The following is a 144,179-nucleotide window of genomic DNA, read 5'->3' as shown; positions in this document are numbered from 1 at the left end:
CAAAACGCTAGGTGGCAGTATGCTCAAATATTATTGTTCCTTCAGCCAATTTAAAGTGTGGTCAAAAAGTGATAGGTCCAGATGTGAAGGTCCTTCTGTTTTAGTCATTTTGTAGTTTAATAATAAACGTTTACCTGTTTCTTTAAAATCCTGGAACTTGTAAATTCCAGGTTAAAATTTCGTTGAAATCTCAGATTTTCTTTGTGGCATTAGACTTTTGAAGCCTACTGTAGTTCTGCTTGTACAGTATATATGATGATGTATGATATGTGGCAGAACTGAAATACATTTTCATATTGGTTTTGATTTCTCAGCGTTTTCCAAAGTTTGTTGTCGATGTGGCACTGAGTACAAGATAAACGCAAACGGCATCTGTGTGCGTAAAGAGGAGTGCTGTCATCACTGGGGAAGACTGCGCAGAAACAGAGGTGCGTATATGTGCATGTGAAAACGCGAGGTTCACTGTAACAGTACATCGGTTTAATTCAAACAAAAGATTTTACGTTTGCATCACAACTTGCTTACATATGTTTGTGTTCTTTAGTGCCTGGAGGTTGGGAGACGCTTTATAACTGTTGTTCTGGGGCTGTTGGTTCTGCTGGATGTGAAATGGGAAAAGTAAGTGTCACATGTACAAAATGGCACTGAATGATTGGAATAATCACTTTCATTTGTTTTCTTTTCTTTCAGCAACACGTACAAGATGGCCGCAAAGAGTCTTTAGATGGTTTTGTAAAGACCTTTAGCAAACAGTTACCTGTTGACGGAAATGGAGGCATCTACGCTTTGGACTGCGAGATGGTAAGAGAAGAGTCACTCTAATATGCTCACACATTGTTTATAGTTTAAATGCAACTGTGGATTAATTATGTTAGTCATGTTTAATACATTTACATATTACAAACAGCTTTAAACTTTATGTATTTGGCATAACCTTGCATCTGGATACTTGTCCTATAGTGCTACACAAGGCAAGGCTTGGAGTTGACCCGGGTGACAGTCATTAACTCCGACCTCAAGGTCGTGTATGACACGTTCGTCAAGCCAGTTAGCAAAGTGGTGGATTACAACACACGGTAAGAACTGGACTCATCGCAAGTCAGTGATAGAATTGTAATATTTGTGTAAGCAGTTCTTTTAAATCTGTTCACGTTACGTGTACGTGTCCAGGTTCTCGGGTGTGACGCAAGATGATCTGGAGAACACCACCATCACGTTGAGAGATGTTCAGGCTGTGTTACTGAGCATGTTTAGTGCAGAGTCAATTCTGATTGGCCACAGTCTGGAGAGTGATCTCTTCGCCCTTAAGGTCAGTCAGGTTGCTGCCAAACAATAGGCAGCCAAATCATGTTGGCTTGTAGGATATTGTACATTTGCAGTATACGGTGGGGCAGTTTGAATGGTTTTGGAATGGGTCCATTGTCTTTTAATGTATATTTGATAACATAATGATGCAGTCTGTTCTTATTCTTTTGTACTGATCTTGTGCCTGTATGTTCTCTATTTATAAGCTCATTCACAGCACGGTTGTTGACACAGCCATCGTGTTTCCTCATCGTCTGGGTTTGCCTTACAAACGTGCACTGCGCAACCTTATGGCCGACCACCTTAAACGCATCATACAGGATAGCGGTGAGCATGTTACTCTTTGTAATGCTAAAATGACTTTGTTTGTTTAGCAATGTAACGTTTTATGATATCATGAAAAATAGAAGAGGCTTTAAATAACGGACAATGTGTATATATGTCACTCTTATCGGCAGTGGGGGGGCATGACTCCAGTGAAGATGCCCGGGCCTGCATGGAGCTCATGATATGGAAGCTCAAAGAAGATGCAAAGGTGAAGAGATGACCTATAACCGCAGCTCTTTCCCAAAATATGACCTGGAATTATGTTTTGTTGACAAGACTGACATTGAGGAGAAGGTAGTAAGCTCTTCTCTATGAGCGGCACTGGCGTCGCATGAACTGTGAAAGAGTAAACGCTGTGGTTTGAACAAGAGGAACAGAGTCAACGGGGAGGAGACCTGTGGAGTTTCCTATCAAAATAATCTGTGCAACAAGCAATCCTGGCTCCTATGATCTTAAAAAACCTGACCGTGGTCATCAGTGCCATATTCTTGTTGAAAAGATTGTCTGGGGCAGGGGGCTTACTGACTTGTTAAGTTAAAAAAGTATTTTATATTTTTGATAAATGTCCCCTTCATCCCGTCAATATTCCATCTGATCAACGACTCTTTCTCCAAATCATCAGTGAATGAACTTTTGATTTGTGACTGCAGGTGTCCTTATAATGTGTGAATGAAATGGGTTGCACTCCACGCATATTTGTTATCGAATTTGAGATTTATCTGTGTATTAAATCCACGGTTATACTTGAAATCATTTTTTGAGCACTGATGCAATGTCACTTCCTATAGTAATAACATGGCAATCAACATACCGCAAAGCCCGTATCTGTCTTGCTTTAATTTATTTAAAAATGATTATTCTTTAACGTTTTCATGATGCCTTATAAACCATTCTTTAGACAGTATTATTATTATTATTTGTACTTCATGTAGTACTTAATATTTTGGGACAGTTTGTTTACACATTTATTATGGATTGTTCACAAATCATATGAACCAACAGGACAATTTTGAAAAAAATAAACATCATTTGTGTTTAGCTCAATTCATTTTGTTGTTCATAGATTGTTGTTCACTTCAGCTTCACAATACAGTGTTTTGTAAACTGGCACTAAATTTCACATGTTTTTTCTAGCATTAGAAAATCGCTTCCAAAAAACTGCTGCTTGTATCAAAAAATGTTTGTCAGATCAAATCAAGATGGTTGTACAATGTTTTGTTATATTATGGACTGACATCATTACAATAAGCTGTAAATAGGCTGTATAAAAACATTTTGTAGGCTTTTAGTTTTATTTTCTATTAAAATCTGTAAATAAACAAAATAAAATAAATTTTGTTGAACCCCATCTTAGTGTTCATCTGTATTTTATGTGTCATGGACGTTCAATGCAGTTCATCTGATGTTTCACAATGTTTCATTACCTAATGCCCAGGTGTCCAAGTGCATTTACAAATGGATGTCAGGCATGGATTCTCTAATCTTTTATCTTTCCAACTGTCCGTTCCACTTCACCCCACTCACTCGAGTTATCTTGTATGTCTATATACGAGACCCTTTCAAGCAGGTGCCTGACTAAGGACCTTCTCTTCAGCAGCTGTTTTCTCGGACAACAAAATGACACAAAAGGGCTGTGAAGGGAAAGAGGCAAGGTCTATTGTATTCATCTAACCCCAGGCCCATGTGTTTACCCAGGGCCCCAAGCATCTCATGTTGCCGTCTTCTCCTTGGACCCCAGGTATTAAAAAAGTACGGCAGGATCAATATCTCACACATGTCCGGGAAGTGGGGGCGATTCTCGCTGTGTTTATTGAGTGATTTAAAGCTTTGGGCAAGTCTTTCATTATCAAGTTCGATCAGTCTCTCCTCTGATCACCTTTGACTGCTGGAGGTCACTGGGGACAGGTCTGTCAGTCGTGGACAAGTGGAGCCTAGTTGGAAGTCTGTGTTTTTTTGAAGATGTCTGTCAGTCCTTTTTGGTTAATCACACAAATACAGTGTTTTGAAATTGTGAAGTATTTAAAATAGCATCACATAATAAAAAGGGCATGTATCTTATTCTATCATTTATGATATATAACAACATAACTATTGTTAGCAGCTTAAAAGGTACAGTTCACCCCAAAATGATTTACTCTCCGTCATGTTATTCCAAACCTGTATGATTTTCTATCTTCGGCAGAACACAAAAGAAGATGTTTTGAAGTTTTGACTTTCACGGAGAAATTTCTCGAAATATCTTCTTTTGTGTTCCACAGAAGATTGAGTCATAGTTTTGAACAACATGAGGATTAATAAAGAAGATAATTGGTTAACTATGCCTTTAAGCAACAAACAAAATGAAACCGATTTATTTTAGTGTGCCCCATAACTGTTTAGCAGTGCCTGTTGTATATCATTTGTTTGCTAATAATTTCTGCTTTTAGAAAGATCTTAAATGTCCAAATACTTTTCTTCTGTAGGTTTTTATTGAGGATCAGTCCATTATCTAAAATATAAATCTACTGCACTGCTTCCTACAGTGTGTTCAGTTTTTCTTCCTTTTTTGTCTCTGAGCTCGATAGCTTTTTGTTCGTGAGCTCTTTTGGGAATATCTCTGGGTGGCTGTTGCTGGAGCTTAAACCCGTGCCACTGACCTCAAGATCCCGGACCCTCGCTGCGTGGGGTCAGAGGCCAAGCCGGCCACATCGATTTCCCCTTATGAAGAAGTGTTTAGCCCAACTATATGCTTCTCCAACGCCCCCCCTCAAACACTCCTGTCCATGCTGAGCTGCTCGGAGAGCCATTTGTGCTGCTCTGGGATCGATCCAGCAAGTGTCCGAGGGGCCTCTTGGTTAAGCGGCTCTCTCAGATAACTGACAACTACAAAGCTCTCCTCTTGACAGGTGCTTGTCAATACAGATTTCCACTATTGATGGGTAATTAATGAAAGGGAGAGCATTCTGCTCCTCACACCAACATCTGTTAAACAGGACCTGTAAACAAAACCTGTGAAAGGCTAAATAAACCCCCTCGCCCTCTTCTAGGGCCCCCCTGTAGTTTAACCAATCCAAAGCATATTAAAACGCTTTCAGTTTGTGGAGCTTTAGAAAGTCAGAAGAGATAGAAAAAAGGTTCTGTTCGGAAAGGGGATTCTGCACTACACAAGAGCATAAACGTTTCCACAAACTCAAAATGTATTGATTCTGACTGCTTGTTTCTGTAGACCACATCGGAAGATGTAAACACATCTTAAGTATTTAATTATATCTTTAAGATATTTGTTTTACATTTTTAATAAGTTTAAAATGTTCTGCTGGTTGTATATTGTGCAAATTTTCTGTTTTGCAACCTGAAAAATAAAATTCTGATGTACCAGCGTTGCTTATGTTCTCCAAAGTGCACCGGATGAATAATTTTTCAAGTTGTCCAATATATGTTTGTTTAACAAACATGATTTTACATGTTAATATGTCATATTTTCATTTAACACTCTCAAAATTACTGTTTACAAATATTAATTTATCTTTAACAAGACAGAGCTTCACTGAGTTCAAAATGTTATAGGTAACTGCCCACTACCTAACCAAAGGCAATGCTTTTTTGAACAATGGTAACCAAAAAATAAACACATAAAAAAACTCAAATATCAAAGATAAAGAAACATAAATGTGCTTCTCATTACTGAAAAACATAAAACAACACTTAGTTAAGATAATAATGCTGCGTCCCAATTCGCCTACTTGTACTATGCCCTTAAAATGATGTTTTGTTATGGAAAGTATCTACATTTCAGTGCATAGCAAAACACTATGCATGCACTGGGACTACTAACGTGAAGCGGAAGTGAATTTTGTTGCCTAGACCATGAACATCAAAATATAGCTCTTCCTTGCATTTAAGTATTTATTAACGTATTATTTCGTATGTAATGTTAACTGTATACTTACATTTATTATCCTTTATTTCATTTTATCAATCCAGTATAGCGTCATTAAACTCTGCCCTCTCGCGAACTTTAACCGGAGACCATCCGCTTACTTTGACAATAGTCATTTCAGCATACTATAATTGGGGAAATACTGATTCTATTTTTATTTAGGACGGATAGTATGCATATAGGGACGCAGCACATCTCACAATGCAGTCTTATGCAAAGCATGTGAAAATGTATCCTCTGCCCAGTTGTAACAATTTTATGTTAACACGACACAAATCATTCATGTAGTGCCAACATGAACGGATTAAGTTACATAAGTGAACATGAAAAAATCATGTTGAGGCTGTTCAGCTGAGGTTCCTCTAAATGACTTATTTTGAGCTAATACAGCTTGTCTAAATTAAGTTCATTTAGACAAGTAGCAAATTTCCTTTTTTTAGTGTCTATACTAGAGTGGAATCTATAATGGTTTCATCTTTATCATTCATAAATAATATCTTAAGTGTTAATAAGATATAATGTAGTGAAATTAATAATTTTTTTCAGTACAGCCAGAAGTTTGGACATAACATCTAGGTTTTATTCCTAGTGTTCTCCACATTTTTTAATGAAGTACTCGAAACAATGAAAAATTCTAATATTGTCATGATATAATGCTGTAGAAGAAAAAATACACATAACAAATGTTTTTATTTAGCTTCTTTGAAGAAGCCATATTTTACCTGTAGCTCGGTACACATTTTTCATAATGCATCAGACTTTAGAATATGTTTTTTGTTCAAATAAATTAAAAGTGTATATTGATCTTTCTCTTGTTTTATTTATGACTGTTTGTTTAGCATTTTCCTAAATTAGTAGTAAGCAATTTTATGAGTTTTACCTTAAGCTCTGTAAAACTCTGGTCTAGTCTGGACTGTATTTCAATGGCACTAATCTGTAAATGGATCCACTTGCACATAATATCCCCCTAAACCCCTTAAACTCTACAGACTGGACCTAAACCTTCAAAGCTCTAAGGTTGCCTACAGCTCTGTGCTAAAACAAATTAGCAGTTTGCATCAATTACAACAACGTAAATAAACATCTGAATGTTGAGAAGAGATGAGAAAATTCCAGATCGGGGTAAAGCCGAAGAGCAATTTTAGGCTGATGATGAAAACGCAGCTCTCATTACAGATCGAGGCGGGATGATGAGGTAGGGACGGTGTGTATTTAGAGTTTGGAGAGGCATAGCACTGGGCGGTTGTTTTCAGGGAGGGGGGTCACACACAACCAGCGCCTTTGTGTGGCTAATCCTTCCAGCCAACACAGCTTTGGCCAGGTTTCATCATGAAAGTGCCATGAAATAACTGCTTTTTTTCTTAGAACCAAATCTCCACTAATCCCGCAGGCAGAGGAGACAAAGGCTTCTAGGCTCTGAGCTCCGAGCTTTTAATGGGGTTCAGAGGCTGCTCAGCTGAGGTTCCTCTAAATGACTTATTTTGAGCGGACGCTAATACAGCTTGACAGGCAAGAACATCGCAAAGAGCCTCGGATACGGGAGAAAAAGCTCCTCACAATTTCAAGATTTCTTTGGTAGGTCAGTCAGGTGTGAGAAGTGTAAAGTATTGATTTAAAAAAAAAAAGTGTTATCATTTGAGTGAGTCTCAATGATAAAAATCTAAATACAACAGTAAGAATTATAAATTTCAAAGTTAAATAAGTTTCACAGCAGTCAATCCGCCTCCAACAAATAGTTACATGAATAGTGCAACTCTTTTTGAGTCATTTAATTTAGCATTTTCATTTACAGACAAACCAACTCTTCCAAACCAACGTAAATGTGAGCAGAATGTTTATGTGAATGAGTTGAAAGTATTATTTCTGTATGTGTATGCCACTTTTATGGCAGTAGGACGGCTCCACAGTGCCCATGTCCTTTCGGAGACACACCCAGGAGTGTGCAACAGTGCTGATACTCGTGGGAACATAATCTAGGCCTCCACATGCTTCGCCTTGCTGGCCCTGAGCTGCACAGTGTCGGGATTTAGTGGAATTTACATCTCTGAACCTCCTGAGTCGCTCCCAGCCGCTCGGCTGCAGTTAAACTGAGATGATCTGATCTGAGGTGACTAAGGTTTCAGCTGGAGCTAAACTGCTGGCTGAGCTTAGTGTGTGAGTGTCTCGAGACATGGCTGATAGGACAAGGACTGACATTTTGGTGAAAATAATATAGATTTTTTTGTTTTTGGTGTGTTTATAACAGTCTGCTAGATTGAATGCACCCGGTGCTAATGTAGGTACATAAACAAATAGATGCTGTCACCCTGATGCAAATTGCTTTGTTCGTCCTCTGTGTCTTGTTATTTTTTTAAGATGCTAATGACTAAAATTCTCTCTATCAGCCCTGAGAAATTACCCTAGCAAGCACTTCCAGGTTGCATTCTCTAACTGACATTTTCTGGGCAAAATATGGGTCCAGTTAGCAAAACAAACCAGGCAGACAAACACCCACCCTTGGAGTTAATACCAACAAAAGCTGGAAAACGGTCGAGAAAGAAGCAAGAGAATAACAGACAATCAAAGGCTGTTATTTTAATCTGCCCAACCCCAGAGATTAGCGGAGCACATTGTTTTAATTGTTTTGGACGGGGGGGAGCGCAATGCCCTCTCATTGATGGGAGATGCTTTGCCTAAATCTTCCAAGTTCAATAGTTTCAAAAACTTGAGCCCCAAGACCCCCCTTTCTCTCCCTCATCCCGGTTAATCCTAGCTAATACCTTTCTTTCTATTGGCTAATGGTTGAAGGAAGCTGAAGTTAATGCCTCTTAAATAGTGGAAACGGAGCTGGGGAGAAACTAAACCGATGCTTGAAATGCGCATATGGAGCGCGCGGTCTGTCTGACGAAAACTCAAATAGTTTATCTATATTTTATCGGATTTTCTAGCCTTTTTAGCATCATATGAGGAAAAAAGTCGGTGTGCACTCTTGGGTTACACGTGCTTTAACTCACATTACTGGGTACCCAGTTGGATCATTTTGGAAATCGTAAGTGTAGCTATTTCTTTTTCGTTTTGTTAGTGCATATTCCTGAACTATACTCTAAACACCTGTACTAAATTCAGGTTTTTACATAACATTTTATTCTCACAGCAAGTAAAATGGATTCTGCGTACTTCTGCGGACCAAGCATCCAAGGGGCCTTTCCGTTGCCACACGTGAACTCGTTATTTTATGACGCTCACCAGGAGATGGCGCGGCAGTATCAGGTTCATACGGCGAGCGCTTCGTCACCCTTGCAAACTTTCACAGTAGCAGAGCGCCTGGCAGGTGGGTGGCCAACATGTGAATACAGGACAACATATACGAATAATAGACACCTTGACTTATTCTTTTAAAATATACAATTATTTAATATTAATGATAATAAAGTTATCCTGTCAATTTAGAGCTCATTCTTGAGGCGCGTTATGGGAACCAGCAAAAGCAGCGCCGCAGCCGCACAGCCTTCAGTGTGGTGCAGTTACAAGCGCTCGAAAAGGCCTTCCAGCAAACGCAGTATCCAGATGTGGGTATGAGAGAAAGGCTGGCAGTCTGCATCAACCTTCCAGAGGCCAGGATCCAGGTGAGACGACCGGTCCGCGCATCCATAAAGATTAACCTTCATTTAGAATACAGCATCAAAACTTTAACAGGTCCCCTTAAACGTTTGAAATCAAATGTTTCTCCAGGTGTGGTTTAAAAACCGCCGTGCCAAGTTTCGAAAAGGTCAGCGTTTCGCTCCCGTTCTCAAAGAGGAAAGTCTTGTGCATCGTTGTTCCAGTAGGCCCAAGCAAAGAAAAGAAGAAATGAAGGTGGAAGACTCCAATTCACAATCTCAAACCTCAATCAGAGACGACAAAGTCAAACCCACAATTTCCTCTTCAACGGACTCTATTCATGTTCTGCCGCACTCCAGACTACACTCATCTGCCGTTGTTCCATTCCTTACAGGAGAACTCTACCAACAATCGGTGCATAATGCACTTGGGCTACTGTCTCCAGGCCTTCCATTTCCTCCTACATATTTACCCATAATGCAGCAGCAGCCCAACATGGCGGTCAATCTGGTGCCAATTGGAAAATGCAGCAATCTCATGCTTCAGTCTGTCTGTCAATCAAAATCCATGGTACATAACCACCTGGACATGTAGCTGTACCACCATCCAAGAGGCCCCATTGACAGTTGTCCACTTTGGGGGATAAACAGGGTAACAGGTGTTCCCTAGTCCCTCACGCAACAACATCATAACACTTTTACCTTAATGACTTGGAAGGGTTGGATATTTGTTTTACTTTGGCTCAATTAAGTGGTCTTGATTCTATTTGTTTTAACAGGCTTATTCATAATGTCCATGCTGCCATGCCTATTAGAAAAGGTTCCTTAGCTTGGAGCATTGCTGAAAAACCCATTGTGTTGCACACATATTTTTGAGCACTTTGACGATTTCTTATGAATTTTATTCTTATACAGCAGAATTTGAATATTGAATATATGTAAACCCAACCCAAACAGATTTTGACCTGAATCACTCTGAATTGAGACAAGTTGACCGGATTCTGTTTTCTGTAAATATAGAACAATTTACTATATTTTACTACATTTTCGTTGAATTAAAATGCAGGTAACAATGGCATAAATAAGTATTTTTGTGTATTGTCTATTTTTATACAATATAAACACTAATGTATGGCAATCATATTATTTTCTGAATGCAAATAAATGTGTATAACCTGTTTTTTCTAACAAAGCTGTGACATTGGTTTGAAAGAAGTGTATTTAAAAAAATCTTTGAAATATTTAAAAGCTGTATTCATAAAAAGTGTGAATTCATTTCGGTGTACATTTTCACCGTAGTAAACAAAGTGTAAACACATACAACAGACGGACGCAACGAACTCAACGTGACAACAAATGATCACCTGTATCAGTCATTTACGACAGTAATTTCAATCCAAATTAATCTATGAATTAAAATAGCATTTCCTAAACAGACGTTGATACTGTTGATATAAAGGGAAAACATTTTATTTATTTACCGGGTGGGGTTGAAAGGGGGCTACGGGTGTGCGCAATAGTACAGCTGCATATTCACCAATGAAGGTACGCAATTTTCATAGCGTAGTCACAGCAATGGGAGTGTCGGGGGCTGACGCCGGAGCTTCGCTCACCGAGACGGGTAACGTTAGCTTAAAGAGACAACAGCGAAGCCGGGCAAGTCTTCAAGGGAGAATTAGACCACTTTTCTAGCCGTAAACAAAGGACCATGTCGCGGCATACCACGTAGGATAATCACACGCAGGTAAAATCATCTTTGTGTTCCATAAATAAAAACGCCCTCCCCCTCGTTTTAATCGAAAAATGAAAGGTTAGCTGCTAAGCGGCTAATGTGATGTTCGTTTAGCCGGTGTGTTGCTAAGCTAGTTCATTTGTGGAGGATTATTGTTGTTTGTTTGACAAGAGTTGTAGTTCCTTGACTGGTTTTCTGCGTTTCCCATTTTTATTCGTCCACGAAAAGAATATAATTTGCTTTAAATGTATCGACGTGTTTTTATCTGGTTTTATGAGTTGGTCGTTTTTAAACAGGTAACGTTAGCTAATGAAAAGGATGTTAAATAGTATTATACTTTTCAAAACACGGTGATGGTTTGGCATCAGAATATGCTATTTAGAAAGGCCATGACAGGATTTAAGATGTTGGACATAAATGAATCCTGAAAACATTTGATGGACGGATAAGATATACTTTCAGTACCAAAATGAAAATGGCTGTAAGTTATATTTGTTTACGCAGATTGAAAACGACGTTTTCTGCGTTGCAGTGGACACGCAAGTCGTCATTAGCAACTGACAGTCTGTCATTTTAAAAAGGTTAAAATAACAAGATAATGCGGATATGCCAGTGTGTAAAGTGTCGTTTAATGCACATCGTGTAAACTGTTTGGATGTTTTGTGTCCGAGATCTACCCTGTTATCAGACTTAAAATATGTCAAACGGCTCTCAGTTTCACTACAGGCCAAACAAATTAGTATGGAAAAGCACATAGTGCTCAAGGAAATAAATGACCAAGCTGCTCTCTCTATCCTCCTTTGTCCCAGGCACAAATTAACAACCCACAAAAGTTCAAACTCCCAAACAAGACCGACTTCTCTTTTGGCCATCTGAAAAAGTAGAAGTAAATGTCTTTGTTTTTTTTACAGTCGGTAACACTTGCATATCTCCTTTTTGAAAGCTTAGCTCACATTTGAGGGAGTGGTTTGTATTGGATGGAATGATGGCGAGCTTGAAAGGCTTGGTTTCTATCCATGGCTGTGTTCAATATTCTTGCGAGGGTAAACAGATTGGTAATCTTTTTATCCAGTTCTTTTGTGGGCAGAGTGGCTCGAAACAGCTGTGAACACTAACTTCATCTACACGGCAACCACTATTAATCTGTCATGCGTAGTTGTAGATTGTATGTTATTATAATCTTCATTTTGGCTTCAATGACTGTGTTTTTGAAGTAAAATGTTTTTCGTGGCTGTTGTTAATCTCTGAAATTCATCTCTTATGAACTTTCAAATTGGCAGGTGAAGTCTGTTTTTATTGAAGCCTACAATGTGAATTTGTTTTCTTATCTAGTTCGAAAGACAACTATACTAGTAGAAGATAAAACCGTATGCCTTATAATAATCACTACATGTACACTATTTTTATTCTACTGGAAAACCATATCTTGTATTTAAGTCTCATCTTTGTGTAATTGTTGTCTTGTGGCATAGCATTCCATTTCACCCTCGTATAAGCTTGTAATCAACATTTAATGGAATATAACAACTGGTGAGGTAACCAATCCCGACCCAACAAAATGCCTTATGTGCCACAGAACATGACTAACCAAACCACGTCACTTGCTTTCCCAGCCTTGAGGTTATGCACATTATGTAGCATCGCGTCAATGTGCACTTCCTTGTATTGCAACTTGCTAGTAGTGAAACACCTTTTGTAACCCGTTCTTTATTGTTCACCCTTGTGTAGCATCTACAGTAAAACAGTGTGCAGTTTAGATTGTGATAGCGATTGTGGAGATTGATCATTATAGGCTGAGATTGTAACCGTTTTCCTTTATATCTGAAAATTCAGTCCCTCTTCCAGCAACAATAACATAACGCTCTGTGTTGTAATCGGGCTATAGTGAGTTTTTGTGTTGAGCAGCTACAGTCCGAGTCCTGACCGAGTTTACATGACACAACACGTAATGTTTCTTTTGGTGCATGCATACAACAGTGAACCCGGTTGTAGCCTGATTATTATTTAAACGTGGAGAAGCCAGGCTACAGTCCCAAAAACTATATTGTATTAAAAACAGTTATTCTATTAGTACGACTTTGTTGTTTAAATGTAAGCCTAGTTGATGGATGTTTTTAGCACAGGGAGGAATCATCTTGTTTTCATCATTTTCGTAATTGTTTTTACTCAGGCTGAAATATTTTAATTTCCAAAGTCTAGAAAAAGTGAGCAGTGCATTAATCTAATGAGTTGCTGAATAAGCATTGGCATGGATTTCGAAATGAAGGACTAAATTCACCGATAAAGTGTCAACGATGTTTTTCAGCTAAGCTGTACATTGCTCGTCATCAGTTCTAGTCTGGTATCCTTTTACAGCCAGTCTCAGGACTGTTCCTATGTCAGGCAGCCATTGATCGGTTTAAGTGCTATTTCTGAAAGAAAGCAAAGCCGTCTTTCCAATACTTCTTGCATTACCTGCTCCGACTATTTTCCATTTACATTAACAGCAGTCCTCGCCCTAGAGGGGGTTGGTGGATGAGTGTAGATTAGAGATCTCTGGCCGCTTCCCCTCTCCATTATCAACCACACAGGTGTCATCAAAGTTCCTGTTGGAATTAGAAACTGATACCGGCACTGTTTGGCTTGTAATTCTCAACCCTTCTGTTCCACGCTTTGAAAATCCCATGACTTGGAGGCAGACCAGCAAAATCAGTTGGTGTACATACTGGCTCCAAATTATTGGACCACCAGAATTCTAATGCTGTTCTCCCTCTGTTTTAAAATGAGTGTTATACATTTGGTCTTTAATACTTTTTTTTAAAGAGAGGATACTTTCACATCCTGTTTATGTGCCGGGCCTAGTATGCACTGTGTTGTGGATTGCTGTTATTGATGTGTTTTATTGGACCTTGAGGGAAATGGATTCCATGCACATTGAAACCTAGGATTAGTGTTTGTGTTTCAGAGCCTCAGCCCAGCTTCCTCCGCCGCATTGATTTGTAGAGGTTGATTCTTTAAATTTGCATGACCTTAACATTTTTTACATGCATTCATATGATATGTTTCTTTTACAAAGTTTGGTGAATTCCATGTAATGAAACTTGATTGCTTTTCTGATTCTCATTGGTAATCTATTTGTCTCTTGAATTCTTTTCAGGGTAACGTCTGGGTCTGACAACAGCAGTGTTAAGGCATGAAGAATGTTCACTGTATCACCTAAGACTGACTTCAAGGACACCATGAGGAGCACATGGGGACGTTCACTGGCTGCAGTTTGGTTCCACTAGCAGGAATTGTGGATGTGTCAGTGCTGAAAACCTTGTGTGGGTGTGTGTGTGAGCGTGCGAGCGTGCGTGTGTCTGTATGTGTGCGTATGCAAGCATAACCTGCCTGCTTCAGGCAGTGACATGCTACTCTGAGGGCAACCGTACAGGAAAGTTCCCATCCAAAGGATTAATGCGAGGAGTACGCGTCCGGTGATACCCACTGCTTCTGCAGGAGAAATCCGTTTCTACTACTCGATACACAGATACTTTGAAACCCCTTCACCTGTTTTGTGTTCTTGCCATCGTCCCCACACATTCCCTGGGGGTTGTTTTTAAACCTCTCTGTTTTGCATGGCAGGGGAGTAATCGTGGAGAGGCCAGGGTATCACAAGCTTATGGATTTTGAGAAGAGAGGTGGGAAGGGGGACACAGAGGAAGGTAAAAAGATGTCTAAAGCAGCCAGTAGTAGGACTGGACATGCGGGCCGGGGAACGGGGACCACCTCTGGGGTCCTCATGGTTGGCCCCAACTTCAGAGTTGGGAAGAAGATCGGCTGTGGCAACTTTGGTGAACTCCGGCTGGGCAAGAACCTCTACACCAATGAATATGTGGCCATCAAACTGGTAAGGATTCATGCAAAGATCAAAGTTTATTTTTATTTTACATAATATAGTATAACAGCTGTAAGAAGAACAAACTGAAATGAAAAACAAAAAGAAATGCTCCAACAGCTCCCCCATCCCGACTGCACTAGTATAGATGGTTTTATCATAAACATTATTTACTATATAAATATGGCCAGGTATATTGAAATAAAACATTTTGAGGAGCGAAAAATGTTTAATGGGCAGATAAAAGGATCATTTGAATCTGTCAGCAATAGTTGCCAAAATGTTTTTTTTACTGCAGCCCCTTGTGGAGTACCAAATCTTAATGAGAATTATGGTTTTGCTCTTAGCCATGTCATTTCAGGTATTTTGCTTCACTTTATTTATATTTTTGTGCCTTGAATCTTTTTTTTTACAGAGACTGTATTTTGGTGTGAAATATTTGGGGAAAGTAAGATAAACTCCCACACACTCTATTAGCGCACACTCTATTATTATTGTTGAGTTAATTTTATTTGGCCAAAATGAACTCAATATAAACGTTATAAACATTACATTTGTAAAGAAGTGTACAGTAACTGAAACTATTGCGAAAGTATTGTATCAAGATCCAGATATTAATATATTTTTGCATATTTCCATTATGGATGTGCGTGAGTAGTCGACTAGTTGTTTAAACGGTACTTCTCCTACTAGTTGACTCTGAAAACAACAGTCATTCAAATTACTTTCATTTTAATGTTTTAAAAAAACATAGTAAAACAGTATGTTTGAAATTAAAATTCTTAATAGTTTTTAAAAGTGTATCCTTTGTGCCAATCGCAGCCCGCAGAGAAAGGACCACTTGAAAGATGAGTTGTAGGAGTGTTAACATGTAGGTTTTACGCAAACTATGTCATATCAAACTAGCATAATGTTAATCAGTGAAGCCATGCTTGACCATGCTGTAGCTTGGGTTCTTATTGCCACAATGCGGAAAACTTTAGGCATAAAACTGAAAAGTAGGTAATAATAATCTAAAGCTACATACAGTTATGTTAACAATTTTTTAATTATATATCTTAATATTTAGAATTCAATGCATGAAAAAGGGTTATTTTTTTAAATGGGGAACGTGTCTTGAGCAAACAGACTAAACTAAGCCGAGAATGTCTCAGAGATTTAGGCCTACAGAACTTTGAAATTACTTTGATTATAATGTTTATCACATAAAAGCACTTGAATAAGCATGATCGCTTAGGACTGTTATCTATGTGTCCTTGCAGAGTTTGCACAGATTCCTCATTGTTCACAAGAATTAAGCCGACTTTCATCCTAGCATTATCCTCAACAAGAACATGTCACATTAAATTGACTTGACAATCACATGCAGACTGGAGTGTTTATATATGTTCTATAAATTAATATGGACAGTCTGTTTTATAAGCGTCTTTTTTAGTTCGCTCTGCACAAGATCAAATGCTTTCTGTAGATTGTTCTTCTTGTCCATTGCGTTCTTTTCGCTTTTTTGTTTACACAACACGCATTGCTTTGTTTTATAAATAAAAATCATGATAAATGTGTCTTGTTTATTGATATAGGCTGCCTACCGTATTTATAATTTGTTTTTAAAGTGCGACATATTTAAAAAAGCTATGTTTTTCTCATTCAACATCATTTAAATAAACAAATAATGAAACATTCGGTTTTAGGCTTTTAAATAGATTGTTGATAAATATTTTAACTTTCATGATTTAAGTGAAATGGACACACTAAATTTAATTAGTTTCATTTAATTAAACTTTTGAAATCAGGAAAACCGAATATAAGAAAAGAGAAAAGCCAGAGTTTAGGACAAAATTTAATGGATTTCATTACATCATAAAGGATACATATTTTAATGACAGGCACAGACCAGCCAAAGCAAACAAATGCTCCTCTCTCTTACCACCAGTAAAATATCACATTGGGGTTAACGCATCAGCAAATACAGAAATGTTAAATGATCGTAAGGAAAGTGGAAGAGACATGCCTGTTTTAGCTACATGAAATATTGGATTTGACAAGTACGTAAAGTCTTTAATATGTAGGCTATACAAAGTTTTTGCACCGCCTTCCGTGCCATTCTTAGTTTTAGACTAGTCGGCTAGAAACTTTAGTTTCCATCCCTCTAGTTATACATTTTTTACAGATGTCTTCTATTTTCGTCAAGCAGAAATTCAGTTTTTGATTTATCAGCAGTTGCAAAAAATGTGTGTAGTTGTAGATTCTAACATAAGACAGACTGGTTTATTTTTTTACTTTCTCACAGACCCATATAGGAACTCAGTTGTATGCTTTGTGTTTAATGGAAGTTTGATAAAAGGCTATGTGTATTGAAGTCCACAGCATTCTGGTAGTGCACAGTTCTTCAGCTTTCCTCAGTGAAACACAGATAGGTTTTTACAAGTTGATTGGGCTATGCTTTAATACATTTAGTTAGTGTAACTTTGGAGATAGAATAGGGAAATGGCCAGGGCTGTGCGATTAATCAAAATTGAATCACACATCGCGATTAGCAAATGGCAAAGGGCTATGATGTGAAATGATTTGCTTATTTCACTGATTTGCTTATTTCACTTTGATGAAATGACACAATCCATGAATTCAGACTCATTTTAAATCCAAAATAGGCCTAAATAAATCAACCTGTATATGTAATATTTCAATAATAAATTGTATTGTCTATTTTGATCTAACCATCTAATGGATAAAAAGGCACAGCATCTGCTAGTAAGGTAGTGAAAGGGCCTGCAGCTGTTAAAGCCATGTTGTACTCATTCTATTAAGACTGTTTACTGCTCACTTTAGAGAATACTGAGCTGAAACTTGCCTTTACAAAAATGTTAAAAGACAATTAAAAAATCGCTTGTAATAGCCCTTGTAATAGCTTATTGAAAAGCACACAGTTTTCAGCAAGCGAAAGAAATCAGTATGACTGTTTGTTGGCACATCCTAAATTTTTAAAGGACGTTTATTGATGAGCGATTTTGTCTGGTTTTCATCTGCAAGAAATTTGATAGCACTTATTTTTTCAATTGTGTTAACTTTGGCTGGCTGGCAATGTGAGGTATAAAGTTCTTCTGCCAAAGAACAAAGATTTTGTTGATAACTAATTTGGGCAGTACCTGCCGATAACAAATAATTAACGATAGTTTTTATTATTGATTCTGAATCCAAACATAACACTGAGTAAAATAGCAATGAAGTTTATAAGGCTACAACAATAAACAGCATTGCCATAAAACTAATGTTCCTTTCAATAAAACATATAAACATTAACTATCTTAGTATTAAACTCCACAGTATGTTTTAAACAAAAATTTCAAGTAGGCGTTTTCTACATTGACAATTAAAAAGAATTCTTGCATCAAATTAATGACAACTGAGAGATCAATTGTTATATCTGTTATTTTACAACATTACATACAGTTTTTACTTGGACATAGCCTTGATGAGCATTGTCTTATGAAAATACTATTCTTTAAAAGCTGCGTCATAAATGAGTACATGATATGAATGGCGTCATCTGCTTCTATCACTGTAAACATAATTATCAACACAAGAATACAAAGCGCTCTGACAAACTGGTCTCTTAGCAATATTTGGGAGTGTGTGCCTATAGAGTCTCTGCAGACTCCGGAGGGGGAGCTCCTTAAGCCATTAATACTGTGGCACATAGATTTGCTGGCTCTCTGTTAAAACACTTTGTGAGATTTACTTTATAGTCTTATCACGTAAAATATAAACATGACCTCTGTTATTTTGGCGATGTACTATATTGTTGTGTGTATATGCATGTGTCGTCACTTAAAAAAACGACATTAACATTTGAGCCGATCGTGTTGCCACAGAAATCTCTGTATCTGTTTTGTGTTGCGGACGCAGGGGGCACACACGCACTCACACAAAAGTATTATTGATAAATGCCTATACCCATACTACAGCCGTGACATTTAAACATTTTTGCATGTATTTTCTCTCATATTGTCCTTGAGCTAATAGTCTACTAATGTTAGCGCGCTCACAAAAAATACTGCTGTTCTCCATTATTTCAGAATACAGTAAAATAATTATTTGATATATATATATATATATATATATATATATATATATATATTTAATGGTTCAGTCCAGTCATCAATGGCAGGTGCTTGTAAATGGTGTTTTCAGAATTATCCGTCAGTGGTAAAAATAAATCTGTCAATGCCGGAGAATTTTCGGTTAATGCGACATCTGTCCTAATGCTGTCGCATTCAAAACTCAATTTTTCTGTCTGGTAGGTGTGAGGAGATTTTACTGCCCTTGTGGACTATCATCACTCAATCGTTTCTGTATTATCATCGTATTTTCATTTGCAGATCTGCACTTGGCACATAGACGCAACCAAAGGATTTCTGAAAGTACTTTTGACATTTTCATTGTGCTGCATCCAAACAGAAGCTCAAAGTTCAGTGCTATTTAAAGTCCATGTTGTGTTTTATTGTTTGATAGGACTTTGATAGGGATCATATTAGGCTGTTGATGTTCTGGGAAATGACCGTCGAGTAACTCTGCACCCTGAGCAAAGGATTGTCATAGACACACTTAGTCGCCCTCCCTACCGAATCCTTCAGAAAAGGATATGATTATCTTTGCATTAGTTACGTCAAAGGCGTTATTATCTTTGCATCGTTGCCTATTCAAATCCTTTTTTAAAGCCAAGCACTGTAATTATTTGCATACGATGATGGACCCGTGAGGTACAGTTTTTCAACTGTTGAAGGGGGAATTATTTACAATTAAATCATTTTCATTTATATGCGATCATGTATTAAAATATAATATAGTGACACGCCGAATGCTGCATGTCTGTTTAACCTTCACGACTGCTGTCATATAAATATTCTCATTGTTTGATTGTGACAAATCTGACAGAGCCTGAAAATTAGCTGCATTAATGCTGATGTTTGCTCCAGATTTCGTTCAGCAAGTTTAGGATTAACTCCGAGTCCCAATATTTCCAGTTCTGGACATGTTCGCATTTCTACCGTGTCCCACCCACATAAACCCCATTAGAACAGGTCCAACGTAGGATCGTCGTCGATATACAATTTGCCTCCAATATTTTGATCAAATTCGCTTTGCCAGTTAAGGAACGCTGCTAACAGGTTTGCAGAGTTTTTATTAGCAGTTCTATTTTTTCGTTTGTTCCTTGTTTTGTGGCAACCGCACCTGGAGCAAAGGTGAACACCAGTGTCGCACGTCTGTACCACGTGATCATAAGAAAGAAAAGAGCTACAGTTAGTCTCTGCTCTTTGACCGAGTCACAGTAAGGGTGGAAAAAGAAAATACAAGAGGAGCTGGAGAGAGAATACAGCTGATGAAGGCTTCTTTGTTCTACGGTTCTTGTCGACACAGTGCTGCAGTCAGTCCATACTGAGAGGCTCACCGGGGACCCAGAACAGAGTGAAAGAGTGGAAACACTCGTCATTGCACTCTCTGTCTTTCTCACACACATTTCACTTGGGGATCCCAGTTGTGTAACACATGTATGACAGCTTCCAAAACAGCTACTTAATACAAGAGCTCTGGTTTGTTTGATCGAACCTGTGGTCGCGGATGTCAGTGTAAGAGATCCTGTGATGGTTGTCCGGTGTTCCTGTGTATTTGATTTCTGTGCAATACGAGTTGCTCGTGCCCCACCCATATACAGTCTGTCTTTCATTCTGCACTCTTGTTCATCTTTTTATTATTTGTTGAGAGTGAGAGAGATGAGTTTCCAGAATGAACGGATAAATTGGCAGGTGTCTAGGCAAGAAGATTGGTTTTGTCATGGTGTCCATTAGCACTTGTTTAATAATGAATCACTGGATTTTCTATCCAGTGATTGACAGCTTCTGTCACATGACTGATAGTAACCAGACCCCAGAGAGCGAAATCTACATACTCGTCCCTATATGGGTGGTAAAATATTTTAATAATAATACAATCTTAATTTCACGTAATACACATTCAAATCTGTCTACGTTTCTACCAGATGACTTTTCTTTAGTCGTATAGAACTGCATACTTCCCAACTTGACAGACAAATGAAACAGGTAGTGATCAAACTTTTGTTGAAACTAGTAACTTTGTATTAGCACCTATTGTACTATTGCTCCCGAACTCTTTGTAAGTCGCTTTGGATAAAAGCGTCTGCTAAATGAGTAAATGTAAATGTAAACCCTACATCCCTCTTGTTTTTTATGTAGGAAGTGGTGAATGATTGCATTTGAAGTGATTCCCTTTTTACATTGCTGAACAATGAAGAATGTTACCATTTAAGTTTTTTCAATGATCTAAATCCCCTTTGGTTTACCTTGTTGGTGCCGCGTGTGTTTGTCTTTAATTTTAAAATGTTAATTGTAGACGCATAGACGCAAGGTTATGAAATGAGTTGCTTGTAACATCTTCTTATTAAGCAAACGATTAATTCAATCTGACTAGATTAGGCCTGTCACATCTGCTCCTCAACTGCACGGTGAATTACCGACTGCTCTGGAATCCCGTTTTAATGCCCTCAGGCCGGTCACACTAGTGACAGTGGTACCAGTCTGTGTACCAGCTCAGCTATTAGACCTCTGCAGCTGTTCTCGCTCCATCTGCAACTCTGAAATCGGATCTAGAGCTATGAGGATGAATAAGGTGGACACAGACCAGCTGTTTCTGTCCTATCCAGACTCCTTAACACCCATAAAGACTTGAGATTTATGGTTATAGGGTCGTTCGCTACTGCTGGCTTTGAGGTTTTCAAGAGAAATGCATCATTTGAGTATTGATCTAAATGAACCCTATTTACTTAATTCTTCTGGTGTTGTTGTGCAGGGTTCATAAGTGCATGGTATTATTTTATATATTAATTGATCAATGAATAAGCTTTTGTGTGCTTTTCTGGTGATGAAATGAGTGATATTAGCCTGTCCAATCCGACCTGATGGATAGAATCAAATCCCACACTATTTTCTTTCACTGGGAATTACTCAAATTATAGAAATGTCCATTTTGTTATTGTTTTAAAGTGCAGATTTTTCTAAAGCATAACCAATACTAAAAATGTGATCTTTGTTCTTCCTAAAAATGCTTTTAAAACATTTAAAAAATATCCATAGCACCTCATTCTCTTGCCTGCTGGCTGCGCAGACTGCGCAACCTGCCCTTCTTAGCCTGAGTCAGCATTGTCGATGGAGCCCCACCTGGCTTTTCTAACACATCATCAAAACATATCTACACAGTTGGCATAGCAGGTGCTACCAGAAGTGCTGTCTCATTTAGTTTGGGACATATTTTAGGAAGAGTTGTTAATGTGGACTTAAGTCTCCTGCTACCTTGTGTGTTTGGTAGTGCAAAATAATCTTAGTCACCTATTCATCCAGATGATAAGAGCTATGGTATTTACATTTTGGCACATGTGAAAACTTGAACAACGCTTAAGTGATTGTGCGTAAGGGCGCAGGGCCGCAGGCATCCCATTAATATGAGATCATGGACAAGCTTTTTAATGGCATTAAAGCCTCTTTTAAAGGTAAAGTTGCTTTTAAAGGTTGCCCCCTCTTGCTTGCTTACAGTGTTGGCTTTTTAGGAGAAACGCACTTGCTCAAACCTTGGTCAGGTGAAAATAAACTTTCTGCTTTAGTTTAGACTTGTAGTGGTTGTTTGTAGAACACAGATTGGCTGTCTACATGTGTACGCATGCAGACAGTTGAGGTAAACAGTTTAAATAAAGTATTGCGTCTTTCATATTAATGTCAATAAATGCTTTCATTAACATGAAATCATAATATGCATTTCACTCAAATGTTCATATTGTTCAGTCATATTGTTATTCAGAGAAAAAACATCCTGTTTATAGCAGAATTACGTGTTTGCAAGAACTGAAACTTTGAAAAATGTTTGCATAGGATTGCAGTGTTTCAGATCATTTCCATCTCATTGTAGTTTAGCCTAAGGCAAAAATACCACACCACAGCTTGACACAGGATGGCTCTTAATGCAGACAGGGCTCAATGATAAGGTTTTTTGCTGCTAACCCGGTTAAGCCAGCAGGTCGGTTGGCTTGGTTTCACAAGATGTTTTCATGTAACTCCATTTTATAAATTCTATACAGGAAACTAGATAAACACACACTGAATCGTATTCATGTGTCATATTATTTATAAAAATATCTGCACGAGCAATGGTAGTACTGTTTTTTTTTATGCAGATTGTAAGTTTTTAGTCATTTACTGAAATCTCACATATTTCATAATCTTTTTCACCTCCTTTACTCTCAACTGGGACATTTTGAATGTAAATTCTGGTGTGTATAATCTGTCCGATCCCTGTTCTTCTCTTCCTGGAAGAGCTGTGTGTTTCTCTGAGCGCTGTTACATCACAGCTAAACAGATGCAGCCCTGCACCGCTGTGTCTGCATGCATTCTGAGCGGGTAACATGAGCAGGATTGAACCATTTGAACCCAGAACACTGAACCCTCTTAATCTGTAGTGTTATAACCACCCAGCCATTACAGTATTGGTTGTGAGTATCTGAAGCTGTGTACAGGCTGTGAAAAGAGATAAATGTGTTTGATATGTTTACTGAATATACTGAAGGATTTGAATCTAGCCACAACATTTAAAACATTGAATCGACAGCAAGAAATGTGCAGAATAGTCACAGGGACATGTTTTCTACGGGCACTTTAGTTTGTAGTGTACCCTCAGTTTATGGGCCACCCCATCTGTGTTTGAACCCATCACTTTTGTATTTTCCAGAACTTGAATCACAGGATATTACATCATTAAGCTCATGTTTCTTTTGGGGTGATGTCAGGTGTGCTCATCTGTAGTGAAGTGGATGCTCCTTAACCTAGAGCCCGTTTGAGGCCAGCCTGCTGAATTTCAGCGGCTCTGTAACATGACTCCCAGACCCGACCTCGGTTGAGCACTCGCACTGTGTTCTCTGTTACAGACCATTAACCATTGGAAAGTTTTTCCAAGCGATCTCTCTAGAGTTTTATAAAGATTGCAGGGATGGATTCCTATAGTAGAAAGCAAAGGTGGGTGGATGGTGGAACAGTCTCAGCTAGTTTGGCCGTGAGAACTGATGCAAGGGTTTGCATCTCTTTTCAACTCCCACCGCTGTTTTAAGCAGAGCATGTGATCTTTGTCATCTCTGTTTTGCAGATTTTGATGATTTCAATAAAGTCTAATGAACACTACTCCGTTAGTACTTTTTTCAGTTTGTCTATGGCTGTGACCACGCTTGAGTGCTTAATCCTGTTTGCACTGGCTTTGGGTTTTAAGGGGACTGACAACCATATTCTGTTTATCCTAGATTGACAACAGTTTGTTCGCACACCAAAAGAGCTGTGCTGTTTAGGTTTCATCCTAAATTATTTCATCTTTACCATTTATGTACTGATAAACATCTTTATCTAGTCTGTACTAATATGTGATACTGATGTTTATTTCTTTATTTGTCACTGATGATTTACCAATAGTTCCTAATGCCCAGCCTTTCTGTTTTTCTCTTTCAGGAGCCAATCAAATCCAGAGCGCCACAGCTCCATTTGGAGTATAGATTTTATAAACAGCTGGGAAATTCAGGTAAGAATCGCAGCCTTATCGAAATAGCTGTGTTATGTGGTTTATGAAATGCTACCACCTCCTCTTCCGGTGTGAGATTGAACGTCTTTCAGTTTTGCGCTGAGAATTATGGGGGCGGCGAGCTGCTGTCTTTGATGTGGCTGCTTCACCCATCAGCAGAAAATGAGATGGGGAGATTAAAGGGGGATGTCAGGTTATCCTTAGTGGGTGATGTGAGCAAAACTTTATGATGGTATGACCATAGTAGTTCTTACTTTGTGTGTAATGACTCATAATGTGTCTCCGCCTCTTGGATTAAAATGATCTCTTGCATTATGAATGAGGAAATAATGGATTAAATCACGGTGCGGGCGAAGAGCTACACCCAACCGTTTTGATTGTAATTACCACACGTTAACAGAGCCAGGAGGATGAACTTTGATCCTTTTAAGTCCTTCAATGAAAAGGAGGAGCAGTTTATACAAATCCTTGGTGCATTTATCCGTTTGATCACTGGAGCAGAAGGTTGACTGGACCGATTCGCTATACACGCACGCAAACTTATGAGCGGCTAGTATTCGCATAGACACATAGCCACCACTCACACACCACTACCCAGCAATGCAATGATCTCATTCACCGAATGCATGTCTCCAGAGCAGAGATCTGATCTTCTGCCAGCTCACTGGAGCCACTGCTGCGCCCCTGCAACATTAATAGCCAAAGAAAATGCTGTGAGCGAGGCAGGCCTGCTATATTTATAACTACACGACTCTTCGTGGCGTGGTTGCCATTATCAAATGTCCAGCTCGTGACTGGATCCCCTACAGCGTCTCCAGTAGTGTACCGAGAGGAAATATATGAGATTGGTGTTATGATCCAGATTTGGTTGAAATTGAAAATTTTCACAAAGATTAAAAGAAGATTCAGGACTGAAAGGTCTTTGGCTTCTTTTTGTTGTCAAATCATTTCTTCCCTGCAGGATTACTGGTGCAAGACATATTTAGAGCTATTTAAAGGGAGGGATAGTTCACCCAAAAATCATTACTTTCTTCTGCAGAACATAAATGGAGATATTTTGAAGAATGTTGGTAACCGATTGACGGCAGTACGCAGTGACTTCTGTTGTATGGACACAAAACCAATGCAAGTCAATGGTTACTGCTGTTTTTCGGCTACCATCATTCTTCAAAATATCGTCATTTGTGTTCTGCAGAAGAATGTAAGTCATACAGGTTTAAAAATGACAAGAGGGTGAATAAATGATGACATAATTTGCATTTCTTTGGGTGAACTGTGCCTTTAAGGAGTTTTTTAATATAGGCCAACAAAATAACATTTTCTCTCTAAATCTTTTGTATTCTTGAGATGAAAAGATCTGGGATATAATAACTATATTGAACATGACAGCTCTCGGCTCAGTCCAGGTTTTTTTCTCCTAAAATATACAACATTGTTGCTTAAGCCTTGTCGCTAAAAATAAAGTTTTGATGTTGGCTCTTTTGTGTGGTTGCTTCGGACTGAATGCGTGACTTGCGGTCAAAGGATCTTTCCTCCTTTTCTTGGTCCATGTAATTCATCCTGGATCAAGTCTTAAACCACAAGACAGAGTCCCAGGACATACCAATATAAACTGGGATGAACAAAAGACCACCAGGCATGTGAGATGTTTAGCCCTCAAATCAAATAGTGCATTTAAGACTCCGTGGTAAAATTCGGATGTAAATATTTTATGATGATACGTAACCACCCCAGACCTTCTAGTTTCCCGGCAGAGATTCCTTTGAGAGGATCTAACACTCTGAGGCTTGTCTTAAGCCACAGGAGGACTCCAGATCACTTAAACATACAGCTAAAGAAGAGTTACAGTAATTCTCCAATGACCTGGAACGAGTGTAGGTCATCTTAGGATGCCTCTCAGGGTCTGTTGCTCTGGTGTCTTGTACCCTCTTTCTTATATTTTGATATTCCACTGGTACTTTGTTAGCAAATCAGGTCTCTTTTGCCACCTGTTTGTTTAGTTTTGTATAATAAATGTCCTGCGGTATTTATTCTTCTGTGAGATATAAAAAGCTTCAAATGTCATTTAGCTCATGTGTGAGTCTTTAAGTGATGGTTCACCCCAAAATTATAATTGTCATCATTTACTCACCCTTTTGTCATTTCAAACCTGTATGACTTTCTTTCGCAGAACACAAAAAAAAGATATTTTAAAGAAAGTTGGTAACCCGAACAGCACTGACACGCATTCACTTCTATTGTATGGACACAAAACCAATTTAAGTGACTGGGTGCCAGTTAACACCATGCTTCAAAATATTTTCTTTTGTGTTCTGCGGAAGAAAGAAAGTCAAACAGGTTTGAAACTACATGAGGGTGTGTTAATGATGACAGCAGTCGATTTAGAGTGACCTGTCACTTTAAAAGGTCTGCATAGTACAAGAAAACGGTTACGGTACCATCAGAGCTTTTTTGCAGTGTAGGCTGTGAATGTTTTATGCAGCAGGCCGTATTACTCAAACCCTCTCATCCCGTGAATCACGCTAGGACCTGTGCCTACAGAAAGATCACGTTTCTTCATTCTTCACTGTCGTCCAGCTAATGGAATCACGGCCTTGTTCTCCGGCTGCATGCTGAATCTTTAATACTCAGCCTTCACTCGGCTGGCACGGGGTGGCATGTGCGCTAGACCGACATTCCAGTGCATCTGCTGTGAGTGGACATGTGTTTGATGAACAATGAGTTGTTGTTTTCTGGGGAGCTCGATTAGTGACGTGAAGGTTTTGTGTGGGGTTTTGAGAAATTGTTAGTGATTTTTGTGTTGGCTCCAAGACCGGTAACTTGGACTGTGTAAAAAAAACAACATGATTGCCCACATAACATTATCACAAGCATTACTTTTTTCATAGTTTCTTTTCAAAGTTTACTTCTTTGTAGGACTGTGCGATTCGGGGAAAATATCGAATTGCGATTTCTGTTTCTTTTTCTTTTTGACAGACATTGCGATTGGCTCAGTATTGTCAATGGTGTGCAGCACAGTATGGGTATAGTTACCCTGCTGAAAGAAAACAATAAAACCCATCACAGAAATCCTAATTGTTTCCAATAAAACCATTCCTTTTTTTGCATTATTCAAATAGGCATTACTTTTGTTCTGTTGGTTCCCAGCTGCCAGATTAAATCACATCAATAGAATCCAAAAACCAGTGTACACTATTATAGTTTCCATTTAAACAAATACAACTCCCGTTATAACCCTTAAATCCATAAAATGTTCTATTGAATTATTAGAATAGTAGGCTACATTTTTCTGGCTGATTTATTCATATTTAAGTATTTGACATGTAAAAAACAAGTAGAAAATGTGCCGAATGTTTCACTTCATCCAAGTGAAAATAGAAAAACAGTTTTGAAAATGCTAACTTAATTGAAACGCGGAGCCAGGCGTGCGATGACACAGGTTGTGCGAGTGCATCAAGCCTCCTCCATATTGCCAGATGCGCTTGTGGAGACTTGTGGTTTAGACTCGACTCAAGTATAAACAAGCGAGTATGACACAGGACAGGGTATGTGTGCAGTGTTCTGAATTGGAATTTTCTTTAGAATTCTCCATATTCCCTCCCTCTGTTTGCTTTTTTAATGACTGGTTTACACAGTTGGCTACAGCAGTGCTGATTGGGCATACCGGGGGTGTGTCACTCAGTTTGTTAGCACGAATGCCACTCAAAGCAGGCTTGGAAATATGTATTTCATAATTTTTCAGGCTGTGATTGGCAAGTCGCAACGTCTCACATTGCGATTTCGATGAATCGTTCAGCCCTGCTTCTTGGAATATTTCACATCTTTGGTATAACCATTTTAACGGTAATAACCCACAATGGCCTTGTTTACAATTCAAGGAAGCCTTCCGGCCGGGCATGGTTGTAATTTTCTCTCTTTGGTGTTCACGTTGGGTTTAAACTTCAGATCTAATGCTTTGATGAGTCAGCTTCCTGGCTGCACTCTTGCCTTGGGCATATCCATCATCACTGCGGTTTCCAAGCAGATCTGGCTAGCCAAAGCGCAGGCATGTTTTGCGCCCCCACCCGTGGGAATGACGTTTGGCAGATCAGGTGAATCCTCCTTTAATCCCCCCGGTGCTGGGGTTTCCTAGGCTCACAGTGTGTGTATGCCACATGTATCTCTGAGCATTGGAGGAATCTTTAGAACACAAACAGGAGGTGACTTAAATTGGAAACACAGGCCATGGGCAGAAGTATGTGTCCTTGAGGTTTTTTTGAGAGTGCAACAAATAAAATAATCCCGTTTGACACCTGTTATTTGTAATGTATTATTTGAATGGTGACAAAAGAAATAGCACAGATGCCTCCGAAACCGTGAATCATGAATCGGAAGGTGTTGTGGGGCCTGTATGTGTTTCTGTGTGAGTGAGAGAGATCGCTCAGCTGTTTTACAGCCCTCTACAAACTATCTGAGCGTGAGATAGCCGTGGCTCTTTCATGATGTTCTCTCTCTCCTAGGGCTTGTTAGTCATGTTTTGTTCAGGGTGGTGTAATTATGGGTCCTATCAGAGACAGTAGGCTTACGGTCTCTGTACTGGAGGCTAAACATTTGGTCATGTGAAGAAGATAATGCAAAACAGTTCTCAAAGACAGTTTCTTGGAGAAAAGACGAGATGAGTTCAAAAGGCTCTTATGTTTGTTTGAATAAACAGTTTGTATATGTAGGGTAGATGCTGTATTAAAGCTGTATGTTTGGGCAAATTTTTGCAACCCATGTTGTTTGTATTTGACCAGATTGATGAAGCATCTTCTCACATTTGTTATTGCAGAGGGGGTTCCTCAGGTCTTTTACTTCGGGCCTTGCGGTAAATACAACGCTATGGTTCTAGAACTGCTGGGGCCCAGTTTGGAGGACCTGTTTGACCTCTGCGACCGCACCTTCTCCCTCAAGACCGTCCTAATGATAGCCATCCAACTGGTAAGCATCCTGTCATACAGCCAGCGAGCTTCTCTCAGCACTTTTGTTCTCATTAAATGTTTAGGATTTCTTTGGCTTTAATGGTTTCTTAATCGTCCTACTGATTTATTTAGCTCTGCCGTATTGGTTTTGTTAGTTTCATCACGCACATCATCCTTGTTTTTCAGATAACGCGGATGGAGTTCGTTCACACACGGAGTTTGATTTATCGAGACGTCAAGCCCGAGAATTTCTTGGTGGGCCGGCCGGGCTCTAAGAGGCAGCACACCATTCACATTATCGACTTCGGCCTTGCCAAAGAATACATAGACCCCGAGACCAAAAAACACATCCCATACCGGGAGCATAAGAGCTTGACTGGCACCGCTCGATACATGAGCATCAACACACACTTGGGGAAAGGTGAGCTTAATACTTGACCTCAATGCTTCAGTAAACTGCCCTTTTTTAGTGGGGTGTGCATACATTTATTTGATTTCTTCCATCAGAACAAAGCAGAAGGGACGATCTGGAAGCACTGGGGCATATGTTTATGTATTTCCTGAGAGGCAGTTTGCCCTGGCAGGGCTTGAAGGTTCGTACTTCTTTTCCAACAACGCATCTATAATTTCTTTTCTTCTCTAGTTTCATTTTCAAGTCATGTCTTCATTTATGGAGGTGTGTGTGTGTGTGTGTGTGTGTTTGATTTGAACCTACTCATTTGCAACTGGTCTTTGTTGTGGTCTTACTAAAACAATCCACAGGATAACGTCTGCGTCTTTTATTTTCCACACGAAAGCTTGATGACACAGCAACACATGCACATATCAGCTGCTCGTGTTACCTCAGTTGCTCAGCCATGTGTCAGAGGAGTGCTACAGGGCCGTAGCGTTAGCTTTTGAACGCACGCGCACTATTATTAAATCATTACTAGAATAGATGTATGGTACTATGAGAAGGAAAAGTACAAAAAGTAAATCTCCTTTTTGTGTGTCATTGACATTTCAATAAAATTAGCCTTTGGCAATATCTTGCCCAGGATTTGTGTGTTGCATGCGTCTGATTACATTTAGGGAAGGTTTGCATATTTTATGAGAATTTGTGGGATCGCTCGTAAGTATTAAAGGATTCATTTCTGTGTTTTTCCCAAATAGGCAGACACTCTGAAGGAACGTTACCAGAAAATAGGGGACACCAAGCGAGCTACACCAATAGAAGTGCTTTGTGAAAGTTTTCCAGGTTTGTGCATTCGATTCGGCAACATTTATATGCACTTTCGTTAATAGGACACTGATCGCATCTAAGACTGGAGGTGCTTAAAGGTCCAGTGTTTTAAATATAGCGGCATGTAGCGGTGAGGTTGCGTATTGCCACCAATGGCTTACTCCGCCCTGCCCTTTTTAAAGCAGTGCACAGATAACTGCGTTCTCTAGAGTAGTTTGTCCATTTAGGCCTACTGTTGAAACAACATGGCGAATTCCATGCAAGGGGACCATCAGTTTATGTAGATAGAAATGGCTCATTCTAAGGTAATAAAAACCCAACGTTTCTTTATGTAAGGTCTTTTTACACCTCTGCAGACATGGTTTTGTATATTATATTGTATTTGTCAATAGATCCTCCAAAAAATTGCAACCTTAATCTCTAGAAAATGTCAGACTAAATATTTCAAGTCTTTTTCACATTTTGAAATTATTCCAAACACATTGGTGTATAAAGTCAATGGTCTTTTCCTGTTTCCCCTACTGCAGAAGAGATGGCCACCTATCTGAGATATGTGAGAAGACTGGACTTCTTTGAAAAACCTGATTACGATTACTTGAGGAAAATCTTCACCGATCTTTTCGACAGGAACGGCTACGTCTTCGATTACGAGTACGACTGGGTCGGCAAGCCACTCGTGAGTTTGTTTTCTTACTTCCTCAAATCTCTTCTTCTTTTAACACCTTTGTCATGCTGCTTCAGATATATTTGGATGTGCTCAACGGTGAAATCACTGTTTTCTTTTACAGCCTACACCTATAGGCCCCATTCCCACAGACACGCCTCAGCCCAGCAGCAGAGACAAAGCACAACAGCAGACCAAAAATCAGGTGAGAGATGCGCACATATAACTTGTACATGTCTACCTCATCTAATAAGAGGAGCGCAATATATCGTACCTTCCGGGTGAAGCACTGAAATCTGTAGTATTGCAGACCTCATTTAGTGAGTGCAGGGCATATCTGGCACTTAGCTGGTATAGGCCGGATAACTTGAAGTAGACTCTTTAAGCGGTTGTTAAGTGCATAATGCTCATTCAGACAAATATAAGTCTAGTTTATGCTTTTTACTTTGACACTTTTGGACATAAGGTAACACTTTGGTTGATGTTTTTGGAGTTACCACACAGGTTTTTCACTGTGTTGAAGATCAGAAATATTAGTGCAATTGGTCGATGCGATGAAAGACTTGTTATTTGTGACTTGGTCAATGTGAACAAATGTATTTGAATGAATGGCTGCTTAAAGACAAAGTTGACTTCTGGATTGGAAATCTGGATTGTTTTTGGATCTCTTTTTGTCTTGAAATCATAATGATTGTGAAAGAAGTGGAAGAAACTGTTGGCTGTTGATTTGTCAAACAAACAGACAGTTTGCTATATACCTCTATACGCTCTTCTGCTTGTGCTTGCATCTTTAATAGCTAATGTAGAGGAACTTTAATAACATTAGCGCTCTAGTTTTTATTGTAAAATCACATGTTGATTTCTTATAGTAGCCTTTCTTAATTCTGCATGTTTGTTTGTTTGTCTTTTTATTTAATTCACTATTAACTATTTAATCTCAGCATTGATCAGGCTTCTGCATGTGAGATGTCTGCCTTTTTTAATGTTTTTTTTTGTTTGCACTTGACCGCCGGTCCCCTAAATCTGCACCCACAACCTGCTCCCTCTCCCCACTTCACTCTTTCCTACCCATAATGCTCTTCCACTGTCGGTCAGTCACCTGAACCCAAAGGAAGTGAGTCCCAGCCCACTCCAGTGACCACTAAGGAGACGCTGGGGTCGCATCTCACAGTGGATAGGTTGGGGGGCTCAGTGCAGGTACTGCTTGCGCTTAATATGTAGCACAAACGCTTTTGAGTGTATTGTGTGTGTGCCTTCTGGCTGCTTTCTGTTTATCTTTTGCAGACTGATTAATCCATTACACTGGGTTTGGCTCCTCTGAGCATCAGTGCATGCTACTGATGGCTGCGTCGTCATTCCTTGTTCATGTTTATTTATTTTAAATAGATGCCATCAAGCATTTTATTTATAATAAACCTTGCGTTGTGATAGGATCTTATGGGTGCTGATAGAGCTGAAAGAGAAACTTACCATTTATTATTTTCTTTGACTACAAACTCCTTTGGTTTAATATTTGCAAGCTTGTTGTTGAGACTCAAGCACCACCTAGTGTTGGTTTTCAGAATCTAGAGCTTGAAATCAGTCAACGTTTTTTTTTATTTCAAAAAGTAGAAAGAAATTGCTGGACAGTTCTACATTTGTATGTTCCTGGCCAAATATCAGCCATTTCATGTGTTTGACAAGATTTTCTGTGGTCTAAACAGGTCTCGGGGTATAAACATCCAAAACTTATATTTTTTAAATATAATGTTTTTAATAATCTAGACCTTGAAATCAAGTTTTTTCAAAAAGTATAAAGAAATCGCTGGAGAGTACTACTTCTGTATGTTCAGCCATGTCATGTTTTTGACAAAACTGTTTCTCACTTCCGAAAGAAGTGAGCTTCTATAGTCATAGAAATGACAGAGACGGATGAAAGATTTATAAGCAGGGTTAATGGTTTAGTGTATCTACGACGTTACACACTGGACTAAAATCTTTATTAATGATTTTGTGAAATGTGTTGATATATCGTCTGTGTGGTCGTCAGGTCATGAGCTCCACAAATGGAGAGCTGAACACGGATGACCCAACCGCAGGACACTCCAATGCCCCCATCACCGCACCTGCTGAAGTAGAGGTGGCAGACGACACAAAGTAAGCCTGGAGTCGTCTTCTCAAAGCTCATTCGCACTGACAGGGATCTTTGCCCCCTTGTAGCTGTATTGTTGGTCATTGTTTAATATATTTTTCCCGCTGTTTCTCCAGGTGCTGTTGTTTCTTTAAACGAAGAAAGAGGAAAGCCCTCCAGAGGCACAAGTGATGAAGAGAGCTTTTAAGAACTTGAAACATTCTGGTCACTGTCAAGTTTAAAATGCAAGCAAATACACGGATCTCTCTTTCTTTCTCTCTATCTCGCTCTCCCAGTGCACGTCAGTCTTTAAAAAACGCTTGGCCACTTAATGGAGTGCAAATGAATGTTGTTGACTGTACAACAGACTCTGGATCCTACAAAAGAGAATAAATGAAGATGTGTAAAAGAATATCACACAGAAACTAATGAAAATGATAATAGAAAAAGATGAATAATGATGATACATGAACAGATGCTATTTGAAACAGTTGGTGTATTCTAGATTCCATGCAGATTGTGCATCATTTTTTGATCGGGGATGAAACGTCAATTGATGGAATGGTTTAGGTTGTCTTAGGAATAGGTGTTATATGTGGCAAACGTGAGGGCAGGACTCGACTCGAGCACTGGAAATGACACCCACAAAGAGACGCATTTCATCTCAAACAATTAATTTTCTGTTTCTTTTCAGAGGAATCCCTGGGCTGTACCCTGTAAAGCAGTTGTAGTGTCCTCAAAATGATTTTCTTGTTTTTTATATAAACTTCCATTTCCTTTTTTTTGTCAGTGTGAACTCTGTAGTACAGTTACTGGCCTCGGGTACTGTGTAGGACGGAGAGACAAATGGATATGATTTTCTTGTCAATGTTGTTATTGCACTTTTGGGAAAAAAGAAGGCAACGCAGTGGACTTGAAATTAAAAAGCAGATTAAAATGTTGAAATGCAAACGGATGTGGGAGCATTCCTACACAGGGCTGATATCTGTTCAAGGACTGTTTAAGGAAAAGATGATGTATTTCAGTTTTAATTCTCACATAAAATTTATTTACCAGGAAATCATAGTTTGTGCCTTTCCAAGTAAAATGTTTAAAAATTATGCAAATGTTTTGTGATTGTTTTTGTCTAAGTGTGTTTCTGTTCATGGTATGCTGATGTTTGGCATTAGTACGGTTATATTTCCGTTGGCTCCAATATGACTTTCCTTAGGTGCTTTACTCACTAATAGGTGAGTTTACAAGCAAAATTTACATTTCCAGATAAGCCCGATCAGTCAGGTGTGTTTTGGATATTGTTTGTATAGTATTTCATTCAGTTATATTTGAAGGCATAATACACAAATATATGTGTGTGCACGTGATCGGGATGGGACTACCTCCAAATCATTTAGAGCATGACAAAACAGTGTCAATTTGTGTGTGTACAATTTAACAAATGCTTATTGTCAATTCAATTGCTAATTCAATTTGCAGCAATACCTCCAACACAGGAAAACATTTATTAAGGACAACATATCAGAGATGTTTATACATTTAACACTTAAAGGGACATTTCAGCAAGAAATAAAAACCCTGTCATAATCATTCACCCTCATGCCATTCGAAACCTGTGACTTTTTCCTCTATGGAACACAAAATATATTTTGAAGCACATATAACTGACTGCATTTAGCAGGTCTGATTTCTCGTCTGCATCAGTTTATTTGGAGCATAAAGCAGCTGTCAAATCTTATAGACCTCCATCACATACCAATGATCTCGGCTAATAACTTTTGTTGAGAGAATTCACAGTTGTTAAGACTGTCAGGAAGATGCCCTGTCCAAATGACAATTCTAATGTTTGCTTTTGAATCCATAAAGGAAGTTACACATTAGACAAATGCAGCCTCGCTGGATGTTATCTGAAAGATGGTGCTGATTCTTAAAGCAGTGCATCACATGGACGGCATCACTCTTCCTAATTTCTTCTGCGAAATGTTTTTTGAAGGTTACGGTGCTCACCCTTGGGTCGTGGGACGCCATCAAATGTGTGTCCGTCCATTACAACGAGTCGTCCAGTCAGTGACCATCTCTTTGTATTTTCCAAACAAACGCCAATAGGTGGCGATTGGCGAAATGGGCCTAATAAGCTCATTTAAAACTTAAAAACGCATTATTAAAATGTGGATGTCTGAAAAAATACCTCACAGATGACAAGGAAGCTAACTTTATTCCAATGCATTTGCGATGACTTGTCTTCTCTCTACCTATAATAAAAGAATGCATTTGCTACCTACGAAAATCACGGGAAATCCCTTTCTCCCCGGGGATAACGCAAAATAGGTCAAAAATAAAAGCGAAACACTGGATGCAAATCGTCGCTGACGGACGCATAGAAACTCTTGCTTCTCAAGACGCATTTAATCTCCCGGACGATTTTGCGATGCATCCCAACTTAAATGCAAGAGAACAAGACACAGTTTTGATTTGCACAAAACACCTGTTGTCTCCTGCGAGGTTGGCGCGTACTCATCGCCAACGCGTCTCTTTCACCTTAAATCTGCACAGAGAGGGTTATTGCCTTCTTCCTCTACAATGTCAGATCAGCCGCTAACTTTACCCCTCGGCAGGCGACTGACGTACGCCGTGGGTCACTTCTTCAACGATCTGTGCGCGTCTATGTGGTTTACTTATTTACTGGTCTACTATCATTCGGTTCTCGGTTTCAAGGACACAAACGCAGGCGTGCTGCTGCTGGTCGGACAGATCGCGGATGGGATCTGCACTCCTCTCATCGGCTACGAATCCGATCGGACGTCAGGATGTGGGACATACGGGAAAAGAAAGACATGGCATTTAGTTGGTATGACTTGTACTTGCAAATCTTATACAGTCTGTATAAAATAAGAAAAGAGTGGGTGTGTAGTTTAGCGCTTAAATGAACTTGATTACGTCTAAGCATTTTGATTTTGAGGTGTAGCACATGTTTTGGGATTACGTTTTGTTTTCTATAAAGCCGATTTGTTTTCTGGTAAGCCCCTTTGTAACAAAGCAGATTGAGAAAAGCTATAGGAATCAAATACAATACATAAATCAGCTGGTGTATACAATTAAAGGATGAGATATGGTTCATTCTGAACTGCACTTTTTCTCTATCCCCCCACAGGAACACTAAGTGTGCTTGCGTCTTTCCCCTTGATATTCAACCCCTGTTTTGGATGCGATGAGAACACCCCACAGACAGAAGGTCTCATTTACGCCGTCCCGTTTATTATCATTTTCCAGTTTGGTTGGGCTGCCACTCAGATATCTCACCTGTCACTCATCCCTGAGCTGGTTACGTGTGAGCACGCAAAAGTGGAACTCACATCATACAGGTTTTTTTTCTTCCTCTAAATTCCTATATCTATCTGTGTGGTGATGTTTCTATGATCCGTTCCATTACATCATCAGACACGGACTGCTATGGAAACAGTGTCTAAACCACAAATGCGGACTTAATTTGGTTTCATCATTTAATGTGAATCCCAGCCATAAACGTACATGTTTTTCATCTTGTGTGTGAAGGTATGCTTTTACCGTTGTTGCAAATATCACCGTATACAGTGTGGCGTGGCTCTTGTTCCACCTCCAGCAAGATACACAAGACCCATCTGTCTCTCAGAACCTGGGCTGGGCTGATGTTCCTACGTTCAGAGTAAGTGACTGCAAATATTTTAAACAGCAATATAACAATTGTGTCCAATTTACCCTTCTAAAAATGGAAATGTACATACGTATTTCTTTACTATCAAACCGCAAAATATGCAGAGCTTTTAAATAGTTATATTTATATGATAAACAATATGTTTTTAACATCACTTTATCTGCTTTCCTTATGCCCTTATAGTATTTGGCTCTGATTGTTTGGGGTATTGGTACAGTTTTCTCCATCATCTTTCACCTGGGCACTAAAGAGAGAGTCCAGCCTCAGGAGAGTGAAGCAGAAGTTGGGGAGTATGAGCCTTTAATCCCACATTTTTCTGCGGCTTCTGAACCTCTGCTCCAATGGAAGCATTGGTTTTTTGAGCCTGCATTTTACCAGGTCATATCTTAAGGGCATCTCTCTCTTTAAAATTTCACAAAAACATTTTATAAACCAAATAAAATGTCTTGTTTTATTTTTGCAGGTTGCCATTCTTTATATGTGCACAAGACTGATTGTAAATTTGTCCCAAACGTATATTCCTATGTATTTGACAAACTCTCTATCTCTACCAAAGGTAAAAAAAATCATCCAAAACCACAATACTCATGTGAAAATCTACATGTCTACATATGCAGATTCAAGCTTTTTCTCCTTTTTTCAGAAATATATTGCAACTATCCCCCTGGTGATGTATTTCAGTGGGTTCGTGTGTTCTCTGGTTATGAAGTCTTTTAGCAAACGGATCGGCACGTCTGTGAGTGTTTCACTTCTCCTCTTCCTGCTTCTGCGTGCTAAAGTGGATGTAACGTATCGTACCTCTTTTCCGTCTTTTTAGATGACGTATTTTGCAGGTCTCTTACCCATCATGGTGTTTTCATACTGGGTGTTGATGGATGTGAACATGGGTCCTCGTGTGTACGGAGCAGCTGTTCTGCTGGGGGCTGGGTCCGCTGTCATTCTGGTCATGTCACTGTCCATGACCGCCAATCTCATTGGGAGTCAAACGGTACTTGATATCAAAAAGAAAAATAATGCAAATAATAGCATTTTAGTTTATAAAACAACTGTGTGATCATACAAGTTAACACTTTGATAAACTTAAAACTGTTTTTCAACAGCAAAGTGGTGCTTTCGTGTATGGTGCAATGAGCTTTACTGATAAGGTGGCTAATGGACTTGGAGTTATGATTATACAGACATTACATCCATCTGAGTGAGTATAAATCCAGCATGTCTATGAAAAGACCCGTTGAAACGAGCAGGACAGATAGTGGCCAGGAATGTAGAATCTTTAAATACCTTCCTTGTCTGCAATTTGATCATATGTTGAATGCACAGTGTCTTTATTTGTTGTGCGTAGGTAATCTTGTCTCATTTTATGAAAAACGTCGACTATTTGCAGTAATGTGTAAATTGTAGTAATAATACACATTCCAGTTTGTCTTGTGTGCTTCGCATATTTGTACTTTTAGTTGAATTGTTTTGTATCTATTTACATGTTATTATTATTAAATATTTTAATATTTTATTATCTCTTCACAGTATGCATGACTCTGATGTCATAGGGTTCTACCACAATGTGATGGTGATTGTTACTGGGGGCGTGGCTGCTGTTGCAGCCCTCTGTCTGTGCACCATTTTCATTTGGCCAGTCAAAATTCGCCAATGTGAGTCTTTTTAACCAAAACCTCTTGATTTACATACTCATTGTGTTATCGTTCAACCACAGAAATGACAGATAAAGATCTCTGCTCTAATTTAAAATGGAAAACGTCGGTGGGAGGTAAATTGGAAATAATTTTCGATAGTACCAGACATGCCTTCTTTACTTTGAATATCTTTAGTTTTTAATATTGCCAAACAAATATATTGCTGTTTAAATGGCAACCTTTGATAGTTCCTCAGTTGACATCTAGCTTTCTGCCCAAAGTCTTCGAATAACTTTAGGAAGCATGAGGAAGTATATGCTCATGTTTATGTTAGCAGATTAACAATATTATCCCCTTTAATTTAGTTATGTGCTGCATTATCGTGTGATAACAGCTAATGTCTCTACTTTCTTTTGCTTTTATTACCCATATTTCAACTTTAAATCCCCTTCCTCCTCATGTCCGTGGCCATTACAGGCCTGATGGCAACACAAGATGAGACAAACGGCTGTAGAATCAATCGAAGACTGAACTGATGGATGCGTTCGACATTCTCTGACAGATCAGGACTCACTGCAGAGGGAACTTGTGTTCCTTTTGTCACTTACCAGGAATAAGGAAGTTGAAAATGCGTTCCACTACGGTCACGAGTGCCTGTCTCAGCCCTTTACATATGCAGGTTCCTACATTGTTCTTACATTCTCAAGAGAGTCTTTGTGAGTCATATGTGCAATATGAGCTCAGTTCTGTCACATGGACAACAATGTAAACCGACTTAAGAATCATGACACTGTCATGCTCTTCTTGAAACATCTTTACAACATGCCACTGAAATTTCTTGGTTACTTGTTTATTTTTACAGTCTACAATGATTACATTGAGATAAAAACTGTACATTTTAGTCTCTTTTGGGGTTTACACCTATGGGGGTTAAGCCCAGATCCTTACCACCCTACTGTGGCGTGTCTTCATTTTATGTACACTAAGTGGAGTAGTAGCCTACTTTTACTAATACTAGTATTTACAATAACTATGTAAGCGCTGTAAAGCTTGTTGTGGAAGTTTTGGAATTGGCTGCGTTTAATGTGCCAAGATGCTTTGTCCTTCTGCAGTGGTTTAGGCTTGAGCTCTTTCTGTATTTTAAGGTACGCCTCGTTCTTCATTCTGCGTGGACCAGGATACAGTTCTGCATTGACATTTTGTGTTCAGCTGTTTAAGCTTCAGCTTTAAATAGCAGTTACAGTCATTATTCACTAGAGGGAGACACAGCAGGAAGATGAGTGACTAATGTGAATTTTCCTTGTCATCATTTTGATATTCATATTTATAATACTATTTGTTTCTAAATTCATTATCGTTTATTTTAGGTCTCTATTATGTAATAGTCCCTATTATTATTATTATTATTAATAAACCCTAAAATGTTAAAACATTATGAACCAAATACTATTTTTAGTTATTGAAATTGATTTGTAACCGAGAGAGAGTGAGAGAAATGTACTAAAACCTGTCAAATCACTGTCAAGGCCGTGAAGTCAAAGTGTTTGCTTTGGTAAACATGATTCCTGTTCAGTATTTTCTGTTTTTTTTTTACACAAAAAAAGGAAGATGCTTATCGAAAATGTAGTATTCATTTACTGATAGACGGAGTCAGTCATAAATTCCTTAATTCAAGGTTTGATATCAATAAATACGCTATAAACATCATGTTAAGTAAAGATTATTTAAATACAGTATATATCTGAGCATAAAGTTAAGTGAAAGTTTTTGCAAAACCTCATCACTCAATTCAATTGAGGGAACGAGTTTACTTGGTCAAGTACAGTCACCTTAAGATGTCATGTTTTTGTGTAACCAGTACTTTTTATACTTAAACAAGTTTACAAACTGTATTAGGTTTTGCAAACTAAAACTAAATACTATATGCGCTTGAGCTGCATAATCTTGATTTCTTAAATGTTATTTTATGATTTCTTGTTATATTATCTTGTCTGCATGTTAAGATAATAGACCACAGCCCTCCTGGAGCTCCGCAGACAATTCATCAATGTCTTCCCACCATCATACCTGAATGCACTGGAGTCACAATACTGGGTGGCATTTCCATCTGAAAGAATTTTCTTAAACAGAACTGAAAGAAACAAATGCAAAACACCCTTTAATTATGCCAGAGCTGCCAGACTTCTGGGTATCAGCCTACGCCGTGCCAGCGACGGTGCCCCCTTGCAAGTCTTTAAACATGCTGCTGTGGGTAATTTGAGGGCCTGTTAGTGTGACCACTAATTGGAGTCTGGACCGTGGCCTGAATTTGGATGGAGGCGGGGTGGTGTGAATGATATAAGATTACATGGGGAGGGAAAAGAGGTAGGGGACAGCCACCCAAGTACAGTTGGGGTGAGTAGTGTGTTAGCGGTTTATGGAGGGATTGAGAGAGGTCAAACACATCATGCACAAATAAGATGCCAAATCCTTTGCTTTACATGCTTCTGGAATATTATACATGAGGTCAGAGTTGGTATACAGGTCATTCAGGTCAGGTTTAGTTGTTATTCCTGAGTTTTCCATTGGTGTCTGCAAGCTGATCACTACGTGACGTCAAACTATATTACTTTTAATGTTTTTAAAATCGAATCATCTCAATTTAGCTTCTTCGGGTGGGTTTGATCCAACCTGATCTCACAGGAATCTACCATATCATACAAATGAGATTGTAGCAGTCAAATCATGTTGCTTGATCAGGGTTGAAACTAAACTGCGGTGAAGTGAATCTCAAGGGCGGGAGTTGAGAACCTCTGCCCTACGATCTGATTTTTGTGGGCTCAGATGTCTTTCCAAACTGGATGCCCGCCAAAAATCTCAAGCAGCGACTCAGAGCTGTTTTTTATACTTTCTCATCGGGTGGTTGTATTTAAATATCCAGTATTGTTTTTATATCGATATTCCGGTAAACGTACGTCTGGAAGCATGCAGTTTATACAAAATTCTGTCAAATTTGCCATAGACTGCTATTGAACTTTTGTGTATTACTCATGAAGGAAGTAAACATGAATGCAATATATGCCACTGGGCAAGGTTTGTATGATTACACATTAGCATTGGTCTAGATCAACCTTAATGTTTATAGTGTGCTGTATTGCTTAAAAGCTTGTAGTATGATTTTTGCTGGAGAAAAATGTGGCTGTTTGATGGGTCCATGAGAGTGACTCTGCAGTCTTACCACATATTCTCTCTCAACAATAATAAAAACCTTTAAGAGAAGTCAATTAAAGAGAGAAAAGGTTACTGGTGAAGAGCATGTGATTATTGTCAGAATAAGGATACATCACGAATCATTGTGGATGACCAAAGAATGTACACGAGTGAGGTTTCCAGCCCCCAGCTGGGACGGAGGCCTGAGTCGAACCTGTTGGAACCGGATTTGAATCCGTCAGGGATCAGCTCATGTCCTGACCTCTGTTGCTGCATTTTTGGTATCGTCCATGACACAGACCTCAAGTGCTGTGCATCGGTGGATGATGTTCAAGAGATGGATGATTTGTAAACTAGGCCGGGTTTTCATTGATTATAGTCGTGTAAAAATAACACAAGGATTTGGTTCAGATGTAACCTGACCATCTTCATTTCTACTCATGCAGTCACTGCAGCCGGCCACACTATCATTTAGGTTAGTCCAGATGACATTTTCGTCTGAGGTTTGCTCTTTGTCTATTGTCATGGCCTTTTGTAAAGAGCGAACATGTGGTTCATAATGGCATCCCAGGGAGCGATGTTTTTCATGCTGGATGCGAGTTGAAATGTCTGACTCAAGAATAAAACCGTCTGATCACAACATTTCGCTGCAGTCTTTCCTTCACATTTTGTAGTTTTTTTAACCATAAATCATTATTATAAGTCACCCTTTATGTTTTGACAGTAAGGCATTAAATCATTTAGAAAGTGTTTTTTCTATTCTCTGAAAAACAGCGAATTCGGACATCCAAGGTCTTCTAAGGACAGTGACGATTTTTGTATAGATTTGGAAACATTTTGTTGCTACCCTCCCACAAATAAGAGGCAAAAGCAAATTATGATTTGTATTAATTATGAAATAATTGTACAACAACGATAAACACCAATTACTTTTGTCTTTTTCAGATAATTTCTGAAAAAAAATTCCTCTCAAGATTTTCCTTCAGCAAAAAAGAATCTACGCTCTTAATATTTTTCCAGGGACTTGAGCTGAGGATTTGGCTAAGTTTGAGATCTGAAAATTTGAGGAAAAGACCAACCTGATCTCATGGGAATTCGTAACTATTTAATGAGGTGGCTTATTCATATTACATTTTCTCAAATTGTGCAAAATCATGATTTTTTTACACAACATTTAGATTTTTTTACACAAAACAGAATTTTTGATCAAAAGTATTTGAAACAGACAAAGGTAATATGCATCCGTCATTATTTATTTCAAAATGAATGAAAATCTGAAGTTGCTTTTTGCTTTGATTCAATCAGATTTAAGGAACATAAGTAACTGTTGTTTAACAAGAAACATAATTTTATTTACCAAAGCAATACTTTCACAGTCCCCTACATATTTTAAATTAACCTGTTTTAACATGTTCATAAGGAATAATATTATAAAATAATAGCTTTACTCAATAGCACTTCTTTAGCAATATTTCAACTGCGTCACAGTATTTTGATGGAAAGCGTGTGTGGACCTATGAGAGAACTCATGCTTTGACACTTTGTCCTTTGATGCGATAAAAACAAAAATGTCCAAAATATAAAAAGTACAAGAAAAAGCAAGGAAACCAAACAAATACTGCCCACATCTCCCCCCACACCCACACTCAGCACTCCTGCGGCCGAGCGAGGGCTGGACTTCTCATTGCCGTGTGGTTGATGGAGGTGGTGGAAAAACAACATTTTAATTTCCCCATTCTTAAGAAGAATTTTTTTAAGTCGTTTAAGTGCTGCCAGCTCCCAACAAGGCTAAAGGTTTTCTTTTCAGCGCTGTGTGAATCAAAGGTAATGGAGAGGAGACAGGTAACTGATGCCAGCTGTCGTCTCCCAACACAGTTGGTTGGGTCTCTACGAGGAACATTCACGCTGTGGCTTTTCAATGCGTTCTGTAGTTTTATTACAGATATTATTTACCGATGTGATTTTATACGGTTAAGAGACAAAAGATTTTGTATTACACTCTGTCTTCACGTAGGACTGACTTTATTCTCTGCTGTACTTTCAGTGAATTACATGTTTAAACCTCACCGTAAGCATGTTTTGTATATGTTCTAGTAGGATTAGCTGGCATACCTTCCCAGTGTCTTCATACGTGTGGTTTTTTGCGCGTGTGCTTGCCCGTGTGTGTATGTGGCTGTTAGCACAGCTGGCATTGACCGGTCTGTCTAGCAGCTCGTGGTGTTGGTGTGGTCTGGGTGTCTACTGGATGTTCTCTTCAGAGACTTGTGCACTCCGGAGTGGGAACTGTTGCCGAAATCCTAATCCCTTTACTCTCACCCTCTCTCTCTCTCTCGCTCTCTCTCTCTTTTCTAAACTGTCCAATCTCTCGCTGTGCCACACAGGGAGGTAAAGATGGGAGCAAGAAATAACCGGCTGAGGAGGATTTGTGGTGTTGTTGCTCTGATTCCTGCAGCTTGGCAGAGTTTGGGGCTGCTCTGAGAACTTCCATACCTCTCCATCGTTCTCTCTCTCTGTCGTTTCTTGTATCCGTCTGTCTTTATGGAGCTCCCAAGCATCACACAGACGAGTGGCAGCGCTGTAGAGAACCCTGTGAAATGGCAGTTGTGTTATGATATGACAGCTAAAACCTGGTGGATGGTGAGTATGGTTGTATATACCTTGAAGAACTGTGTATTCTGTATACCTGTTGTTGTTTGTTGTGAGCTTTGATGAACATTTTCTTCAGTTATTTTATGCAGTTATGATATCATGGGTTGTGGAGTAATTCTTCGAGAGGTTTGGTGTGTGATTTGTTGTGTGGTCAGCAGGTGACCTCAGATGACTTTTGATATAGCTGAGCACAGCATTGTATGACTGGAGCGGATCTTTTCTTGTTTTCTTTATGGAAGATTTAAATCATGTATTTTTTCTGTGTATTTTCTAGCATCAGAATATTGTATGACCCTTTTAACCAAACTCTCTTAAAATTGTACAAACTTACTTTGATATAAATCTTCATAGCCGTAGAGTAAATTTGTTTTGTTAAAAAGAAAGGCTGGATTTTTACCACAGTATAGTGAAAAAAAGAACAAATTGTCTATTTAAATCAGATTCAATAGTTCACCATAGGCTCTTTTTATTGTGAAAAAAAGTTTTATTCCGTTTTATTCATTTTAAAATGTAACAAGTTTAAACATTTTCTGATTTTTCTGGATATATACCTGATATCACTGTCCACAATGATCTTGTGTTGTTTGATGGAGATGTTCGGCTTTGGATTGAAATTGAATGTTACAGTGCGAACGATCTCGACTCGCTCCCGTCTCTGATTTTGTTTATTTCACTATATCATTAGCATATTAAGGTGTTTTAAGTCCATGTGTTTTATTTTGTACGCTTTGTTTTCGGTGCCGTCTCACCAGATTCTCCAGAGCTGGAAAGATCTTTTCTTTTCTCAGCCAGTTTCTGCTGGAATGCTCTTTGTTTGCTTTATGTTCAAGTCTGCAGTTTTGCTTATTTATTCATCTATAATGGATAGATGGTATTCTCTCTTTCTTCTCAAAAGTGATAGTCCACTCCTCTCTCCTGCTCTTTCCTCTTCTCCCTTACTGTGTGAGCCACCCACACTGTTGTTTAAATGAACTCGGCAATTAACATTTGCTACGAGCCTTTACTAATAACTAATCAGAATGAAAGGGCTTTTGATTGTTTGTCAAGCCCAGTTTGAGAAATGGTCATGTTCACCCAGCCGATGTTTCACACATGTTCTCATTCATTCACTCACTCAATCTTTCTTTCTACAAATGCTTTGATCGTTCTTTCTCCGTACATATTCCAGAACATTCTCTGTAGAAGAGTATATTTCATATTCTGAATGAATCGTTGTTTTTTAAGAAAAGTTAAGATCAACTTTAGATGTCTTTCTCATGAACGTACAAAATATTGTTTGCTTCCTCTGTATCTGACTAAGTTACTTGTCAATGCAATTACATAAAGTTGCTTGTTAAAGGGATAGTTCACCAAAAAATGAAAATTCTGTCATAAATTTCTAACCCAAATGTCATTTTAAACCTGTATGATTTATTTTCTTCTGCAGAACACAAAATAAGATTTTGTAGGCTATAATGTTGGTAACCAAACAACATTGGTCCCCATTGACTTCCATAGCATAGATTCAAAACCACCGAGACATTTCTTAAAATAATATCTTCTTTTGTGTTCCACACAAGAGTTATGTTCAAGTTTTGAATCCTATGAAGGTGAATAAATGACAGTTTTTCTCTTTTTTGTGAACTATCCCTTTATGAATACAACAGGTATAATGCTTCCATAAGGAAATTGTGTTAAATGCAGTTTTGTGCTGGGTTTGTTTACGCTCTGTTTTTGACTTGAGGTGCCCAGATCAGGACGTGTGGGTGGGTTACACATTGCGATGTTGTGGCCACAACCTTTGAAATCCCATCCGACAGGCGGAAAATGAAAATCAACATAGAGGCAAAATGTTTTCAAAGTGATTGCAATTTATCTTATTTTTCTGTCATTTGTTCGTGGGTTAAAAAGTTTGTGCTTGCTTGGTTCCTCTAGAATCTCTCTTCATGGTAACATCAGTGGTGGAGGTCTTTATGTAAACAGTGGCAATGAAGTGATTTATATACATGGAATTATAATTTTGCATGTTCCATATGTGCTATGTAAACCTGCGGGCTTCTCAGATGGTCAGGTGTGTGTGATACTCTGCAGGGCAGGAAAAGACATTTTATTCATTGCGAGTTAGCACATTTTCATCTTCTTGCGTGGAATATATACCACTTACAAAAAGTTCAAATTGACCACATGAAATATCGATGGGCACTTCATACACCGTCCACAAAACCACCTGAGAACAGGGCGGCGTCGTGAGACTGCCGTGATATCTGTAATACAGGTTGTTCTGAGGCAACAGATTTAATAGAGGAAACGGTCGAATCGGTTTGGTTTGTCCTTTGTAGGCAACAAAAGGAAGTGCGCTCGAGATGGGGTGAAAGTTTTCATTGTGCAAAGAAGTCACATCAATGAAGACCCCTGAAAACCTGTAAAGATTTTTCATGACTAAAATCTGTAACTCTGTGATCCAGATCCAACTGGACTACATTATGGATACAGACAAATCAGATTTTCTTCATGGTCAGAGGACCAAAGTAAGTACTTAATCAAAGGAACATCTCAGAGAATTTAGGATTTCCTTAAGCGGTGCATAAATTGTAGAGAGGAGATTATGTTTGGCTGTAATGTTTAATGGGGTTTTTCAAATTAAACGGGAGCATTTACACCACATGACCAAAATTTAATTCGACTTACAGCTTTACTGTTAAATTAAAGCTCAGGGTAGATCAAACTTTTTGGTTTTAAAGATTGCATGCTATTCCTTATTAGATCATTCTTTAAAATAACGTTTGAATGTGTTGAGTTTGGACAGACCAAAATGTTAGGCTATAAACTGCCCTGAGGGACTGGATTTCTATTTTTTAAAAATATAATTTTGATATTGTTTACTAGAATGTGTTGGCAGGACACGGTTGTTCTTTTATGTAAGTGAGGATAGCAACATAAAGTGAATTGTGACATATTATACCCAAACTTTCTTCATACAGTGGACTACCAGTAAAATTGATATAAATTTGTGAACAAAAATGATCCAGACACTTTGACCTGACCATGTTTTGTTAAATGTTTATATCTTTTAATGCTAATGCGCCATTTTACAAGACAGACTGAACAAATTAAGCATTACTTGTTATTGGTTGCCCTAAATTGGTCTAAATCAAATTGTGTACTTAAAGTTTATCAGACATTTTCAAGATTGATTTGTTCTGAAACAGTTTAACTCAGAGTTCTTGTCATATTACCATTTGTAAAATATACTGTATAGCGATGTGAAATGTGAGAAATGTTAAAAATATGCCCTTATACATTTTGGTTTGACTATCTTTTATTTTGGTAAACATCCCCACAACCTTTGGTCAGCAATGGCCAGCAAGAAAAATAAAAAAGATTCAATTAGTAAATGTATCCATTGTGTCATAGGAAAACAAATCATGAGCAGACCCTATTTTTGTCTGTGACACTGTGACGGTGCAGTGACATCATTGTGGCACAGATTACGAATGCCAGCATGCGTAACACCTCAGACTCAACAGGAAGTGCGTATCAGGCTTGTACGGGCAACCCCTGTTAAAGTGCAAGAGTTTGATGGGAAGAGCATGGCAAAATTTGTAACAGAGCATGAAAGCCTATGAATCTTTTCCTATAGTGATTTTCTACAGCACTAAAGTGGTACAGTACAGGGTTGTGGTTCTAGCTCATGACTTCAGACGTCTGGAAACTGACATGAATCATTCCCAGCAGTAGAGAGAGCAAAGAAGCTAAAATTAGAGAGACTGGTCATTGAGGAGGCGCACTAACCTCCTTTGCACATGCAGCCAGTCGGAGCCGGCTGAGCTGTCCTGACAGAGGTGTAATCTGTGTGCTTTTACATTTTTTGTCATTTCCCGTACTATTTGGGATCATGTGACCTTTCTTTCACAAAAGGCCAGTGTTTCTAAACTTGACAGCTGTGGTCATCATTCGCTTCCATTATGCAAAAGAGCACCAAGCCTATATGACTTTCTAACACAAATGCCATGGAAGCCGTGAATGATAACTGTTTTTAATTAAAATTTTCTTACAGCTCACGTCAAATCAACTACATTAAACACACAGGAATTTAAAAAAGAAGTTTCGCAATTAAGCATTTTGTCTTCTGCCAAGTGGATCTTAAAGTTTCAGCGCTCGTCTCTTAATGATGTGTAGAGCAGAGGCACAGAACTGGCAATCTGTTGGCTGTGGATTATCTGCCACTTTAAAAAGGGAAAATATTTAGTTATGCATTCTGGCTGCCAGCCGTCCAGTATAATCCTGATGCCATCTGTGTGAGGAGATCTACAAAGAGCTGCACGCAATGTTGTGTCTATTCTGTGAACAGTGAATACTGAAGCAGAATACAAACTTAATCATGCATTAACGTCTAGCCTACAAAGAAATTCAGTAAAAGCCGTTATTAATCGGATTGTGAGAGATTTGTTCAGGGCAGGATCGGTTTACAATATGTACTAAACATTGTATATTAGATGTAGCCTAATAATTAAAAGCAATAGAATTATCCAAAACCATGAAAATTGCATCTGAATTAGTGTTTGGGAGAAAATAAATTCAATTGAGTGTATTTGATGGTAATTATTTACTCTGGAGTTCACATGTTGATCATATTCTAGTAATAAACTCGTTTGTTTTGTTAATTCACTTAACGTTAGCCTGTATCTGTTTACGGTGAATATTATTTATGACCACAAGGGGGAGACAACACATTACTTTTTTGCTTGATGCTTTGTTTACATATTTTCCCATAGAAATTTTTTCTAGGAAATTACAATATAATATTTGTAATAGTACCATAACGATTGATTATAGTTTAGAGCATTTAGAGCATTATTAAGTGTTAGGTTTTATTGTGGATTTTTTTGCCTACTACTCCAAAATATTGCTTTATTTGATTTTATTGTTTGGCTTTCGTGCTTTATGGACTTTTCATAAAATGGGATTAAGAACTGGCACTCGTGTTCTTCTGTTGTTCATAACAAACCCAACCAATCGCTATCAAGTCACACAGCTATTGGCAGTGTCTCAACCCTTAAACAATACAGAATCACAACTGGAACTAACTTGAAGCCAAACTTAATGCATTGTCTTCGTAGTATTGTAAACATGTGGCAATATTTTCTACTTTATCTGTGTTGAAAAATGGCACCAAAGTTTTAAGATGTGTCCAAAACAGAAATTCAAAGCACATGAAAATATCATAAAGGACAGCTCTACAAACACACTGCAAGGAAAAACACTTCAAATTCATACCGCTGTTGTTTCCAATGATTCAAGCTTTCTCATAATTTTACAGTCTTATTGTGTACAGAGTAAAGCTTTTAGGTTAACGTGCTCAATTTGTTTATATAGCTTGGAATGATAATAGCTGTTTATATTTAGAGAGTTATTAATATTGTTGTTTTTACATAAAAACATATTCTAAACATGATTTAATTGCTCCCCTTCTGGCTAAAAAAAACACATCATCTTTAAAAAATCTTTCATCATTTATTCACCTTCATATTGTTCAAAACCTGTACGCTATATGACTCTTTTAAGTTCATGTCCAAGATATTTAATAAATGTGTAGTTATGACGTCAAACAGGATCCATGTTGTTTGGTTACCAGCGTTCAAAATATCTTCTTTGGTGCTCTGCAGAAGAAAGTCATACTGGTTTGGAGTGAATCCCTTCCTGAATTGATCATATAACATTCAATAAATGAAGAGATCATTAGTTGTAATAGCAGCTTAGACTGTAGTAATTCAGTTGAATATACGAACATGTCTAAGTGCCAACGAATCTGCATGTTAGTAGCACTTGGACGTTCCTGTAGTGTTCAGGGTCATTAGTTCATCACAGGATAATCACTGGATTATTGCAGAGTAATCATTTTCTAATAGAATGAAGTCCCAATGAGAATTCAGTGACAAATTCTAAAACTTGACTTTATGCAAATGCTGGATATTTAATGCTAAGCCAAGCTTTTTTTCAGCATAGTATCCAATGTTCCACGTCTGTTCTGCTCTACCACATTGGAAGAGTTATGCTGTCATGGCAGCATTTACTTTATAGATCCATGTGTGTGTATGTGTATAAACTTTTGCCATCAGTGCTGCATACATTGATTATTTTAGTTGTGCATATTTCCTGTTGTGAAATATGCATGCTACATGTTACAATATAGCACTGTTATTATAAAATCCATCTCTATGTTAAAAAACATTTCATTGTATTTGGTGTGTTATTTAGAGCAAACATAAACACACTTTAAAACCTGAAAATGTGCAGTTGTTACATTAAGTTTTATAACTCTTAGAAGATTCAATTTTATTTTTGTCCTGACTATTTCGCAGGTACAGAACATACAGTACATCATGTTTAAGTACACTACTACGTGACCCAACTTTTTTCCATCGTGCCGGATGAAGACGTACAAACTGTGCACTGAGAGCGCCACTGACTTCTTGTTTTTGATGGAATTGCTTGGCTCAGCCTGACGGTGACCATAATATAGGCCTACCACAAATGATCCAAAATAGGAACATTATGCACAATTTGCACTTAGTAAGCATTCGGATGGCAAAGGCAGTGAAGGAAAAGTTGTTCCTCTTTGAAAAGAAGGAGAAAAGTTTTGGCATTTGACTGCTTGGCTTGGATCTGTGTCCTGAGAGTTTCCAGACACGTCCCCCTCCCCCCATTCAAATTGCAGTGGTTTGGAAAAGTGGAGCTGTATTGGAAACTCGGATTTAACCCTGGGAAGTATTTGTGTGTCTTCTTGAACAGGCCAATCGTGTTTAAGCATCACGCTCGCGTGTGATTTCATGACAGAAAAAAGCCACGTAAAGGCAACGGGCCGCACATGCTTCGAGCAAGCACAATGATGCAATTTAAAGACAGGAACAGAATAAAAAAAACCTGACATGTTAAATCTGCAAGACATTTAAAAAACAGATACATAGCAAATTAGCCAGCTATTAGAGGGTATTTATGATAAATTAGGCCATTTATAGTACCGCTGTCATCTTTGGCCGGTTTTAAAGGGGATTTGTAAGACACTAGATGGTTTGGTACAAAATGTATTTTGAAAAGTGCAATACAAATTGAATTATGGTACCTTAAAACATCTAGATTTAATCATAGACATCTCTGTTGTGGCACATTGTAGTTCCTCCATCTTACCAGTAGCTTGCGTATGACACCACCAAGAACAAATGATGGGACAGTAATTGATACTCAGTACTCATTGTACAGTCTTTGTTCCAGCCCAAGCACAAAGACAAAACATTTTCTACGTTTTTCTCACAATATCAAAGCATAAATATTTTTTTACATATGTTTTTATTTTGTATAAAGGTTATAACTGTATTTTATGAATGTGTAATTATCTGGGCTTTTCACAAAACAATATCACCGTTTTTGCTTGCCCTCTTGATGAAATTCACTTTATAGGCCTATATGAGATTACTAACCCACAGAGATTGGGTTTGTTCAGAGATTATGTTATTACTTGCTTGGTTAAGAAACAGACCAAACAACTTCTCTGCTGAATAGTTGACACTTATGTAGAATATAATCTTACTCTCGTGTATCGACACAATACGTCTGTGCAGTGTCATTTCTGAATGTTTACTGTATGATTTTTTTCTGATTGTAAAAAACTAATGATAAGGAGCATTTGGTTCAGTCTTTACAGTGTATCACTCTCTTCCTTCATTTTACTTTCCCTTCATAGTGCTTATACCTGTCTTATCTCATAACCCTTACAAACCTCGATTTTTCATTTTAGATCATTAGGTAGTAGTAACCAATAAGATGAGAATGAAAAACATCATATCATTAAATACTTTTTTATTTTGTTCATATTGATTTGTAATATCAATAAGATGATTGACACTCAGTGCAATCATAGACATTTAAAACAAATACATATAGCAAATACGAGAGCATAAATAAAAGTAAAATACAATAATTCTTCAAAGATACAAAAATATTTATATTTTCATTATATTTGATGTGCATATTATATCCGTTGTAATGAGAATTCACCTTTTAACATGCTGATGCCTTTGCATATTAAATTGATGATTTGATTAAAAGATTAGCACAACAATTATAGGTTACCTGTCACTTATTGTTGCAAGATAACACTTTCTTAATCAAAATTTACTTAGGTAGAAATATGAATCAAGTCTTATAAATGAACCTGAGGCAGATGGCATGCCAGGGCAGCTTGCTCAGCAAGTCTACTAAACATCGCTGTGAGCAAGTAACTGCCGGTCTGCAGCCAGTGCTGGTCTCTCCTCCGGCACTTCCCTGTATTAAATGCCTGTTCTTTGTCATCCAGATTGATTTTAGGTGCGACAGTTAAAAATTAAAACATGTTCAGCACGTTTTTGAAACGTTTTTTATGCGTGTTGTATGTGCACATCCCGAGTATAACTTAAAATGAGCTTAGCTATGTGCTATAAATCGAATCTGCGCCACAATGTCTGCATTATGTAAATTAAATCAAGACTGTGTATATATATATATATATATATATATATATATATATATATATATATATATATATATTTAACTTTCAAAATAATCACAGATTTTATTTCCAGAAATAGGCCCTATGTGCAATATTTAAAAAAGAGAGTAAACTCAAAAAAGAAATAAGAAGTTTGAGAAATGAAACTAGTGATCCAAATACGGAGCACATGGCTATACGACCTGTTGATTTTGCAGAACACCAATCAGAAGACAACCTCAGAATGATGTAATAATCTAAATATTACTAATTGGAGGAACGTTTCTCAAAGGGTCTAAATCGGCTGCATTTATTTTTAAGTCGAGCGTATTATCTTAAAATAAAAGGCTGACCATGTTTTTTTGGAAACTGAAATGTCATTTGTAATATATGATGAATTAAAATAAATTATCACAAGGTGATCATTTCAAAGAGTTTCCTCTCGTGTATCTGAGATACAGATAATTATTAATTTAATATCTTACCGCATAATACAATTGTAGCACAATATTTGCGAATAATAACAAATTATTAGGCTTCGTGAACATTCTAAAAAATAAATAAATAAAATAAGAGCTAATCGCGTCTTTCAAAATAAAATAAAAATCGACACTCATTTTCATGCTACAGGCTACCAAACAAACATTCTTTTTTTAGCTATCGTCTTGGTCATATTCTAGAAAGCATTGAAATGCTTTGAATTTTTCAATCAATATTTTAACCCAATTATGTAATCAAATCGCCTGAATTTGAGAGTAGTTTGAGCAAAGACAGGTCTCCTCCAAGCAACACCTTTTACTTTTGACTCTGATCTGCGTATTGATCAGCAATTCTAAACTTAAATCTAAAGTCCACAAAAGAAAAAACAAATTCCAAGAAAATTGGTTTGCTCTTGTATTGGACAGACTGGAACACCCACTGCTAGTAGCTAAAACAGGTAGGCCCACATGAAAAGATCTTTAAAAGTTAAATAACACTGCAGTTTGTCCCAGCCGCAATATGATCCAGTCAGCATAAAACTTTGTTTCCCATACAGCGTTCAAGATAAATAGGCTACCAGGCCAAAATCATAATCAAATCCAATAATTTTCTCGATGGCCTACTAATACTGGTTTATTATATTTTCAAGGGTCAAGTCTATCCGTCATATTGCGACCCTCTAAAAACGAGTGGCACAGATATAGCCTTAAACAGATTTTCTAACAAATAATTTAAATCATACTAGAATTTCCTTATTAAACTTAATATTTACATGCTTTACAACTGCAGAATGAATGGCCTATTTCATTTTTGTTTTATCTCTGTAAAGCATAAAGGCTATGTGTCCACAAAACACACTCACATACCTTTGATTTATTATTTTATTTTATTTTATTTCGGAGACAGTGGAACACGTTCATGATGTACTTAAGACGCAAATTGATTTAATTAAATCATATATTTAATAATAACTGAATATGAATTATATTATTTGATATGATCTAAATCAGACGTCCGCCAACGGAGATCTAATTATACATGTCAAGTAAGTATATGCGGTATATAAACTACGTCATTAAGTGTCGTTTTTAAAACCAATTGTCCCATTGCACATACAAACACACACACAAAGACAGACACGCACGCACGCACGCACAAACCCCGTATTTCAACCATTCCGTCTCGCAAGCACTGTAAGATGTGTGTACGGTGCTCGCCGCACGGGCCGTCCGTGTTGCCTTCGCGTAGTAAGAAACAAAAGAACAGACGAAGCATTGATTCCTCTCTATACACAATGACATCATCCATGCGTGCTGCATGTGCAATGCGATGAGACCGTCGATTCAGCTCTGTAAATTAAGGATACACGAAAAAAAAATAAAAAAACACAACAGCACCTTCAACCAGTGCACTCCGCAGCTAACAGCCATGCCAGATCTCGAGCAAGCGGCGCATTACTGTAAAATGTTCGTTTTGTCGTGCTGTACCTTGTAACGAGGATTTCAGATCGCTCGATGCTTGAAGACTTTGCGTGGGACGTTTGTATTTGGTCAGCGTCCGGGTTTATTCCTCCCATCCGGAGAGCACGGATTACTTCTTAGCGAACATGGATACGGAGTTATAAAAGCAACCCGACGAGATGACCAGGCGTTGAACCGCAATAGGCTAATACAACCTTCACAGCTCTAACTTTTTGGGGGAGGCTGGCAGTTTCGCTTGGAAATGGTACGTTAATAATTTCATCATTATTTGTCGCTGCTCCAAAACACGCGAGGAGATCACGAGTTGTGCACTCTTAAAGTCAAATGAGATCATCATCACACAGGCGCGTGTGTTTCGGTTTCCCCTGCTTCCTCTCATACCGTCCAGTTACTCCCTTTTTCTCGTTGGTTTTGAGCCAAACGTAAGGTTTGTGGGAAAGGCTTACATACGCTGTCGTGTTATTTATGCTACAGAGACGCGCAGAGATCAAGACGCGCGGCGATTTGGCTTTTCTCTCCTAGTGAAAGTTATTAGGTCTTTGCCAGTTGCATCAAAGCGGCGCAAGGTGTGTGTTAACCACGACACTCCCAAGGCCAAGTTGAAGTTTAAAGCCAGCAGAAGCAGATGCCCTTCTGTAGTTTACTCAGCAGAAAATGGCCGAAGCCGCAGGCTCGCCGGAATGAATTTATCATGTACACCGACAGAGGCGCTCCCTCCCCGGACTCGGTCTCAGACGGTGTACCGTAGTTTCACAGCCGCACAACCGGGAGTTCAGGTTCTGAAAGTGCAATAAAAACGTGCCATCGTGTGACAGTGGGATGCTTTGTTTAGTTACTCTTATTTAAAGCAAACATGCGTCACAAGCCAGGGACAAAATGATGAGTACGTGTACACAATTCGATACTTTTATCTAAATATGTTTGATAAAGAGGCCATTCTGCCCTTTATCGAGACATTAAACAACAGACTAACACATTAGTCACTTTAACTATTTCAAGCAGTTAGTTTGCATTGTGTTTTACCGGGTGTAACTAATTACAATAATCTGTTTAAAAACACACCAAGACTTGCGCTCTGCGGAGATATTTTCCGTTTATTACATTTCAGGAAGTACAATAGCCTACTTTCTTGTTTGTTTTGGGTTAATTACAGTCAACTTTCAGGTTTGCAATGAATTTACGCGTTTATTGTTTTGTGGTGTCTGCCTGTAGGCTACGAACGGTCTGGTACTGTATATTAGGTTTTAGGAATGTATAGTTTTCATTCGCTCAGAGTGTTGACATTTAATAATTGAGGGTCAAACACGTATGCAAAAGTAAAGAATCATGGCAGGCTCTATGGCGTTTACTATTTTTTTAATTCTTGGCAAACAACTTAAATTAAAGTGGAAATAACAGGTGTTATTTATTATAACCTGCGGGCCAGGTCACTTGAAATCAATTGAAGACGCGTGAGCACTGCGCAATTTCATTTCTTAACAAGGGTTTAGCCTACAAACAAACAAGAACAAATAAATAACTGACTCCTTAAATGTCCTGTCAATAAAGATACCGATACATTTTTTCATTCTGTTGGGAAGCTGGATGATTTTCAATATATTTATGACCAGACACGTCGGGTAACTGCCAAGTCATCCCATCACATTTCACTTTCACGGAAATAGCTTGTTCAAGTAAAGTTAGAGAGGTTGATCTCGCATTACCGGTAAGAACATACCGATGAACCTTTTATCGCTGCCTATTGCATTTTACGCGGGTTGATTGTTTCTCCTCTCAAAGTGGCCACGCGATAAGCCTCGAATGGATGCATGCTTGTGCGCTCTCTCTGACGCAATGTCCGCGCCAGCTCGGCTCTAATCGGTACTTTGTAGCAGTGCGTGTTGCAGTAAAATTGTTTGGGATACGCGCGCGGTCACAACATTACTGCGCTCCGAAGGGCATCAGCGCGAGAGGGAAGAGCGGCGGTGCGCGCCCCCCGGTGAAGCTGGAGAAAACATTTTCGCGCTTTGTCTCAACCCGGTGGGACCGTTTGAGCTCCAAAAAGCGAGACAAATGACTTATGACTTATTTGTTAATTTCGTACTCGATGGATGTCCCTGGACGCTGGAAAGCAGCGTTAGCCTGCCATGCTCCTTCAAGTGCTTTCTTTCTCTGGGATGGGCTATTTTCATAACGTCATTTCATTCCTCCCTCTTTTTCATTTTCTCTTTCTTTGATTCTTTCTCCCCCCATTTCCTAAATGGAACAGATTGCACCACACCACGCGCTTTCTTGCCTGCAAAGTTTGGTTTCAGACTTGTACGCAGTTTGCGCACTCTGTTTTTCGGGGCTTCCCTTGGTTTTTGGACGACAGACAGTTTAACGGACTTGAAGCAGCGGCGGCGGCAGTGGAAGTGTTAATCATAATGAGGCTCAACATGATTAACTGTGAAAAATGATCCACTAACGTGTCAGTGTTTTGCCACTTTTCGAGTCACGCGCTCCATTTCCAACATGATGTATTCTCCTCTCTGTCTAACTCAGGTAAAGATTTTTACTGTGTCTTTCTGTTCATAACTGTGCGAGTTGCTGCTTCTGGTCGCAAAACTAGATTTGAGTTCATAAAAGGGCGGGCTGAGCGCTGGCTCATTCCACAATGAAAACGCACCCGTATTTCTCATTGCATATCCATTCATGTTACACCATGCTGTTTACCCATGCTGAGTATATTTGACTGTAATTTTCCATTTGTCCTGTTATTGTAAACACAACGTGTAAAGAGGACATAAGTGGTTGTATTCCGTTTTTATTTAGGATACTTTGATTAAGTTTGTCCAGCAGAAATGTAAAGGCATGATCAGATGAACGATTCGATCTTAGGTAAGAAAGTTAAAGCAATTATCAGAGTTTCATTTTTTACTATTATATAATTTAACTATTTATATTTCTTTGATTTTGGTTGTAGTAAATGTCTAATATTTTGGCCACTATCTAAATGAGATGGAAATGTGTAAGGTTAGCACATCTAGCCTACATTTCAACGGCCGCTGCTTGTGGTGGAAACGGGATATATCAGTTCTTGCACCGTGCCACACAAGGACAGACAGTGTAGTAGGCTAATGTTTATATCTCGCCAAGTCCGCTGAAGTTTTTATTTTGACTTTTTAACCAAAAAGAAAACAAACGTATAAAATCTATGTAGGATATAGTTACTCACAGAGATATTTAGGATATTCGTATAATATTAACAAAGCAGGTTTTTTGTCCGACAGTTTTCGTGTGTTTTCAAAATGAAAATGCTATTGAGCAATTATTGCAGATATTTAGACGGTTTATATTTCACCAACAAAGCGACCGTCATTTCAAAGAGAGAAAAAAAACGTCTTGCATTCTAGACAGAATAAAGCTGCCTTCGGCCTTTCACGTGTCCATCATAATTTACTTTAAACCCAAAGTTGCCGCTTATTAAAACTATTAGGAAACATCTCAACCTTTTATGGCCAGCGATTGTGTTTGAGCTTAAATATGGTATTTTAAAATCTCTCAGCATTCTAAATTGAGGCATGGAAAAAGGTATATTCAGGAATTACTGAAGGTCAATTGAATGTGTCAGATTTTGCTTCATGTGAAGCCGTTGAATATGAGTCACTAGGATTTTAGATGGCTGGCCAGTGGCCACTGCATACCTTTGGTTTCAGAAAAAGTGAGTCGTTTTGCATTGCTCAAGAAGCACCCAAAATGTTCAACATTTTTGATGTCATGTAAACATAAGGAAGTGTATTACTGACTAAAATGATAAAAAATCGAAATATGCGACATTACATTGCAGTTTGGGGAAAATGTAAATACAAAAGGTTTTCGTTTAGATATGAGAGCTGTTCCATATGCCTAATTTTAAAATACCAACTGGCAGACCTAATGGCGGTTTATTATACCTGTCAATTTGACACTGAAAATATGTAGATGGTAGGTTTATTTTAGAGGTCAAATTATATTGTCGATAGTTTAATGAGTAGCAAATGGTTGTAATCTGGTTCTTTGTCCGTATCAAACGCTGTCTAAACAAATCCCAATGGTTTCACAAGCATTTAAGTCCTACAAATATGTATTGTACTTTTCTGCACTTAGTGAATGTGTTCAAACAGGTAACCGTAAAATGCACGCCTCACCCTGCAGCGCTAGAATTAATTATTAAATAAATTGGACAAGGCTATGTTTCAGTGCCCTCTGAGGTTTTTTGGGTGCTTCTTGACGTATACCTAAGCATTGGATTAGAAAACTCTGTCCAAACATGAAGAAACACATCAAGATTAACCAGAGTCCAAGAAACCAAATGCAGTTTTAGCATTTTTATTCTTTTTGGTAAACTAATGCATAAACCTCCACAGCAGACAAATTACACTTTCAGAGCAGGTAGGATCTAGTAGATTCTAGTAGACAGGTAGATTCTCTGTTCCATAGATACTGTGCAGATTGGATTAAGGCATTGGTTTTTTTTGTAGCATTAGTTGTGTCCACTAGCTGTTTGGGTTTGCTGATAGTTTAATTTAATGTTGCAGCCCACTGCGCTTGTGAGAGAGCACGCAGCCTGCAGAGAAGTTCTGGCCGTAGACTGCGTGCATGTGTCGGGCCAAAAGAGAGAGAGCAAGAGGGACAGACGAAGCATGTGCCAAACTCCACCGCAGCCTTGCTGACAGCCAGAGAGGGACCTTTCGCTCCACAAACACACTTCATACTATAGTATCTAAATTTCAAGCTTGTTCCTTATGGTGTCATCGTAATGAATCTTTCTGTGTGAAAACTGGCTCTCGAAAGTTTGGTCGTGGTAAAGACAGTTTCTTTCAAACTTGAACTTTGACTCAAATTAGTTGAGCTGGATAGGAAAGCAAGGATATGTTGTTGTTGACTGGCGTCTTTGCTGTGGAACATCCAACACGTTTTTTATTAGAGATTTACTAAGATTTTTAATGCATTTTTATTTATTTATTTTTAAATTGTACATTCTGTTTATTAACTGTGACTGATCAAATTAAATATAATAAATTTCAAACTGAAAATATGCATATATATTTTTGTAAAAAAAAGAATATATTTAAGTTGGTCAATAATTATTTATTGGAAAATACACTAAATATTTTGTATTGTCATTGTGACACTTTCAAAGCTGGTCACATAAGTGCACAATATTGAAAATATAGTAATCATTAAATATAGAAGGGACATTGAATACCTAATATAGTCATGCCTATTTATCTTGTTTTCTCTATTAATTCAGTTGCTTGGTGCTCAGATTTATTTGGTTTGGCTTCATGCGGCATGAAGTGTATTTGCCCACAGTGTAGAGTAATATCAGTGGGAGATCTGAGAGGCTCTATTCCCCTGAGCTGGCAACATGCTGTCCTGCCCCATTCCTCATCGATTCATTCCGTTAGAGCCGCAATTAGTCTCCCTCGGGAGGTCCGATCCGAGCGGTGAGCCATTCAGAGACTTGTTCAGTCTCACCGACCCATGAAGTACTATAGCATCTGAAATCGTGATACTTATGAGACTTACACTACGTTGACTTTTTACAAGTGCGTTTTTGTTTTCATAGGTCTGTGCAAAACGTTTGTCTCCAGAACTGAGGGTCTTTTCTTTCCAAATACTTTGATTTAAAAAAACTATGCCATGGTCTGTTGTTTATTTTCAGCATAAAAGTTATGATCATCTCGGTTATGTGCGCACGGGAGAGCAGTCTAACTAGGCCTTAATGTAATGAGCACTGAAATGTTCTCCACCCCTCTCCATGGTTGGGCACGTTGTGTTTGAAGTGCCGCTACTGGGCACTCAAACGGTCCAGAACACCCCCGCAGTGTATTTTACTGGTCCTCTCTCGGTCCGTGTATGCGCGCCTGCCTGCCTCAGGTTTTTTTTTTTTACAGGAGGGAGTGTTTGCTCTTGCGTTCGGCTCGGCAATGCATGCCCCAGTTTCGTCTGACAGCCCTGAGTGGCACTGTCACGGTCCCGTCCCAGCGCGGCAGTTCCCTGTGTGCCAGTTAACAGATTAATTAAGCTGTTTTGATCACCCCCTTTTTTAGATATTCGTCTGCTTATTTGTGCCAAGGAGCGTTTCTGATAAAAGGGTCAGAAATTCTAAGTAGAGCATTAGCTTTCATGTGTTGATCCCAGTGGCTGATACTCATTAGAGGACATCGAGGAGATTTTTGGAGAGGGGATGGGGATGGGGAGGGGAGTCGGGTACAAAGAGTAGCCTCAGTTATAAAGGTCCGAGCTCTTGGCATGAGGAGAGGACTTGATGTGGCCAGGACTGGAGATGTCTGTGGAAGGTTGGCTGCGTTTCATATCACACCCAGGTTCCTCTGCGGGGAGAATGGTGAGCAACCCTAAATATTTACTTTATAAAGATGTGTTTAGATCCCACCTTAGCCTGCAGCATTTCGCTCTCCTCCATGCCAATATATTATATAGGAGAGGAAACGTTTGTATTTGTTTTCTAGAAAAGATGTGCTCAGCCTTCGGAGTCTAATTTTTTAAATGAACCTCGAAGGATTAGACTTTAGGAGTAACCTAATAAAATGTGCAAAGACAAATATGTTTGACTCCAAAACTGTGAGAACCTCTGCGTACGATATATCTGAAAATCTTGAAATATTGTGAATGTTTTATTGCTCGAGTTAGTCAGAATGCTGTTACCTGACGGAAAGTCGTTTTTTACCTTTTGAGATGTCAAAGTCTATTTTGTATTTTCTCTACATCATATTCGGGCTCCGATTTGATGCTCTTTGTCTGCAGCAAGCCCGAGGCTTTGGAGTCACAGTAGTAGGTCATTTTTAGAAGAACCTCCGCTCTTGGCAGTGTCGGCTCTGCTGGGAAGGCTTTAAGAAATGTTTCCAACTGGAAGGCGATCAAGAAGAGCAGTGCTGGCGTGGCAGGGTGCAGCGGGTTGTTTATTTTAAAGATCTCTAAATCTACCTCTGCTTCTCCACTACTGTGGCTCTGCTTTTCCAGCCGTACTTTCCTTAACCAGAATACATTTTTTGCCACAATTTTGATACTTGATCACATTCCTCCGTTATGCCTGTTAGGGTCCATTGTTTATGTCGTACTGTAGATTGAAGTCATAAGTTTAGCATTTTGCATATATAATGTGTTGCATTTGCCCATCAGAAATTTTGGCTGGAAAATGTGACTGGTTTAACCTGCACTGTATTTGAGTTTGAACAGATGCAGGGGGATCTTTTTGGCACTAGTATCTGATTTACACCTCTCTGCTGCTCTCCGAAGCCCCGCTGCTGCAACGCCGCACAATATGAATCGTTTGTTTGTGACGAAGCAGACAAATAAATCGTGAATGCATGAGGTTTTTTTGATTGCATCTCACTTATGCAAAATTGCCGTTGAGAGCTCTTTGCCTTTGTTTCGGGTGCACTTTATGTGATATATCGGCATCTGTTATTATAGAACAGATTAATATTTTAATTCTCTGGTGCATATATACATGCAGACGTATATTTATATTTGTGCATACACTTTTCTCCAAAGCTACTAAGTGCATTCCAGGTATACATATTTAGTGTTGCTTTGGATTGAACCCATGACTTTTGTGTTGCAGTTATCAGACAAGCTACAAAAATGCTGAACACACTTATCCTGACAAATTTTTAAATGGCTGGGGTGGATTTATTGAACATTATGAAGTCAGGTTAAAAGTCAGGTTCTGGAATGTTTTCTTTCTTTTATCAACGGTAGCCCATTTGTGTTTTAAGTCTTTTGTAAGGAGGAGTAAATATTACGGATGTCTCACGCACAATGCTTCATCAAATCGCTCATTTGCTCGTGTTCCAGGGTTGCAACCGCATGATGAATGGAAGCATAAAGACCCGTGTCACTGGTTGCATTCCTTATAAGCCATAATCCATCAAAAGATTCTCCACTGTTGCAAATGGTTTTAAAGGGTCGTTGAGCAAGCTTTCACCCTCTTCCACTCTGTAAATGTGTGTGTGTGTGTCTGTGCCACCGAGCTTGTGGTGTAATGGAGACTCCAGTACTGCAAGATAAGCGACTTGTTTTTTTGCCTCTGCTGTTGTGCACTGAAGGCAAAGGCCTGGATCTCCGTGTCCTAGAGTGCAGCAAGCCTAGCTGAAGTTCATCTTGTCTTTTCAGAGTTAAATTGTTATTGCTCTAAAGTTACTCTTTCATAGCTCAGGAGATGTCATGGAGTTCCTAGTTATGATCATTAAAGAATGAACTACTATCATAATCATGAAAAAGCTGAAAAAAGTTAGACCATTGTTCATTTACGGTAACAAAAAGTTGGCATCTTCGCAAATCTGAGATCTGCTTCGGAAAAGAAGTGAAAACATGATAACATCTTAGCCTGATGTCAGCTGCCGTAGTGCGTCAGAAGTGAGCTGTTGGTTGCAATTTGCAACCTCACCACTAGGTGCCGCTAAATTTCATACACTGGACATTTAAGATTGTGATATTACAGAAAAAGACTTCATTTGTGTTGTTTCTATGTTTACTGTACACAGACAGACAAATACAGTAGTAGCTCTACTTTTCCTAGCTTCCAAAGAGCAATACAATTAGAATGACTTCATTGTGATTTAAAGGAGTAATGTGTTACAGATTGAGCGTATGGCTGTTTTTAATTAATGTGTGTGTGCGCGTGTTTGTGTGGGTTATGGGGGAGGTATAGATGACAGAATCGGTTGTTATTTTACAGGGAGTTTATGGATCCTCCCTCATGGACTTTCAAGTTCTCAGCCAAGACAATAATGAGATTTTTGATCATTGCATGTGCACATACGGCTGAGGGTTTGTGCCTTTGACAACTTTGACTATAGGCAGCTTTGATTCATGTGCCTTCCCACCCAGAGCAGGTTAAGACATCTTCTGAAGATAAGGGGCAATCCAGATCCTGCTTCATACAGAAAGACATGCAAACAGAATTCTTAAGGTATGCCGCTGGGGTTCTGACGCATTGTTCATTGTTTCACTGACATGCAAATGAATAAGTACCTCTTGTGATGCATTTAATTTCGTTTTGCCGGTACTTGAATTAGGATGAAATTTCTGGCATGCTTGATTTTCCCACTTTACACTTTCTTGTTAAAGGGACAGTTCACACAAAAAGGGAAATTCTATCATCTTTTACTCATCCTCAAGTTGTTTAAAATCTGTATGCATTTATTTGTTCTGATGAGCACAGAGAATTTAGGGGTCTTGGGCGTCTACTCTTGAGCGTCTGAAATGTCTTTGGTCAAGCACCTGGATTGGTTTGACCAACCGGAATCAAGATAACCGCTAACAGCGTTGTCTTTTTTGGTCCTAGGGCCAACCAGAATCACCCGTTCTAAATGTCTTGTTTGCGCTTGCGCCTTTGAAAAGCATTGCTGAAAGTGATGAACTTCTTGGTTTATTTATTATTGAGTTTGCCCGTGGGATCGAAACTGCTATAATTTAAGAGAGCGATCAATTCGCTTCATAATACATTAATATGTCGTCAGGAGCCACACAAATTACTTTTGAATTACTTGTGTCTGCATTTTAGGAAAGCTCTTAATCCCTCTTTTGTTTCTTTTTGAGCTATTATATTGCGCATCAATCAGGTTGAATTAATTTTGACGAAAATGGATGCATGCATGTTAACATAGCCGTTGTGTTTAAGATCGAGATCGCAACTGATATGAAATTTATTGCGATTGAATTTGAGAATGTAGATTCAATAAACTAGTCCTGATTCTTAAGAGAAGGTAAAATCCTTTTTAGATGGGTTGGACATGCATGTGGTGAATTAGGAAGCCACAATTAACATGGCTGTTATTATACTGGAAAAAATATTAATAGGACCTTTTCGCATTGGCTGTCTCTCATTCTCTTTCTGGGCCAAAAACCATACACCAGGCACGCAGCCCAGATATGAGTTTAATAGTTCTTTGTTGGAGAAGCAAAAATAATTTAAGTCAAATCGGAGGTAAATCATTTCCCGCTTTTGCACTTTGAGACGTACTGACAGCAATCTGTTATTTTGATAAAGGGCAGGAGCTGCTTAAAAACACACCAGAGCAGCACTTGGTCACATTATGAGGGATGCGTTCCAGAGAAGAATGTGGCTGCATGGGGTCATAGATTAAGGACACCGGAGAAAATACCTATTTGTGATGTGCAAGAGGATTGGTTAGCTGAGGTTACAGTTTTAGTTCTGACGAAAGATTAGGGGTGGTGAAATACAAATTTTTTAAATAAATCTTAATTTTTATTTACACTTTTACTACTTCTTATCTAAAACTTACTGCTAACAAATCTTTCTATTGACTCGGACTATTTATAAATGTGTTAATATATGCTAGCTCGGCTCTACCTAGTCTCTGTGAGTAAATTGCCAAAAACATTTTTTGTTTCAGTCAAACCTGATAATGGCCTTTCAAATGCCCTCCAGTTCTCACTTTCTTATCAGCAAAATCATTTTTTGTTAATGGCACCGCCTCCATGAGTGAGTGAGCGAGAGGGGGAGAGAACATAGTACATCCATTCATGTCCATTCACGCTTTGCCTCGTGGCAGATGTTGAAGTCCATCCTGACGTTTCTTGACCCCGTTCAAGGTGACTGCGCACGTGCGCTTCGTCCTTCTCTTTTTCAAAAATATAATTCAGATTGAAAGGTGTCAAAGCTGTAAGGGGAGACAGTCTATAGGCTTTAGATATGTGTGTGTTTACACACTACATGCCTAGACAGATATCTCTATGAATTAGGATTGAAGCCAAACAAAGCAGAGCTGGGAAAGCAAGAGGACATGTCAACACTTGGCTATGACCTAATATGACACTGCCTACATGGCAGAAATGGGGCAGCTTTTTTGTGTTTGGGCAAGAAGGCATTAAAGTCAAATCAGAGGTAAATGATTTCCCGCTTTTGCACTTTGCGATGTAGTGACAGCAATCCGTTATTTTGATAAAGGGCAGGAGCTGCATAAAAACACACAAGAGCAGGGCAATTCCATGAAAATGTCAACCTTACCATGAAAGAATAACATTTTTACCAACGGTCTTTAATACGGTAACAGCACAGATATCAACATTTGGTGGTTCAAATAACCATGTGTCATCTCCAAGTTTTTAAAGCATTTTTAGTGCATGATTTTTCGTAGACAGCTAAGTGCCATTTTCAGGATTGACACATCCATAACGGTACATATTCCTCATGAATGGACACGTGAAAATGAAAATAAAGTAACTATTTTATGTTCTTTAAAGAGTTGTGTCTTTTTTATTTGTTGATATTATTGCTTCAGGTTCATGCATTATAATTCTCAGAATTACCACAAAGTTTGACGTCTCCCAAAACCCTGTCCTTTTTTGTCACATTTTGTCGCATGTTTATTTTTGTTTATTTAAATTTTTAAACGCAGAAAATGTGTTCATATAATGACGTTTAAACTCTATCTACAAGTGTTTAGTAAAATATAGAAAATCGTTCAGTACTTTGGTAAAAAAATACATTCCATGAGCGTTATTGTCACGTCCATAAGGCAAAATGTCACGTCCATAAGGCAAAATGTCACACCCATAAGGCAAAATGTCACACCCATATCGCTGGAGTTGTCAAGTGATGCGTTCCAGAGAAGAATGTGGCTGCATGGGGTCATAGATTAAGGAAACAGGCAAAACAATCCTATTTGTGATGTGCAAGAGGATTGGAGAGCCACTAATATGCACTGTTCAGGTGATAACATTTACTTTGTGAGGGGTACTGCCCCTTTGGTAACTAACTTGATACATTTTAAAGTAAAAAAAAAGTTTAATCCCTTTGAATTGTTGGACAATCCTGTGTTAACATACCAGGACGTTTGGGTGGAACATATTGACAGGTTTGTCCCATTTCCATTTGCAGTAGTCTATAGTTACATATAGCCATGAACCATGATCTGCTACTTAGTGTTTGTTTGCAAGCAATATTAGTGGGAGGGACATTGTCATATCTGTAACTGATTGTATTTTATTCAACAAAAATCTGTAGTGCAAGATGAGTCATCAACGTATCTGCTAAAAGTGAATTTTGTGCCTTTTTAGAACAACTCCCAACATGTAGATTTTCTTAAATCTAACAAACATGGCGTAAAAGTCACTTTTTTAATCTTTAACATCTTTTGTTTATAAACATGCCCCAACATTCTTCTAAAAACACCTGGGACTCGTTCTTTTCAGGTAAGCGTATTACAAGGGCTTTTTTTAACATATTGCCATCGACAGGCAACACGCATCACAGTTGAAATAAGATTTTGTATTTCGTAGGCAAGCAGTCACTTATCTCTGGTCTGAGTGTTAGACTGACATTTTGTAGAGCTTTCAGAGAGCACCGTTCTACACTCCTCAATTCTCAGAGGAACACAAGAGATTTTGAGTGCAGGGTTTGTTCTTGAGCTCTGCACGGGGCCCTGTCGCGGCATGACTCGGATTATGGAGATTACCAGGCTATCTGGTTATGAAATTTAATGTAACTGTGAGGGAGAGTGAAGGAAAGCAAGTGAAAGAGAGAGCGACATAGACAGACAATGGGGAAGGAAGTGAGAGAAAGATACAGAGAGGGCTTTCCCTTCATCCCACCTTTGTTAGATGGGCGGTGTAAAGTGAGAGAGGGGTCATGCAGGTTTTGGCTTCCTTTCGCTCGATGTGGTTGAAAGGAAACACTGACTTGATGCAAGAGTTCATGCACTCTCATAGCCCGGGTCGAAACGTGTCTGCGTGTCTCAGAAATCATTCTTGTTTCCATCCTGAGATGAAACCGCCAAGTTTGAGCATCAGCATTATTGTGGATGAAGTTAACCTGTTCATATGCATCTGCAAAAATCTAAGTAAAGATGAAATAAAGATTTGCTCTTGTATACGGCATGCATGGCTCTGTGAACTTAAGTAAATAAAGATAAAACTGCAGATACTGTATAGTGTCACTAATATAGGTTCTCGATACTGTTTCTGTACAGGCTTAATCCAAGAAGATTTGCCGTTTACGTGTAAGCCTTTTTTTTACTTTTGTACAGAGATTATAATTTAATTTGTTTCATTTTTGCTGAAATGCTAAAACCAAAAAAGTCAACAAATTTTTTTTATTGAAATAGGCTGTCGATACAGGGACAATTCATGGTCTCAGACTCTGCTGAAGACCTGCCTGTTATCTCTCAGACATAAGAACCCGAGATTCCTTTTCTGAGGAAATTAATACAGATAGTGAAAATGCATTCATTTAACCCTTCTGCCTCCACTGGAGGGACCAAACTAGCTTAACTTTTCTGAAATTTAGTTTTGACTCTTAAATAATTGAAATGTTCTGTAACCTCCCCCTTTTTGCTTGATAAATTATGCATTCCACGTGAAAGTAGATTTAATTTGATTTGGGATCCACAGATTTGATCTGCTCCCATGGCACAACAAAATCAAAAGGGAGGGAGATAGAGAGAGCGAGGGAAGACCCAGTTTATTTTCCCAGGGTTCTCCAGGATTAGAACCGTGCTGTCAGAGAGTGAGCCGAAGCTACGGCTAAATTCAATTAAAGAGCTAATGTAATTAAACCTACAGATAGACAGACACAGTGTCTTGCTCTTTCATGGTGAACCCGCATCCAAGACACTGCAGACGGTCTCATCACAGCCAACTTTACCTCTGTCATCATTTCCCAATTAACCACTCCGATATAGTATAAGTAAAATCACCTGCATGCTTTTTAGTGGCCTTTTCTGACATTATGAGAATAATTCAGTATGCACAGATATACAGTATGCATGTAGGGTGAATCCCATTTGGGTAATGGCAAAAACAGAAACCTAACTTTTACATCTTTTAAAGGAACAGTTGATCAAAAAATTAAAGACAAATTCTTAATCGAGCATAATGTGTTTACCAGTGGATCTATTGAAACCTGTATGAATTCAAGTTATATGGAATATATTAAATGTGCTTTTATGCTGCTTTTTCTGAGCTTTACAGTCCCTGGTCTCCATCCATTTTTATTGCAGCGTAAACAAAACCTCTAATATAATTTTTCTGTCTGTTTTAAAAACATCATGCCCTGGTTTCAGACAAGGTTTATGGCTAGTCCCAGACTAAAATGAAATTTGAGCGGCCCTGACATAACTAAAAAACAATATATATATATATATATATATATATATATATATATATATATATTTATAACTATAAATATATCAGTGCCATTGTTTTGTCTCAAGATGTACATCAGTAAGGTAAGGTATTTTATTAAAGGCAACCTAAAAACGGCAAATTCTTAAAAGCGTCCTGGCTTAGGCTAAACCTTGTCTGTGAAACCGGGCCCATGTGTTTTGTGCATTTATTTTCCACATAGAAAGGGCTGAATGAGGCTTATCATTCAAAAGCATTGTCAGAAGTTTGTTTAACATTGTCTCGAAAGCACATTTCCATGGCTCATGTTTTCACAAGCATGTTTTAATGGCTATTTATATCCTAACACCTATGATGTGCTCATGTTTGCTTGTTTTACACCCATTCATAATTAATGTCCTTGTAAATGCTGAGCTATTATTTTTCTCTATTGCTTTTGTTTTATATTCAGAAAATGTATATTCCACACCTTTGGCTATGGATCTGGCTTTTATTTGTATCACAGTTGAGTTTAATAACATGTCAGGCAAACGTTATAGTACACAATGATCTGGAGAGAAATATTCTTTTTCCTACCTACAAAGTTGGAATATTAGTGAGAAAGATAAAAGCACCTTTACGGCATGTATAATGTATTATTCAGTGAATCGGAAAATATTATATGAAATCGATCTTTTTTTACTCCTGTTGAATCCACAAGAGGTCTTTCAGAATGGTACTTTTTGAGTACTGTAATGAAGAAAGCGTTCAATTTGAGTAATTTCACCATGTTTAAAACACGCAAAAGCATATTTGGAAGATATTTGCATTATTTTTCTTAATAGCAGGTTAAAATGCTTTTTAAGTGACTCACTTACAAAGGATGAAAATAAGCATTTAACACAGTTAAAAGAACCCACGACTAAACACTGTTGGGTCTCATGAAACCCTATTAAACAATTTTATACATTGCTTGTTTATGAATGCTGGCCAATCCTACATGAAAGATGAACAGTTCAGTAAGTCAAACAACTGGTTGCATGAGTGAGCGGCAAACACAATCGCTGTATAAACCTTTCAGCCAGATGCTTTCCGATTGCTTGTACTTAACCAAGATTATGTTGGAGCATAGCACATTCAGTTCAGTTGTAATGCACTTGGACTTGAGAGGTGTGGTTTGGCTGTTTGGAGAGATCTTTGAGAGAGATCTAAGTGCACCGCTGGGCTCACTGTGTGCGTAAGGGCAGGTGGGGTAATACTCGGAAGGTTACCTGAGGTAACTGTGTCATTGTTTGCAGACCTCACATGGTAGTATCTATTTGCATGCCTCTGGCATTTCACTTTTATTAGGACCATTTTACTAACTCACTCTTTCAAATAAATTGTTCAGTTTATCCCTGCTTATATTTTTCATTGGTAGATGTAATTTACCTTAAACATGTCACAAAACAATACATGTCACTGGAATATACATTTTTATTAGTTTATTAGTCTATAGTCACTTAAAGGGATAGTTCACCCAAACAATTTTTTTTAATCTATTTACTCGAGTGAGTAATTCTTTTAATAATTTGTCATTCAACAACATTGGACCCCATTGACTTCCATTGTATGGACACAAAACGTCTCAGACATTTTCTTTTGTGTTCCAAAGAGGAGTCACATGCAGGTTTTTTGAGTGTACTGTCCCTTTAAGAATTGAAGACCTTGTTTTTGTGGCTCATATTTCTGAAGCAGGCTGATGTTTTCATGCATGTCTAACTAGAGGACCCAGGAGTCATGACCTCTGTCTGCTGACAATTGAGAGTTAAGGTATGAGCCGATCATAAGCTAGTCTAAGCGGTGCATCTGGGGCCCGTTTGTTTAGAGAGAGATTTGGATTCATGTAAAGATTGGGCATGTAGTCGGGGTGACCCAGCTACCCGCTCTAATCCTCTATAAGGGATGTCTATTGTTCTGGCATGCAAAGGTCATAGCTCAAGTGGAGTGGGTGCATTGCATTTTCCAGACTGCTTGCTGCTCTAATTTTCTGTATGAGTCTGGATAACTCTACTGACTCGTACTACTGCCGCTGCTCAACCTGTCTGGGACACTTACTAATAGGACTCACATACAGCGTCACTGCAAAACAGGCTTAAAGGATTTGATGAACCCACCAGACTTTAAAGTCAACATGAAATCAAAATTGACCCTGTTTACTTTAGAAAAGGATGTGGTGCTGTTATAGTAACAATTTGCAGTAGATCATAGTAAAACTGTTAAAAGACACACAGAAAGCTACTGTGGCACCGTGCACAATGTATATCGAATGCCATTGAGACAAAAACTCTGTGTGGGTTTGTAATTCACTGCGCAAATAAATTCTGTGAAGGCACAGCTGTTTCCTCCCATAAACCCACTATGCCCCAGTCTGTCCAAGCATTTCCGGATGCTCAAAAAGCTTAAGACCAGATTGTTGCCAATGTGTTTGTTTTGGTGAGTGTTTGGAGTCACTGGGCTGTTTGTTTTTGCGGTTATGTGGTTAGCATGTATGCTAAGAAGATGAAGCTGCAGATGTCCCGCTTCTGAAAGCGTGTGGGAGTGGAACAGACGAATGTTGTGGTGAATTAATTTATTTTACAAGACTGAAAGACAAAGTAAATTGTTTTTAGTAGTTGGCACATTTGTTTGACAGCAGTGCTTAATGACAACATATCATTGAACCAATTGAATTGTCGATTAATTATAGTGATGATCCATCAATGTTCTTAATATATTTGTTATCAAAATGTAAGCCTAATATCTGAAAGTATTTTTAAAATCTTCCACTGACGTAACCAAGGCCACAATAGTATTAACTTATAATGTGGTAGCCCATAAAATCCTCTATATCGCTAAAAAATTATATTATAGAAGCTGTATGATGAATTCTTGTTATGTATTTAAGATGCATCTGTGCTGAGAAATACATATTGAAATCGAAAAGAAACTTCCCCAATAAAAGTAGGAATCTAGAAATAATCTGGAAATAAAAACAATAACAAATATATTTTGGCCGTGTATTTCTGGATGTCAACATCCTTAATGCTGCCGTTGTTTTTCCCAATTGGAGAGGTAGAGTTGGAAAAAACAAAGGGCTTTATTCATGAAACAAAAGCAGACTTGTGTACAGTAAATAATCCGTAAAACCACAATTTAGGTAAGAATTATTTAACCAAATTTCTAAACAGTTCTTCTTATTGTTCAATAATAAAGGGTGAATTTCAACAAGACTTAGTAACTAGTTATTTTTGGCCTTCTATGGCTTTGTTGGAGAGGACCGTACTATCAGGTTCAGACCAAAGAGATTTCAATAGCGAATATAAATAATGATTGATAATTTCAAGAAAAAAGCTTGACCTTTTTTGTGTGCGTAGGTAAGGTGCAAAGCGTGTACCTCAGAGCATCATTTCATTGTTCGCTAGAATGTGTTTTTGTACTCATTTAGAAACCAACTTGAGTTGGAGAGGTTTTTCATAACTGGCAGCCCCTCCTGCAAATTTACCAAGCAACTGTTAAGTGGAAATAACCATGCGACACAGAATTCTTTGCACGCACAGTGATACTTTCCAGCTTTTAGATGTCTTTCCAAACGAAGGAACTGTAGATGGAGTGAAGTAAGCTCAGTGAGTAAAGGATGAAGCGAAAGGCTGCATTTCCCATGTTGTGTTTTAAAGAAAGGCCCTTGCCCCCCCCCCCCCCCCTTTGCTCTAATCGACACTGAGGAATCATTCCAGAGCCAGACAGTGTTTTGTCATTAGAGTCCCGGGACGCCTGAAAACATGAAGATCTAAGGCACTAATTGTTGCAAAGGTTGAATCGTGCATAATGATGCTGGTGTCTCTTTGTTTCAAATCTATAGTAAACAAACGCTCTCTGTGTTCCATCAATGGAGATTTATACCGTTTCAGATGCTACAGAACAGGTGCCTTTAACTGGCATGGGAACATGAACCCTGTGACTCTGTTCTATGCAAGTCACATGCAGCAATAGGTCTGCCTAATTTTTGAGTAGGTAGTTGACAATACATTTTCTTAAAGGAGGCCTAACATGCTATTACATATGCACTTGCTATGCCTTCTTTATACTGTTAAACGTGCTCGGTGCTCAAGCTTAACATGGTCAACTTGTTAAAAAACAAGTTGGACGCATGACGTAGTATTTCTGTGCTCGAAACTGTCCGCCAGCACTACTACCTGTTTCGTGTGCCAAGGATAAAAGTGACTGTTTTGGAGTCTGAACTACAGCCGGTATGTAAAACTTTTTGAAATATTGACAACCGCTGTTGGCATTGTAAGGCATTTACACCTTTTAAATACAGAAGACAATTACAACATTATGAATGGTGACTTATACGATTTTAAAATGGCGGCAAAGCTAACAAGGAATAACGATGTTAACCATTTAGAGACCATACTCTCTCATTCGGTCAAATGTCAATCAAATTAGGTCACAACTGCATGTATAGTGTTTGTGCAAAATACCTAAATATTTTTTAAAAGAGAAGTGCAAGTACAGTAAAAGAAAATTGTATTCCTTCAAAACCTAAACACTTTAAGAACGACTAATGATGAAAAAAGAAACATAGAAGAGAGAAAGAGAGAGAGAGAAAGAAGCATAACCCAAATACCACTGCAGCACATTCTCTAACAAACCGCCTTTTCTCCAGAGAGAGGACGGTTACCCAGCATCCCCCTCCCTCCATTATGATGCTGCATGGCTGAGGGCTGACTCAGCGGTTGTGCGGGGGAGAGAGAGAGGGGAAAAAGAGGCAGTGTGGCTCATAGAACATCCCCTTTGATCCACTCAGCATTCAGAACCTCATCCCATCAGCCCACTGGTCACAGAGGAATATCCCGACTGCAGCTGTTCTGTGTCTCTGGTTATTCTCTGACTATAGCGACCGAACTTGTTGTCATGGTTAAAAGCGCAGATGTGTTTCAATTACAATTTAGCTAAAGCATTCATGCATCTTGCGTATAATTCAAAGTAAAAAAAAAATTTTAAGGGAAGGCAACAACAAAAAAACATACGTTATTTAGCGATTCATCAGTTGCAGTTTTAAACCTATGTTCACTTTCCTATACATTAAAATTCAAACCCAGTATCTTGTGTTATTATTGTGACGCATAGTTTTCAAGCATATTTGCTTGGTCTCATTTGTGCATTTATTTTGTTGCAGTGAGAACTACTGTAGCAAAAGTGTAAACATGCAGTCAAATGAATATCTGAATCTCTCACACTGTATGTATCCCAAACAAAAGCATGCCGACTCTTCCAGGGGCATCATGCACCCATTTCGTTTAAGGGGGTACAGTGTGCACAACACACAAAAACAGATCCTGTACATACAAATACATACATTTAAAGCAATATTATATTCAAAACATTGCACAAATCATCGCGAGAATCAAATTAAAACATAAGGTAAATCCGTCAGTCTGGTGTATTTTGAGAACAAATGTCTTGTATACAATTGTGTGCTATAGTTGTAAAAGAGTCATTGTTTGCATTCAAATGAATATAGAGCACAAAAGAAAAAAGCTAATAAAAATTAACCAAAGTGGTTACCCTTTGTTAAACTGCCTTTAATACAGATTTATTACCCATTACAAAATGTCTTCCATTATGAAACAAAAATATGTAAGACAATATAATACATCATATTATAATTTAAGTGCATCTATTTCTTAATATATGAAAAGTGTAAATTCTTTATGTATTGTTTAATATATTGTGTATATTATTTTAAGTAATATACCACTCTATGTATACATATATATATATATATATATATATATATATTACTGATAGTTAATTTAGAGTAAAATATTTTCTTTGGGTATTGTCTGTCTTTGCACCCTGAAAGTGAACTGTAACATAAAGGTTAGTCACTTTAAACGGTGCTACCTGCATGCCAACTGGCAAGAGATGTGTTCGACTGTACAGACTACACCAATGATAGCAAGAGCCATTTGAAAGCATATGGAGCAATCTGTTCTCGCACAGTAGCTTGTGACGTACACGGATCAGTCTGCCCCCACATGCATGTGCCCCCTCTGTTTTAATGGCTATGACGCCTCTGGACTCTTCTATGTTTTGGTGCATTGGCTTTGAAAGAGTGTTAAAGCTGAATCCATTATCCAGATCCTAGACGATCCACTTCATAGCCAGTCGGTAGAAATAGAGTGAAAGTGCTTTTGGCAACAGTGTAGGAAGGGTGGGGAAGTTTGTCTGCTGTTAATGCTCAGAGGGCATTCTGGGTAAATTGCACCGTTACAAAAATTCAAGGCTCACTGGCATTTTTTTCACTGGCGGGCTGTACCCTGCGCAAGGTGAATGGTGAAATATGAAAAACGGAGGGATTTTGGATGTTATTTAATTGTGCATATGGTGTTACTAAAATAGTAGCTTTAAAAGCCTGCAGTTGCTTTTGTTGTTAATGATGCGTTTTGAATTCTTTAGAAACCAGAGTTAAAGATATAGCTCACCCCAAAATGAAAGTGACATTGGACTCCTCAATGTTTTTTTTGTTTATCAACATTCTTCAAAACAACTTCTTTTGTGTTGTGAAAGAAAAGAAATTCACACAGGTTAAAAATGACAAGACGGTGAGTAAATTAGGACAGAATTTAAATGTTTGGCTGAACGATCCCTTTAGGATCCAGTTCTCCTGACCACACAGTTTTGTGAAAGCTGTCAAGGAAAAGCTAAGATGCTTGTGACACACAGGGTGACCATAGCAACACTTTGTTTCAGGGTGTGTGACCGCAACTGCCCTATTTTGTCATCTTTTAGACATTTCTGTTCTTTTTGTCTTGGAAAAAGATTTACCAAAAAGAGAAAAAAAATCACATTCTCTGTTTAAGACATAATAAAGATGGTAGCCGAGCAACGGACAGGAATAAAAACACATTTCCCTGAGCCCCGCAATAACAAAATGATTCAATTACTGCATAAATACAGCTGTGTGTGTGTGTGTGTGTGTGTGTGTGTGGCTGACAGAGAGAGAGAGAGAGAGAGCGGCAGAGCTGCTAGGCCTGGCTTTTTTACTAAAGCGGTCATCGCTCCTCACCAAACCGTCTGTAATATCACAGTCGGCCGGCCAGCCAGCCATCAGCCTCCAGCAGATCAAAGAACTTGGGTTCATCTGCCGTAATGAAGTCATTCATCAGCCATGTTTATCAATAACATTCTCATCCTTAATCTGCACACGAAATCCAGTCGCAGCGTTCCTCTCAGACTGATTGTAGTAAAAACAGAGCATTCCGTTGGAGCCCGTCCAGGCCAAATATGGAAAGAGAGAAAGAAAAGATCATGCTGGAAATTAAATCTAGCTTAAGCTGGTAGCTGTGTTTGGGAACGTGGTGGATGGTAATGCTGGTAGACCATTTTGTGTAAGCTTCTTGGTCGAGATGGTTTTTTAAACACACTGGCTGGTCAATCACCGGTTTCAAACGTACGAAAGATCAATTTTCCAAAACACAGTCACCAGTGTAAGTTGGATTTTCCAGAAGTGGAGGAAAGAAGAGAATTCAAATAAGCTTTTCATATCTGGATGCTGTAAATACAGAAGGTCTGTAAATTAAAGCTCATTTTCAGGTCAATATTGGATTAGATTGTTAATTTACAATTTTGTTTTTTATAAAAAAGCATTATATAATTTTATATATTGCTATTTTTTGTCAAATAATGTTAAGCTGTTGCAAGGATGCCAGACTTAATTTGTGAATTATTATATTTTTGGATACATGTTTTGACTTAAAGTAAATAATAATTATGTGTGTGGAGGGATGTAAAAGTTTGTGTAAATATAGAATGGTAATATTGGTAAAATATGAGATATTCGCTCCAAGCATGTGTGCCTCGGCCGCTTTATTTGACCTGCCTCTTAGCGTTCTCCGCGTTAACAAATGTTTAATTTTGCCAAAGAAGTGGTTGACAGATTCACTGCTCCTGCAGCAAGTGTAATAAGAGGAGCTTTATCCCAAACTGAAAGAAAACACATCCACAGACAGAAATAAAGCCAACTCTCACTGCCCTCTGTTTTTGAATTTACCATTTCCTCACGGCTTTTAGAAAACATCTGCAGACAGAAGGTGCTAGTATTGTCTGGACCAGAGCTGATAAGAGAGAGTCACGACAACGGAAGTTCACATTTTTTAAGGGTCACGTGATTCATGGAGCCTTCAGAATAGTTCCAGGAAGTTCTCCATTTTCTTTTAATTCTTGAATATTTTATCCATTAAACGATTTACGTCTTTAAATGTGTTAAACGTTTATCTCAGGTGGTCTGTTTAGCCGCAGCTCCATGCGTTACTGGTAACTTTGGGAACTATCGAGAGGCTTTTCTGTCTGGGTTTTTGTGCAAGTCTTGGTGAAGTGGACTCAGTAACTGTATCGGTTCTGCTTGACTCGACTGATTACAGATGTGAATGTGTGTACTGTGCTGTCTGCTGTCTGCAGGCTTCTCCACCTCACAATTACTGCACTCTATTTTGCTTTCAGCTTCTCCCAGCACAAAAGTTGAAATAACTGGAAATATAAACATGTTCTGCTCTGCTGTTGCTCTTGGGTAAAAGAAGGATGTTAAATCTGGTTCCTTTCTTTAGTCCAGCTCCGCGAGAGCAGCTTCTAAAAAAGCAGGTTTTATAGTGTTTTCAAATATTTCCGAAGCAGCACAAGGAGGGAAAGTCTGTTTTTTAAAGCAGAAATTCCTTAGAAACAATGTCTAAATTCACAAATGTGTTTGAAATATTATACTTTTGAGAAGACCAACTAGTGTTTTTGCTCTTGGTGATAATAGGATTGGTTATAATTAGAATGTTAAAGATAAGAGGTTTTTATGGAACCTGGAATTTGAGGTTTAGAAATATACAATTTTAGTTTTGTAAGTGGACATATGCTGTATGCATATACAGTACAGAAGTGTCCAAAATCGATAAACAGGTAGCAAACACTAATGCAATATTATACAATTATATACAAAGTAAAAGCAAATAAACTATCAAAATATGGTGTATATGATATAAAAAAAATTCGAGGCAGTTTACCGGAAAAGGATTAGCTTAAGCCAGGCCTAGGCTTAGTTCGATTAGAATATCAAAGTCGTTTTAAAAACATACTTTACAAAAAAACATTACTATTTGTATCTTTAGACAAAACAATCACACAAATATGGGTTTTATTTAAATATACAAAAAAAGCAAACTGTAGTAGAACTAAAAACGGAACACTTTACAAATAAGTAATTTGTTAACAAATAGTTCATGCATTAGCTAACATGAAGTAACAGTGAACAATACTTTTAAAGCATTTATACATTTTAGTTCATGTTAATTTCACCATTTACAAAATGGTGTAACTGTTAACATGAGTTAATGGACCCTGAACTAAAATAAATCACTGTTTCGACGTGAACAAACTCTTGTTGTTCATAGTTAGTTAACAACTAGGACATTTCTTTAATGTGTCACAGTCACCCAAAAAGCTTACATGAAATAAAATGTGCACTGATCATAGTTTTATTTGTTATTCATATTTGTTGATTAATTTCCTCTGGTTAAACTTCTTCAGGTTCACGCTGCTCACAGTTAAAATACAGAACAGTATCTTTCTGTCGTGATCATTCACTTACTGCTATTAGCAAAAAATGTTTGATGTAGATAACGTTTTTATAAATGTGTAAAGTACAGTAACAAAAGCATGTGCAGCTGTTAGACATGTGACTATGAAGATAACTTTACTGGGTTGCTTTAGAAGAACATCTATAATTTGTTTATTAAATCAAAAATATACCAGAAAAGTTTGACGGTTAAAGAACAGTTAACAAGTGTAAATAGGCTTGGTACATGATTTTCAGGGGATACCTTGTTGCAGTCAATGTTTTCAAAAAAACAATTGTTCACTTTTTGCCTTTTATTTCAATCTTAGTGAATTTTATAGTAATGTTTAGATACTGTATATCAGCCAATATATCGGTTATCCGCTTCAAATGATAAAGAATGGGCCAAAATTGGCCAAATATTTACATATCGGTTCATCACTATTGTGTTGTGTAATTTTTTGGCTATTCACTTCAGGCACAACTATGCAACATGAAAACATTGTATATTTACATGAATACATATATATTTAATAATGTGTTCAAATAAGAAGGGGAGATGTAACTTTTCAAAGGTTGGATATCAATTTTGCTCAAAACTCATTCATTATGAAGTATCTATGCAAACAGAAGGCATAGAACCTTGTTTTTTACTTATAGAGTGTAACTTCGAGATGGTTATGGAGGTGTTAGAGGAAAATGTTGTAGGTGGGTTCTGGACGTTGTTTCTCACCGCCGTAAGCTGTAGAATATGTTTATCGCCTGAGATGCTGAACGTGCTGAATGCATATCTAATTATTTTCCTGCTTACAAAAACTCCTTGCAGCACAAACAGATTGAGGGCTGCTGTGTTTTCTTTTTTCCTTTCTTTTTCTTTGTTTGAATTACTGTGGTCAAGCAGCCCTAAGCATCTCTCTTTTTTCCTCTCTCTGCGGTTGCATTATACCTAAGCAAAATTGACACGCTGGTGACTATGTCATGCTATATTGATTCCACAGCTGACATCATTCAGAGCAAGACTGAGTTTCATTATTTTGCCATAAGCGCTAAACCCCTCCTATTGAACTTCATTCCCATGTGGGGATTTTTTGGACTGATGATTATCACAGAACTGTAGAGCTCCGCTCTCATTATGAATGTTTTGTGTGCACACACGCACAAATAGCCACAGCAGTGTGCGCTGAGCTTGAAGTCTTGTTAATGATAATTGATAGATGTGCATGCTTAATGTTCATTTGGGGTTTTAGTAACATTTATAGCACGGCCTGGTGCTAGTTTAGGGTTTTAGAAATGGTAAAATATGGAAGTAATTAGTCAGACCAAATGAATGCCGCAGAATTATCCAGCCCCAAACAGTTAAAGGACTGCGGTTTGCGACGTGCCCGGGAGGTGCATATGTGTGTGGTGTTGCTGTTGTTGTTGAAAACTTACCACTGAAAGTGAAAATAGTCAAAAAAGCATAATTGGATAAATGATGACTTCAATGCTGCATTAGCAAAAAAGGAAAAAACTGCGGAGCGTGGATGCATTCGATTTGCTGTAAACTCTGAACAAACTTAGCTGTGAAATCTGTGGAATATCATTGTGACTTTCAAAGCATTACATCTGGAATTTACGCTTTCTGTTTTTGTAAACAAGAGAGAACGGAAAAAATGTATTTCATCAAAGTAAATCAATACAGAAAAAAGATGGAATGATTCATATCCTCTTTGAACTTCAGACGTGGCTTTTGTTTGTCAGAAATAGATTTTGAGTAAACAGTTTGATGAGTAATCCCTCATTTTTCTCAGGTTGATTTCTATCCTTTTATTGAGGTGAGTGTTATTTTTTGGATGGTGGGACACTGTACCACATCGCAGCTTTATGAGACAACTACAGTGTAAGTAGACTTGGGTATGAGCAAAGACCTTGCAGTGTGACATTAGATGGGTTTCTGGGTCATGAAAACTAATTTTTCAATTCTTTGTGTTGGTTTGTTTTTTATCACCTTGTTTTTCTGTTTGAGCTTTGTCTCTATACAGAAACTGAACCAAACAATGTAGTATTTTTCTAAGTTTAATTTTTTCAGTTTAGTGCCACTAGGGGCACAAAAATGAATTAAACCGAACTCGATCTGTAACTAATCTGTTTTTTTCTATTCTTTCCCAGGATGAATTTCATCCCTTCATTGAGGCATTGCTGCCGCACGTGCGTGCCTTCGCCTACACATGGTTCAACCTGCAGGCCCGAAAGCGCAAGTATTTCAAAAAGCATGAGAAGCGGATGACCAAGGATGAAGAGCGCGCCGTCAAAGACGAACTCCTGGGAGAGAAACCCGAGGTCAAACAGAAATGGGCGTCACGCCTCCTCGCCAAGCTCCGCAAAGACATCCGACCGGAGTGTCGTGAGGACTTCGTGCTGGCCATCACAGGGAAAAAGCCCCCGTGTTGTGTCCTCTCGAACCCTGACCAGAAAGGAAAGATGAGGCGCATTGACTGTTTGCGGCAGGCGGATAAGGTGTGGCGTCTTGACCTGGTGATGGTGATTCTGTTCAAGGGCATCCCGCTGGAGAGTACGGATGGGGAGCGGCTAGTCAAGGGCGGCCAGTGTTCCAATCCCATCCTTTGCGTCCAGCCTCATCACATCAGCGTGTCCGTCAAAGAGCTGGACCTCTACCTCGCCTACTTTGTGCAGGAGAGAGGTGAGTGAAGTGCATATGTTGTATGCTAGTTTTTTCACCAGGCTACGAGATCTCTTCCAGCTTCTTCAAAGAAATAAACTGGTCCAACGGGTACCAAGACAATATGGCAATTCACGCAGTGCGCTAGGTTAATTTTGGTTTCACATTGTTTTTATGTGTTCGTGTGAATGAATCCATGTCCGTTCAAGATGATTCTCAGAACTGTGCTGCCTCTGAATTGTAACGGCAGTACTTGGAAGTGTTGTTGTGTAAATGCACTGAGAAAGCCATGTGTGCGTTGTGGCGGTTGAAAACGGACGCCGGTTTACTGCATGGCGTAAATCACTGAAGATGCTCTGGCTTGTTCTTCTGAAAAAGCTGTTGACTCATCTCCTGTTCTGCTTGGTACCAGGAGTGCCATGTTATTTTTGCAATGTGGGCCTCAGAATGTACTGTGAGGCATGCCTCTGGGCGACCTTTTCAAAAGCAGTAGTGAGCTGACAAAGACCTAGAGGTTTGTGTCGAGCTGGGCTTTAAACTCGAGAGACTGGAAGAAAGGGAAATTAAGATTCACACGGAGCCAAGCACTGACACTATGATTCATTTAAAATAAGTGGGCTCGACGGGCAGGCGGAGAGATGTGTTTCAATTTACTGTGTTGTATAAAAGGAGGTTGCCTGGAAGCCAGCTGATGATCTTACCGCTTGTGCCAGCCAAGTTACTGCCGCTCTGAAGGCTGCTGGCGTACCCACAGTCTCATGGCTGCCTTCTAATGTACCGCTAAACCCTTCATTCCTGACACCTGAACTTTAACCTCTAGCCCTTTTATCGTTATTGATTAAGGCATGTTATTAAATCAAACACCGCATTATCAGTCGCAGGAAAAGAACGTTTTTGTTTCTTGTTTGACAAAAAAAAAAGCATGAGTCGGCCCCCTGACGTTTTCATCTAGGGTCATATATACAGGTGTGATTTCACAGAACACCAGTGATATTTCAGTGGTATCTGCCAGTACATTTGCTTTACAATACAATACAACACAGTTTTAATTTGTTATTTACAGAGCAGTGCACATGACATGGAAAACAATTTATGAATGATTCCTCTGCACAATTTATTCGTTTTTTTCCGTGCATTTCAAGTGTGGGGTGTTCTGATGTACACATTCTTTTCAGATGCTGTCCGTGCACATTAAGCTGTACATAACTTTGAAGAAATACTTAAGCATGAGGACACATAAGACTGAGGACACATGTGGCCAGTTACTCAACTAAAAGTTTTGTTAGACTGCCTATTTAGCCAGTAAAAGTGCGCTGGACTAGAACAACGTATTTGCTGATTTGCTGTGTGTGTGTGTGTGTGTGTGTGTGTGTGCATGTTTGGAGGCAGAATGACTCAGTAATATGAGTCAAGAGAGCTCTCTCAAATACTAGATTATGTGTTCCAAACCTTTTATTCAATTACCTAGTTGCATTGTTTTAGGAATTATTCTTGTGTGCGTGCGTGTCTGCATGTGTGTGTCTGTGTGTCTGCATGTGTGTGTCTGTGTGTCAGGGCTTTGCAAAGTGCACTGTAAAAATATACAGTCATTTGTATTACATGTGCATCTGACATTGTATGTTACAAACACTATATAGTCGCTTGAGTGAATATTTTCTCTTGAGATTACGGATCTTTTGATGTGAATGTGAATTCTTAAATGTCTTTTTATAGACAAACATATAATTGTGTAAATGTAAGTTTATTTTATAACAAAAATAACATTTGATACATGTGAACTTGATAAATTAGCTCACAATTAACAATAATGTTCTCTGAACAAAGGCGATTACACGAATAATGATTCATTATATAGAGTTAAGATTTCTTTTTTGTTAAATTTTTTAATTCTATAACATAGTTACATTTGTGGTATTCCATAGTTTTGTTTAAATGTATAATTTTTTCTATATAAAGTTGTGACCCTAAACCTTTAAAGCAGAAGTGTGCATGCATACTTAAAGAAGAGACCAATTAAAGAGAAAACAAACAAAACATTAAGGCCAAAGAAAGAGAAAATGTCTCTCTATCTTTTCACTCCCTTACTCTGCTTCAATCTCCTTTCCGCCCCTTTTAGTCTCTCCACCCCCTCAGACGACCTTCACCCTCAGTTGTGTGGGTCAGGCAGGCAGCCCACATGTCACCTGACCTGCTTAATAGCCTGCAAACTCCTTGCTGTAAACCCTCTGATAAGAAACTGAGTCGCTCGCCCTTCTACTAACGGCAGTACCACAGAGAGAGAGAGAGAGAGAGAGAGAGAGAGAGAGAGACGTTAAAAATGAAAAGGAAAGAGGGAGTGGCCTCAAAAAAAGTCAGCATTTGCTCTTAAAGGCACAGGGCCATGCTGAAATTCCACTACAGGGCCTCTAGTGTTTAGCTCTTCCTGCAGCTGTGTGTGTGCTGAAACTTTCAGCTCTGGTTCAGTATCGTTGCTAATGGAGCTGTGGGTGGGGTGGTGGTGGTCCCGAATGGAGGCGTGAACGAGATCCAGGGGCTATTATTTTGATTCCCTCTCTCGTTCAACAGACTATTTCACTCACAATTGCTTAAACCGCAAACCTCATGGGGTGAAACGGCTCCCTAGAAAGATAATCGAATTAATTACATTTTAAGTTTTAATTAGGGCTTAAAGATTGATGTGCTGTTTGTTTCAGGCTATATCGGTTTTGTAGAAATATCACATGATCTGTTCTGCACATCAGCATGTTTCGTTTTTTTTTTTTTTTGCATGCTTTGTCTGGGTTAGCTCATGCCTCCTGGTTTGCAAAATGATTTATGCAAATCTGGTTATGGTGCAAACATGCCCACAAAATGTGTGTTGAATGCCCTGTGCACTTGCAGTTTACCATTTGGTAAAACTGTTTAGAGATGTTTGTGTGGATGGAGCAGAGAACCACAATTGAGCATAATACAGTTAGTATACTGGGACTACAACAGTATCGGGAGCCAGACAACTCTTTCACCTCTTTAAAATGCTGAATGCGTGCTTCATTTCACCAATATTTAATAAATGAATGCTGCCGGATTGAATGTAAACAAACAATTTCTACAGCCTCAAAAACAGGTTACTCCATGCATTCAATGGATGAAAATAAGAAATAACTGAATAATGGAGTTTTGCAAGTTCTGTAAATCTGCCAGTCAGTATAGAAGATATTAAGCAAGGGTTCTATGAGCCTCCATATCCTGTCGTTCCCCCTCGGCATACAGTGAACGAGGAGGTATAAAAACACACTCTTTATTGGTGCACTGTAAGACAGGAAGATAAAGCACAGACAAGTGCACACACACACACACACACAAACACACGCGCACATATGTTCAGTAAACACAGCAGAGCAGGAATGTGCTCCAGTGCTCTGGTAGCGGAAATTTGGGAGGGGTGGGAGAAACAGGGTCAGATCAGGTCAAGTTCACAGCGCCACCGGCCTCCAACAGGGGGAGGTGTTCGGCATGCTTATCTTCTTAAAGGGCCAGCAGCGTACTAGACAGAGCACATGCTGTTTTATTGCAGATAAGCGTATTAACAGAAGTCTAGACTGTTGCAATCTCTTTGTTGCGAGTGTTTTTTTAGAAAATAAACTAATTCCCAGTTCTAGTACGGTACTGTAATAAATAGTATGTTGATTATTTTAGTAATAATTTTGCTTGGCGTCACATATTTAGGGCCCATCCACCGTAGACGTATAAGGTTTCTTGAACATTTAACTTTTATTTAAACTCTTTTACATAATTTTAAAATGCCAAAAAAGAAAGTCAACATAAAAAAGTTCAAACAACTAGACTTGATTTTGGATATCAAAGATACTAAGGCAGAGATACGGTTTGACAGTAAGATTGACAGTCATGCGCACTATTTCCTGACACGAAAGGAGACCTGCTCACTTGCGGCTGAAGCTTGTGGGTCTTACGAAAAAACATCAAAGTGTTCCGACCCCACAGAATGTTCTATTTACACTTTACTGAACCTTCAGGTGCTTCAAAGAAGAAAAAAAAATACGTTTTCACAGTAAATTACTGTTAGCCAATCCTCTGGCTTCTCTCGCAACGCTTGTGCTCTCCAAGTGAGGGTTTTCTGAGAGAACAAGTCTCACCTGTAGCCACTGTGTGTGCAAGAACATATCCTGCTGGTTTCTGGACGACTCTGAATATGTTGATATTTAGAAACTTTAATTTCTCTGTTAACATTATGGCCTCTGTTCTTGATGCTGTTTAACTTTTGGAAAGAACCAAACAGTACCAAGGTACAGTACATGGTGTTCTCAGAGAAAACAGTATAAGTTAGTTTGTCATTTTAGAAAAAGAAACGCAAAAAACACTTACACAAAGTAACAAGGTAATACCATTGTTCCATCTTTGTTACTTTTAAATATCAGATATAATGTTTTAATAAATCAAAGTTTACCATGATATCGCCATCTGATATCATCACTGTACTGTGGTACTGTCATTTAAGAAAAAAAGAATAGATGGAAATATGGAGTCTAACAACGACAGAGAATTGAAAACTATGTGATTATTTAGAACTTGTAGAGATGTTTGCAGTAAGAGGTCAGAGATGAAAGTCAGTAGCATTGCAGCTGTATGGTAATCAATCTGTTAGATCAATGTTTGGGGTAGAATAGATCTCGTGGTGCTGAGTGTTGCTCGCTGCTGTGCCATGCTAACACAGATCACATTTATGTAGTAACTTTTCATCCGAGGACCAGAATTATAGGAATGTTTTAGAATTGCAACATAATGCATGCTTAAAACACTGCAAACAGGTTATATAAAATATTAATAGTTAGAAATATTTGGGCCCGTCCATTTTCAGATTTTAGCAGTCATTAGAAAGTGTCAGTTTGTTCAGCCCACCGTCCATCTGTTGAGCTGTGTTCACCAGTGAAAATGTCCCAATAAAGTACAACTTGTAAAAGAACTCCATGTTCTATCTAATAAATCTGGCCAACAGGTGATATGACAGAACGGTGTCTTCTATCAAAGGGCAAACGGTAGCTCTGCAATGCTTCCAAACTACATATCATAGAAGAAGACGGTCAACCCAACATGAGCGTGCACCAGAAGCGTGACCTTGCGTCACCTTCTGAAGGAAGCGGGTGATAAGCAGGCATGGCTTCTCACTGATTAAACAGTGACTCCCTGATTAAACAGTGACTAGCTGATAAACCCCACTGCGTTACTGTATCTTAAACCACTGTAACAGGTCATCGTCCCTCAACATTTCTGCTTCTTGGAAATTTAATAGATGCCACTTATGTTTTTGGAGCTGCTGCGGCTTCATTTACCACATGTTGGTCTATTTGGATAGATTCTATGACGTCTTTAATGCTTTGTAACATGAAACATTTTCTGAATTGTTAATATGCAAGATGTGAGAATGTCTTTACTGCAGGGATGGCTTGTAAAAAGCAGTGTTGTAATGCAAATACTGCACTATAAGATGCTGTTAAAATGGCCAATCAATTGTCATTGGATAACATTACATTGATGAAGTTAACTTTAGATGAAATTAAATAACATATGGAGATTCTTGAATCATCAGAACTAATATTTTCATTAATATCTTAGTTCAACGCAGCCTGAGGGATGGGGATAGAAATTCCGTCATTATCGCAGTATAAAAACAATAGAAGTCATCGGAAAGTCCCCACCATGACAGAAAAATAAACATGTGTAGTTGTGTGATTTAAGAGAGAGAGACCCTCATGTTTTTGTCATTGTGACATATTATAGGGTTTGGCAGGCAGTGTGTAGTGAGAGAACCGTTTACATTATACTTACTGTTTGTTGCTTTCTGCCTGACTGAAAGACCACGGTTGAAGTCGTGCCACTTCTGTTAATCACTGTGGGTGTGTGAAAAAAGAAATAATGAAGGAATCTGTTTGAATAGAGTGAGAAAGTGAGTTTGGTGGCAGACTTGAGCCCTATAAAAAAAAAATCATTTGAAATGCAGATATCCCAGCTGTTGTAGTGAAGATAGACAACTCCGTTGACTCTTTGCCTATGACAGACCACGTCTGTATGTAAGGGAAGTGTCTGCTCCATTTCTTAACTTCACCACAGCTGCCAGTAAATACGTTGTTGTGAATATGAATTACGGGCTGTAAACTCCTGAATGCATTTATAATATGTGTATATTCGGTGTTTAATGGATTTTCATTTCAGGATCTGGTTTTGCAAAATGCTTTCTGTTCATGTGAAATGCGTCATAGTGTTATGTGCTGTATTTTTTGCAATAAGGCATGAGAAGCTAACTTTTGAGAATCTGAATTTAGGCCTCTATCGGGCGATATGGAGTAATGTAAAGAGTATCTAAGGGAACAGGTGTTTTGCATCATAGCTGAGACTGTGTAATGCAGTGGTTCTCAGACTGTGGTTCTCAGTTGCTGTGTGGTTTACTGCATGTAAATTAAGTTTCTTATGTATTTCTAATGCGCTAATTCAATACGCGTCTGCATCTACTCTGTGTTAAATCAATGAATCGCGTTTGGCGATTTAGTTTTGACCCCACTTTGACCAGAGCCACTGCAGTAAAGTGTGAGTCTCTGTTTGTTACATCGGACTTTGGTTATATACAGCTGTTCTCTTGGTGTTTAAGTATACGCATATTTAAAAAATTATCTTTTATATTCTTTCCACATTGTCTGTCTTTAATATAGGTTTGTTGTCTTTCTGCAAGTCTCCACGAAGTTTATAAATAGCCCATATAAATAATTTAATAATACATTTGAAATACTGATTTTTTACCTACTTGCTCAGTAACTTTTGTTTATTTTTCACCCATAAAATTGTACAGATTGCAGTTTTAAGTAATGTTGACTTTGTAGCAAGTCACTCAGCAAGATGCCACAGTTTGGGGACTGAAACTGAAATTTTAGATTGAAACCAGGTCAAAGTTTTACATTTTGCACAGATTTTTGACAGCTTAGTCGGTTGGAATCCCCTTGGTTTTGTTGACTCTCATAATGTGTGTAAACTAATGCTTTTGCAACCACAAATGGGAAATTATATTGGTATCATTTTCCATCTTGACTCAATCCATCTCAGAACCATTTCTGAAATGACGACAACGGAAGACATTTCCCCCTAAACAGGAAGTGACACTGTAATTTTTCATCATCGTTGACAGCTCCGCTTAAATGCTGTTACTGAAACTCCTTTGCTATAAATGAAACTTCATATATACGCACTTTAACGCAGGCTGACGCAAGTCATCTGTATCTTTACAAGAATCTTTAACGGCGTGATAGCAAAATTCTGCTTTAATGTGGTGCGCTGTGACAGCATCGCTGATGACACATTAACGTATTATTTAACCCCAAAATTTCCCTCTCTGGCTACTGTTTTTAGGCTGAATTGATGAGTCAGGCAAATGGACTTGTCATTTACCATTTGAGGGGCTTCATCTGATGCCTTTCCAGATGTTTGAGGGGCTTTGAAATGCAGGGGGCTTTTAGATGTGGAGTTTTGTGCATGGATGTACGCAATAAAACTGCGAACCGTTCAACCACATCTGAAGCATGTGATGTGTTTTGCAATCTGTGGTGGAATAAATTATTACTGAGGATTATTTTATAGCTAACATTTGTTGTATCGTACTATTATTTGTTTCATTTGTCAAAATTGCATCTTGAAATGCAAAATGATGGACATGTTCACATATTTTTTGAGAATCTGTCATTTTTTTCTGTCAAATTAATTCTACATAATGTCATATTTCATGTCCGAAAATAAAATCAAAGTTTACAAAGTCAACCTAAAAAAAATAGGAAAATGTTTTGTTAATAAAATATATATTTTTTTCATTTGTTAAGATCATTAATTTCCGTATTATAAATGAAGATTTGAGTACTTCTCTTATCTTATTTCTTATATTGTGTCTACTTTGATGCTCAAAATATCAAAGTTCCCTCTGATAAAAATGCTATAGTAAAAAACACTCAGTTATTGCTTCTAATAATTTACTTTGACTCAGTTGTGTGTTTTATATTGAAACTGTACTGTTTGTTAGTTAAATATTTGCCATGTTTGTTTGGCAGTTTCTCATTGTTTACATTCAGTACATAAAGCTGCAGTTAGCCTAGTATTAGCTCTGTGTGAAATATACTGCACAGTGTGTTACAGTACTCAGTGAGCAGAAGGCCATGAAAGAAACTCAACCCGTTCTTTCTCTCCCTGCCTGACTTTGAAGTCGCTTTGCTTTTGCTCCATGGAGGAATGAGATCTTAAGACTGAGAGATGTTTGACAGAGAGCAGCAGATCAAAGTGGTGAAAGAGATGAGTGACGGATTAAAGACAGAGAGGAGAGAGCCGTGTAGAAGCTCTCGGGTCAGGTGGACATCCTGTCTTCTTGGCATTGCATACTATCCTCCTTTTAGTGCCAAAGATAGGACACACACTTTCATATGAAGTTTAATGTGAAATTTAGTGCATTTGCACAAATGCACACTTTATTATTAAACGTAGATACCAATATCATATATGTACAGTTTTTGTGGCATTATTCTTTACTATAGTTGCAGGCTGTACTAGATACATTTTTTGTAAGCTGCTTAGCTGGTCTTGAATCGTGCTGTTGTGTCACATCTTATGCGTGTTTATCTATGCAGCGCACATGGTCTCTGTGTAGTGGGTTGTGGCTTTTGTTATGTCTTGTAGTGTCTTCCAGCAGCACCCCCGGTGTAAACCATACTCAGGCATTCATTTCTCCTGCCATCTCGATCGCAGACCCTCTATTGAGAATGTGTGGGATTTTCTATCCGTAATAACTAACTATACAAATGACTAATTTGCCATTTAGGTTGCTTTCATCACATAAAACTCAGTGATGTTGCTTCTTTTTAGAATTTGAACCTAAAGGCTCTCAGTTAACAGTCCAGTTCTGTGACTAGAAAACTACACCAACTAAGAAGTGGACTGCGCGAGACCCAATTCCCCTACCTGTCACTCAACACATAACTTGTAAAGTTTAGCATCTTTAAATAGCACCGATGCCTCACAAGTCATTGATATCCCTTCCCAGAAGTCCTTTTCGGGTCTCATACTAATGAGCGATTCATGCCCGCTGATTTTCACTGGGGAATCCTGGGAGAAAGTCTTGGCCCAGTTTAGGTGCCGGGGTCCTCATCACTTCAGCGTTCCATCTGATCTAATCCTCCCTCCCTCAAAGGAAGCAATTAAGAGGCTGCCTTTAATCCTTGCAGTTAGAGAGCGAGATTGCCAAGCGCATTGACGGCCAAATGATGCATAAGTGGTTGTTTTGGAGTGGGAGCCCCATTTGAAAAAGCTTGTCCAGACTTTCTTGAGTGGGTCGGACTGTGAACTTCCGTGAACTTTGTGTGAAGTGAAGAATCAACTTGAGTTATTCTACTTGTGTGCAGACTGTGAGCAGTGTCTGAGTGTATCAAACTTAGGTTAGGTATTGATTCTCAGTGATATGTGTTCCAGTGGTCGATTAATGACGTTTTTACAACATTCACCTTTAATCCACATTTAATGGTGATGCATCATCACTTTTTACTAAACTTAGTGTCATTTAAACCGTACAATTAGTGTTTGGTACTGGTAATTCATTTGAAATGAAAAAATTCTGTCATCATTTACTCACCCTCTTGTCATTTCAAACCTGTATGACTTTCTTATACAGAGCACGTTCGATGCTCTCTGGTACAGTAGGTGTGTGTTACTGGCTATCGTTTTTGTCGTTATGTGGATGTATTTTATGGTTATTCGCACCGTGTTGAATATAGAAATATGAGGGAAAATGTCTCTGCAACGGTGGTGTACGCTCAGTTGCGTTCGTGCTGTTTCTGTAATAAGGAGCAGAGACTGCTGACAGTAAGTGTTGACGGTTAAACTTCAGACTGTCATGTTTGCCATGAATTTGCGCTTAAGCTGCGTGACAGAAGCACATGCACACCTTGATCAGAGCATCATAAATGCGGTTAAGGTGTTTACATGCCTTCTTATTGGGATTAAAACCAGCGCCACATATGTTAGTTCGATTGTGCTTACTATGATCACATTATTTAAATAGAATGATTGCGTTTACATTAGGGAAAGCTTTGCAGTATTGACAAAATCCTATTATAATCGCATTTTGAGGGTGCATGTTAACGTAGGCATTGATAACAGAATGATCATATTTGGGTGAACTATCACTTTAATGGGTCAGTTTGTGTGTGTTTTAGCCAGTTTTACAACCCAGATTTTGACATTGGACATCCCGGTGGTCACCCAAAAGAGTTCTAGATTTGTTAAGCTTTCAAAATATAAAAAGGGATGGATGAAGTTTTCCATAGGGTGCATAGTTAAAATATTTCAACATTAACACTTCATATTGAAGTGTGACCCAACATTTATGTTTGAATTTAGAACAGATTTGCAACCCACCAGTGAATATTATATTTGATTAATTATATAAACAATAAATAAATTTAATTATTGAAATCTAATATAAAATATGATTTAATAGTTTTGAAATAAGGTAACTTATCTATTCTGTGCAATAAAACAACAGGTCAGTAAAAATAGCAAGATTTATAGATTTGTAATCACTCTTTTGTCGGTTTGCAAATAAGGTTTTTACTGGTCGACATTTAAAAAAATGTTCCACATCCCTAGTATGAGCACTGGTTTTAATAGTCGATCACAATGAGAATGTTTACAACAGGATATTTCAAATTCTTGGTTTCACATGTTAAAAGGACTCCCTTTTACTCATTAGCTTTACCTTATCTCAAAAATCAGCCGCCCTTTCCAGTCCATGCAGTCCACATTGCCTGATTCATGGTTCAAACCACATTATATGTTAAGGGAAGTCAAACTTAATTAATGTCTTTTGCGGACTTCAAATGCAATTACTCTAGCATGGAGCTCCGCCTCCTCGCCCTCTAATGCTTGGCAAGCACCTTGTGAGATCTTAATCCATATCCTTTGTTCATTGTGCACACAGGGTTTGGACGGGGTGCATTTCATACTATTGGCTCGGGCAGGAGCGTTCTGGTTTGTTGGTATGACGTATTTCCAACTGTCGCTTAAATTTACGGTCCCCGACTCTGCGGCAGTGCTGAGTTTTTTTTTACAGGAACTTTTACACACAGAGCGGACCGCTGTCAGCTAACCAAAGTCTGACATCGGCAAGCTGCTCTGGCCCTCTTCCTGGAATCTATGGTTTAAAGTGTAAAGCTAAAGTCGAGCTGCCTTTGTTTCGAAATAATGATCTTTGTGACATCATTTATTTGCTTTACATGTAACACTTTTAATATTAAGTAAAACATATATGTTTATTCCTTTTATGTATCTAGCTTTAAAATCGAATAACTGTTTGAAGTCTGCAAACGTATATAATATTAGAATTAGTCATTTTATTCAGTACAATGTTGTATTTCTTTTTCAAATGTGGATTGTTTAAAAGCTTTATATAAATGTTTTTGTATCATTTCATTTTTTAATTTATGCAAAACTATTTTTATCTGTAAGCACCCATAGTAAGAAAAAAAGTTTTACACGGCATGTATTGTTTTCTTTAGTCTCTTTGTTTTTGTTTTTGCTGCGTCAAATTCAACCTGTTGTCTTTGTTGTTTTTTTGCACTTTAAGAGCATAATGTTTGAATAAGTTATATTTAAAAGGATATTTATTTCATTCATAGCACCAACTTTAAGGGTTCACTCAGAATTCTTTGTGACTGACATCTGTTAACCCCACCCATCCACCTCTCTCCTGTGTGATGATTGGCCTGTGGAGAGATCCTGATCTCTCTCAATAGGAAGCTGCCACTCTTGTCATAGCGACAGTGAGGTCAGATGCTATCGGTACTTGTGTAAAAAACACAAGGTTTACACGGATGGCTTTGATTGTTTTTTTTCCAGCGCTCTTTATTTGTGTTTCTTTCCATGTTAACTTCCATATTTATGTGTTCCTTTCTTCTGTGCCAGTCCTTGCTGCCTTCTAATTTGTTTTTGCTTCCTTGTCCCCTACCAATACGCGGTTGCTCTAATGGGTTTTTTCAAATGTTCCTTTTTCTTACCTCGGGTTTTGGGGCTACCAAGCGTCACATTGTCAATATTGATTTTTTAAATCATGCAGTAAATACAGAGAGCTTGAGTCAAAAACAACAATACCGGTAAACTTGGCAAAATATTGTTGCAGAGCCTTTGTGGTCACGCCGGGGTCCGTTATTTTTTCCCTTGCTCAAGCATATGTCCTTTTACGTTGAAAAGCCTCATTAACATTGTGCTCTCCATTAAAACTCACCGCCAAGCGCTGTGTGTGGTGCCCAAACACGCTTCCATATTGTAACTCTTTATTGTAGCATTTGGAACGTTTTTTAAAGGAATGACATACGCTGGAAACAATCTGCTCCCCGCAGTTTAAACGCTAACCCCAGTACTAGAACCCAAACTGGCCTTCCCGCTAATAGCGCCTGCGGTTGCCTCGGCCATCCTCTGGGTTCTAATGAAGGAAAGTTGTATGTTGGATGGATGAAGCGGCCGTGCAGTTGGCATAACTCCAGTGGCATGCTGGGTGCCCTCAGGGTAGGGTTATTTCTAGGTTTTTTGTTCGTTTAGTCTTCAATTTCATTTTATCCCTTCAGATCACTGTGGGATGCATATAGCCTACATCTTATATTTGAACATTAAGCCACACTTTTGTGTGCTTTCTCTGCCATTTGCATCGTAACACTCGCTGGTAAGTCAGCTGGGTCTGAACTAGAGGTCGACCTATTGATCGGCTTTTGGGGGAATTTTTTTATTAATCGTATTGGCCGATTGTGCCGCAAATTAGGTGTATCCGTCAGCAGCTAAGCGTTGTTGCTGCCTCTTGTGGCAAACAGATTAACACCGGCATAAAACTGTGACGTCCCCTCTGCCTGCTAACTTTCAAAACTAAGGTTTTGCGCAATGTATTAGTACTATGAATTAGACTGTTATCTTGTAACCTGCAATAAACACTTACTTAATCTCTCTTGATGTCTTCAATAAATGATTAATTTAAGCGATATTTATTAGATTTTATGAGATGAAGGCGAAAAAAAGAAAATCGGCCAAAAACATCGGCCTCATCTATCAGCAATCGACCGGCCTGATTTCTAAGAATCGGCTAGAGAAAAACTCGTCGTCCTCTGTCGACCTCTAGTCTGAACTGTGTACAGTTATGACTCACAGAGCTGTGTGGATTTTCCTATTGATTTAGAGTGGGCGATATGACCCACAGATCATATCACGATATGAGTAATTACGTCTGTATCATGCTAACGTACAGATTATATGATTTTTATAATTCATCATAATTTTGTAATTCAAACCCAAATATTGAATGTACTTGAACGGGCAGGTCACCCTAAAATATCAACTAAACCCTCAAATTCATTTCTTTGTTCCGGTGAACCCAAATGCATTTGGAAGAATGCTTGGAACCAAACAGTTCTTAGCCACCATTGACTACCATGGTAGGAAAAATTTCAATGGTGGTCAGAACGTGCCCCAGACTGTTTTCTTTCCTTTGTGTCAACAGAAATTTAAAAAGCTATGGTGTGTACAGTTAGTGTGAGGGGATGTTGTGTGGGAATAGGCATCGGTAATCTCAATAATCACTCCATCCTGGAGAAAATTTGAGAAGCACACTTACTCACACTTCACACACAATGTAAAGAGGTCTGCTTTAGGTACGCTAGTCTATCATGTTACACTGGGGAATTGTTCAAAATAGCTCTAAGGGCTTATAACTGTGACTTCACTCATTTGTGTATGTGAGAGTGTGAGCCCCTCAAGCTGGTTTCTTGATGGAGTATGTTACAAAAGGGTGTAAATAAGCCAGTACTGTAGATCTTTTCAAAAGTGGCACATAAGGTAAGGGGCTTGAGTTGGTTAAGTTGAAAACATGTTTTGTTTTTCATTTTTAAAACTTAACACCCATTAGAAATAAGATGTTTAGCAGATGTTTGCAGTGTGTTATTCTATACACACGCACAGATAATCCGGCTGTTTTAAAGAGGTCACAGGCCTGATTTCAGACACTGTACTGTATATGCAGGACAGAAGAGCTGTTGGCAGTCCATCTGCTCGGGAAGTAGGGATTGGCTAATACCAGCAGGTGCCCGCTATCAACACACTTGCAGCATTGTTAGTAGCAGGAAATTGCTTAAATGCGAATCGTTTGTGTGCATGTGGTGTCCTGTTTGTTAATGTAGAAAATGCATTTATGTAGCAGCATATGATGGGTTAGGTATGTTTTGATGCTGGTCTGACCAGCTTAATCCAGCTAAGGACCAGCACATGACCGTCTAAAACCAGCATCAAAACATACCAAACCGGCACATGCTGTTTTTTTTTCAACTGGGTTTATGTCCACTGCAGTTACTAGTGGATCATTTCTCGGTATTTTGCGAAATTTTAAATTTTCCAACCCCCAAATATTTAACATACTAAACAACTGTTTTTATTCCTGTAAATTGAGGTATTGGATTTTTTAAAACATTGGATTTTTATGGGCAATACCATAGGACACATACATTTTTCGACTACCCATATACGTTTTATATTTTACATTTTATTATATTTTATGATGAGGATGGGAAAAAGTATTAAAGAATTGTTAATTTATAAATTACTATATAAGAAGTAGACATTTAACATTTAACTATACTTAAATAAGACTTACAAAGATTACCCAATATTGACTATATTATTCTTTTATATAAACATACCAAAAATATATATACACCTAAGATCTAGATATTATTGTTTAAAGCCCCACATAACATTTCAATTTATTCAATATTTTAGGTGAAACAGATTTTTACTAAATTAGACATTTTACAGAATGTTGCCAGTTCGATCCTCAGGGCCGGTAGGTAACGACTGAGGAAGGCACATTACCCCTACTTTCTCCCCGGGCGCTGCAGTGAAAGCTGCCCACTGCTCCCGGTGTACGTGTGTCCACTAATCTCTGGATAGGTCAAATGCAGAGGTCACATTTTGGGTATGGGTCACGATAACTGACAAATATTTTTTTTAAATGTAGCGTCCCTGTCTCCTTGACCTTCCTTTCCCTCCTGCTCCCAGCTTACACACAGCTGCCTCCTGACATCAGCGGACACCATCACTGAGGGCGCTGGGACAATGTCAATGCCATCGGTGAGACAGTTGGCATGCGGCCCTTTGCCCACTTTAAGAGAGGATGAAAAAGAGAAATAGATGAGAGGGATACTTTGAAATGACAGGCGAGAAATAGAAATGAGAGAAGGCAATTATATAGTTGTTTTGGTTTACTCAATTGTTGCGCCCCTACACACACACAAACACACTTGGTTCATTCATTATGTTTTGATTAAAACCTTCACACAGCTTGGTTACAGCTGTGAGAGAGAGAGAGAGAGAGAGAGAGGCAGCTGTCTGAATTCACAGAACATTTACAACTGTGCAGGCTGGTGCGCCATACGCTCCTGATCTCTCTCTGCCTTTTCATCTTGCTGTTCGTTCAAATGCACCCCGCTCTACTGTCTATGTCTTTCTCTACTTAATTACGTCTATATTTGCCAGCAAAAAGGGAAACCCTGACGGCTCGGTGCCAATGAATGAAGGTTTTGTGTGAGACACAATAGACCAAAACAAGCATTTGTCACACAATGTATTGAGCAAACTGATATGAAGCAACATGAATATAGATGCAGGTTCTGGTAAAGCTCTGTTCTGCAGACCCAGACGCTAAGTGATTTTAATTGTCACGGTTCCCACCTGACCTCTGCAGAAGCATCCAATTGCAATTAGTCTGGCTTTGACAGACAGTAGTGCATGCCCTATGCCAGGGCATGCCCCCTCACCTAATGCAAAAAGGCACCTGCTCACGCAACCTTTCCTAAGTTGACATTTGCTTCTCGCAACCTGTGGTTTGATTTGCACAGGTGGTTGGTTGGACTTTACTGTTGTCTACAGGAGGACATATCTGTGGATCAGTCTCCGCCAGACGTGATCGTCTTTGACACCAGGTTAGCTGTATGTCAAACTTTTTGATAGGCTGCCCGCATTCATTCTTCTTTTCCCCTTTTTTATGTCATGTCGCTGTCTATATCAGCGCCGGCTGCACCCTGGGATAAACAGTCACGTGCCTGCCGGTCAGTGCTCAGTTTCTGATATTTTGTGTTTTTGCGAGACCTAATAGATAGAGAATTATTGTTATTTTTGTCTACTATTAAGGTCTATTTAGCACCTATCACTGCGTCTCATGTTGGGTTTGATGGCACATTGATGGGACAACACTCCCTCGTTTACAGGTTCATGAAGGATGCTCGCCGTTGAGACTGAGACCTCATCATGTTACTGGAGGCGTTGTCACAACATTGCCTTTTGTGCCTCTGGGAGACATTTCTCTCAACATCTGTCCTTCAAGACAGCATTGCATCTGGTTCAGTCTTTTTTTATGCACTCTCTGTTTATTCCTCGTGCGCTAAATACTATCTCCGTTGAGTTAGTTTTCTTAGGTCTAACCGGGCCTTTATGCCTAAATGCTTTCCAGCAGTGACAAGTGAGGGGATTGAGCTGTCCTCTTTTCACCCATCTCCTTCTTCCTCTGTGGAGAATGGAGAGGTTAAACCCTCAGTGTCCTGTGTGTGGCCTGCGGGTTAACATTGACACGACTTATGATATTAAAAAGAGCGATCAGCTATTCCTTTCCTGGGCCCAACCACACATGGGAAACCCCATTTCCGAATAATGCCTCTCTCATTGGCTTGTGGATGCAATATCCATGGCATATGAATTTAAGCCCCCAGGGGAGCTTAGAGCATAGAGCTCACACCACCAGAGGCATGGCTGCCTCTTGGACTTTGCTTTGGGGAGTTTTTGCAAGTTGAGCTACTCCCCATTCATTTGTCAGATATTATGGTTGAATGTTACCAGGACTCAGGTAGCTCAATCTTTTTTGGGGGAGGGCTGTTCGTAGCCTCACTCTTATCCCTAATTTAGCCCGGCTTATACATATCAGTAGCATGTTATTTATTTCCCCACCTGACACCCTAAGTTTATATCTGAACCTGCGTTTAGGTTTGTTTATGTTTGCATGTTGCCACATGTCATTCATACATTTACTGGGATAGCTCACTGCCCATGTGGGTTGTTATATTGTGTTGTGTCATGCACCGCCTTTCTAGGTGACCGTCCTTTGGCTTTCAGAGCCTCATTGTAGTTATCATGTTGACCTGTGGTGCTCATTTTGGCAATGTGAGTCTGATTTTGGAAAAGAGTCAATTTCACATTTGGTTTTCTTTGGAGTTCTGTCAGAACAGGTCATGGTCAACACAATAACTCCAACGTTTTTATTGAGGCTTTTTCTTTTTTATTAGTTAGAGGATAGTGGAGAGAGACAAGGAAGTGATTGGGAGGAGAGAGGGGAGTAGGTTTGGGAAAGGACGCCGAGCCGGGACTCGAACTCTGGTCTCCCAGGGCCAGTGGCGCAAAAAGTGGGTATGCGCTATATGCGGCGCATAGGGGCGCCACACCATGGGGGGCGCCAACGCGATGGTTTAAAAATGTGAAATAGTAAAAGTTATATACATTTTTATAAAATTTGTATAAGTTATTGTATATATAAAAAGTTATATACATTTAAGAGGACTAACAGGCTAGGCGGCACCGGTGCCCTCATAAGATTCCATCATATAATTTATTTAGACATAGAAGGGTAATATCGCAAGTGGGCGGGGCGCCGTGAGTTACGTTAAGTACGCAGTAACGTTGGTGAGTTGTCGTTGAAATTTGAATTAGAAAAAGATGGATAAACCAAAAAAGCCTTCGGGGCTAAACATAGAAAAAGAAAGATAGAAATAGGAGATGGCCTGTCAAGGGATGCGACAGCAGCTAAATACGTGGATGGTGAAAGGCAACAGGTAGGATTTAAAATGTGACGTCTATTCTTGCAAATACAATATTCATGTTAACAGACTAACGTTAGCTAGCGAGCTTGCTGTGCAATCGACCGTCGGAATCATGAATAGATTTGCTACCAAACTTGGAGGCTTGCAAATATAAATATTGACTGGCAAGTGTTTGCTAACTTAATGCAAAATAATGTTGCTGCTGATATCTACATTTAGATTTTGGTTAAACCCTATTGCACCAATGCCATGCATGACGTATAGCAATTTTATTAAAGTAAATTAAGAACTGGTAAATATAAGGTAGCATGCACAATAAATGACTAGAAGCTGGAAAACATTCCTTATGCAATAAGGCTGGTTTATCATGGATTTTTTTACCATTAGCTTCATGTTAGCTCAGCTGTGCTGTCAGACATACAGGCTACTTTACATCTGCTGGGTGACATGGAAGCTGTAATTAGGGCCACATTTCTCCTTCTTTAAAGATCTGTGCTATATGTGTATGTATGTATGTATGTATGTATATATATCAGCACAGACCTTTAAACAGAGAGAGATGTGACCCTGTAATTACTTTTCTATATGTGTGTGTGTGTGTCATATTTGTACTTTTTAAAATCCCAAATGTTAATGTAATTTCAACAGCAGCACAACCTTACTGCATAATAGTTGTCTTATCTGATGCCATCCCTAGGCTGATTTAAACATTTTATTTAGGCTGCTATATTTAACAGCGAGTTCATTTTATTCAGGTGTGAGGGTGGTGGATCAGGAAAGACAGGGGAAAGCAACAGGTAGGTCTAACATTAGGTGGAAGTGTAGAGGGAGCTTGAAACCAACTTGATACCAACAGATTAATTTCTTAATATTATTAATATGGAAAAGGTAGGGGTGTAATGGTTCACAAAATTCAGGGTTCGGTTCGATACGATACACTTGTGTCACGTTTCGGTACGTTTTAGATACGGCAAAAAGAAAGAAATGGCAGAGAAATTTCCATGAATAAATTTTTATATATTTGTGTCCATATACCATATAATTATGGTAGGCTTACAGTAGCTGTCTGATATACTTTTAAAATAAACCTTTATTATTTCAAGCCCATACATGATGATGTCCGGCACACTTTTTTATTTAGGGGGGGGCGCCAAACCTGTTTCTGCATACCCCCTAACACTGAGTAGTTGCGCCCCTGCCCAGGGCACAGTAGGTCTGGAGCACTTTGCTATTTGCAAAATATTAATTGCCTACTCGTTGGGCCCATTGGCTATGAGGCCCAGTTATAAAATTTGTCCTTGGACTATAAGGTGTAGCAATGGACCTTATATTACAGGTCCTCATATAACTAACAATAACAAGTGTGTGTGTGTGTGTGTGTAAAGATTTGATATGCCAGTGATACGTATCTGTGTGAAGCTTCACATTACATCAGAATGAATCATGAATTTTGATTTGTAAAAAAGGGCAAATATTATATATTCTGTCATGTTGCTCTGTGCTTTATAAAAAATAAAAAATCATAATTTCTCAATAAAAGACCTGTATGATTAGATCAGTCAACCCTCGTGTCTGGATATATATCCCTCCTTCCAATCTAAATTCTAATGTTCGAAATAAGAAAAACAACAGGTGTGTATGGGAGGGTCTGCAAACTTTAAAGGATAACTGAACTGACATGCAATTAACATGTCATAGGACTTGTTTTAGGAAAGACTATAAGAAGTTCTTTGTTTATTTTGGCACACACAGTGACGTTCAAGAATTCAGGAAACATACTCAGGATTTATAATACAAACTGCACATTTCACTTCTTCAACATTTTATAGTGCGTCTGAGGTAAAACTAGCTGAATTAAGAGGGTCATCATGTGTTTCAAGCGTGAGGGTCCCATTTACACAGCGATTTGAAGAAGGAGCTTTTCTTCATATAATCCAGATCACATTTTATAAGGATCAGCCAAGAGACCTAATATTATTGGCCTGGAAAGAGAGGGTCGATCTTTCCGCTCTTTTCACTTCCTTTTTTCTCACTTTCGCTTTCAGTCCCATTGCTTATTAATGTGATTGAAGGCAGGAAAATCTCTATGCTAACTATGCTGGGATGCTTAAGCCCACCCTGAAAAATATGGAACATTCTCTATGTCTGTTTATTTGGAATAAAATGGCATGCTGGGGGATTAGGTGGAGAGAGAAAATGCTGGCACCAGCTGTTTCGGAGGTTTGAGTTACACAGCTGCGCTCCTCCGTGACACTACAACCCCCCCCCCACACACACCTCACCCACAAATCTTCGTTCAGCCCTTAGTCTGTTCTAGGTATTTCTACCCCATAAATTTCCCTGAAACATGCATACTAGATAGATAACAGCTCAGATGAGATTTGACTACATGAATAGGAATTGATCGGAATTTGAGTCATATACTACTATTTCCTTTATTGTACTCAACAATCAGAATCATACTATCTGCACTGGGGCTTACGCAAAGGATTGTGGGTAATACTGAACATATTTTCAATGCAAGTTCCGAAAACCCACTAACAGATACAGTTTTTTGTGGAAGGTATAATTAAAATAATTTGTCTATATAATGTGTTTCTATAGGGGCATTGACATCAGACATATTTTGGTGCTGGACCAATGGATCTCAACCTTTTTGACCTCAAGGTCCCCCCTTTTCCACATTAATAACCAATGAAATAATCTAGAACTTGACATAGATAGAAAATGTATGTGTACACTAAGAATTGAACTGAATTTATGTTTCTGTTTATTTGTCTTGTTATAACTATTTTTGTTAACTTATGGCCCACTTCAAAGTTATTTGAGGCCTCCACAATTAGAGAAATAGATGGAAGACAACAAAAAAGAGCAGTATACATGGATCTCAACACACTTTTAATGTGATAATATTTTAAACTTAAAATACTTAAAAATGCAACAGTGAGAGAGTTTGAGGTAGACAAAGAAGTCAGTTTGAACATGTGTTATTTAGGTGTACAGTAGAGTCCCAAAATAATATACTCATCAACCTTGAGTCTTTATGTTGAGTGATTATAAAAAACAATCCTTTTAGAGCAACAGTTCTCTCCGACTGTGCCTCAAAAAATGTCTAGTTAATAAGTTCATATTTTGTCCTCACAAGAACTGCTCACTAAAAGTCGTAGTACTGACATGTACACTGGCCTTTTCTCACTGAGTGCTCCGGGTTCATACTTTCGCTCTTGCCTTTCATCTGTCTCTCTCTTTCTTTGTTTCATTGTTTCTCTTTGTTTTTGCCAGAGCATAAAAAAGATCACAATGTGAGGAAATGCCAGATACTGTAAATTGTCGAGTGAAAAAGTGACCAAACTTATGTGATGAGAACTTACAGACCCAAATGAATCAAAATGTGACTTTTAGTCTATATCGGGCCAAAATATTTCACGATGACAATATTATTGTGACATGTACTGAAATAAAAAGTCAGTTTAATTCATCTTTTATTTTGTGATTTCCCAATCATATTGAGTTGATTAATCTAATATTAAGTATGTAACCTTAGTGGCTCTTGAGGCAAAATTTCACATGTCACATTAACATTTAAGCATTTGACCAAATGCTTGTAAATCACTAACTTCTATTGAAGTGTCAACCAGGCACTGGCTCTGAATTATGTATGATTTTATCATATGTGTATTATTAACACAATATTGATAATCAGATATATTAATAATACAGTTATTGTCAATTCAGTTGTTCAGTCTGACGTCACGCACCACCATATATAGAAGGTCATAAACTGTTCCAAACGCTCAATAAGATGCTATAGGCAAATGACGAAAAATGCTAATATAGGGTTGGAAAACCACAATCCTAAACTTTATCTTCGTAACGTAATCCCACATGGCCAGTCAATTATACATTTTTCATAATTTATTCAAATATTGATGTCGGAGATTCCGTAAGCGTGGAGACTGTAGTGTATACTGTGAGTTAATAAATGCTCCGCTTAAATATGCAATGAAGTAAACAGTGCTCATTTACAGCCGTTTAAGCTGTAGCCCTGCTTGAAATAAATAGATGCTTGGACCTGGAAACGGTATTCCTTACATCACCACTTACCAACCGAAAACAGGAATGAAATGAAATGTTGACCAAATTAACTTTTCATGAGGACTTACAAGCCCAAAACAAGTACAGCCAATTGTCGGCCATTTTAGTTTTTTTCTTTCTGCACTGTACTTTCTGTGCATTGCAAATTATTGTTTCTTAGTGAGTATATGTGTTTGCCATAGCCGAGAATACCTGCAAGCACTCAGAGCCAGACACATGCATGCATGAGACCAGAGATTGAGTTTCTTGGCTGCCTCATGCTGTCTGTCTCTCTAATATTGATCAGGGTTTTCCATACTATTTATAACACAGCATGCAGCCGCCCAGGTCCCTGCAGCACTCTGTAGGAGCAGCTCATTGGACCTGCTGGGGCTCAGCTCTCCGCCATAATGTCTGTTATTTCTGCACATTACTCAGATTGATGGAGGGACACATTGAAAGATGCTCTGTGGTGATCTGTGGAAATTCGGGCTGAAATGTTCCACAGACACAATGTGCTTGATTTACAGTTTAAGCTAATTGCGACTTTGTGGCTTGTGTTAAGTCACTTCTGACATCTGGTTAAGACGTTAGCCATGATTTGACTTTGAGTCTCATCGTCTTTATTGCATGCAATTATCTGTCGTTTGTGTAATTCGTTCATATAGACGTTGTGCTAATGTGTGTCCTAAAGTAAATACCCAACCCTGTTTTAGGAGTTTAGAAAACGGTAGTTTGCTTGAACGTTCACAATTTGTGTATTTAATTTTATCGACTCCTGCTTTTGAAGCTTTCCAAGATCTATAATTCTTTTCATCAAATGCAGCGTTTGCTTGGACAACATTCAGGAAACTGCTAAAGTAGGTTAATGTGGCTTTGAGGAGAAATAAAAAATAGAGTTAGAGACTGAGGGGGGGTTGAAGAGCAGATATTGCTCTTTTTATAACGAGTGGTCCAGATGGCTTGAGGTTAATGTTAATGTTTGCCACATTGCTGCATTGTAGCAGAAAGCATATCATAAAAATCCAAGAGAGGGAGTGAGGCAAAATCGATGGCAGGGAGAGCGAGGGAAAGTGAGCTTGCTGAAGGAGGAGCACAGACGGCCTGCACTGAGAAAAAGGGCATCTGAGGACAGCAGTGCTACGTCGCTGTTTGTAATATCTGTGCTGCGTGCTCTTCCTGTCTTACACACTTTCTCCAGTTAAATAGGACAGTGTCATATTCAACACATAAATGCATATTCTCTCTATGTATGTTTACAATCACTATAGAGTATACAGAGGTCGAGCTTTTGATGTATTACCGCCATATGTTGAGGAGAGGATTTTATGAGATCGAATCTGTGCCACATACGGTTGGGTGTCACGTTCACAACGTCTGCGAAGTTGCAGATTCAGTCACGTTGTCAGACTGGGTAGCGCGAATACGGTTTGGTTTAAATGGAAATGTTTCAAGTAAATCAGATAGAAGATCGGTTGCAACGTGCAGCCGGTGTAATCAGAGTAAAAACAGAGTGCAGTAGTAATGCTCTGTCTGGACTGATAATCGACCCGCCTGCGGAGAAGTGACGTGCACCGAGTGAGCGAGAACAGAAAAAGTGAGGAAAGATAACCGTTACGCTTTAGATTCGTGACTGGGCCCGTTTACTCTAATGCCTCGTTTTTTTATTGTTTACATTATGTAAACATGTGCTAGATGGATTTCTTTCAAACGTTGCAGCTACGTTGCATCAGGCTGTGATATGCGAAATTATTGTAACGTTGAAGGTAGCACATCACTTTTTTTATTGGATGACGTTAGTTAACCTAATAGTTTTATTTGATTTTGAGATTTGAGCATTTAACACAGTTACATTTCAGTGCAAACCGAAGTGTTACGTCTTTCAAACGTTGCATCTATGTTGCATTCGTTTTTTTGCACTTCAAGCTGTAATATGCAAAAGTATTGTAACATTGAAGGAAGTTACATTTTTGACTGAATGACGTTAGTTAACCTCCATACAACTTACTCAATTATTTTTGTCACTTTGCTTTGAAAAAGCAAAACGGTTAAGATGAATCACAACATGTCAGGGCTCGGACTACACAGCCGCCAGTGAAGGTTTTCCAGGCATTCTGAATGAGGAAAGCCCTCATCAGGCCTGGACAGAGAGCCTGTTGCACGCAGCCAAGCCGCACTGAAGACTGCCACGTGACGGCGGGAGGATCCAGCAGCCCGAGGCAGAGAGCGACAGAAACGGCCAGTGTGTATCTGTGTTTCAGACAGGGAACACAGCCGCTTCTCCACCACAATGCAAACCACCAAGGGTGGTTTGCACCCTCAGACACCCGGCTTGATTTTCTGGTTCCCCTAATTCACATGAAGAACAAACATGACATGACATGTGGCGGAGGCATGAAAAGCTTCTGCGTTTGGCTGCAGCCTTGTGCGCTGACCGAACTGGACAGCTTTATGAGTTTGGTTTTGCAAGATGAAATAAACTCTTTTTAATAGACTTTCATTTTGCTAAATGACTTATTTAGTTGTACATCTGTAATGAAAATAGATTGGTTCAAACAGTATAAACATTTTTAGATTTGTGCATTAAACACAGTGTTGCCTTACAGTGCATTACCTAAGCTAGATAAGTATTGTGATCAATATCAGTCTGTGGAATTGAGAATGGAAATGTCACATGTCTAGGCAGTCTCATCACAAACCTTGCTGTTCACCATCCATCAATATGACACTTGTTCCAACAACGCTGCCCCCTACTGTTGACACATGCCTCTTGCATCCGTACCAATACATTCCCATTTAAAATGTGATCAATCTTATATTTAACATCAAATAAATCCCTGAACAATTAGAATAGTTTCATGTAAATGTATGCAAAAGGCAGGATATCAGCTACTATTGTTGTGGTTCCTAAAGAAGTTCCATTGTTTGTGTTCATTTCAGTGGCTTTGGTTCTGTGGCCGGCCCATTCCGGTAAAGTCTGTTAAAGCAGGGCGGGAACCGGAGACCCGGGTGTCAGATCATAGGCGATTGCTGCCTCTCAGACCTCAGTGGAGGAACTTTACTATTTATTATGGATCTCTGACCACATACGCCAGGCATAAGAAACCGCCATTAGAAAAAAAATACTGTGCCGTTAAGAAATGGGGAAGTAACTTAGAGGGTGAGGCCCAACTTTGGCCTTGGAGCCCTCTCCAAACCAAACACCCTCCCTGCGCCCACCCAGACTGCCCTGCTTCCGCTCCTGGAATGGAGATGGAGAGTAAGCCGGGCGATGTGCCCTGAGAGATGCCCGGATGCCATGACCTTCTCTAGCCTCCTGTCTCGTTTGCTCTGACGGCCAATTAGAGATGTCAGTGAATGTTTTGATGGAAACCCAAGCTAAGTCTTTTCTCAATTCCGTCCCCATAATCATGGAAATATTGGACAGCGGCGGCAAGGCTTGTTAGCCGGTGAAGGCTTTCCCACACACACCATAGACGTAAATTACACGTATTGAAATAGTTGCAATGCTGATTTTCGTAGCGTCTGCTTATGATATCTTTTTGTATATAGTGTATGCATAATGTACATGCATTTGTATAATGCATGTGCATATAATTTGGGTACATTCCACGTGTGTGCAGAATCATATACCATCATAATAACCCATGCCAGGGGTTGTGCGCTCTGCATGAGTCCTCACAAATGACATGCTATGCTCAAATTGCAGGCAGAATGCTTTATAGCTGATCCAAAGGCTATGGTGGGTGGTTCAAGCCATTTTATATAAATATATATTTTAATATGTCTATGAAACTCATCCAAAAATAACTTGAAAGGAATACGCCATTCACATCTGGTTTTTATATTGTGGCTTGCGGAAAAGCAGAAAAAATAGGAGCTTTATAATTCTTCGCTCACAATGCGAGTGAAGCCCCAGAGTGCCCTCTTCAACTTCAGCCTCAATCTCTATTGTTGTTGAATGACTCTCTGGGCCACAGTAAAGGACCTCCTGAGCTGGTAGGCACTTTACCAGTCCAAAAATCTTCTTGTTGTCTTTCAAATGTACTGTATAGCACCGTTACACCTGTGTGTAAATCGGAAGTCAATCGGGTCCAATGTTGCTTGATTACCTGAATTCTTTAAAATGTCTTCTTTTGTCTTTTGCAAAAATAAAATCAAACAGGTTTGGAATTACATGCCGGTTATTAAATGATAAAAAAGACATCTTAACACAGACTTAATGATAAAAGAAGCCAGTTTGTGTAGATATTTTCAGAAGTGTAAAATGCTTGGTTGAGCCAGTATTGTTCACTGATGAGAGAAACGAGATGATTATAATGTAGTTATCTCATAAGTGTGTAGTCAGTTCAATGGGTATATGGTGAATTGACGTGTAAATGTTTTTCATAAAAAACAATTTGCCTTGTCATGTGTTTGGAATAGCGCTGCATACACATATCCTTTGTTTATGGTTAAGATATACTGTCTGTGGGGTTGTCTTTGTCTTAAGAACATTTGTAAACTATTAGCTTACAATTCTTACAGCTTTTTAAAAAGATGAGCTGTTTAAAGTTTGAAAACTGTATGTAACTGGAATCACCAAAACTCTTTTGCAAAAATAATGTTTTCAAACAGGTTTCCTTTTTGAGTTTTTGAGTTAGACACTTGACTTCAGGATTTATATGATCCATAGGTGTGTGTGTGTGTGTGTGTGTGTGTGTGTGTGTGTGTCCTACAGTGTGACTCTTGGCCTCCCCTGTCTTCCAGCAGCTGGCTGTGATTTGTCTAGGCGTTCAGATTGAGCAAATAGGTGCTGGGTGTGTTATTACTGTCAGACTCACCCCAAAATGCCCCTCTGCCACAGGAAGCTGCAATCTAGTAGAAAAGTTCAGATTGACCAATTATACCCCACCTACTATTTTCCTCTCAGCATCACTCACCCACTCCTTCCTCAGAGACCCCCCCCCCCAGTAGTTTGGATGAGAAGGTAAAGACTGTCATTTGGCTTTTGCAGCTGTTGGAATTTGGACATGGTTTTTACATTATTGTCAGGTAATATTACAATATTTAAAAGTTATATCATGTTTAATATTATTATATCATTTTTAAAAATGTGTTTGTTTTTAAAGTTTTGTTTGTCTTTTAACAAAATAATGAATAAAAAATTCATTTAAAAATTGAAATTATGATTTATTCGACTCTCTCGGACTCTCATATTACCTCCAGCTCGCTGGACCACATAAAAGCAAAAGCTTCCTTCACTAAACGACAGCTTTGCTGCATCGACCCTGTTCCCCTTACCTCAGCAACTTCACAGAAAGATTTAAGAGTAGATGTTCTCGCTCTCTTTTATCTCTCTCTTTCACTCACGTACGCTCTTTTCTGAAGTGCTGTATGTTTTTCCCCCCTTTCCCATCAGGTGTTTGATCTCTGAAATGAAGGAGCGAGGAAGCATTTGTTGACACCTGATGATCTTAAAAAAGCCTGCTGCAGTACTGCTCATATCGCTTAACCTGGCTCTTTCCCATTTTTAAGGGTCTGCATTGAATTTAGCAGAAACACTGATGTTCATGAGATATTAAGATTACCGGTTAAGCAGTGTATTCATATCCATGAAGGCCCTGGGGCCTGTGCAGTCTGCCAGACTTATAAATGCTCATTGATGCCATATTCATTTTTCTCTACACAATTACTTCATAAATTAAAAAAGCAAAAATGTATTCTGTGTTAATTGACTAAAAAAGTATTTTCATTACAATATAAAACTCACAGTGTGCTAACTGTTTATTCATAAAGTTAAAGATTAAGGGTAAAAATGCCTCTGAAAATCTATTTCCCCCTAATAAAAAAGTTCTGACACGGACGCAGTCTTCTTTACTGCAGATGACTTATTGGGTGGCTGTGACTCTGATGGTCAAGATCAATAACACTTACCAAGATGTCTCATGCACTCAGCAGAGAGAGAGAGAGAGAGAGAGAGAGAGACTGTTTTCTAGTGATTTGCATTTACTGTGTTTTGTCCTCAGCAAATAACAGATCAGCAATGAAATCAGAACGATCTGGAGAGTTGAAGAAAGAGAGAATGAGAAAAAGATAGAAAAGAGATGGAAGTAGGGAAGTGAAGGAAGTAAAGAGAGAGAGAAATGTAGAAAGATATAAAGTGAAAATAACAGAGACTGTATGAGACACGCATTCATTGATTGTTGTGTTGGGTGGTGCTGTGTTGTGACCTGTGATTTATAAAAAGCTGAAATTAATACAGCTCAGCAATCATCGTTGGCGTTGGATCCTCCATTGATTTCCTTAAATTTGAGAGTCAGGAATGTGCAGGATTGCTTAAATTTGGTTAAATGGTTTAAACGCTTTCCAAACATACTTTGGACTATAAAAATGAAAATATTATTTAAATTTTTTCTGATGCCACATTTGAGAAATCGACAACATGAATGAATGGTTTCTTCAATGACCCTACCATTAGAGAAAGGTTTAAGCCACCTGAAATATTACAGTCTATTTAGTTTAATATTTTAGGAGATTTGACTCTCATCTAAACAGTGCCTAGGATTTAATCAGTGAAGCATCTGAGGATCTTAAAAGGGTGCCTGAAGTATTAATGTTAACATTTGCATTGTGAGTAACACAAGGTTAACAAGGGCTGCTCGCGCTCTATTACATATGAAATTCCACAGTTGTAGTGTAAAGGAACAGCTCATAATTGCTTCAGTATTTCGGCAGCTGAATGACCTCCAGCCAACTGTCTCATTGTCTCTGGATGCAACGCTCTCCTCCAGGGAATAACCTCTCAGAGTGATGGAGAACACTGGGGTGTGGTAGAGCAAAGGTTGTTCTCCTCACTCAGTTCAGCTGTGTTTGATGATATTGGATGGGTACTCTCGCTCTTACTTGTTATCTACCTTTATAAAATTATTTATCATGAGCAATCTAAGGGACATGTGTTTTTCTTTAATGCATATTGCAAATTGTATATTCTAAAAAAAATTATCAGATGACAATATTTGATTCTGTAACTAGTGCAGTATTTATACGGAACAAAAACAATGAAGATTTCCATTTCGCTGACAGCAACAATTTATAGCAAGCAACTTAATTTAGTGTATCATATCTTAAACAGCAACATTTGACTAAGAGAGAGAAAGAGAGAAAGACAAGAAAAATAATAGCCACGGTTTCCTCAGTTGTGAAACTGCGAATGCAATATAATGTTCAATAAACCCTCAATGACGTGTTTTATCACTCCGTGCTACTTAGGATTGGGAAAAGTACCTTGTAACTGGAAACATTACACAATTTTGGAAATAGTAACTGAAACAGCATTTTATTTGCTCATCTCTTTTGTGTTTATTTATGAATCGCTGCTGTCGTGCTGAAACCTCGTATCTCCATATTTTGTGATTACATTTTTTTTGCCGTACAGTAAATCATTATCATTGGTCACCCTTTATGTTTGTATCTGAGTTTTGCAAATATCTAACCAATGAAAACGTATTGAAGAGTGCTTGTCAACTTTGTATTTAATAATTTAAAAAGTACAGTGTTTTTTCAATTTCCTGAAAAACAGCGAATTTGAACATTTGAGGTTCCTATGAATAAATAATATTATCTAGTTATCAAGGGAAGGGTTTTATTTTTAACTTTATTTTGAACCGAGTTAGTGTACCATCAGTGTGTTTCTAGAGAAAGGTTTAACCGGTGTTGTGAACTCAATCTGCAGGCTGCACTTATTTTCTAAAAGCTCAAAATAGTAAAACTTCACTCACTTTTCCTGCCACAGTCTAACCGTGTAATAGCTCATGTTGTTATTTAGCCGTTAGTCACTTTAATAGCTGAGGTAGTGCATAGGAATGTCTTTCACGTATGTTCATTTCCACAACTTAAACATCCACTCATTCTGTGACTTTCTGTCTCAGCCCACTCCAACTTTTGCGAATCCTCAGAGTGTCTGCCAGCCATTTGGCAGCGGCCATTTAGTCGGGTCTCTTTCTAACTCTTTACTGCCCCGCACAGAGTTGGCACATGGGCAGGCTGGCAGTCTTTAGTAGGGTTACATAGGCTTACTGTTCTTGCTTCAGAGAAGGAGGGAGGGATAGAGAGAGTGTGAGAGATACAGACAGCAGAAAGAGAAATCTAAAATGGCTGCCAACGGCAAACTCCTCTGTGCTCGTGAAATGTCTGCCAAAACAGAAAAAAAACTTAAATGGCTGTCGATGAATGATTCCTGGCTAGAATTGTAGCTCGCTTAAAACGAAATAGCAACAACTTTCTGCAGAAGTAACCTCACTTTTATTGCTGTTTCAGTATGGAAAGCACATACTGTACAAGGACAAAAAGTTCTTAAGCTGTGGGCCATTAAATTGTCAAGATGCTAAAGATATTACAGAAAGCAGAGGTCAGAGTACAGCGGCAAAAATTATCTGTTGAGGAAGAAATAGCGATGGGTTAGAAAATAATTTGTGGGTTGTTATTCGACTAGACTAGCACGTGTCAGGATTACATTTAGGCTAAAGGTTGTAGTCTTTTCCTCTAATGGCTTTGATGTCATGTCGTTGGTTGACTTTGCTACCGAAAGGTTTTAAAATAGAAGTTCACAAAATGGCAAACGTTTAAACGAGGCAAAATGGACGTTATTCAGTACTATTGCATCATGTTTCCCATCTGCGTTTTGTTGTTAGGTTTATGAGAAGATGAAATATGGATCTCTCGATTAGGTTCAGCAGCACTTATTGATGTTTTTGTGCCCTCCGTTTCACTGGCCCTTTTTGACACGGGCCATTTTAAGATGTGTCGGAGGTGCTCTGTGCCAATTCTCCCTCAAACTGACACTTTTATTTTTCCTTCCCTCCGATTCTCCCTGCCAGGGATTGGGTTTGAGGGCTGCTTGCCTACAAACGGCTTCAGATTTTGGCAGGAGCGTACCGAAGACAGTTATGGAATAGGAAAGCTGAGTGAGAGAGAACTGGAGCGGGTCCCTGTGTGCGTCTGGCAGCGCTAATCATCCTGGCCTGCACAGAATCGCTGCGATGACAGACGTGTTTGTTTATGTTGTTGTATTGGGTTATTTTATTATTTTTAATTTGTTGTGATTTTAAGCATTGCTCCTCTCCTCTGGAACAAACTCCATCTTGTAGCGTCCATCTGTCTCTCGCTGTTGCAAGCCTATCCAATTTTTCATAATCAAAACACAAAGTTATATGGCACAGATCCAACTGGCTCCTTTGAAATGTCATTCAACATAAACAGATTTGTAGGTTTATAAAATGATTTTTCCCAAAGCATGTGTATTTTACTTCTGAAAACATAAGTACACTCTTGTGTGCACATATATTTGAAGCATACTCGTCGTCATTATCCCAGCGGGCAGATGGAAGTCTAGGTTGCATATTGTACTTCCAAACTAAAAAGTCTGGCTTATGTCTGCATGAAAATCAATTCTCATTTGATGCTGGTAAATCAGAATAGCCACGCTAAACCTGGTTCTCATGTTAGTTTCTTTATTCATTCAGTTATATTTTATATCATATCAACTTTGTTTCTTTTAATATTTTACACACATTTCAGAAGACACATGTGAGATAACCATGGTCTGTTTGATTTCCAAGCAAAACAGAAGAGTTAAGGAAAATAGAAGAAACAATTAAGATATTAAAGAGATCTTTACACTTTCTTCTTTCTCATGCCTGTGGGACAGGATCTTTATGCTAAACCTGGTTGGCCAAACCTTAACAGTTGTTAAAGGGATAGGCTTACTCCACCCAAAAAGTCTGTCATGAATTACTCGCCCTGTAGTTGTTCTAAATCTGTTTACATTTCTTTGTTCAGTTTAACACAAAAAATATATTTGGAAGAATGTTAGCAACTGACATTTCCGGGGTATCATTGACTACCATTTCTAGAAAAAATGCAAATAGTAGGCTAGTCAAAGGTTCCACAGAACTGTTTGCTTTCCTAACATTTGTCCTGCTATATGGCAGTCAATAGAACTGTCAGCTGCTAACAGTTGATATATCTTCCAAATATAGTTCTATTTGTTCAACAGAAGAACATTTAGGGGTGAATAATTCATGACAGAATTTTCGGTTAGAGTATCCCTTTAAGATGCCTGCTAAGGCCACAGGCATCACATACAAAACAATATGAGCCAGTGAGCCGGCACCTTACAGAAAAATAAATAACTAAATATGAATATATATCCATGCATAACAGTTGTTTGTAGTTGACGTCCGAATCCTTCAGACCACAATTCAGACTTGTGCAGCCGTTTGGACTCTCCACAGCTTTGAACTGGCAGGGGCGTGGGGCCCATCTGATAAGGAGGACTTGTATTTATTTATCCAGCGCAAGCTTTTCTTTGAACGCCTGCCAGAGTCCTTGTGTTAACCCGACCATTCTTTCATTCCACATCCAGAAAATCCTCTGCCACTTCTTGACTCAAGTTTGATATGTTTATCTGTGTTTCTCTCTCACATCCGCACTGCAAAGAGCCGGAACGCAGACAAACGGGAAGGTTTTTAATGGTTCGGAATAGGTTGTTTTGTCTTTATTGCGTCGCTTCATTGAGTTTACACGTTGGCAATACAATCCCCCTGCACTGCCAATGAAGAGGGTTCAACAAGATTACTCTCGTCATTGCCAAACAAGTTGAAAAGAATATTTGAATGGCTTTGGACCACTTTGATATACGGTGTGTTTCTCATTTACAAGGCTAATGAGACATTTGGCAAGGCTTTGCCCGGGTATCAGAATGCACGTGGTTGTATCAGTAACCTAAGAGTGATAATTATAAGACATACAGAGTATTCTCTTTCTCTCTGCTGTTTATACAGAAATGTGTTCTTATGTCAGATTACGACAGCTATCGCTGAAATGATCAACCACATGTCAGTTTTTTTTTGTTGATAAAAGCTGCCTCATGAGAAACTCAGGCTCTCGGATAAACGTTGTATTTTTTTGCTTTCAACTGTATATAATATCTATATATTGGTGCTGGAAGTGAATCTACTGTACTCGACAGTGCTCACACAAATTTTAAATATAAAATTATTAAAATTATGGATATTTTTGGCTGCATCATTGAATATATTGTTAAATGGCAAGCTTTGATTTTGCCCTAATGCAACTTTTTGTTAAATGTCTAGTTATCCATATAGGACGTCTTTTTAATTCAATTTGAAAGAAGCACCTTTCTATAGACTTCTGTTTCTGTGTTGTTCAAATCATTTTTAATATGCAAAATAACTATAAAAAATAAATGAACTGCAAAATAACAGTGTTCAACATTTAATCCAAATAGCAACACGTTAACCTTCATAGCACTATTTATTGTATAAATAAATTATATCATTTATATTTAATGATCAGAATTAAATAATACAATTAAATCATAATAAACCATGTGATAACTGATTTGAACAGTCAGTTACCACTTCATTTTGTTTAGCGTTCCAAACCAGAGCATTGACCTGAACTCTTCTGTATCTATTGTGAGAATCTGCTGAGTAGGGACTTATCGCTCTCTCTCTCTCTCTCTCTCTCTCAGAAGCTGAACAGAGCAGCAGTCCTCGCACAGGCATCGGTTCAGACCAGGAGGACAGTCGAGCGGCCACCATGGGTAAGAGAGCACACACATATGCAAATACACTTGCAAGAATGCAAGAATACCTGCACCAAACATGCATGGACTATACGTGTGTGGCTGCAGCGTTTGTACAGTGCGGTGCAGTCCTATAAACGCTCTCTTGCACTATACAAACATCCTGTTTACTCAATTCAACCTACATATATACGGCTTCGCAAACCCACACCCACACACACAAAGTTTTACCCATGATACTCTGCTGTTATGTTTTTGATGTGCGATGGCTTCGATAAACATAAAAGCAAGTGAGAATAATTTTAAACATCCAAAGCTTTCTGTTGTCCGTAACTCACAAACCCCTATGTGCTGGCAAAAACACTTACATTGATTCGTTTAACAGACACTTTAATCCAAAGTGACTTCGAAATGGAAAGTTAATTGAGTCTTTGTGTGTATGACACGGGGTTGACATCCGCGTGCTAAAAAGCACAGATCCATCATTTATTCCATGTTTTCTTTTGTTTTAACAGATGCTCCAGAGTTTCAAGAGAGCTTTTTGACTTCGGGGGTCTTCAGTGTAACAGAACTGGTGCAAGTATCAAGAAGTGAGATCATTTGTTTTAATACAATTACAAAAAGTGCCTCTGGGATCTATTTGTGTATAATTGATCTAACCTGTCTAGCTATTAAATGACTTATGAGTGGTTACACAACAATACTAGCTAAGAAGTCAAAGAAATATCTGATTGGTTGCCAATTGCAATTTGTGTATTTCTGTTGTAGAAATCATACAATTGGCTAAATAAATAGGCAACATTTTTGGGTGAACTGTCCCTTTAAACTGTGATTTATGCTGTAGACGCATAATTCAGAAACCAATGATGTTAGATTTCATTTCTGATTTAAGCGTGTTGTTGTAACACACTGTTATCTCGACTAACACGTTTGGAGGTTTCTATATTTCCCAATTAAAGAACATCTGAGGTCTACTTGCACAACTGGAAAATGCTGCCGGGGGTGTAATGAATACGGCCGCCAAGTGCACTGACTTGCTTTAAAAAGTTTGGTTTGCACACAGCTGCCGTAAACAGCGAATTCATTTTACTGGCCCACATAAGCCTGTTGGTTTCGATCTCGTCCCAAATAATTGAACATGATCTTAATCTGCCGAGATATGGAGCCCTTAAGAAAAGAGACTTTTCAATTACTAGAGACAGTAGCTCAGCTGTTAGTAGCTCCAGTATTGAGATGTTTTCTCCAGCAACTGATGGTGTGGTGTTACCCTTGCTGATGTAGATATGACCGAATCAAATTAAAGACTTTAACTACTAGAGAAAGCATCTGTGAGGGTCACGACTCTGAAATGGAGTACACTACAGAAATAAATACAGTTGAACATCAACTTCAGATCATTATCATTTGAAAACCTACCTCCATCCACGTCAATTTGTATTTTTCTCAGCATGCATTTGAAGGTATTTATTTTAGCCACTCATTTTGTTCGCCCATATATAGCACCTGGGGTTTTCGTCTTTTCTCTCAACACTCCCGACTCTCGTTTCCCCACAAGGCCTCGCCTGTGTGTTTCACATAACTGTCAATTTCACAGCTGCTTCATGTCGAGCCTGACCGTTCCTCATTAGAAGAGAAAGAATCCCGCCAATCCATCCGACATAATTGATTGCATTCAGCTGAAATTATTTTCTTTTCCCAGCAGACTTCCTGTTGACTGGTAATCAGATAAGGGCCCGTGTTAATGAACGGGAGCCTGGGCGGCCCTCGCACCTGTGTTTAATCACTGCGCTTTTACTTTCTACAAACACGTTGATGGATTGCGAATAAAATATGATGGTAAAGGCATTCATAAATCAACTGTCAGCTGCCCGAGACAAATATCTTATACTTTGCGTCGAGTTCTACGGTGTAGCAGCTGAGGCGATGCATCTGTGTGACACAAAAACTAAATGCTGTGGTTTCATGCTTATCGTCAGTGGTTCACCGAAGAGACTTGGACGCCAAGTTTTTTTTGATGTTCTCATTCTGTGGACCCTTTTGGGTTTGGGTTGACAAATATAATGTGTTTATTTGTCTAATATGATGTTGTGTAATCATTATGCATATGTCCTAAGAGACCAGTGCGTTTTGTCTAAACAACAAACTGTTCCTTGACCCACTTTTCAGAGTAATTAAACCAGATGATGAAAATATAAGCCTCGGAGTGCATTTGTTATCATTTTATCAGCATTTACAAATCAAATGTACCAGAAAACTTCTACACAATTCCTAGTATCACTGCTGTCCTTCTGAAACCTCATATCTACATATTTTGTATATATAATATACAATAACATAAATTATTATTATTTATCACCCTTTGTGTGTCTCTGGATTTTGCAAATATCTGACCTGTAAAAAAAATATGAAAAAGTTAACAACAAAACAGTATTCAATATCAATTAAAAATAACCATTTACTGAAAAACAGCCAAGGTTTTGGAAGGACAGCGACAAATTATGTTTTAGAGGAGTGAAAATAACACTTTCTGTTGAATGTTGTGTTTATTATGATTCTGTGTATGTGCACGCAGTACCGGTGGTGACAGGCGCAGGGCCCAACTTTTCCCTTGGAGAGCTGCAGGGGCATCTTGCTTACGATCTGAACCCATCAGGTGTGGGAATGAGGAGGACCCTACCCAGCACCTCCTCCAGCGGGTCAGTACACACATGCTTCCTGTACACAACTTCACACGCACACACAACAACATCTGTCTGCAGATTGCATGACCCCTCTTGTGAAAACCACTTTATCCTTAAGCTATTGATGAATCCAACCTGCCTATGTGGTTTGCAAAAGAACAAGAAAATGAAACAACATCTGTTTATTGCCATGCAGAATTCTCTCACATTAGGAGAAAGCTGACCCTTCTTTGATGAGATCTCGAACTCTGATTTGGTCCAGAGGTTTTGTCTGATCTTAATCAGTGAGCAAACATCTTTACGAGATAGCTTCAGCATTGTGTGTTGTCACATTTCTGCCACAGTGAAAGGATCTCTGTGTTCTTTTAATGTTGATATAACTTTCACTTGTTCTGCCAACAGGGTCATAATTTAACTAGGGTTTGGAGGCAAAAATCACACACACTGATAGGTCACAATTGTAGCCTTCGTGGTTAGTGAAGCTTTTATAAAACTATTTATTTATTTTCAAAAGTGTGCTGTACTTAAAGGTGCAGTACATGAAATTTAGCGGCATCAAGCGGTGAGGTTGCGAATTGCAACCAACGGCTCACTCCACCCCTTCCCTTTGAAGCACTAGGACTTAGATGTCATCAAGTTTTTGCTTCTTCACCGAAGAAGACAACATATTTACAAAACGTGCTCTGTAGAGCACTTTGTCTGTTTAGGGCTACTGTAGAAACAACATGGCGAATTTCATGCAAGGGGACCCGTGGTGTATGTAGATAGAAATAGCTCATTCTAAGGTAATTAAAACATAACACTTCATAATGTAAGGTCTTTATACACCTCTGAAGACATATTTATATATATTATATTACATTTCTGTCAATAGATCCTCCAAAAAATTATACATTGGACCTTTAATTGACATGACTTTTGACAGCACCATGATATGCACTTTAGTATTGCATTTTTAAACGGATTGTTGTGTTTTTAGGACACTATGTTCAGCTAAATAGAAATAGTGATTTTTCTAGATTATGTCCTACAGTATGTATACGTCCCCTCAAAACACACATCTCATCGGGCGGTCAGGTGGTCCTGAAAACTGTAAAGAAGAAACTAAATTAAAAACAATGAACATGATGTAAACATTAAATTGCCGTGACAGTCAACAGCTGTTTAATCTAACACGGAGGATGATACAGTTATTAAAAACAGATTTTTGCGGATTGTTTTGTGTGTTCTGATATCAAGTGCATTATTCACAGCTACTTTGGTATTTGATGTTGTTATATTTTTATGAGTAACAGCCATAAATATTTGGATTGAGAACTTAAAGTAGGCCTATTTGACATCAATAGATCACACGTGTGTGGTTTTATATGGTAACAATGCTCTCATAAAGGCGCATGTTAAAATCAATTGCAGGAGGCAAACATTGAACTACCAAAAATCTATAACTTATCTATAAAACTTATAGAAACTGAGGCCATGGTTTAGATGTTTAGTCTCCAGCTGATGTTTTTGAGTTTGGTGGTCTTACTCTTTGATTGGAACAGCCTGCAGCGGTTGCTGATTGGTCCAAACCAGAATCGTTTTTTGGCCTACTTATGCAAACCTTGGAGCGAAATGAGGATGCAGAGGATTTTAGGGTTCTTAGCCGTGACTTTGAGACGTTCATATGTGCCTGTCAGTGTCTCACCATGATAAATGTTGGCTGTTAACAGCTGTATTGGCTGCATTAGACAGAGGCAGCCAGAGGCCTTTTGATGCTTGATAATAAAATTGGTCAAGGGTGCATCAAGGCAAAAAAAACACCTCAGGCAAGCAAAAGGCAGAATAAAAACATCACCAAATTACATCCTTACATGCACCTGACAATAATAAGCGAGTGTGGAATAAAGCGCCTTGCTCAGGTTTGCTGCTCATTTGAGGGCATTTCATTTGATTTATTAGTATTATGTGGTGAGCCAAAGCCTCAGTCTTGATTGATTGCTCTTATTTTCCATTAAACACACTGCAAATCTGAAACCAAAGGTGAATGTTGGCAGTTTGCTTGCAGTAGTGGAGCGTCTGGGAAAACCGAGCTGAGGGACGTCCAGACGTTTAAGAAGGATGTATGTCTGTAACGCATGAAGAATTATGTTAAATGCTTGAAAAGGTTTGGACTACAGGTTACTTTTTTCTCCATAATTTATGCTCTCTCTCTATCCATCTCACACAGAAGTAAGAGACACAAGTCGGGATCCATGGAGGACGATATAGACACCAGCCCAGGGGGCGAGTACTACACCTCACCCAACTCCCCCGCCAGCAGTTCACGTAACTGGCAAGAGGAGATGGAAGGAGGTTAGCTTGTGTTCAGTCCTTTAGTAATAGTAAATATATAAAGGGTCAAATAACATCAAATGTGCTTTGATGATTTAATCTTTAGTATTCAGTGTTTTATGTTTAATTGTAAATGTCATTGTTGAGATTCACTATTTACAGTCAACTATAATCGGCGTAAGCCTGATGAAAAAAAGAGAAAAAGCATGCCTCCAAATACAGTACCAAAAAGATAAAGTGTGAGTGTTTGGCATGTGATCTCAACATGTGTCCCGCTACGTGCTATGTAAAATAAAGCAGCTCTTATTAGGCTGCTAATTTGACTTCATGATGTATAATGGAAGTATTTATTATATGTTTCAAATTGATTTATTGAATTCATACCTTTGCCAACCACGTGACAACCTGCAAGTGCTTCTTTTCTCCAGGACCTTATACATGCAAAACATGAACTCTGTCATCATCTCCTTGCTCTAGATTTCAATCTCGACAAACTTAGTCCTCTCTTTTTAAAGTACAGTTAGATGGCAAACAGATCAGGTTTCAGCTCCAGTAAAGGAAGTCTTAAATCGCAGGCTTACAATAGATTTGGATTTCAACTTCCTTAACATAGTGCCATATTCTTCATTAATTCATGAACTCTCGTTTTTGTGAAAGTCTGCAGAAAGCAGTTCTGCTGTCTCCTCTGCACTTTGGAGCAGAATTGCAGCCTTGCATGCCAGTAACTCCTACTGTATATGCTTGGACGATTTTGCGTGCACACTTACTATAGTATATTACCATTATGGGAAGTGTGTCAGTTGAAACTTTCTAAAGCGCTGAGATTGGATCTTACTATGGATGATCTAGAAGTTTTTCCGTGGTGCTAGTTTTCGGCGTTCTAAATACAGTGTTCTTTTTGCTATATACATTGTGTTCCTTTTAAACCTTCCCTGTGTAATGCAAGCACACAGATGTATGCATTATTTACATGTTGTGCTCATGGGAATAACTTGTGTGTCATTGCATACCACAACAATCACACTTTGTTGAAGCGTAACTAATGATTAAAATAGAGAAATCAGTGCTTTTGACAGCTATTTCTTTAAACCATTTAGACAGCTCTTTTTTTATGCTGAACCAGCTAAACTGCACTGAAAGTAGGACAGGCAGTAGATATAGAATCCATACTGTAATCCACTTCTGGATATGTATATGGGGAAAGTTTCTATGAGCAATCTCGGTTTCGAGAGCTTGTGCATGCTCGTGTCATTCGTAAAAGTGCTTGTGTGGTAGTCCACTGCACTGTTTGTGACTAAAATATGCTAAAAGTTAAATGAATTTACATTGACTATAATGTCCTCAAGGAAAAAAAATCATCAAATGAAAATTCATATGTATATATATAAGTGTTAATACGGTTTATTCTTTGAGAAAGAGTGAAGAAGTCTGCAAGTTTGTCCTGATTCCCCTAAGAATCGCGAGATGAGAAAGTTGCTGAGTTGGCATTTCAGGCCTAGCATAGCATCTGGCTTATGTCACACCCATGAATATCTATTAAACCCTCCAGGCATTGCTAAAGATCTCAGGAGATCAGCTTCATCCCTCCCCGCTGATGTATAACCAGCAGAACTCTGTCACTGTATATGAAATGGCAGAACTGATCTCAGATCAGAAACTCAATAGCAGGTTACCAAATGCACAGCCCCCCTGCAGGAGACCGGCCCTGCCCACCTCACTTCCTGTCTAGACGATCCTAACGAGTTTCTAACAGTCGCCCATCAGATCATTCTGCCTTTTTAGGTACATATAGTTTAAGATTTGGTGAGCACTTGGTTATAAAGACTGGCCCCACGGGACATCCCGTTCTCAGCAAAAACTGTAGATATTTCATTTGAGGGCAGATCGTGTGAGCGAAACCGTACTGTTTGTGATCTGTATCCTGAAATGACAGCGCGCCAACCGCGAGCAGTATTAAAACATTGATGGAAAGATGACTGCATATTCTCCCTTTGAAAACAAAGCAATTACTGGAAACTTAAGACATATATGATTCACTTGTTGGGAAAATTTGTAAAGGGAGGAAGCTAAATGCAGCAGTGTTCTCGAAAATCCATATGGAGACTATATCATTGGGTTGACCTTAAATAACCGGGACGTATCGTCGGCTATAAACATACTTTCCCATAATCCCACCGGTCTGGATGCAACAAGAGAAGAGAGTCCAACACACACTCTATAATGCACTGCAGCAATGGAAAAATTCCGTTTCGCATAGTGTGCCACCCGGCGGTCAGCTGTAGTATCTGCAGGCAGATTAACTGACCTGACAGGGACGAGAATGACCACGCATGCATTGCTCATTAAATAGCTGACTAAGCTTTTGACTCCGAAAAGTTTGTCCTTCCGCAGAACAATGGCGCTGAATGTGCAGAATTCTGTATTGGCAAAGTGAGCTCTCTTTCCCTCTATCTACCTCTATTTTTCTTTCTCTCTAATTCAGGAATATCCCCCACTGTTAAGAAGACAGAGATGGATAGTCCATCCCCTCAGGAGAGCTCTCCACGTCTCAGCTTTACACAGCATCACAGACCCGTCATCTCAGTGCACAGCGGTGAGGAGACACACATGCATATAGATCTCTGTTCTTTTATCTTGGGCCTAACTACACACACACACGCAGCAGTGTTTTATAAGTAGTAATGGATAGGTTAGGAACCAAAAATACATTGTATAATAATTCATTCTACTGCAATGGTTTACAAGTGTTTGCCCTGGATGGACTGGCCATCCCTCCAGGGTGCTTCCGTGGGATTGGCTCCAGCCACACTTGACCCCAGACAAAAGGGTTTGGATAATAGATGGATGGATATCCTTCAAAGGAAGGAGCACGTCTTGTGTGTGTGTTCCACTAAAAATAACAATTTACTAGATTAGAGCGACATAAGGGTAATTAAATGATGAATTATGGTATTATTTATAGGACTGAGAAGAGAGTCAGGCGGGTGATACCGTCCCTGTTATGTCATTGCTTTTGGGAGACTGAAGAGTGATCTGTCATCCTGCAGAGACTCACAGCTGGCTGGGTTGTGCTCAAACAATTAGCCTGACTGTTCAGATGAATCGGCGGAGCGTGACACCCTTATGCTGCCAGCACAGAGCATTGCGCTGATAGTACCACTGCTGGGCATTGCCACACATACCAACGATGTGATTCTTTAGAAAGTATTTTTGTTGAATGCGACGGGGTGTGACAACTGACAACTTTCTTTAGTTAAAGGGATAGTTTTTCTATCCTTTTTGGGTGAAGTTTCCCTTTAGGATGTCAATTACGCACACAAAAGATTCTCACTTGGTATTAGTATATGAGTAGTTTCGTTTTCCAGTACAGATATAAAAAAAGATCAGGATACATTTACTTAAGATTATATTAATGAAATAATAAACAAAATAATATTAAGGATTTTCTGTTATGGTTAAAACAAGACAAAGATTTATGTTTTCTACTAATACTTTTTCCTCTTAAGTGTTTTGTTCAAGTTTATTTAACTTGCCCCATTGGCAGATATTTTTCTTCTTTTAAGCATAAACTTTAAATTGTCTTTTGTTTTAGAAAACTAGACTCAAAATAATTTTTTTTGCTTAAACAAATTTATTTTTTGCATTGTATTGACGGTTTCATTGTATGTATATGCCTGGCCCGATCTTAACTGTGTTTTGTCAAAATATAACAATTTGTTTATATTTAATTTATGTTTTTATTCATTTTCATTTATATTAATATTTTATTGTCTATTCACCGTATTCAATTACATTAAAACTACTCAACAGTTATTCATTCTTTGCGGGAGTCTAGCGGAAAATAAGTAGCGGAAGTTAAGTTTGTGCCCCACAGCGTTTGTCTATGTTGTTGCTGTTGAAACAGTCTTTATGGCAGGTTAGGCATTGATTGTTTTCCTTAAAACCAACAGCCATAATAAATAAATAATAGTGTTCAATTTATCCGTTTTGATGATATCTTTGTCTCCCTCAGGTATCTCCCGGAGTCCACATCCCTCCTCATCTCTCCACTTTCCTGGCGGCCCTATCCTCCCTCAGACAGCCTCCACCTACTTCCCCCACACAACCATCCGGTACCCCCCGCACCTCAGTTCTCAAGACCCGCTGAAGGACCTGGTCTCTCTGGCCTGTGACCCGTCCAATCAACAGCCCAGCCCGGTAAGATCATCCATCTGATCATTAAGAATACATTTATATGACTTAACCTGTCATCCACACTCTTCTTATCAAAGATCTAACAATATCATAATCACAACATATTTTAAATCATTCAATCATCAGTCTCGCTTGATTAGTTTCAGCCAATCGGCAGCCTTAGTTCTGTTAAGACCTTTTGGGACATGGGACATGAGCCAAGCACCGCTCTGAGCCTGCTGCATTCATTCATATTAATATTCAGTCTTGTAGCACGCCAATTTTCCATATTAAAAAAGGTCCATTTGTACTTTAAGATGTAATATTGTAATGAATTACATTTTCTGCTATCTTCAAATAACTTGTCTTGCTGTATTATATGAACATTTTGTGACCTTCTTGCTTTTCTTAAGAGAACATTTATTAAAACTAAACTGATAAACTTGAATATCAGTAGATTCTTACGTCAGACAGTGTTAAATACATCTTTATACACATCATCGAGACCTGTTGGGTGATCAAAACTAGTTCTGCCCTCTCGTGGCAATGTAATAACAGAGGACATTATCATTCCATCAGCAGCACCTCTTTGGAATCCCAAAATCTTTAGTTGTTAAGTTGTGTTACATCCCATTCGAAGGATTTGTATGCCAGAAAGTATGAATGATAATTTATCATTGTCATTTGTCCTATAAACATGCTGTCATGTTTCTTAAGTAGATTGTAGAATGTGTACAGTTATCCGAGTCACACAGGTGATGGAGAAACAAGTTTTGGTCAGATTTCCCTATTTTGGTTAAAATAATGTTTAGCCTACAAGACAGGGCGAATATTATTTTGTCTGGCAGGCCATCCAGATGAATTTTGGAAAGCTTGAGAGCTTTGTCTTTGATGTTTCTCCTAAAATGTATTTAGAGAAAGTGAAATAGACACAAACATAAATCTGTAGCATAACACAAATAATTTTTCTTGTAGGTATTCAAAGAGATATTTTTAAATGACATTATATTGCCGTCTCTTCAAATTATGTTTGCATCATATTGTCCTGTTGTGTTATAACTCACATTCTCAGCAGCGTTAGTCCAATCCTCTCAGTTCCAAACATGAATGAATATTTTGCACTGGCTGAATGGCTTGGATCCGACAGTGACTAAAGGACCTAACACAAAGTGTGAATAATCTATCCACAGGGGTGCCAGTATTAGACCCGAGCCATGTGCCAGTTCCCTTTGCCGTTTCCACGTCAAAATAAAGACAGATTGAAAGGAAACAGGAAAGACAGCCAAGAGGGAAGAGACCTTTGTGTCTTCGGGTGTTGCTGACGCTGGCATAGAAACTGGAAGAGAGATTGTGTGTGAGAGAAATAGAGAGATACATTTATGAATCTTGGCCTGTGGCAGCCGGGCCCCGCTGATTCTGCAGACTCATTGAAATTCCCCCCGCTGCAGTCACAAAGAACAACCGACCCACAATGCCGCTGACTCACTCAGCACCTATTGTTGTGTAGGGCAGTGAGTGTGCAGTTTTACAGAGAGAGAATGCAACCAGCAGCCAAGCCCTCTGAGAGAGCAAGATGGAGGGCTTTATGGATTCGTTGCGGGGAAGAACGAACATGCAAAGCGCAATGGGTTGCTCGATGGAATAGTTCTCGGTGCTGAGAATTTTACTTTGTTTTTCTCGTATAACTGTTGATGGAAAGAGAAAAAGATGGGAGGGAGATTTGTGACTGAACGGTGCAACTATTACTTGAGTTAGGAGGGATGTTTAGTTAATTACAAAAAATTACTAAAATGTAATTTGGAGTCAATTTTGTGCCAATTTTGTGCGTCTAATTTCATTAGAAGGGGAACTAAAAATTTTTCTGTTTAAATAGTTTTTAACCTGACAAAATGAAATATTTTTGACAAATATGTTTAGAATCATGTAGAATGAGGTCCAGAGCTAGTGAGGGAAGCAGAGGGTGTAAAAGAGGGCAAAGAAGAGTCGGAAAACAGTGGTTATTTACACTGTTTTTGGTCATTCACACTGTTTTTTATTCATTTTTATATCACAACTGTACCTGAGTTTAATTCCCGGCTCAAGGTCCTTTGGCGATCTTATTCCCCTCTCTCCACCCTGTACTTTCCAATCCAATCTATATAATGTCATATGCATTAACGGTCTAAAAGACCAAACATATATAACTTGAAAGATTCCTGCATGATGCAATGCTAGAATGTGTTAACATAGAAGTTTGAAAAAGTATTTGCTAAATACGAGAACTTTGACTCAAATGCATTATATTATTTTGATTAAATCAAACAGTTTAACCCTTAACTTTCTATATCACCCAGGGATATGTTCCATGATGCCATAGTCTCACATTCAGGCCAAGTCGAGTTTGAGCATTTCCGCCGAAATGTATCTAGTTGGAATGCAGTAGTACACCTAAAATAAAATAAAAGTATTGGAAACGTTCTATATTAACTTTGTCGTAACACTGATTTAGCTACAAAGTGACAATGATAATTGAATTCTACCGAGAACAGAGAATCAGGAACACTGTAGATAGACACTTGCATGTATCGTGATGTTGGCTGTGTAGAGGCAGTGAGGTCTCCCTCCCCTCAGTGGCTGATTGTTGCCCTCTCTTCCTCTGCAGCTGAATGGCAGTGGTCAGGTGAAAGTATCCAGTCACTACATCTCTTCTCAGATGCTGGCCCCCCTGCCACCCCCTGGTCTGCCCCGCCTGACGCTGCCCCCAGAGTCTAAATCCAGCACCACCTCTTCAGACGCAGCAGCAAGCTCACCCACCTCCCCCAGTAAGTGGGACACATGCAACGCCCTTCAGTCCGTCTGTTGGCCCCCTCTGTCCCACCTCTGACAGGGCTACAGTTAGGAAATGTTGCTATGTTGCCAAAAAGAAATAAAACGAGCACATACACCAATTTACCCCAGGAGTCGAACCCCAGGGTCTACATATTAGTTTGAATTATTAAAAGACAAGAAACCAGTTGCAGGACTGTTTCGTTACATTTATAATGCATAAACACAGTCATGTTTTGCTACCTTTGCACTAATGATCATTTGAAGACAAATGATGTGTCTGGCTCAAAGTTAGTGGTCTGGCTCATGTCACACAGTCACAAAGACACGACATACGTTGTTAATGTGTGGTCACTGCTACCTTAATGGAGTCTTGGCTGCTTTGAATTGGATGACTCATTTTGTCCACTGATGTTTATATTGCACTTCTTTTATGCAAAAGACGTGTATATTTATAATAAGGCCATAAATCATGAGGTAGTTATTTTGCCGTGGATAAGTGGTATTCACAATATAGTGAAGTGGGATGAAAGAAAAAACCTAAACAAAAATGAAAATTCGGTCATGAATTACTCACCAACATACCAAACTGTCCTTTCAAAGATATCTCTGATTCGTAAAGTTTTACAGAAGGCTTTTTATCTTCATCAGTTGTCTTTCCATCAGAAAATCTCATAAACACAGATGTTTTTTTATTTAAAAGACAGCTCTGTCAGCTTGAATGGGCCAGTGCTTTCTGTCCCATCCATTAATCATGCTAATTGAATTAATAAATGCAGAAAACAGCTCAATATGTTCCCTGACCGCTTCACTGCTGAATCCCAGATGATAGATCGACTCTGTATCATAACACATGGTCAGAGTCAATGATGTGCATCATTATTCAGATAGAATCTTCTTATTCAAAAAGCAGTTTGATAAGCTTTGCCTCATGTGCAGCGTCAGCGCAGCCTTTTTTGTGTAACACACACTGTACTCGTGCTCAGAAATTATTAAAGAGCTCATGAAGAAAAGCTTTTTTTTGATTGGTCCGGATTTCTGTTGTACTTTCTCGGATAGGAAACAGTGCAGATCTATAGAAATGAGTTTGAAGTGATGGGCAAAAATAAGCATTTTATTATTTAACTTGTGTCTCTTTCTCAGCATACTCTACTCCCGGGACGCCACCTGCCAACCGCTCCTTCGTAGGACTTGGTTCTCGAGACCCTGGCAGTCTGTATCAGGCACAGGTATCGCAATACAATCCTCTATACAAAATGTATACACAGGCCCCCACTGTCATATTATGATAGATAGACAGAAACCCACTCTGCCAAATTCCATACAATAGTCACAAAGAGTAAAAAGTCATGAAATATTGATGGTAACCCTTTCCACAGAAACCCAATTGGTTCACACTAGGTACACCTGTATCCACACACACAAACCACTTTCCGACACAAAGACACACACGGTTTTAAATGAAATTGTAATGCTTATTATAGACTAAAAGGAATAACTATATTTTATCCTCTGTAAACTTTCTTGATAACTTTAGGAAACCTAAGCACCATGACATTTTCAAAATTCAATCTTGATTTCAAACAGCACTTGTGAATTTCCCTTGAACCCTGTGCCCTCAGGAGCCAAGTGCACTCCGTGTGAGACCAAAGACGTCTGTGTTCAATTATAGATCAGAGATACTGTATCTGCTACTGGACCCTCAGCAGCTGAATGAAATGTAGTCTTTCACATGAAATATACAGCAAATAAATGTAGATAGAGTAGTGGTGCCTTTAACATATGCAGTACAGCAAAGAAATGTAGTGCGGGACATTCACTGCAAAGCTTAATGCATAGATCTGATCCGCTGACAAAAATAGCTTACTGTATAGCCACAGTTTACAAACTCTGTTTTACAGAAAAGAGCTGTCATGGATATTTAACATTGTTAGAATTTTTCAGAATTACTTGGTTCGGACCTGCACTGACAAGGTTGCATTATTATTCACATTAAGGAGAAATTGTATGCAGGTCCATTCACACTAAGGACAAAAAATGTAAAGTTCATTTTATATTATAGTGGAGTATAGTAGAGTCCACACATTGGTGCAATTGGTAAAATAATTTTGCTCATGAACCATAAAACATGGACTGCCAATCATAAAGTTATCGTCTGTTGGTGTGGATGCAATACACTGCTGGTGAAAACTTATAGAACACTTGAGTGAAATGTTTCTCATTATTTTAAAAGGGTTTGATTTGAAGCTGTTTGCATAAATGTCTGAAATTAGTTTTGTAGAAAAAGATTTAAAAAAATGGTTACAAATCTTTTTCATGCAATATAAGGTTTTAAAGAGACAACATTAACAAACGTTACTGCGCATGCGTGCATTCATGGGCTGCAGTTAACACATTCACAGACAACAGCGTGCCTGTAGATTATTATTATTAACCGTGAAATACCATAACTGGCCGAAACTTGTCTCCAATATCCAGATGTCAATAAACCATCCAGTTTGTTTAAATGCGACCAAACGACAGGACCCATTCAACAAATCGTTTATTAAATTAAAATTAACATACAACAAAATTCAACATATTGTTAATTTAATACAGTTATTATATAGTAAAATAATTATACAAATGAATATTAACATAAATACAATAAAATATAAATAGTCATATTATCAGACACTAGCCTAACCCAAACTGGAAGTGAGCCGGGGGTCAGGCATACGCACATTCGATGAAACAATCTATTTGGTCGCAGCATTACTTTCATAACGTTCCCTTTGTTATTCCACAGAATTGATGAGCTTTTGGTCATAATTACACTGTGCACAGAGAAGTACTATTAGCGCATTCTCATTTTTATATCTATTACATCAGCAAACTTCTGCATGCTTAGTAAATTCTCGTCCCCTACCGTGTAAAAAAAAACTAAAGAATATACAATCTGACTTTCTGGGATCCTTCACAAATCCTCAAAGGTAATCTAACCGGTAAAACAAAGAATCCTTTTGGCTGCAGTAATGGCTCTGGGGAATGCAGCAGCACAGGTAAAATCACAAGCGTGTGAGATGAGTCTGGTTGTGTGTGAACCACAGGGCTCAGGAGTTCAAGCGTGCTGCATTGCAGTGCTTTCAGTCCCTTGAAAAAGCGTAAATGCACTTCACTGAACCGTGTGTTGAGATTGAAACAAAGAGACATCAGAGGACCTGTTTGTGCTATGTGGAGTCATTTCTTAAAAGCCACAGGTCAACATGCATGTATAAACACCCTTAGCCTTACAAACAGCAGGTGATGTCTCGACCCCCTGTCAAAGTCTTTCGTTACTGTTGTTTTACCGTCTAAGGCAGGAGGTTAAAGCTGGTTCCTGTGAGGGTATGAGCTTAAGTCCAGTGAGGTCAGATACAGTTGAAAGGAAAAGAGGGAGTGAAATGAACAAAGGGGGAAGAAGAGGTCCTGTTCACTTGCGGGATGGTCACGTCCGAGGCTGTCTGGTTGCTGGGGAAACCAGACATGATGTAATATGTCGGATGACCCTGTGATTGAAGAGCAGGAAGAGTCCGCTATAGACCATTCAGATTGACCAATTTGTCTTGGTTGGTTGAGAAAAGCACTGGGCTGAACTGTGATTTACTCATTGTCCTGAAGTCATGTGGTCTTGTTTAATGTTGCTTTTGTGTCCTTTATGAAGCTTAAAAACTTTAGTTTCTTTTCAGTGTAACTTTAGAGAGCTTTCTTTCTTTCCTGTAGTGAAAAGGGGACATTGCTAACAATTCTTGTTTTCGGAGATGCTCATATTTCAGCTTCATCTCCCGAGCTTATTATTGTCCATAAGGCCCTTACATAATGCGTCCCGTTCTCAAACCATGAGCCCGCCCTTGTCTCGGTTTTTGTTTAACCTCAACCACGAGTCACCAAGACAAAACCTTTATAAGGCACAAAATGTCTAGATTGGAGACACATAACCAGTTACCCTGTCCTGTGCTGCTTATTGTCTCCTTAGAACATTTCTGCCTTGAATGTTCCCTAAATAAATATTATATAATATAATATAAATAAAAAATAAATACAATATATATTTTTTATAATTTTCAGCTATTTAAAAGTTCAGATTATTAAGTGATTAGACTAATTTGATTCTCGACACTTAATGAATTGTAACTTTTAGATTTTCGGCTAACTATCGGCTATTGAAGTTGACTTAAGCATATCTCTTAAGTCAACTTCAGTAGTGGTTTTACATTGGTTTGCATGTATCAGCACATGGATTTGGTCACGACTCACCACTTTCTAGGTTTCTTCACCACATTATTCAAAGAAATAACATGAAGAGATGCTACACATGACATTCACTCAAAACCTGTTTTGATCATTTTAAGTGTAAAATACTAATCAGACGAAAAGGTCATATGAGAGAAAACCACTCAAAAATGTCAAAAGCAAACATGTGATTGTGTGGCCCATTTTCCTTCCCAAACAAGGACTGAGTTTCTGTTGCATAAACTACAATACATTAAATAAAACACGAATCTCTAGAAGTGTATTCATCTCATCAAGAGACATTCCTAGTATAAAATGCCTTGTGGTTACGTTAACACAAATATATGATATCCAGACCTTCAAAATACAAACATTCCATTACCCAAATAATATATTTATACACTATATCTTTATAGTTTAGTTTTCCCTTTCAAGCATTCAAAAAGAAAGTTTAGCTCCTCTCAGTTTGGGAATGCCTGTAATTGTGCTGTCAAACATATAAGGCATAAAAATAAGTAGAAATTCTCACACTGCACACTCTCCCGGGATCATATTTGATCCAGTAAACAACACGAAATATGATTTGGGGAAAATTTCACCCCAGGACACTGTACTAATGACTAAAAATTTCCCAGCAGCGTCTACTGTCATTATAAACTTATTTCACTTCCTGGCAGTAGTTTATTGAGTATGCCCAAGTGTCCTGGGTTGTGTAAGGTTAAACTTAGCTCCAATTCCAATAACAGTAGATCTCATCTAGCAGGCAGAAGTCAAAATAGACTGATTTCATTAGACTAAGAAGTCAGACGGTGAAATGCTGTTAATGCACTTTATGATTATAGATTAATAGATTAAAAATCACATGGCTATTTTACAGTGCAAGAACTACAACGTGTACAATAGTGTCAGTCACACTTCAGAGTTGCATCTTATGTGATACTTGAATGTATTTCAAATGGTTCTATCTTTCTAGTGATCTGGGTGTGTAATATATATTTGTTGCCTATGATTTTAGGGAGTGATTAGATGGTGATTTGGTGCAGATTAATGTATACAAAGGGACTAATTTTCTATTTTTAGCATTATTAAATCAATGCATTTGGGTATACTTAAAGATGTCTGTTGGACTGCTGTGAAATTACTTAAACTTTAGTACAAAATAGGAGCCAGAGGCTTAAAGCCTGAACTGAATTCTCTGTTCTCTTGAACCATGTAAAAAAAAGACTAGCGGTCTGTGAGTGAAAGCCAAAATCCTGTTATGCTTTTAAAAGGTTTGGGTGGGATCCTGCTGAGCTCTCTTTCTCACCCTCTCCTTATTTCTAACTTTCTTTTGCTCGCAGATTTGTGCTCTGTGTTAGTTTTAATAGGTCCCTGACTTGAAAGTGAATTTCCTGAACACTTGGGCGACACAGTATTTAAAAAAATATACGTTACAGATGTTACAAAATATTACATTATTTAAAGGAGCAATCTTGAGATTTTAACGGCATCTAGTCACTCCACCCCTCCCTCTCGAAGCCCCGTGGTGGCCCTCACAAAGATGTCAATTTGTCCATGTAGGGCTACTGTGGAAACAACATGGCAATTCCATGTAAGGTGACCCGCAGTGTATGTAGATAGAAATAACTCATTCTAAGGTAATAAAATCCTATGTCAGATCAGTAGATCCTCCTAAAGCTTTCCTGTGGCTTAGTGGTTAGAGCATGGCGCTAACAACGCCAAGGTATTCTGATACAGATGTATAGTATCATGCAAATGAAATAAAATAAAAAAGTAAAATAAAAGCATCTGCCAAATGCATAAATGTAAATATTACACACTGGACTTTTTGCACCTTCTGTTCATGTGAGATTTATTTGATAGATGTAAGTGCTACTTCTGTGCGACTGTTTTTTTTTACTCAAAAGGATTATTCTACATTTCTATTGATCATAGCAGGAGTGCTTTATCAAATGTTGACCAAACAATAGAGGAGAGCATTAGAATGTGGCACATATCCAGAGCCGTGGTGCAGTCGAGTGTAAAGAGCCGATTCAGGTTTCTGGATCGCAATGGTACGATGCTGTAGATTTACTGGGACGTCGCAATGTCCTAGTAAATTCTCTTCAAACCTGTAGTTCTCAGGGTTGGCGAATTGCAGCATCCGTTGTGTCCATTTGTTCTTTTTATGTTGTTTCATTCATTTTTTTACGTTTCCTATGCATGTTCCTCGTCTGTAAAGTGACCTTGAGCTTTTCAGGGCTTATCACCTTCAGTTTAGACAAATCAGATCTATATGAACTACATAAGTTGTTGAGTGATGGATATATTCCACTTTTTATATATATATATATATATATATATACACACACAGCTTTAATCATTTTGATTTCTCTCTTTTTCTTCTTTACAGTCCTGGTATCTGGGAAACTGATGAAAACACACGCACAGATGAACCAGAGGACACGGACATGGATTTGAAAATCAAGTTTTTGTGGAATCTACAAGAAACAAATCGTGAACGAGATGGAAGAGGGAAAATCAGCTATATATGCAGTATTTGTATATATACCCACACACATGTATATATATATACACAATATGTGTGTATAGATATATGTGCACACATATTTATATATGCATAACAACGTATAAGATGCTTCAATACACTTTCAAAAAGACATTGGAAACGTAGGAGAGAACGACAGAGAAACGCCATGGATGGATCAGAAGACAAGGAGGTTGTTTTTTTCTTGCTGGGTTTGGGGCGCAGCCTGAACTATGGCTGGTACATTCGCGGACACGTCGAAACAGCCCACCCTGACTCCCGGATCACCTCTCCTCGATCCCCTTCTTCCGCTACAGGTGCTGCTTCCTCCAATATGCAAAATAAGTATCCTTTATTTTCTTAACAAACAGGGAAGAGAAACCCAGAGAAACGGGTTGTATTGCGCCACAGGTTCGGAGGCGAGCACGGTCTGCTTTTTGAAGTTCACGGAGGAGAGGGGCGACGTGATGTGTAAAAGGAAACTGAAAGGTTTTGACTGGTCGATGCTTCCGTTCACACGCCGTTTCGGCTACTTTTCATCCACTTTTATTGACAATCATGTTTCTGCGTCCTTGGTTTTGCTCAGAGGGTGATATTTTCTAAATCGCATTCTCCACCATTTGTACGGAGTTCCACTTTTTTGGTGGAAGCTTGTCATGTTTTTGTACATCGGAGGATACCTTGTGACATCAAACATCACAGTCACTGTGTATGCATGCACGAACGCACACACACACACACACACACACACACACTTGCGTTTAAACACACCTATATATAGGCTTTAAAGCAAGGCATGTTCTGTTAAGGCTACACTAGGTGTGCGTGAGCTGTAAAACAGCCCAAATAGGACGAACCAGGTAATACCAGGGGTGAACAAGCACCTTCCTTTCTTTGCAATATGAAAGCCCCTGATTTCCCGGACTCTGCTATGTGTGTGTGTGTGCAAAATTCATAAACATTGGTAGTCCCTTATCCATCTTTTGATTCATGTAGATAGGTGGAGATTTTCCACATAGTGACAAAGGGAGTTGAAATATATAGTTGTATATAGTTATATAACTATATATAGTTCTGTCACTACTAATTTTGGGTGTAGAAGATAGTTTTCTCTATTTGTAATTTGTTTCAAATGCATTGAAAATTACAGGCATTGCACTACTTTGAATTTTTAGGTTTCCTCTTTTGCAATTCCTTTTTGGCTTAATCATACGTAATACTGCATTTGTTTTCTTTTGTCATGTTCTGAATGCAAGGTAGATGAGGTTGTTTTTTGGAGCTAAGAGGTTGATCAGAATAATGCAACATTATAGAAGTCATAAGTGTCCATTTATTTATGTGATTACATTTTTACAATCCCATAGTTTAGGAAAAAACAAACACAAGCTATCCTTTTCTTCCCATGTTTCTATCGCAGAAAAGTCTCTACTGGCTGGTTGTTGACTCGTTGCCACAGGAGCGCGTTTTTTCTGCACTCTAAAGTGTTGATTTGTACTATCGAAAAAACATCAGGGCTTTACAACGCTACCAAACTCAAATCACAAAGCCATGAAAAGTGCCTGAGACATTGTGAGATATTCATTTGAAGTCTTATTTTATGACTTTTATTTTGGAAAGTTTGCTTCATCTACTGTGGGTTGTTGTAGACGTATAGGGGTTATATTCTATACCCTGAGAAAGAGATATGATATGCACAGGATCACATTTAGCCGCAGGAAGCAAAGATGACTATATGGAGAACAAAATAAGCATACCCCCTTGTAATCTGCCAGAACATGACAAAATCAACACATATCAGAAATGTAATAGATTTCCCCCACAAATATATATATACACATAAAGAATAATATCCACACACTCTGGTTGCTTTAGCTTAACCTTTTGTATGGCTTTGCATACAAGTTCAGTTGCATTCACCAAAGCAAGATTCAGAATACATACAACATTGTTTTAATGGTGCTGATATGAAAGTAATATGGAAATCACTATATATAAATTATATGTAACTGCATGGTGCTTATTAAAGAAAAATCACAAGAATTAAGCTCAAACAACCACCTTACGCTGACATGAGCGCATGGCAGATAATCTTAGTATTAACTTTGAAGCTAAACACTCCCCCCTCCTTATGAGCCCACCCACCTTGAGCGAAGAGCCAATGACACCCATGAGTATTACCTTTGTACTACACTTGGTTTTTAATTTTATCCAACGATCCCTCTTCTACTTTGCACGATATTTTATAAAACATATTATGTGCCTTGCCTTTAGTTAAGAACAATAATAGATAATAATTTTAAAAAGTTGATTTTTATGTAAGAAGTGTCACAATAGGAAATAAATTTGCATGTTTGATTGCCTGTCATAATCAGATTATAAGACTAACCGGTTACCCAATAGATGTAGTTGTGGATGGGTAAGAGAAGCTTTTATAACGCTGTTCCTCCCTTACAAGCACTGCAGTTGTATGTCCACGGCATGAAATCGCCTTCCCTGCATTTTAATATGTTGTTAGCGTTTCCTCCATTAGTTAATGTAATTAGAATGTAACAAAATCTGTGAATGATGGAGTAACAGCTCTCCATTTCACAGCTAACGTTTTAAATCCTTTTTTTAGTTTCTTTAAAATTGTTTAGAATGTATTTTGTGTTTAATAACTCACAACAGAGTTTGTTCCCATGAAAGATGAAAAAAAGATCTTAAATCTTTATTAGTTAAGATATGAACCCAACTAAATGTTTAACCGTTTGTCGACAAGCAACCAATTGACCCAACATGACATTTCTTTTACATTATTTCTAACACGTGTAAGACTTTAAAGGGACAGTTCTCCAAAACATTCTGTCATTTACTCACCCCTACGAGAGGTTACAAACCTGCACACATTTCTTTGTTCTGTTTAACACAAAATGTATTTGTAGCCAAACAGTTCTTGGGCACCATTGACTACCATAGTAGGAAAACATTACCCTGTCAGTGGTGCCCCAGAACTGTTTGGCTTCCCACATTCTTCAAAATATCTTTGAGCAATAGAACAAAGAAATGTACACAGACTTGGAACAACTTGAAGGTGAGAGAATGATGACAGAATTTTCATTTTAAGGTGAACTATCCCTTTCAATGCTTAACCAAAAGATGTAAATTTATGGGATCCATACTGGCTGCAATAGATTGTGTAGTAACTTGTGACAGAATCTTTTTTTAGTTATTACGTCCTTTGTATATGTCCATACATTCATTTGTAGAATGCATTTATAGAGAACAAGGGAAAGTAGTCAAATTCACTCAAAACCACGAAATACCATTTAAGCTGCTGACTTTGCATCTTCATTCAAAAATGATTCAACACCCCAGGTTGCATCTTCTGATTCATGTTTAAAATTAGATGCTTGGAAATAATTTATAATTCCGTACTTTGTGGTGTCAGGGGAGTAGATATTTCTGGAGCTGGGTCAGGAAGGGCAATGAGGTAGTATGTGATGCATTGTACAGTATTGTTTCTGCAATGGATATTGCAACGCTGGTAGCTAATACAATTTGAAAAAGAACGAGTTTTGTTTACATGATGCTCCGGTAAGATCTTAGAGCAGAAAGTTTGTAAGCCCACTTTTTCCACCCTGGCTAAAATGGAGTCCTTACGCAGAAAGGCATTCCATGTGTACCATGATTCAAACTTTTGCAGAAGTACTAGAGTCATTCAGCAAGCAATTTCCTTGTGTTTAACAGGACAGGCGATGGGTCACGTGTCTGAGAAAGAGTCCAGATTGGTCGTGGGCTTGTATTGCATCCACAGTAAAATATTATATTATAGTATTATAGCGTTGGTTTCTTTCTTTGGACAGTTTTTTATTTAAATGCCTCACAATGGGACCTGAAGTTCCAGTTAAGCATCTCGACCTTAGTTCAGACTTGCATTGCCCACCATCTGTCCTGTGAAGATTTGCACTGTTCCATGTTCATCTTTCTAAAGCAGTTTAAACCCTCTGGCCAGGGTGGGATTGTGGGCTCAGAAAAATAGAGGTCTGATCGTGGGTTCGCCGCCACTGTGCCGACTTCTTGTTTGCTTTTGTAATGAATAAAATGGCTACGCAAGGCTAACGAATAAAAAAAGCTTCACGAGAGCGTGGCGTTGCCTGACGTGCGTTTTTTTTAAAGTGGCCACAGGTGATGATTGATAATGCATTTGTTAGCTGATGCATGTAAAAACAAACATTATCTTACCATTTCATGTTGAAGCGCTTGACTAATATGTTTATAGAAGCAGTCATTTTCCTTTTTAATGCGTCTTGTCGAAAAAGATACGTTTTGAACACTGCTTTCTTGTGTATAAATGCTAACCATATATCCAGCAGAATGAGAAAAGGCAAAATGTACATAAAATGTGTTTTGAATGAGTAGATACGTTATGTTTGTTATATATATGTTTGGATTTTGTCCTTAGCTTGTGGCCAAGCCACAGAAATAATGCAAGTCCTTTTGAAGGATCTGATCTGTAGGTAAACTCAGCACCCTCACCAAACTCATTTCACACAGGTTTAATTTTGGTTAGAAAATACGGCCATCAATAAATTCAGCATCACTTGTTGTCATTTTAAACAGACCCAACAGTTGCACTTAGATTTGAGGGGTATATGCAGATTACATGGCTTTAGTTTATCTCCAACACTTATTTTAAGTTTTATTTTAAATCAGCACTTGTTTTGTTTTTCTCTTTCATCACGCAAGCTTCAAATTTTGAACATTTCCTTCCGGTACGTCTACTCGGAAGATTGCACTAGATAATCTTCTTTTTTTTTATCAAATAATGCTTGTTTTAAGGTTTGCTTCTCTGGGTATATTTCTCAGCCTTCTTTATGTATCTCGTACCACAGAGACTTTCGATGAGAAGGCGAGAGAGAAGCTGCTTGAATTGCGCCATTTATTTAAATCTTGTCGTAACATGATAAATTGACCCTTTTAAGGCCTTCCAGGTTGAAATCATGTCAACTTTCCGTGCACTACAGATATCAAGGTCGGTCGAATTGGATTGTTGAGATAAAATCGTGCGCAGTCGGTTTTGGACAATCAGTGGCATGATTGACTTACCTCAGTCTGTTGAAAGTTAATGCAGTGTGTATGGACAGACTTACATAACTACCCTTACAAAATAGTACAGTGATGGTGTCAGATGGTAATACTGTGGTTCTTTCACATGTACCATAGATTTGGTAATGGTACAAAATACTTCAATTGCGATTCCTTATTGTACCATTTGTAACAAAAACATAGCAAAACTATAGTACCTGTAGGAATTTTTTTGTAAGTGTAGCAGGAATTTAGACCAAGCTGTTCTGAGTGCCTTCCTGGATTCAACCTACAACTCTTGAATGTGGGTTTAGGGTCTATGACCTTTCGTGATGCGATCTTTCCCACTCATGTCTGTACTGTATTTACCAGAATTGGCAGAATGTGCTCCGTATTTCTTAAAAGATTGTTATTTGTTGTTGACCAGGCACTTTAGTCAATGACACATGTAAGTCCACTTCATAGAATGTAAAGACATGTAGAGGCCATAGTCCAATTTCCCAACACTTTGTCATGAAGAGACCCTACTTAGGCATCTGTCTGAATATGAAATTTGCCTGAGTGTTGCACTGTAGCGTTTTGTGGTTTGTGTAATCCAAACCCTGCAATATGAACTTTGCAAGGTTGATGTAGATAGAAATGTACTCCGATCTTTTGTCTCTTAGCAGTAAGGGCTCTGTAAATGTTGTGACACTTGGCAGATATGATGTTGCGGTTCTTATCACCTGATCTTCGGTGTTAAATTGAGACAGCGGCTGGTGAATTTGAAATGGATTGCACGGATGGATAATGTGCTGTGTTTGGATAACAGGTTTATAAAGCAAACTAGTAGTAATACACTAAAGGCATCTGGGAATGTGCTTGGGTAAACAAAAGCTATGCAATGAATCCTAGCTTTAATGAGATTTTTGTGCAAAACGTCATGCAGAGCATATATAATGTAAAGTACCTTTTCATATTTGCCCAAAGCCATGCATACGATGCTAAACCTTCCATTATAGCGGTCTAAAAGAAATGAGATACATGGATTTGGTAACTCATGCTCCGTGTGTTGAGCTGGTCTCTGGGGGTCTGTTTAAACAGTTTCAGAGTTGACATGTCGTCATATAAGAGGGTTTCGCAGATATGTTTGTGTATATGTAAGGTCATACTGACATTAACCAAATATGTAACTCAAACTACACAAAAAGGTTTGGAATAGACATGTTGTGGATTGAGGTGATCAGGTTTTTCAATTGAACTCTGGGTAATGTTGGTATGTTCATCAAACTTTAAAAACAAAAGATGTTTTTTTTGTAAACTGACTAGTTATTTTTATGCCCACTTTTTCATTCCCGGCAAACCAGCAAGTCAAATCAAAGCTATACGTTAATATATTCAAAAATGGGTTGAAAACACTTGCAGTGCCTGTCATTTTACTGCTCTGTTTGGTTTGTTTTCTTCAGTCATGTTTCTCTGTAAACCATTAGCTGTTACGAGATTATTCCCTGTACTGCCGACATCATCCGGGCGTTTGTTTATCCAGTGCTTTTGTACAGTCCAACCAAGGAGCCAGATTTGCCAAAGCCTCTCAATAATACAACCTCTAACTTCTGCAAGATATTGACACCAACCATTGTGTGAGGAGATGCTAGGAAGGGGATTCAGAATGGCTATTTGAAGGGGGTGAAGAAATTGTGTTAGTCTCTGTTCAAAGGGGGAAAACCCATTAATGGGCTTCGTTGTTATGCAATATTTTAATAAGTCTATCACCAGTGAATTGCCAAAAACACACCGCCTGCTCCGATAACATGACGTCCCGAATGTTTGATGCCCCTAAAAACAGTAACACGTGAATGCTTCATATTCACATCATTTTGGTTCACGGTGCCCTTTCTTCCCCACTAAAACAATGATTTCGTTTTACTCTGTTTGTTAATTAAGATTTAGTTTCTATGAATATTTCTATTGTTTGTTTGTTTATTTGTTTGTTTTAAAGCATGCTGTTTTCTCTCAATTTAGAGGCTGATTTTGAGTTGAAAGAAAGAAGGAAGGATGAAATGTGTTTCAGAGAGCATTCTAATGCAGTGTTAAATTTCAAGGTTTTTGTTGGTTTTCCTTCTTCTTTTTTTTATCACATTATTCTTTACAAATATTACCATAGTAGTTACTCATTAAACGCTTGCTTGCTGCACAGATAAACACACTTCACACCAGGAAAGGGCATGTGGACATTTAGTTCAGACACATTTTATGGAATGATTCACACGACTGGCACATGCATCCATGTTCTTTTGGAAAGCATCAGATTTTCTGTTATTCGTCTGTGTTCCTCTAGAACCTCGCAAAATTGTAACCTATCAGCAAAAGTCGGTATGTCGGTTGGAAGCAAATGAGAAAAGACTTTTTGTGTCTCATATGCACAACCAACTAAATTTGTCATGTGTTTTTGAACTGGTGTGAGGGGAAATTACAGCTTTAACAATATTTCATTATAACGTTGTATTCAGCCATCGCTGTTCGCAAAAACGCTCATGAATACAATACTGGAAGTGAGTATGTTTCCCTATGCAAAAAAGTAAATAAAATTAAAATGAAATAAAAATAAACAAAGCTATGCTACGACTCAGAACTGATGTTGGGTTTTTCTTTCAACCACTGTTCGGTGACTACAGAAGTTTGTTCTCAGACTTGAATGGTTGGGTTTGTTGACTGATCTTGATCATCGATCATGTGTGCTTTGAAGGTGTAATAACATTGCTGCGTGTATTTCTTGTGCTGTTCAGTTGCAGGTCAGCTCAAAATGACCATGGGTGAGGAAAAAAAAAGCTGAAGTTCTTTCGCCGTCACTGTTACAAAGCCAGAGGAAGAAATGTCACAGTTTGTAATGGTGTGTTCAATGGGTGTGCAGCATATACAGTATTTAGGTGACATCATTTCGTTTGACGGAAGCCATCACATCTCAATTCTTCAAAAAAGCTAATCTATTTGACTAGACTAAACACTAAGGTACATATGTTGCCAAACTAGACTTAGGAAATCAAAAATCAGCCAAATACTCTGTGAGCGGATACCAGCTTTACCGTAATTACGTTAGAAACTGTTTTATAATACATTTTAGATGATAGATTTTATTATGGTAATTGTCACTTGATAGCAGGAACCCAGTAAGAAAATTACTCATTTCTTTGCAGGACAAACTTTGGCTCACCAGATAATTTAAGTGACAGTTTTAATTCTGTAAGAAGGGACTGCAGAGAACAGGGAAAAGTAGAATAAAGAGAGCCCCGAATGCTTGCGGTTGGAGGTTTGTTTTCAGTTCAGCTTGGCTCGGGAGCGTAACGCACCTGACTCTAATCATACCTCAATCCATTATCCCACATACAAGATTGCTGGAGCCACATTTGGAAAAGTATAATTTCAGCTTTGGAAAGTAAGTCAAGTTTTATTTCATTTTAATGGTACACAAGCCAGCACACATTCCTTTTTCTTTAAACTTATAAAGGGGGGTGAACGAGTGCAATAGCACTTGTTGAAAGCTCTGTGTGATCTTGCCAGGCGCCCCACATGAGCTCACTGCGGAATGAGTCGAATTCCATAATACGAGAAGACATGAACCAGAGGTACCTGTTGAATTTCAGTGTAGTTCAGGATTTTCATGAAATGTTCGTCAACACTCAGTTTTTATTATGTAAAAATCATGTTCTATGAAGATATTTTCCTAGATAGTAAATTTCCTACCGTAAATATATAAAAACTTTAGCATGCTATGCTAAGGAAAATAGTAAATTCAGGGGGAAAATGTAAAATAATTCTGAAACGGTCTCTTAATTTATTCCGTGGCTTTATTTATTATATAGTGCTGTCACAATATCAAGCTTCACTACACAATTATTTTGCCCCAAAACATTTATAATTAATATTATTGCAATATCTGTTTATTTGATTATTTTTATAAAGAATCTTGTGACTCAAGACTAAATTGTGTTTATTTGATATTTTTTCTTTGTTTGGGCCTATATGATCGAATATCTGGATTGAGGTAATACATATCACATACACATGATTTTATTTGTAAGGTTTTGCTCAAGTCAATATAATGAAACGCCATAATGATGTTGTGTCTTGTGTGACTATTTTATTTTACATTTAGTCATATAATGAGGTGCTTACAATCCATCCCCTGAAGCCTGGGTCAGTCTTCCCCAGCTCATCTGAAATCACAGTTCTTCACTCCAATGAAAACATTGAGACCTCAGGAGCTGCGTGAACTGCTGCACATGAGGGAGCGGAAACACAACTCAATTCATGAAAATTCTCAAGAGAATTCTCTGAAGGAACATTTTCATTTCAGACTGCTGGGCCGCTGCTTTTCAGATCACTGCTGCCATGCCTCTAAACATATGTATGTCCTGAATGAGGCGCTGGTTGCAATTTACCAACTAGATGCCACTACATTTCATACACTGGACCTTTAAAATACCATTTTGGCTAACTTATGCAAAGAGTCAGTTTTCTTTGTCTTTTTATTTCTTGCATCGTTAATTACTATTTTATACGTATAGTGCGAGCATAGTCTATTCTCTTTGGTATGCACTCAGAGCTTCATATATCTGCATATATATTGATATATATTTAGACTCACAGGTTCAAAGTGGCTCCTCACCCTGCTTTCTGTCCAGTTCTCTGGCTGTGCTTATGAATTTAATACCTCGATTTACAGTATGTGATGTGAAAGGCTTGTAAAAGCATGCGTCAGTAATGGGATGCAGATGTCTTAACTCCCCTCTCTGCAATATCACCACAATCTGGTCCCTCTGTTATACAGTCTAAAATGTGTGCCAATGAATGTGACCCCCGCTTCCCACAGTGACTCTCCCTGAATCTACGTGATGAGTTTTGTGGTCTATTCTTTTTTGTTACAGTTTCAGGAAGGGAGAGGGAAGGACTATATTGCACGCACACAATATGACTTTTCTGGTATATTTCATGCACCTTTTAGGATTTTTTTTATAAATGAGTAAATGTAAATTTACTTTACTGATTTAAAGGGTTTGTTTAGACAACAATGAAAGTTATGACGTTATTATTTACCATTAATTTATATTACATTTCTCCTTTAAAGCTGGAACAATGCACATTTTTAATAAGCGCTATGTTAATAAAATTGAATTTACTTGAATATTGTATTTTGTGATCATTGTATTAAAAAATTTTTTTTTTAATTTTATTGTATATACATTTTATTAAATAAATAATTTGTTGAATAGATCGTGTAACTTTGCCACATTTAAGTAACAGTTCTTCTACTGGTAACCTAAAATAATACTTGCTTGACATACACTGTAAAAAACTTTTTGTTCACTCAACTTTTTTTCAACTTAAAAAGTTTAGTTGAAAAACGTAAACTTACTTTTTCAAACTTAAGTTAATTCTACTTAAAATTTATAGTACAAACAATAAGCTATTTAAACTTAAAGTAGCTTGTCTTACTAACAAGAAAATTTTGCTAAATAAATAAAAACACTTTTTCATTA

The 144,179-nt window shown here is 38.4% G+C and overlaps 5 protein-coding genes across 8 annotated transcripts in view; all 5 read left to right on the top strand.

The window, feature by feature from the left end:
* Positions 1 to 2,980, top strand: part of rexo1 (REX1, RNA exonuclease 1 homolog) — a 7,992-nt gene extending 5,012 nt beyond the window's left edge. Inside the window, exons 10-16 of the mRNA XM_079467691.1 lie at positions 315 to 428; positions 545 to 618; positions 691 to 801; positions 961 to 1,076; positions 1,171 to 1,309; positions 1,512 to 1,632; positions 1,764 to 2,980. Coding sequence (XP_079323817.1) covers positions 315 to 428; positions 545 to 618; positions 691 to 801; positions 961 to 1,076; positions 1,171 to 1,309; positions 1,512 to 1,632; positions 1,764 to 1,852 — 764 coding nt within the window. The 3' untranslated portion in view covers positions 1,853 to 2,980. The remainder of the gene's footprint in view (positions 1 to 314; positions 429 to 544; positions 619 to 690; positions 802 to 960; positions 1,077 to 1,170; positions 1,310 to 1,511; positions 1,633 to 1,763) is intronic.
* A 5,387-nt stretch (positions 2,981 to 8,367) lies between these two features.
* Positions 8,368 to 10,315, top strand: dmbx2 (diencephalon/mesencephalon homeobox 2). Its single transcript, XM_079468300.1, has 4 exons — positions 8,368 to 8,579; positions 8,685 to 8,861; positions 8,981 to 9,156; positions 9,263 to 10,315. The coding sequence occupies exons 2-4, from the start codon at positions 8,693 to 8,695 to the stop codon at positions 9,722 to 9,724; spliced, it is 807 nt and encodes a 268-aa protein (XP_079324426.1). The 5' UTR covers positions 8,368 to 8,579; positions 8,685 to 8,692; the 3' UTR covers positions 9,725 to 10,315.
* Positions 10,316 to 10,718: 403 nt separating this feature from the next.
* On the top strand, positions 10,719 to 34,867 carry csnk1g2b (casein kinase 1, gamma 2b). 2 transcript variants are annotated; one of them, XM_079467155.1, is made up of 12 exons: positions 10,719 to 10,873; positions 13,998 to 14,167; positions 14,465 to 14,729; positions 24,269 to 24,338; positions 29,149 to 29,297; positions 29,465 to 29,699; positions 29,786 to 29,871; positions 30,431 to 30,515; positions 31,028 to 31,176; positions 31,289 to 31,369; positions 33,194 to 33,300; positions 33,412 to 34,867. In XM_079467155.1, exons 2-12 carry the CDS (start codon positions 14,091 to 14,093, stop codon positions 33,464 to 33,466), a joined length of 1,359 nt encoding a protein of 452 aa, XP_079323281.1. In that variant the 5' UTR covers positions 10,719 to 10,873; positions 13,998 to 14,090; the 3' UTR covers positions 33,467 to 34,867. The 2 variants fall into 2 exon arrangements, with proteins under 2 accessions (XP_079323281.1, XP_079323282.1); XM_079467156.1 differs by lacking the exons at positions 10,719 to 10,873; positions 13,998 to 14,167 and adding an exon at positions 32,260 to 32,361 and having other exon boundaries at positions 14,196 to 14,729; positions 33,412 to 34,377.
* An 832-nt stretch (positions 34,868 to 35,699) lies between these two features.
* On the top strand, positions 35,700 to 40,325 carry mfsd12b (major facilitator superfamily domain containing 12b). Its single transcript, XM_079466831.1, has 10 exons — positions 35,700 to 36,116; positions 36,420 to 36,630; positions 36,821 to 36,950; positions 37,143 to 37,337; positions 37,423 to 37,515; positions 37,603 to 37,695; positions 37,777 to 37,947; positions 38,060 to 38,154; positions 38,484 to 38,608; positions 39,068 to 40,325. The coding sequence occupies exons 1-10, from the start codon at positions 35,849 to 35,851 to the stop codon at positions 39,124 to 39,126; spliced, it is 1,440 nt and encodes a 479-aa protein (XP_079322957.1). The 5' UTR covers positions 35,700 to 35,848; the 3' UTR covers positions 39,127 to 40,325.
* Positions 40,326 to 54,985: 14,660 nt separating this feature from the next.
* On the top strand, positions 54,986 to 141,274 carry nfic (nuclear factor I/C). 3 transcript variants are annotated; one of them, XM_079468070.1, is made up of 11 exons: positions 54,986 to 55,136; positions 80,760 to 81,291; positions 114,796 to 114,867; positions 115,365 to 115,439; positions 117,422 to 117,545; positions 119,740 to 119,864; positions 122,326 to 122,436; positions 123,856 to 124,040; positions 126,658 to 126,817; positions 127,965 to 128,050; positions 133,465 to 141,274. In XM_079468070.1, exons 1-11 carry the CDS (start codon positions 55,134 to 55,136, stop codon positions 133,483 to 133,485), a joined length of 1,494 nt encoding a protein of 497 aa, XP_079324196.1. In that variant the 5' UTR covers positions 54,986 to 55,133; the 3' UTR covers positions 133,486 to 141,274. The 3 variants fall into 3 exon arrangements, with proteins under 3 accessions (XP_079324196.1, XP_079324195.1, XP_079324197.1); XM_079468069.1 differs by lacking the exon at positions 54,986 to 55,136 and adding an exon at positions 56,709 to 57,415; XM_079468071.1 differs by lacking the exon at positions 54,986 to 55,136 and adding an exon at positions 57,645 to 57,751.
* The last annotated feature ends 2,905 nt before the right edge of the window (positions 141,275 to 144,179 follow it).

The sequence above is a fragment of the Barbatula barbatula genome (assembly GCF_947034865.1).
Source record: "Barbatula barbatula genome assembly, chromosome: 11".
Taxonomy (NCBI): Eukaryota; Metazoa; Chordata; class Actinopteri; order Cypriniformes; family Nemacheilidae; genus Barbatula; species Barbatula barbatula.
The sequence above is the reverse complement of the archived record's forward strand: the minus strand, read 5'-3'. Positions and strand labels throughout refer to the sequence as shown.

Coding starts and splice junctions, on each gene's coding strand:
- csnk1g2b (XM_079467155.1), top strand. CDS start 14,091: ATGGGGACGTTCACTGGCTGCAGTTTGGTTCCACTAGCAGGAATTGTG. Junction 29,700..29,785: donor CAACACACACTTGGGGAAAG/GTGAGCTTAATA, acceptor TTCTTCCATCAG/AACAAAGCAGAAGGGACGAT. Junction 33,301..33,411: donor GAGGTGGCAGACGACACAAA/GTAAGCCTGGAG, acceptor CTGTTTCTCCAG/GTGCTGTTGTTTCTTTAAAC.
- nfic (XM_079468069.1), top strand. CDS start 57,386: ATGATGTATTCTCCTCTCTGTCTAACTCAG. Junction 117,546..119,739: donor CCCAGCACCTCCTCCAGCGG/GTCAGTACACAC, acceptor CATCTCACACAG/AAGTAAGAGACACAAGTCGG. Junction 128,051..133,464: donor GCAGTCTGTATCAGGCACAG/GTATCGCAATAC, acceptor TCTTCTTTACAG/TCCTGGTATCTGGGAAACTG.
- dmbx2 (XM_079468300.1), top strand. CDS start 8,693: ATGGATTCTGCGTACTTCTGCGGACCAAGCATCCAAGGGGCCTTTCCG. Junction 8,862..8,980: donor AGTAGCAGAGCGCCTGGCAG/GTGGGTGGCCAA, acceptor CTGTCAATTTAG/AGCTCATTCTTGAGGCGCGT. Junction 9,157..9,262: donor TTCCAGAGGCCAGGATCCAG/GTGAGACGACCG, acceptor ATGTTTCTCCAG/GTGTGGTTTAAAAACCGCCG.
- mfsd12b (XM_079466831.1), top strand. CDS start 35,849: ATGTCAGATCAGCCGCTAACTTTACCCCTCGGCAGGCGACTGACGTAC. Junction 37,516..37,602: donor ACTCTCTATCTCTACCAAAG/GTAAAAAAAATC, acceptor TCCTTTTTTCAG/AAATATATTGCAACTATCCC. Junction 38,609..39,067: donor GCCAGTCAAAATTCGCCAAT/GTGAGTCTTTTT, acceptor TGGCCATTACAG/GCCTGATGGCAACACAAGAT.